Source organism: Tursiops truncatus, chromosome 2, assembly GCF_011762595.2.
Source record: "Tursiops truncatus isolate mTurTru1 chromosome 2, mTurTru1.mat.Y, whole genome shotgun sequence".
Classification (NCBI taxonomy): Eukaryota; Metazoa; Chordata; class Mammalia; order Artiodactyla; family Delphinidae; genus Tursiops; species Tursiops truncatus.
The window spans coordinates 45,691,177-45,794,375 of record NC_047035.1 but is presented as its reverse complement, the minus strand read 5'-3'; the positions used below and the strand labels follow the sequence as shown (position 1 = coordinate 45,794,375).

The window sequence follows — 103,199 nt, the reverse complement described above, 5'->3', positions numbered from 1 at the left end:
TCCCTCTTGCCTCTGGGAAAACAAGTCAAAGGCATGCCTTACTCAAGGTAGGCAGACCCCCTCTAAACCCAGTATTATGGGATGCAGAAGAGATGAGAACTAACATTTGTTGGGGGCCAGCTAAGTGTGCTGGACACTTGAGTTATATTCTCACTTAACCTTGCAACAACTCTGGGGCAGACGGCATTATACCCATCTTACAGATGAGGAAACTGCAGCTGTGTATTTGATAAGGTACTAGATGCAGGACCTTAGGTAACCAGCAGAGTTAGGACTTGAACCCAGGTGGTACACGCAGAGGCCTGTGTGCTTTCCAAGGGGCTGTGCACGCTGTGCTTGCCTTTTCCACTGGCTTGACCTCCAGCCATTTGGTCATCTCTGGTCACCCAGAGCATCTTCAATCTTCCATGAGTTTTTGCATATTGTCGGGAATGATGGAGAGGTCACTAGTGATTTGAATTTGATTTGAATTTCACCTTCTAGCTATATTTGATTTGAATTTTATATTTTAAATATACCTGGATTTCATTTTTTAACATACATTTAAAACTATAATTAAAAACACAAACATGCAGCTGTGTTAGCTATCAAATCATAACAATGGAAAACACTGGCACATAAACTTTTTTTTAATATCTTTATTGGAGTATAATTGCTTTACAATATTGTGTTAGTTTCTGTTGTACAACAAAGTGAATCTGCTATATGTATACATATATCCTCATATCTCCTCCCTCTTGCGTCTCCCTCCCACCCTCCCTATCCCACCCCTCTAGGTGGTCACAAAGCACCGAGCTGATCTCCCTGTGCTATGCAGCAGCTTCCCACTAGCCATCCATTTTACATTTGGTAGTGTATATATGTCAATGTTACTCTCTCACTTCGTCCCAGCTTCCCCTTTCTCCCCGTGTCCTCAAGTCCATTCTCTATTTCTGTGTCTTTATTCCTGCCCTGCCACTAGGTTTATCAGTACCATTTTTTTAGATTCCATATATGTGGCACAGAAACTTTTGCTGACAAGTTTATGAGCAAATCCTGGAATACAGCTTCTTGGGCCCTCCCTGCTTCTCTCTCTTCTCCCTCTCTCTTTCAGCCAATAGGACTTTGAAGTATAATTTACCTACAGTCAAATGCACAATTCTTAGGTATACAGCTCATGAATTTTCATACATATATACTCCATATAACCGCCACCCATATCAAGATATAGACAATGTCCAGCACTGCAGAGAGTCCCCTTATGCCCTTTCAAGTCACTGGCACCCTTCCTCCATCACCATCTGACTCTACCACCATAGACTAGTCAGTCATGTACCACTGATTAGGAAGGTTATGGGTCTGCACTGACCTTTTATGTCTGTTCCTGTAACAAAGTTCTCCAAAATGCAGCACTCAGTCACACCAGACTCAGAAGCATCTATTTGGTCCCTGCTCCTGTCAGGCCTCAGTGATCTTTCACAAGTGAATGCGTAACCTGTCACCTGGCTCTACTGCTTATGAAAAGTGTTGGGTAGTTCATGACTGACTTTTGTATCCTGGACAAGAAATTCAATAGTCTTAATTATGATTATCTGGAAATTTTTAAATGTTCTAGTACTCCTTTTTTCAAATTTCTGGATCAGTTTAAATAATAGGTGATAAGGCAAGCTGTTTTTGTTTTGTTTTCTAATAAATATTTGTTTACTCTTTGCAACTAAAATAATGTATAGAAGTAAATTAAATGCTGAGCTTATGTAAGATTGCAATGGTCATACCTATATTAATTGTTCCAAATTTGGTATTCATCAAGACAATAATTTTTCCTCATAGATTAACTTTACAAGAAGTGAATGTTAAATAAGTTTTAACTTTAAATGTATACAAAAACATTATTTAAACATTAAAAAAAATTAGGGTTCATATAAGATTTGTCTGAAAAAGTTATAATACTAAAAATTTGCAACCCACATCCTGGGACAAAATATTTCTGGACATAGAAACTTGATGGCCCTTAAAGTAGCTGGATTTTCTCTTCTTGACATGCGGCTGATCTCAGGCTTACATTCTTCTGGACCGCCCTTGTTCTTTTCCTATCCAGCTTGAAGTGATTTCTCTATTTGTGGGAGCAGTAGAAACAAGGTAGTTAATATTCTACCACTTTCACCAGGAGAACCCTACCAGTCCCCTTCCATGTAAGCCTGGTTTTTGAAAGCCCCTTTTGGAGAGTGTGTGTACGTGTGTGTGTGTGTGTGTGTGTGTGTGTGTGTTATTAACAGCATTAGGGATTGCTGTTCTTACTCCGTGTAAGTGAGAAGTATTTTTCTATTCTTAAAAAAAATAGTGAGACCGTTCTCAAAAGTCATTTCCTGAAATAAAGTGGGGAGGGAAGGCATGGGCGTGAGGGCAGTGAGTCATCAGAAGGCAGCTTGGGGAGAGCACGGGGTTGCTGGCGTGAGCTGGGGGAGCCTTGCTTAATCCTGCACAAGCCTCTCCGATCAGTGAGCTGAGCAGGATATCAGGCCCTTCTGATGTGAGAAGAGGGCCCCGTGAGAGGTCCAGAGGGGGCTGATGTACAGGATGGTGGGCAGCTGGAGGTACAGGGGGAAGGCAGACAGACAGGTCCTGGGATTTCGGCGGGGGCCACTCAGCTGCTGGAAAATGAGGCTCAGAGAGTTGCTTGGACTGTGTGAATCTGGACTTAGGATAGACCGTGCCGTAACACTTGGTTAGGTAACACACACTTCAGGCACCCTGCACAGGGATGTGAACTGGATCATGGGAAAAGGCAAGACTTCGAAGTGCAAGAGGGCAGAGGGAGCATAAGGGGGCAACTCTGCCATCAGCGCACCAGCCTGCGGCCCTGAGAGGAATCACGGGGCTCCCAACTTGGACTTGATTCAAGCAATTGCAGAGAAGAAGGGCCAAAGGGCAACCAGGAGGCCCTAACCAGAGGAAAAACCAAGGAGGAAGTTCTTAAAGAGGTTGCAGAATCCATGGTTGGGCAACTAGGGGAACCCAGTTCTGCTCCCAGCTAAAACTGGAGATCATGACTCTAGCAGCTGACCCTGTAGGTGGTGGGTGAGTGGGAGGATGATATTCTAGATAAAACCTAACTGACAGGGGTTTCCCTAGTGGCGCAGTGGTTAAGAATCTGCCTGCCAATGCAGGGGACACGGGTTCGAGCCCTGGTCTGGGAAGATCCCACATGCCGCGGAGCAACGAAGCCCGTGCGCCACAACTACTGAGCCTGTGCTCTAGAGCCTGTGAGCCACAACTACTGAAGCCCGCGTGCCTAGAGACTGTGCTCTGCAACAAGAGAAGCCACCACAATGAGAAGCCTGCGCACTGCAACAAAGAGTAGCCCCGCTCTCCGCAGCCAAAAAAAAAAAAAAAAAAAAACTGACAAGTCCCACTAGAGCTTTGAAGAAGGAATTAGGAAAGAGGGACCACGAGTTGCCTAGTCCCACTTGTATCAAATTTAGAGTAAGTCCCACATGACCAGTGACTTAGTCTAAGTTTTTTTGTCTAAGGTTTTTTTAAAAAATTAATTTATTTTTATTTTTGGCTGTGTTGGGTCTTCTTTGCTGCGCACAGGCTTCCTCTAGTTGCGGCGAGCGGGGGCTACTCTTCGTTGTGGTGCCGCAGGCTTCTCACTGCAGTGGCTTCTCTTGTTGCACAGCACAGGCTCTAGGCACGCAGGCTTCAGTAGCTGTAGCACACGGGCACAGTAGTTGTGGCTCACAGGCTCTAAAGCGCAGGCTCAGTAGTTGTGGCGCACGGGCTTAGTTACTCCGCGGCATGTGGGATCTTCCCAGACCAGGGCTCGAACCCATGTCTCCTGCATTGGCAGACAGATTCTTAACCACTGTGCCACCAGGGAAGCAGCTCAACAGCTCTGTCATTTGCTACCTTTGCTATCTTCTATTTCTCAATAATTAGGAGTGCATTGCAGTGAATAACAGTGGTCAAAAAATCAGACTGCCTGGCTTCATACTCTAGCTCTGCCACTTATTAACTGTGTGGTCTTGGCCAAGTTTTTTTGTTTTTATTTTTAGCCAAGTGTTTTTTTAATGTCCCTGAGTTTCTATTTCTTTAATTGTGAAGCAGAAATAGTGATAGAAACAACTCATGACATAAATGTGATTAAATCAAATGTAGAGCCTTTGGCACACGGTAAGGGTTCAATAAACATTTACCCATTGTGGTGATGAGGCTAGAAATAATAGCACTAGGAGTAATGACAGCGACAAACCAAATGGCAGTCAGGGACTTGTTTCAGGGATGGGAGAGTGGAAGAGAAGTTGGGAGTGGTGCCCTATAGGTTTGGGCTTCCTTCCGTGGTTAATCTCTGGGCACCTCATCATCCCAGGTTGGTTCCCTTAAGCCTGCACATAGCTCTGGAAATCCTCCTTTCCTTCAGTCTCTACTTTGGAACCATGACAGTGGATTCCTTCTACTGCTGGGACCTGACTGATCCAGTACCTGATGGTGGTTGTGTGTCTTTCCATCAGTCTTTTGTGCTAGGACTCAAACCAGCCCCTTCTTCCAACTTCCCCCCCTTGGCTGTGGGTAACAGCATATGACTTTCAGTCATCCCCGACTGGTTCTTCCCTCTCCCTGAGCCCCCCACAATGCAACATCCTGAGACCCTACATTCCCACCTCACAGAATACCTCACGTCCTCCCCTCATCTCTCTTCCCATGGCTTCTCCTTCCCATTCAGGTCCTTCTTACTGCCCCCTTGGGCTATGACAAGAGCATCCTAACTAGACTCACAGCCTCCAGTTTCCTCCTCCGCACCCCTAATTCAGCCTCTGATTTGTCATCAGATTAGTCTTCCTAACTCTGGGGCTTTCAAAATTTTTTGGCCATGACTCACAATAAGGAATATATTTTAGGGACTTCCCGCGTGGCTCAGTGGTGAAGAATCCGCCTGCCAATACAGGGGACCCGGGTTCGAACCGTGCTCCAGGAGGATCCCTCCACATGCCGTGGAGCAACTAAGTCTGTGTACCACAACTACTGAGCCCTCGTGCCACAACTGCTGAAGCCCGCCCGCCTAGAACCCGTGCTCCACAACAAGAGAAGCCACCGCAATGAGAAGCCCGCGCACCGCAATGAAGAGTGGCCCCCGCTCACCGCAACTAGGAAAAAGCCCATGTGCAGCAACAAAGACCCAATGCAGCCAAAAATAAATAAATAAATTAATTAATTAATTAAAAAAATATATATATATATTTTACCCACAACCCAGTACACACACACAAAACACACAAAACAATACTGCACTCTGATATTTTTTTTATCGTGAGACCCACAAAATTGAATTTATGAGCCACTAATGGATCATATCCCACAGTCTGGAAACACTGCCCCCCACAGAGCTTTAATCACGTCACTACCCCAGTGAAAGATGTCAGTAGTCCCCATCATTGACTGAATTTAGTACAAGTTGTTTGACCTGGCATCAAAGGCTTCTATAGGATGCCCCCAATTTGTCTGCCTAAACATTTCTCTCCCTACCTCCATTTATGTCATTTTAACCTCTCTGAGCTTTTGTGGTCTAATATATAGAATAAGAACAAAAATATTTCTCCAGCATGAAGGCCAGGGGTAGACCAGATGATACGTTAAGTTTCCTCTTTAAGGGCTATAATTCTGGGATTGTAAGTTCCCAGTATTCAGTAACCAAACATATCTCCTCTCTGGTCTCCATACACTCCCAGATCTATGTCATCTATGTTCCTATTGCCCCCTTTAGCCATCTTCCTCCATTTCCCTCTATCTTCCTATGTTGAAATCCCATCAAAGTCTAGCAAGGGCAAAGGACACGGGAAGGAAGGATCAGAACATACTCAAGCAATGCAATTAGTCCCCTAAGAGTGGAGCCACTAAGGCTGGTATGTTACACACAGGTGGGAAGAAAGATGAGACTAAAGAGGTGGGCTAGGCTAGATTATGCCAAACCGAGACCCTCAGGCTGAGATTTCATCTTAATTTAGAGGTCATGGGGGGTCACTGAGAGTTTCTGAACAGGTGTGATATGACCAAAGGTGAGGTTTAAGAAAACTGATTTGCCTGGAGCTGGGGCATCAGAGGTTTTTCAGTAGTAAAATTGACGTAGCCTAGATGTAGTTGGTCTCATGACAGGCCGGGTCAGGGATGGATCCCAGAAATTCAGGCAGGCCGCATCAAGGAGGTTCAGCTTTGGCCACAGGTAAGCATCCTGGAGAGCCCAAGGAACATGGTGTCTAGTTCTAAGGAGCAGACTTGAGCAGAGGGCCAACAAGGTGCCTGGCTTCCACCAGCTCTGGCAACACAGTGCAGGGGCCCAGCCAAGAATCGGGACTCAGGGGCAGGAGGCCAGTCCTTGACAGGGCTGGTGAGAGCAAAGCTTCTGGCAAAAAAAGAAGAGGAACCACACCCTTTCCTCAGATCCTGTATGTGACAGTTTCTCTGCCAAGCACTTTTGCACACTGGTCTATCGGACTCCAAAGCCTGAAGTGTGAATGACACCAAACTGCTCCCAGTGTCTCTGAGGACAAGAAGCGAATTCTCTCTCCTCCTGTGACCTGGCAGTGCTTGTACAGGGTAAGCCTAGATAAATATTTGTTGGATCGAACTGAAAAGAGATGATCATTCCTATCACCCCATGGATATTGCTGCTGGTTCGTCTCTCTTGACTGGTGATTCTTGATGTCCTGGGCCTTACGCTGTTTAACTGAAAGAGCCTGAATACCAAAGCTCTGTGGAGGATTATACTGATACTCTGAATTCATTAACCTAAATGTATTTCTGGATGAAAGGATTCAGGTGTGGCTTTAACGACTGACTATGTGTGAACAGCCAAGGGAGAAATGAGTGTTTGTGTCGTCTTTCATCCCGAACGCTTTGCGGGGCAGCGAGAGCTCAGCTCTGCAGCAAAACATGAACTATAAATCATCATGAGATTTGTTTCCCCTCGTGCAGTGGGAGAAACCTGCACTATTATTATGTCTCTTTTCACGTGCCCTCTTCCAGATATATCTTGGTCTCCCCATCACCCAAGGTGCTCAGTAGATGGGTGGAGCCATTCGAGGAGCAACCGGGGTTGGGAGGAAGCTGAGTCTTGTGCTAGAGCTGTCGGGCTCTGTGTGGAGCTCACTGCAGCTCTGGCAGCCCTGGCAGGGGTGGTAGCAGCTGGCTGTGTTCCCTTGGGAGCAGTACATTCTCGAGGGGCGAACAGGAGATACATGACTGCCAGGAAAAGGGTGTAGAACTGTTTCTCTTGGTAACCTGTCCATAATCGTGTATTATTCAGACTCCCTGCCTCCTAGTTATTCAGTCAACACTTACTTACTAACAGCCCCTGTTAGTAAGAGCAAGAAAGCAGAGTGGAGGCAGGTCAATTCCATCTTTGAGGCTCCTAGGATATTTAAAAAATGAACAATGGCTAAATAAGATTTTAAGTCATAGTAAGTTTTAAGGTTTGTGTATTTAAAATTAAAATTATATGATGAATACTGTCTTCTTTCCCTCCTGTAACTACAGCTTTGTGTCTGAATTCATAACCTCATTTGCAGGTAGTGCAGAAGTCCAAATTTGAGGCTCTTATGAATATGGGAACTGGATCTCTTGCCCCTAAACCCCCAGGCCTCCTGCCTTGTTGCCTACCAGGCCCAGGTGCATGGAGGACTGAACCACAGTTCATATGGCTTTGACTAACATCAGACCGTCCACTGCTTCCATTCAACCACAGAGGCTCCCTTTGACTTCAAGTCTGGAGTTTTGAACTGCCCTGAGGGGCTACACCCAGATGCAAGACTCTGTCCTTGTCTGAAGCACGTCTCCTGGGTCATGAGAGTCTCTACTGCCAACTCAATGCAAGCCAATAAACCATGCTACTTGGCTTGAGTTCTATCTATGTTTTCCCCACATGCACTTAAGCTGTGAGGACGCCCTATTTCTAAATGCTTGGACACACTCACCTGTAGCAACAGGAGACGAAGGGATTCCCCAGAGAGGCTCTTATGCTTAGGCACACGACACAAACCTCTAAACCCACTGAGGCAGGAATAGGAGGTACCCTGATGTCCAAACACAGAAACACATGATTTGATGTCATTGTGATAATATGAGGAACCACCAAGCATCCTCTTTTAAAACACAGCCAAAGGGAACTAACCCAAAACATTAACACATCTACTCCGTAAGATTTTGGCTTTAGGGAACGATGGTCAGAGGGACCCATTTATTTGGGATGGCTGAATCTGCCTCTTATCCAGCTTTGCAAGGACCCACCCTGGGGGCTCCTACAAGGCCAACTGACCTCCGACTCAAAACCACGTTGGATTTTCCTCACTCAGACCTTTCCTCTAAGAATCTCAAATCTGTTTCGAGAGAATGAAGGAGTTAGCAACCAACCTGTACAGTCCCCATAAAAAAAACAGGGGTTCTGTCTCTTCAAGAAGTGGGAAATCTGAGGCCCTGGGGCCTGTTCTGTGTCCTGGGGTGGCAGACCTGATTCCTGCCCCAGAGTTCACTGACAGTTGAAAATATAATGAGGTAGTGAGGAACGGGGAGTGACGCAGTTAGAGAGAGCTGTCTAAAGATCTCAGTAACCTGGAAACTACTGACGTGTAAAAGTGCCTACTGTTCCAAAAAAGCAGATAAGCAGATGAGAAAGAGCAGAAGGAATAACATAGACTATAGTATCATTAAAGGAATAAAAATGTTTTTTACAAACCTCATCTTAATTATAAGGAGGTACAAATATAATGACGAAGCTGCAAGAATTATGATTTTTTTGGGCAAAAAGCTATGCAATTTTGGGGCTTCCCTGGTGGCGCAGTGGTTAAGAATCCGCCTGCCAATGCAGGGGACACAGGTTCGATCCCTGGTCTAGGAAGATCCCACATGCCGCGGAGCAACGAAGCCCGTGCGCCACAACTACTGAGCCTGTGCTCTAGAGCCCGTGAGCCACAACTAATGAGCCCGCGTGCCACAACTACTGAAGCCTGTGTGCCTAGAGCCCGTGCTCCACAACTAGAGAAGCCACCGCAATGAGAAGCCCGCACACCGCAACAAAGAGTAGCTCCCGCTCGCCACATCTAGAGAAAGCCCGTGCGCAGCAACGAAGATCCAACACAGCCGAAAATAAATAAATTAAATAAATTAATTAATTTTTTAAAAAAAGCTATGCAATTTTGTTTCCTCACAGGCTATGTCAAAGGGAAAACACTGAAAAAAATTTTTTTAATCCCAAAGGGAAAAAAAGACACAAGTGGAAGAAACACTTTTTTCCCAGACCTGATCGCACTTACATTTGAAAAAATAGTGCACCTGTATTTATTTTAGAAAGTTTCCACCTATCAGAGAAATGCTAGAAGACAAAGCTGGTTATTCTATGTTTGTCTGGGTGTTATCTCTTGAAAGAAAAGTATAAAAGAAGTACCATATCCATCATTAGTCACTGAGCTTTAGAAATACTTAGTCACATCACTTTTAGTGTGTATTTCTAAAGGAAATATTGACTGTTGCCTTTCTTTCTTTGTCTTTAAGAGTGAAAATTCTGGTATAGCTTTTATATGAATTCTGGTGGATTTGATCATAACTGGACCACCAGTTTCTCTGCCCACACCTGCACTCTTCATCACCTTATCACCAGTTAAAAAAGATTGTCTCAGGGCCTGGAGGAAGAGGCTTGTCCGGTAAGAACAGAATGGGTGAGGCGTCTGCGCAGTACAACCCCGCCCCCTCGCACCCAATACTCCAACATCCAGGCCAATGAGAGTGAGAAGGCCCGGCAGTTCCGGAGGCTCTTTGCCCAGCTGGCTGGAGAGGACATGGAGGTCAGTGCCACAGAACTCATGAACATTCTCAACAAAGTCGTGACCCGACATCCTGATCTGAAGACTGATGGTTTTGGCATTGACACATGTCGCAGCATGGTGGCCGTTATGGAGTGACACGACCGGCAAGCTGGGCTTCAAGGAATTCACGTACTTGTGGAACAACATCAAAAAGTGGCAGGCCATATACAAACAGTTTGACATTGACTGTTCAGGGACCATTGGCAGCAGTGAGCTCCCAGGGGCCTTTGAGGCAGCAGGATTCCGCCTGAATGAGCATCTCTACAACATGATCATCCGACGCTACTCAGATGAGGGAGGGAACACTGATTTTGACAACTTCATCAGCTGCCTGGTCAGACTGGATGCGATGTTCCGTGCCTTCAAATCTCTTGACAAAGATGGCACTGGACAAACCCAGGTGAACACCCAGGAGTGGCTGCAGCTGACCATGTATTCCTGAACGGGAGTCACAGACCTGCCCCCTCATCACCTCGCTGTAGGAGTCACCTTGGACTCTTCAGTCTCCCCCAGGGCTGATCCTGTTTGCAGTCACATCTTCATGGCTCCTGCTGACCCACAGGCCTTTCTGTTCTCCCAGCCCTTGGCACCCGGATTCTCAGTCAACAGCCAGGGCCCAACATGCTTCAACACACCCTGCCCCAGCACACCCATCTCACATCTACTCCATAACCCCTCTCTTGCATCTGTGCCAAGCCCAACATTTGTGTTGCTTGCACACCCCAAGGGCCCTTCTCTCAGTTCTGGGAGGATCACTCCAGTCCCTACACATCCTGGCACACCCACCCAGTTACCACCCAGGCAGCTGAACTCCAGGCCATAACAGGTCACATGCCCCAGTGCCTTTGTCTGTACTCTGCTCCCAGCCTGCCAGGCCCAGGAGGAAATAAATGCACCCTAGTTGCTGCTCTCTCTGGAAAAAAAACAAAAAAAAAGATTGTCTCCACCCCTTGCTATCAAGAATATTAGTCCTAGTGACTCCTTCCTTCATGTCTAAGAAAAGGGGATGCTATTTAACCATTTATTCACTTTATTCAACATGTATTCATTCAGTGCCTGGTGGTGTTTTTTTTTTAAAGACCATTTTTATTTTCATTTATTTTTTAATTAATCTTATTTACTTTTGGCTGCGTTGGGTCTTCGTTGCTGTGAACGGGCTTTCTCTAGTTGCAGCAAGCGGGGGCTACTCTTTGTTGCGGTGCAGGGGCTTCTCATTGCGGTGACTTCTCTTGTTGTGGAGCACGGGCTCTAGGCACGTGGGCTTCAGTAGTTGTTGCGCGTGGGTTCAGTAGTTGTGGCTTGCAGGCTCTGAGCACAGGCTCAGTAGTTGTGGCGCACGGGCTTCGTTGCTCCGCAGCATGTGGGATCTTCCCGGACCAGGGCTTGAACCCATGTGCCCTGCATTGGCAGGCGGATTCTTAACCACTGCGCCACCAGGGAAGTCCCAGTGCCTGATGTTTCCCTGGGCACTGTGGATAAAGTAATGACCGAAAAAAGACAGAGCCTTGGACTGGTGGTCAGAATCACACCAATAGATGTAAATTACACTCTGTGATAAGTGCTTATCTTTCCAAGAGGAAATTCTCCCTGTTCTTAATTTGTCCCTTTTGCCTCCTTGTATCCCAGCTGCTTCCCCTCTCCAACATCAATCTCATCCACCTTCTTCCCTGTCAGCAACGTGCTCTGGTTCTTCCCTTTTACCCTGCCTCCAAACATCTTGACAGAATAGTTTTATATTCCTCACCTTCTTTTCAGACAGCAAACCATGTAAGTTGGTTTCCATCCACCCCACTCTACTGAAATGCTCTCTCAAGGTTGGCAACAAGGATCCCACCATTACAAATCCTCATCGCAGCTTCATCGTGGCTCTGGCATCGTGGTCCTCTCCCAGGACCTAACACCCCAACTACCTCCATCTGCGAACGTTCTTCCCTACCAGACGGTGCTCTCTTCTTTCTCCTTACACTGCCAAGCCACTGGTGTTCCCAGGGTTCTGTCCTCAGCCCTCTCTGTCTTCTCTCCAATCTGGGAGATGCCATTCACTTTCCAAGCGTCAGTGACACTCTCTTTAATCACAGCTCCAGTTTGGGTCTCTCCTGGGCTCAGATCCATATTTCCATCTCAGCCTTTACTCTTGGATGCCCTGTTGAACTTCAGATCTAAGGATGTGCAAAACAAAATTCATGGTTTTCCCTCCCACCCTGCTTCTCCATTTCTATCACAATCAATAATATCATTTTCCATTCAGGCACCCAAGTCAGAAGCCTCCAAGTTACCTGTGATCACACTTTCCTCCTCATTCAGGCATTCCATCTGCCATTGAGTTCTACACCCAGAATGTCTATCCCAACAAGGGATGGCAAGTAGGTTTCACCCAATGTACCGACTCTAACCAGTTAGTAGTGGCTGCCTGGAGGAGCACTACTGTGTTGAGAAGGATGCTGAGGCAGCTTGTGGCCTAACCAAGAAAAGGCACCGTGATCAGCTATCGGTTCTGCTTTGGGTGGTGGTACACATGCCAGGTATTTGCCATCCAGCTCTAAACCTTCCCTGGTGAACAAATGAGATCACCCTTTACCGTTCCCATTACCCCTGCTCTGGATACTCTCTTAAAACGTATTACAGGGCTTCCCTGGTGGCGCAGTGGTTGAGAGTCCGCCTACCGATGCAGGGGACGCGGGTTCGTGCCCCGGTCTGGGAAGATCCCACATGCCGTGGAGCGGCTGGGCCCGTGAGCCATGGCCGCTGAGCCTGCGCATCCGGAGCCTGTGCTCCGCAACGGGAGAGGCCACAACAATGAGAGGCCCGCGTACCACAAAAACAAAAAAACAAAAAAAATGTATTACAATAGTCTCTGGGGGTTGCCTCCTTTCTATCTCTCTCTTCTCCACATCATCAATCATCCAGACCTTGGTTTAGCTCTCCGAAGCAAAGATCTATCTATTCATGCCTGTTTAGAAAGGCTCCCTCATACCAGAATAAAGCATACAGCACTAAAGGCCATTTAGACTCTAACTACAGCACACCTACCTACTGCCATATGCCCTGTGGCTCCCAGATCAGGCAGTATAGCATCGCGGTTCACGGAACAGACTTGAGACTGCCCTGCCCGGTTTCAAACTTCAACTCTGCCACTTTGGTTGTGTGACCCTGAGCGAGTTATTTGACTCTCTGTGCCTCAGTGTCCTCATCGGCAAAATGAGGAGAATAATCCTACCGAGCTCATAGGGATGAAATGAGTTAAAGGATAGAAAACACTAGAAGAGCTCCTGGCATGTGATAAACCCAATATAAACTTTGACTCCTATCACTGCTACTCCGCCTGGCACACTTACCCCAGTGACTCTGGCCAAGCTGTTTCCACTGACCCTGTCCCACCTTTCCTCACTCCCAGGAAGAATACATGTTCCTTGCTCTGTCCTCCCCCAGAATGTGTCATACTCCTCAACTCCAGCGGTTATCACAGTGTACTGTACTTAGTTGTGCTTTTTGTTTTTTTGGTCGAGCACAGCATGTGGTATCTTAGCTCCCCAACCATGGATCGAACCTGTGCCCCCTGCAGTGGAAGGGCGGAGTCTTAACAACTGGACCGCCAGGGAAGTCCCTGTACTTAATTTTTTTTTTTTTGCAGTACGCAGGCCTCTCACTGTTGTGGCCTCTCCCGTTGCGGAGCACAGGCTCCGGACGCGTAGGCCCAGCAGCCTTGGCTCACAGGCCCAGCCGCTCCGCGGCATGTAGGATCTTCCCGGACCGCGGCACGAACCCGTGTACCCTGCATCGGCAGGCGGACTCTCAACCACTGCGCCACCAGGGAAGCCCGCTGTACTTAATTTTTAATGTGTGTGCCTGACCCAATAGTTGGGGGCTCCTTGAGGTCAGGGAAGGTTCATGAGAGAAAGTTTAGAGACGGATGGGTGGGTGTCTTATTTACTTCTATGTCCTCTACTTCTAACATGGTGTCTGGAAAATAGTAGATATGATTACGTCTGAATGATGACATGATGGATGAAGGAAGAAATGAGTTGGCAGAGGCAGAATGAGCACTGGGTAGTGATAATGATTATAGTTGAAACTGTGGTTTATCTACAAGGGAGCTAATAAATAACAGTCAATCTATTGGAATCCTATATCAGTAGCAGGTATATTTGTTCTTACTTTTACACCAGTGCATCACCAGGAATCGATTACCCACTTCTGACCTTTTCTTTGGCCCCAGAAAGGGCTTTTATTCACCTAAATGTTATAGTGCACATTCTCATCTCTATAAACACGAACTGCATTCTTCACGGCCCAATTCCAACGTCACCTCCAATTCTATGCTAGATTTAGCACAAACAGAAGCTCCTTATTGGACTGTAAGACCCTTGAGGATCCCATGATCATGGCTATCAGGAGCCTGTCAATCCTGCTCTAACCCTCCAGTTAATGATAAAAAGGGATTTGGAGAGCTTTGACTTACCACTTGGATTAGAAAGAATTAGGTCTCTTCTGAAAGAGACCTAACACAGAGACCTGCCTAACACTCTGGGTATGATTCAGAATGTACTTTTTTTTTCTTAACATTTTTATTGGAGTATAATTGCTTTACGATGGTGTGTTAGTTTCTGCTTTATAACAAAGTGAATCAGCTATACATATATGTATGTTCCCATATCTCTTCCCTCTTGCATCTCCCTCCCCCCACCCTCCCTATCCCACCCCTCTAGGTGGTCACAAAGCACCGAGCTGATCTCCCTGTGCTATGCAGCTGCTTCCCACTAGCTATCTATTTTACATGTGGTAGTGTATATATGTCCATGCCACTCTCTCACTTTGTCCCAGCTTACCCTTCCCCCTCCCTGTGTCCTCAAGTCCATTCTCTAGTAGGTCTGGGTCTTTATTCCCGTCAGAATGTACTTTTGTAGGCAATAGATTTCCACAGTTTATAATAAACAGCCAGGCATACTTATATGCCTCTTAGCTTCTCTTCGAGATTTACCACCTTGGTTCTGCCCTTGTGGGTTCAGGGCACATGGCATGCCCTTCAAACATGCAGAGGGGGGAATCCTCCTCCATGTTCTCTTATTTTCTGCACAAACCAGATCTCCCAGTTCATTCCACAGAGATATTTGTTTGCTGACCAGCAGATGCATTGAAAATATGCACAGCACCTTGCCAGTGTGCAGATTGGAAGGACCTGTGGGCAGGAGCCTGTCAACTCTGTTCCACCCCACCCCGTCACAGCCCTGGCAATGTCCAGAGTTCCCTTTGCTCCGCAGATGAGATGCTCATCTATAGCGGCTGAAGTGCTTTCCAGCTGGCCTTCTCTTTGCTTCCCCTAACCTAACAGACTGGCAGGTTGGAGAAGACACACACAGAGAGTGTATTGACTGTTCCAGTTTTAGCCGAAGGCTGAGGGAAATCCACGTAAAGCAAGCCTATGTGATTCTGTGCTGGGGGGAGAGGAGGTTGCATAATTTGGGTGTGTATATATGATTTGGGGGGGGAGAAAAGAAGAGGATAGAATCTGCTGAGGGATAGGTGGGGAGAAAAATGACAGTCCTGGAGAATGCAGCAAGGTGGAGGCCGTGAGTATTTGTTGGGGACGAAGACCAGATAACCGTGAACCTGAGCAAGCCTGGGCTGACAGTGGACAGGCCACCTTGTAGAGAAGGTGTAGCCCAATGCCAAGTTCCCAGAAAAGACCTCCCAAGAGCAGGGTGTTCCCCAGTCCCCTGAGTTGTGGATGGGCGGTGTGAGATTCAGCAGGGAAATCCTGGAACATGAGTCAAATAGCAGCAGCTATGGCAACAACACCGAAAGCCAGTTCTGGTTCAAGTCTTTCTTTCTTTCTTTTTCTTTCTTTTTTTTTGGCCATACTGTGTGGCTTGCAGGATCTCAGTTCCCCAACCAGCGACTGAACCCGGGCCCCAGCAGTGAAAGCCCGGAATCCTAACAACTAGGCCACCAGGGAACTCCCCCAATTTTTTTTTTTTTTTTGCGGTACGCGGGCCTCTCACTGTTGTGGCCTCTCCCGCTGCGGAGCACAGGCTCTGGACGCGCAGGCTCAGTAGCTGTGGTGCACGGGCTTAGTTGCTCCGCGGCATGTGGGATCTTCCCAGACCAGGGCTCGAACCCATGTCCCCTAGCATTGGCAGGCAGATTCTCAACCACTGCGCCACCAGGGAAGCCCTCTCTCTTTTCTTTACTCACCCTCTTTGCTCCCTTCTTTGTCTACTCTCCCCTGGCTCTCTCTAACAAAAGCTCCCCTCATTCAGGCACCCTCAGGATCTTCTGGCATGCCACCAGCTTCCTCAAAGTTCCTCCTCCCCATCCTGGTGAGAGGCCTCTCCCAGGGTCCTTGCTTTCACGGCAGGGTCCTAAAAATCTCTTTATCAGTAGAAATCAGCCAAACTATCGCTCGAGGGCTAATACTGGGCTTGTCCCTTATTTCAAATAGCATAGTGATTTGTATATAGTAGTCACTCAATGATATTTTTATTGATGTTATTAGATTGCTTTTTACACTTATCTTGGAAGAGTTTTATAGGCTTTGGGTAGGATACTGTTGACTCATTTACTGCATGTATACAAATTATAAATTCCTAGGCACACCCGATCATAGCAAAACCCTTTTGTTAGCTCTAAGGGGCATGGATCTGACACCAAAAAGCGGTGCTTGGGGATGTGCAATTAAGGAAGTGAAGCGAAAAAGAAGTTTGAGCACATGATGAGCCCACTAAGTAGCAAGGGCATGAGCTTTATCTATCCCTGAAATGACCGAGGATTACTGGAAAGAAAGGCAAGAGGGTGACTCCTCTCTTGTCTTCATAACAACTGCTTTGGCCATCCCTTTTTCTTATTACCAGAGGCTAGCCCTCTAAGGACAGCGATGCCACTCCTCGCCCTGTGGCCTCATGACTCAAAGTCTTAAGATTTACAGCATTTGCTGAAGAGGCAAAGGCCCTCCCTGTCGGTAACTCCTTTTTAATACTCATAGGTTAGTCACTTACTATGGATGATGCTTTCAAGTCAATTGGTTGCCAGGCACCCTCTTCAGAGAAGGGGTTATATTTTCATAAACAATCCCCAGCATACAGTGACTTCTATGTATAAGCCTAGAGGGGACAGCAATGAAAAAACAGTACCAGCCACTAAGGCACTTTCAAATGCATCCTAAAGGATGCAAGACACCTTCCCAATTCCATCAAGTGAGTCCTTCATGTGCATACTTCCCTCCTATGGTAGAAAACTGGATGAAAGAATTCATCTTTACACAATGAATTATTTGGTTATTTTAGAGAGGACGGGAATTATTTAGGAACCAGATTATACCTGGTTTCCTCCCTAGTTTACATAAGCCAGTCCTTGCAAGGATTCACTGCTCCGTGTTTGTCTAGATAAGTTGTAAAAGTCAGGACTTCTGTTCTGTTCCTAGACGTGGATGAGCTTGGATAACTGTCACTTTCCCTGACAGTAAAAATGAGATGATAATACTTATGTATGTCTTCCAACAAAAGGATAAGACAAAGTTAAAAGGAGAGTATACATAATATGACTTTCCTGTGCAAAATGTACTAAGGAGGGGCTTCCCTGGGCGCAGTGGTTGAGAGTCCGCCTGCCGACGCAGAGGACATGGGTTCGTGCCCCGGTCCGGGAAGATCCCATGTGCCGCGGAGCGGCTGGGCCCGTGAGCCATGGCTGCTGAGCCTGCACGTCTGGAGCCTGTGCTCCGCAAGGGGAGAGGCCACAGCAGTGAGAGGCCCGCATACCGCAAAAAAATTTAAAACGTTTTTTTTTGCTTTTTATTGTTTTGTTTGTATTTTACAAACATAGCAACCTATTAATTGAATTCTTCATTATTAAAATTTTAATCATTTTAAGAGGCATTAAATAGTTAACTAAGAGGGAAAAGCACTGAAAGTGATAAAATCAAACGGCCACAGGGTTCTTCTCCAGTGCTCACACTATGAATTTATTTACTTAGCAAATGTTGAGTGCCTACTATGTGCCTCTTTGATTCATCAGTGAATAATACAGCAAAGAACTCCGCGGTCAGGGAGGGGAGTAGAAGAAAGTCAGGGGGAACCAACAATAGACAGTAGGTACAAGAAATAAATCAATTCTGTAGCATGCTGGAAATTGATAAATACCATGAAGAAAAGAAAAATTAGAGCAGGGTAAAGGGGGACCAGCAGCACGAGGAACTGGGGAACTTTTGAGCTGCAATTTTGAATAAGGTGCTAAAATATTGAATAGTAGACTCCTGGAGAAGGGCCATTCCACCGAAGACTTGAAGGAGGTGACAGTCGGTAATGGGAGGAGAGAGTTTCACATATGGGGACAGCCAGGCAAGGATGCTAAGCTCGGAGTGTGCAGGGATGGAACAGCTGGGGGCCCTTGTGGCCCCAGTGTGTAAGCAAGGGGAGGAGAAGAGGAGGGAAGTCAGAGTTAAACTCCAAATATAAATGTTTGCTTCCTTCAACTTTCTTAGGGGCAATACAGCTTTATATATTACATATCCTTCATTCTCTGACATCATAAGGCCCACGCAAGCAACACTGTCAGGCTACCTGGGTCACCTTAATGTAATGTCGGAGTTCACAGGAACGTTGCAGTCCATCATGAATCATACATTTTAAAAACATTAATGTATCTTAGTTTTCAGAGTTATTTACAGATACATGGAGTGATAAATATTTATATATCTAAATATATTCTGCGGACACAAAATGTAATTTGGACTTTTCATAAATTTCTACCCTTCGATCCTATTGTATCAGAGATTACACCACGAGGCCACATTTCCATTTTCCACTTTGGTTTACTGAGTGAACTCATTGCCCAAAACACAGAACACATGTAACTATCACCAAGTTACATCACAACTCCCAGTTGGCCAGTTCTAGCGAGGCCTCCTTTGTCCCACTGTGGGACTATGCCTCCCATAGTCCGTTCTGGCACAGAGCAGAGCCCTCCGCAGCCCCTCCCCTGCTCAGTTCACCCCAAAGAAGTAACCTGTGTGGACCCTACTCATGCTAACAAACCAGTGTGCCGGCCACCTCACCTCACTCCCCTACCCCCCACCCCAGCCCCTGGCAGATGCAGCCTCTGCCTGCCCCTTGGGAAATGTCCATTACCTACATGAGGGAACTCCCAGCGCCAGTGGGTCTTCCTGGTGAGAACACCAACGTCGGTCCCAGGAGTCTGCTCTGGAAATCTGCAAAGAGCCAGCAAGTCCTGGGGTGTGTGCAGAAGGGGAAAGGATAGATGCCTTATACCCCAGAGCTGTATTTTGTCACTTGGGCCTTGATGCTACTTCTCAAAAAGCTTTCACAAAGACAGCCCCATCAGCTTCTGGCCCCATTCCTCTCTCCCTGGGGCTCCAGCCCAGCAAAAGAGGCTGGACTGGAATTGGTTTCGACATCCCCTCCCTAGTTCTCTGTCCTTACTCCATTGTCTAGCACCAAGTCCCTTCCTCCTCTAGCCAAAAACCCAAAAGCTCCCAGACACAGGTCAAGCAAATACAGAGGCTTTCTCACATATCCTATCAGCCAGACACAGAATCCCACTATAAGATAGAAAACTGTCCCTCAGAATTGAAACACTGGAATCAAAAGAGCAAGTCTGCTCCTCTGTTCTTTCAGAGATCAATTCACGGTGAGGTCAATTCTTCTTTCCTTTTCTGAATGATCCCCTCCAACTTCTAAATCTACCAATTTTTGGTGGTCTGCTGGCAGTGGCGTTTTCCCTCCCTCCCTCCCTTCCTTCCATCGTTCATTGGTGTATTCTTTGCTTCAATCTGTGGAATAGCAAATCCCATTTCCAAAGGCTTATTTCTTAGACCCTGACATACTTTCAACTTGATCTGTGTTGTGATCTTGGTCATATCTAATTCTCTATGCCTCAGTTTTTTCATCTTTAAAACAAGGATAAAAATACCTACCCCCCCCATATATGCATGTAAAGAACTAGATATAATACAAAGCACATAAGAAGTGCTTGATGAATAGTAGCCGTTAATATTATCTAAACTTCATTTACATATACACATAAAATGAGATATATTTATGTATAATGGATATATATACATATACATATATATATATATATGAAATGATTACCACAATAGTTACCACATCCATCACTTCACATAGTTACCTTTCTGTGTGTGTGTGATGAGAATATTTAAGATCTACTCTCTTAGCAACTTTCAAGTATTGTTAACTATAGTCACCTTGCTATACATGAGATCCCAGAACGTATGCATCCTGTAACTGGAAGTTTGTGCCCTTTGACCAATATCTCCCCATTTCTCTCATCCCCCAGCCTCTGGCAACCATCAAACTATGTTTCTGTTTCTATGAGTTCGACTTTTTTAGATTCCACATGTGAGTGAGATCATTTCGGTATTTGTCTTTCTCTGACTTACTTCACTGAGCATAATGCCCTCAAGTTTCATCCATGTTGTCACAAAAGGCAGGATTTCCTTCCTGCTATTTTTTATGACTGAATAATATTTCACTGTGTGTGTGTGTATGAATGTGTATAGATATAGAGACAGTATATAGCTATAGATATATATCTCACATTTTCTTTATCCCATTCATTCATCCACGGACACTTAGGTTGTTTTCAGGTCTTGGCTATTATAAATAATTTTGCAATGAACATGGGGGAGCAGATGTCTCTTCAAGATAGTGATCTGATTTCCTTTGGATATGTACCTAGAAGTGGAATTGCTGGATCATATGGTAGTTCTAGTTTTAAGTTTTTGAGGAACTTCCATACTGTTTCAATTTACATTCCCACTAAAAGTACACAAAGGTTCTCTTTTCTCCATCCACATCGTCTCCAACACTTATCTCTTGTCTTTTTGGATAACAGCCATTCTAACAGGCATGAGGTGATACTTCATTGTGGGTTTGATTGGCATTTCCCTGATGATTAGTGACGCTGAGCACCTTTTCATGTACCTGTTGGCCATTTGTATATCTTCTCTGGAAAAGTGTCTGTTTGGTTCCTCTGCCCATTTTTTAATCAGATTTTTTTTTTTTTGTAATTGAGTTGTATGAATGAATTCCTTACATATTTTGGATATTAACCTCTTCTTTGGATATATGATTTGCAAATATTTTCTCCAATTCTGTAGGCTGCCTTTTCACTTTGTTGATAGTTTCCTTTGCTGTGCAGAAGCTTTTTATTTATATATTGGCTGCATTTGGTCTTTGTTTCTGCACGCGGGCTTTCTCTAGTTGTGGCGAGCAGGAGCTACCCTTAGTCGCGGTGCACGGGTTTCTCATTGTGGTGGCTTCTCTTGTTGTGGAACACGGGCCCTAGAGTGCATGAGCTTCTGTAGTTGTGGCTCGCTGGCTTAGTTGCTCCACGGCAGGTGAGATCTTCCCAAACCAGGGATCGAACCTGTGTCCCCTGCATTGGCAGGCAGATGCTTAACCACTGCGCCACCAGTGAAGTCCCTGTACAGAAGCTTTTTAGTTTGATGTACTCTCACTTGTTTACTCTGAGCTTTTATTGCTTGTGCTTTTGGTGTCATAGCCAAAAAAATCATTGCTAAAATCAATGTCAAGGAGTTTTCCCCTGTTTTCCTCTAGGAGCTTTATAGTTTCAGGTCTTACATTTAGGTCTTTAATCCATTTTGAGTTAATCTTTTTTTTTTTTTTGAAGTATAGTTGATTTACAATGTTTCAGTGTACAGCAAAGTGATTCAGTCATATATATATTATTTTTCAGATTCTTTTCCATTATAGGTATTACAAGATATTGAATATAGCTCCCTGTGCTATACAGTAGTTCCTTGTTTTTTATTTTATATATTGTAGTATGTATCTGTTAATCCCAAATTCCTATTTATCCCCCCCTCACTTTCCCCGTTGGTAACCATAAATTTGTTTTCGATGTCTGGGAGTCGAGTTAATTTTTGTGAGTCTGAACTTAAAAAGAAATTCATCTTTGACATCCTTAGCCATTTCACTCAGCTATTACCCAGCTAAATGCTACCAAACAAATACCATTTCTCTTGGAAGCATCACTACTTGTTGTAACAACCTTTTTGGAGCCATAGCTTTATTTTATTTAATTCTTCCCTCCTTTATCAGGACTCTTCCCAATAGGAAGTGGTTCACCATTTCAATCATTCATTCATTTACCAAACACAGGGTATTTAAACAAATATTTACCAAACACAGGGTAGATGCTAAGGATGCAGTGGGGAGCAAACAGCAAAACAATTTAGGGCTCCTAGTCTGAGGTGTGGACCCACATCACGGTTCATAAAGGGAATGAAAGCAAGGCCAAGAACAGGGAGCATCTCACCTAGCATCTCAGAAAACTGTGACCCAAGTCACTGTGCGAAGGCTTTGATGCTGAGAAGGGATTTAGGTAAAGTAAATGCAGAAGGGCTGAGAGTGCCTGAGATTCAGGCAGAAAAAGAGTAAACACGGTTAAAGCAAGTAAGCAAGCAAAACTCCCCAAAGAAGCACACACAAAAAGCTTCGCAGACTCTCCCTATCTTGGTCTGAGGAGTTAGCAGGTGAATCTGGTGAGAGGGCGGTGAACCCCGATCTCCAGCGGCTGCGGAGGGGACCGACTGGACGCTGCGGGGATGGAGGCCTCGGGTCAGGGTCCCACCCGCCGCTGTTCCGAGTCAGGCGTCTCCTCTGCGCCCTGGAACCGCGGCGCCTGGGCGCCCGGGTGTCCAGCGAGGCCGGGGACTCGCCCCGCCTGGTCCGCAGAGCGAGGCCGTGGGTGGCAGGGGTGGCGGCCCCGCCCCGGGAAAGGCGGGCCTGGCCCGGCGTATTTGAGGCGCAGAGCCGGCCGCCGCCCAGCCAGGACGACAGCACCTCTGCCGAAGCCACCCCCGCAGCGCGCGAGCTAGTGCCGAGGCGTCGGGTGAGTGGCGCGGGGCGCCGGGACTGGGGCGCGCACGGGCTTGCTGGCGGCTGAGCCTGTCAGGGCGAGGGCGCCCGGGCGCTGCTCGGTGCGCGGCCGGGGCTTGACTTCCTGGAGGCCCGCGGGAGGGGGTCGCCGAGAAGGGAGAGCGGAGTCTGAGACTCGGGGAAAGTTAGCAACGCCTTACAAGGACTCACCTGCATTTACTCGAGGCGGACGGGTGTGTTACCCTCTGAGGCGACTGGGAGGCTCAGCCCCGGCGTCGCGCCGTCCCGTCGTCGGCCGCCCAGGGCCGCCGGCGGTGAGCGGCGGGCGCGCGCGCATCACCCCAGCCGCGCGCTCCAGCTGGGCGGGAGGAAGCAGGCCTTCCAGCCCCCAGTCCACAGAGGGTACTGCTCCCGGACTCTGTCGGGCGGCTCCACGACCCCTGACTTGGCTGTCGACCACTTGATCTTGCTGTGGGATGGGAATGCGCCCTGCTACCTGGCCAGCAGGGTCAAGGGCTGCAGCCTCTCTCAGGATGCTGATCCCGTAGAAAAGGGTGCTGCCCCAAGGCTGAGTGGACATGTGCCCGGCTTGACAAAGACCGTACACCCTCAGTTTTTGCAAATCAGTGACTCATCCCTGTCCAGGTTTGGGCATTAACGATCTGTGCCGGGGATATGTGGGGTGTGGCACAATGTTGGTCCCAGGGTGCAGAGGCCTAGCTGAGGCGGGGGTGGGGAGGCTTTTCAAACATGTTTGAGCATTTATTCTGGATTGTGAGTTGCTCAAATAAAAGCACTAAAATGCATGCATTTTGAGGAGTAAGAGCTCAGGGACACAGGGCTTGAGGCCGTGCCTTAGGCTTCATTCATGCCCTCCCCTTAGCGATTCCTATTCCAGATACCGTGGAATATTTGTAAACTGACTCCTGGGAGTTGGGTTGCTGGACAATGAGGACAGTTGGACCTCAGTGACCCAGTCTGTTTCTAGGATTCTGGAAAGGGAATGGAAGAAAGGCTCATTTAGTTCTGAAGAAAATGATAGCAATGAAAATTGACCTCTTGGCACAGAGCATGAGAGAAAATTTTCACCAGCTTCCAAAATTCTGACTCATTTGCCTCAAGTTTATCTTTCATACTAGGAAATTGTTTCCATAAAAGTTAAAGTTTAATAATAAAAATTTATTGTTCCACAGTAGTCTCCTTTTCAGACATTGACTTTGAATCCCTAGAGGAGAGTCTTTCAATCCTTTGATGGCTATGCCTCATCCTTGATCTATGGGAGATTGGAGCTCTTTCCTAAGTTAATAATGTGTGGGCGTTATACTTAGAATCAGCATTTACTTCATATTCTTGGGAGAAGTTTGATGATGGGTCTTGAATGTTTTGAGCTTAGAAATATTAGGTGGTACCTCACCAGGTTACATAAGAAGCAGAAAAGAAGGAGCATTGACCCCAAAAGCTAGTTTTTTGGGGGGTTTTTTTGTTTTTTTTTTTTGCGGTACGCGGGCCTCTCACTGCTGTGGCCTCTCCCGTTGCGGAGCACAGGCTCCGGACGCGCAGGCCCAGCGGCCATGGCTCACGGACCCAGCCGCCCCGCGGCATGTGGGATCCTCCCCGACCGGGGCACGAACCCGCGTCCCCTGCATCAGCAGGCGGACTCTGCGCCACCAGGGAAGCCCTGGTTTTTTTTTAAGACATGCTTTTCTTTTGTAAGTCACCAATGCCTTTTTAATTTTTATTTATTTATTTAAATTTATTTATTTTATTTATTTATTTTTGGCTGTGTTGGGTCTTCGTTGCTGTGCGCGGGCTTTCTCTAGTTGCAGCGAGCGGGGGCTACTCTGCGGTGCACGGGCTTCTCATTGCGGTGGCTTCTCTTGTTGTGGAGCACGGGCTCTAGAGCGCAGGCTCAGTAGTTGTGGCGCACGGGCTTAGTTGTTTCGCGGCATGTGTGATCTTCCCGGACCAGGGCTCGAATCCGTGCCCCCTGCATTGACAGGCGGACTCTTAACCACTGCTCCACCAGGGAAGTGCAAAAGCTAGTTTTAAAAAAAATGGAATAGCAAATTTCACTCTGTTGAGGGGTCCTTAATCAATGACATTTTGCTATGCCACAAATATGCAGAAGTGCTTTATAAAGACTTTTTACTTACTGCTAGTGAGGTCAAAGGCCAATATTGGTCTCACCTGTGATTTAGATACTGTTTGCCTAGAACCTTCATCAGTCAGACTCTAAATTTTAACTGTAATACAGATATTTATTCATATAGTAAAACTTGAGACTCTTATGTTACCTTAAATACCAGTTGGCTTGTAAACTTCATATACCTGAGACTCATAGTAACTGATCTAAAACTTAGCCTCTCTTTCCTGTGATAGTTTGGGACACAGGCTTCTCCGAGGACAGCTAGTTAACATTTTGTGTCTGGTGCCTGAATGGGTTCTTCTCATTAAATTCTGAGTGGTAAGCCTGCCAGGGCAGTAATTCCAATGTGCTGCTGACTAAGTATCATGTGTTCTCTCTTGACTGATGTTCAGCTTTTCCATAAGGGAAAAAAAAATCAGTAACTGAGAGGCACAAAGTAACTTTACCTTCCTTGATGCTGAGGAACAATGATGAAAAAGAAATCCTAGTAAAGGACCAGTTTCCTTTATTCTAACCAGCATCATTGAATTTGGCTTTGGTAAGTGAGCGTTCCTCAAGGCCTGTTCTGTGTTTCTGTAAGTCCAGGACGTAGACTGCCTGTCCTGTGTTCTTTGGGGAGGAGTGTGGGCAGTGCTTGGGGTTCTGAGGAAATACGTTTGTGATCTACTTCCCTTACAGCTCGTATAAAAGTTGGGGCCCTTCGTGGGCAGAAATTTCAGAAGTGCTCCTGGGAACCCTGGCAACTGAATTAATTGCTGCATGGGCCTAGAATAGCTTAGTACAGTGGATAGCTACTCTTTATTGAAGGGCAGAGCTGCAATTAACAACCGATTAAAGTGGCCTGCGTTCTGACTCATGTTTCAATTCCTTATTCCAAAGCAATACTGAACTACTTTCTGTAGGTTTTTCCAAATGTGAAGACTCAGGTAGTAGTTTTTAAATGTTTTTGTCTTTGACGTAGTGTTTCTATCCTGGCTTTTCAAAATTCTCTGATTCTGGGAATGCCAGAGTTCACAAACCTATAGTACCTGTGGAGTGGGAAGATTTTTTAAATTTTACATTTGATTGTCTGTATAAGCTACTCCTCTAAAAAAAAAAAAGAAAGAAAGAAAGAAAAAAAAAGAAAATTTCTAGGCAAGTAGGGAAGATATTTACCCAAATAGATGTGGGTTTTTTTTTATTCTTTTTTTGGTTCCTTTTTTTGTTTTTAAGTTCTAAGGTTGCTAACCTTGATTTCAAAAGAACATTGGTTAGAACCTGTTTCATCAGAGATCTGATGGTTGGGAGTTGACATAATCAAAACAATGCATACCCAATTTTTGGAAAAGTAAGTTTTATCGGTTTAAATGTGGTTATAATTAGCAAAGTGACTGTGCAAAATGCCATCCTTGTATTCAATATCACTGCACACTGAGTCACCCAGCTAGTTTTCTGACAAAAACATGATTTTTTTTTTAACTTATTCATTTTATTTACTTATTTTTGTCTGCATTGGGTCTTCGTTGCTATGGGCGGGGCTTCTCATTGTGGTAGCGCACAGGCTCAGCTGCTCCACGGCATGTGGGATCTTCCCGGACCAGGGCTCGAACCCATGTCCCCTGCATTGGCAGGAGGATTCTCAACCACTGTGCCACCAGGGAAGTCCCCATGATCTCTTTTTAATTTGTTTACAATTTCAGCATGTTTATGCAGTTCTGAATGTTTAAGCCAGAGAATGAATTTCTAAATGAAGTAACTAACACTTTCGAAGGACTATACTTTAAAATTTCAAAGTGTGAGGTTTTATACTAGTGTAAAATCAGCCTGAATTAGGAGTCAGGATGCTTGGACCCTGGTCCTTGGCCTGCCAATGACAGAATGACTTTGGGTCACCACATTACCTCTCTGAGACTCAGTTTCCTCACCTTTAAAGTGAGGATATTAATTTTTCCCTGTCAATCTCATAAGATTATTATCAGAATCAAAATAGGTAAGGTATGTGAAAGTGCTTTGTAAACTGAAAAGCACCACATAAATGCAGGGTGTCATTATTCTAATGGGCTTGTCTAATGTGTGACAACACAATCCAAACTGTCATCCTTGGTGTCATGTGAAACACAGTAGAAATAAAGTGGAATCTGCTTTGTTTCTTAAATTGTTTGGGGCTAGTCGGAAAATAAACTGAGTATGCTTGAACAGAAACTTTGAAAAGAATAAATGTTACATTTTAGAAATGTAAATGTAAATGTCTTTGTGTGAGTTTCTGGTTATGATCAGCCTTTAAACACATCTAAGTTTAATTGGATTTATGTTAATAAGACACTTTATGAGGCCAATGGAACAGATTTAGCTAGTTTTAACAATTGAAACTACCTTTCTGTTTTTTATTGACTTGCATAGGTACATTTATGTGAGGATACATATGCTAATTAGCCTACACCAGTGGTTCTCAAACCAGGCACAATTTTGCCCTCTTCCCGCTTCCCCCAGGGTTATTTGGCAATGTCTTAAGACATTCTGCATTATCACGATGGTGGGGGAGGGGTGCTACTGGCATCTTGCGTGTTGAAGCCAGGGATGCTGCTGCACGTACTGCAATGCACGGGACAGCCCCTCCCTACAAAGTATCCCACCTGAAATGTCAGTGGTGTGAGGTTGGGAATAGGCCTGAACACAATGGGGATATTTAAAAGAAGTCAAAACACTTACAATGTTATTGCTGAGGCTTTGATACGTTGCCCAGGAGTGTAATCAAAGGAACTAAGCTTTCTGCCCACTATGAAGTTCAAGATTGTTTCCTACTGGCATCCAAAATGAGAAGCTTTATTTTCTTGACTTAAGAAATGTCCTTTCTTTCTCTTTAACAACTCTTAAGTTCTTTCCGGGGTAGCAGCACAGTTTTCAAGGCAGTGGTAGCCTTTTGGGGAAGGAAGCACAGAAGAGCACCTGACTTTTGCTTTAAAAGGTCAAATACTATATACTAAATACAGTGAATATAAGCCCTGGGAGAGTCACCGTGACTTCCTAATCAAATTGCTAGCAGTTTCCATGTTGGAAGATGGGCACAGTGGTAACAGTGACAACCTGAGTGTTTCCAAATATATTTGAGAATGCCCAAATTTTAAAAGAGATGTGCAAAAAGAAAGACAGAGTACTTTATCCTACAGCAGAGTAGGATAAAATATCTGGTGTATAAATAAAGCACACATTAAGTCCTAGGAGGAGGTCTGCCTGTTTGGTTTTTTAACAATAAAATCTAATATTCTACATTTTTAGGACCTATCAAGCAGCCACCATTTACTCAATTATTTTAAGAATAATAATTGAGTAACTATCACAAATAGGCGACTTAAGGAAAAAGAGATTCTGATTGTTCAAGTCCAGGTAATTTTGGCCACAGCACCAGTGATCCTGAGCTGAGAAAACTCACCCAGGCCTGAGGAGTCCAAAGCTACTCTCCTCCCCTCACCGCTAGAGAGCACCCGCAGCGGGAGCAGGTGTAAAACATCGTGTTTGGATGGGGCCTTGGCACAGGGGGAGGAGCCGGAGAAGCAAGAATGATGTCTCGGGGCTACCCTTTGAGGCAGCTGTGGGCAAGGCCAACCCTTTCTGGTAGCATCCTACCCAAAAATATTTTCCTCCACATTGTCTGACTTTTTTTTTTTTTTTTTTTGCGGTACGCGGGCCTCTCACTGTTGTGGCCTCTCCCGTTGCGGAGCACAGGCTCCAGACGCGCAGGCTCAGCAGCCATGGCTCACGGGCCCAGCTGCTCCGCGGCACGTGGGATCTTCGCGGACTGGGTCACGAACCCGAGTCCCCTGCATTGTCAGGCGGACTCTCAACCACTGCGCCACCAGGGAAACCCTGACTTTTTTTTTTTAAACCTTAGTTGTTTGTTATACTGCCAGACATTTCATTTGGAATAACAAGTATCTTTAAAAAAAAAAAGGGAATCATCTTGTGCCCGCCTTTCTTCTTTATTGCTCCACATCACAATCTCACCTTTCCTTCAAGGCTTAGCTCAAGCAACACTGTCTCTTCCCCTGTTAGAAGTCATCGTTCGAGTTGTGACTTCCCACAGCATGCAGTCTGGCTCACAGCGTCCATCACTTGTGACCCCCTTCTGGCCTCTGGACCCTTTGGCCATACATCTTGGTCGATTTCATCTTCAAACCCAGACAGGAGCCACCCGGTGCCTGGCCCAGAGTAGGCATAAATGTGTACAAATGAAGGAATAAATCAACAGCAGCAACTAGGTCTTGGAGGGTGGGGCGGGGAAGGCAAGGATTGTCTTTCAAATCTCAGTAGGAAGAACCAACCGCTTCCTCCCAAAACCCAGAGGAGGGTGTGGGGCTGTTAGAGGGAACCGGAGGGGAGGTGGGTGAGATTAATGCACTGAACACTTTTTATGAGGTGGTAGAAAAAGAACACAGGAAGGAAGGTGAAGGAGGACCAAAAACCCAGGACCGTTTACATTTGTTACCTAGGAAAGGGGCAGAGCATTTTATTCCCCGCTCTCCCACCTGCGTTGGGTCGCCTGGTACTCCCAGGATTCAGGCCACAGGCTAGTGTGATTAGAGTTTAAAGGTATGAGTTAAATAGGGCGTGGTGATCCAGGTGGAGTGCATCTCCGCCCTTTGATGAGACATTTTTGTGGTTCCCCGCTAATGATTTCAGCATATTTGAGGAATAGACTGGCTTGTGTTAGGAGAATGCCTGTACACTGACAAGACCTGCACAACGAGCTGTTTGTGATGTTAAATTCATACGGAAACCAGTGAAATCTTTTAGGATCAATAACCTGTGTTTGTTTGTTTGTTTCTCCTTTCAGGAAAATGGCAGACAGTTTTTCGGTAAGTGTTTTATGTCTGTTTTCCTACCCTAATATGTATACAGTCATGCAGGTTGAAGGTTGTTTTTTTTTAACCACTCAAGTTTTCCTAACTCTCCCACCACTTGGCTTCCTCTGGCCTCACCCGTCCAATGAGGGCTTGTTAGCTGGAGTCTTGTTTTTCCAGCAACAGATTTGGGAAGAAAGCCAGGAAGAGAGAGGCCTGGGCCTCACTAACAGTAACCCCTTTACCCAAGGCCTAGGACAGAAGTGGGTGGATTCCACTGGCAGGAGCTGAGAAACCAGCTGAACAAACGGCAGTGTGGTACAGTCTGAGCATCCTGATTTTTTTTTTTTTAAATCCTGCAGTGCCCTCTACTCCTCCTTTCCCAAATGCTGGAGTAAGAAGCAGCCAAAATAAATTCCTATTAGCATGCTTATGTATTCTCAAATTCCTTAACAGAATGACTCACACCACCTACAGCCAGGAGCTCGAGTTGTTTTCTAAATCCGGTTTACTTTCCGTCATCATCCAGCCCTCTGTTTCTCTCTCCCCCTCCCCCAGACCCCATGGGCTCCCTTCACAGCCTCACTCTGCTGCCCCGATACCAGGTCTGGGGTTGGGTTCCTGATGCAGCAAAGGGTCAGACAATCCTGGCAGATCATATTCAATCAACATAGAAGTTTTTACTGAGTATCTTCCATGTACCACCTAGCACTCTGCTAAATACTGCAGATGTCAGAGAGGGAGAAGGCAGAGTCTCCTCCTGGAGAGAAAGGACACAAACCAACACTGGCACAGCATCTTGCGGTCTATAAAGAGCCGTCCCAAATGCTGCCTCATCTGTTCCTCACAACAATCACATGAGATAAGATCATTATCCCTGTTACACAGACAAAAACACTAAGTCCTGTACAAGTGGCATGATGGCTCCAAGGGTTTGGGGCTCTTGAAGGATGGCGCTGGATTTCAAACCAGATATTGTGATTCCACATCCCTGTGTACAAGGCAGCTTCTCTGATACGAGCCTGGATGCCACTAAGTGGTGACTAACCTGGTGCACCTGAAGTGCAGTAGACATCCAGCCAAGGGAAGGCCAAGGCAACCAGCGCCAGCTTGGTGGAGGTTTTCCAGCCCACATGCATCTTGATTTTCATGATTGTTTTTCTCGTGTCAGAAAGTATGTGCTTTTACACAGAGGATGGCTAGCTCCTGACTTTAGCAAATTACGAAAAGGCAACCCTTAATGATCTGAGACGATGGGAAGCAAGAATAGAGTGATCAAACATGTATAATCCTAAAGTCTAATTTTAGTCTTAGGAACTCAAAACTAATAGGTGGAGGAAATTTTATTGATATGAATTTCATATCTTCAGCATGTCGCTCTAATTCTTAGATCACATATTCCTGAAAATTCTGTTGTGGTGAATGTCTTTCATCCTGTAACTGTTTATGTCTTTCTTTCCAGCTTAATGATGCCTTATCTGGGTCTGGAAACCCAAACCCTCAAGGATGGCCTGGTCCATGGGGAAACCAGCCTGCTGGGGCAGGAGGCTACCCGGGAGCATCCTATCCTGGGGCCTACCCTGGCCAGGTACCACCCGGCCCCTACCCTGGCCAGGGGTTACCCCCAGGGGTAACCCCTCCTGGGGGTTACCCAGGCCAGGCACCTCCAGGGGCCTACCCTGGCCCAACTGCACCTGGTTATCCTGGACCAACTGCACCAGGTGCCTACCCTGGGCCTGGGGTCTACCCACCTCCTGTACAGCCAAGTGCTCCTGGAGCCTACCCTGCTGCTGGCCCTTATGGCGTCCCCTCTGGACCCCTGGTAAGATGGTGTTAGTCATTTCGTATGCTTGACTGTGATCAGGACAAAGCTAATGAAGCCCGTAGCAGTTGTCTGGAGCGGTGGTGCCATCACTTTGAGGTGCTGTGGCTGGGAGCTGGCTCTGGGTACTGACCTGCAAAGGGCTCCTGGGAGAGCTGAAGCTTTAAACTCACTGCTTACAGCTGCTTTGCAAGGACCAGCCACAGTGTATGTTGGTCCAGTAGAAAAAATTGCTGCTCATGTTGCGTTCAGTATGTGTAGTGTTAAAGAGAAGCTAGTGCATCTTTTGAAGGCATCTGTAAAGCAGCTTTAATATAAATCAAGTTAAGATCATAGCAATGGGGGAAGTTTTGGTTATTATTATGAATAAACACTGAGTATATAACATGTGCCAGCTGTGTGCTTCTACATGGATGATCTCATTCAACCCCATAAGCACCCTCTAAGATACTGTTATCCCCACTTCACAAATGAGGAAATGGGGCAATAAAGAGTTATACAACTTCCCATGGTCATAGAGGGAACCTTTGGGGGAACCACGGTAATCGGGTTTTTAAAAACCTTCTAAAGATAATTTTGTCATCTAAGGATTAAATTTTCACTTACATTAAAACCCATTTTAATAAATGAGTTCTAAGCATAAAACTCTGTGGGGCTCCAGCCACATCTCAGACACAGACCCTTCCCTTCCAAATAGTGTAGTTGGGAGAAAAGATACAGATATGAGGAAAGAGTTCAATAGCACAGGACTACTGAGTTCCGGGAGGAAGCACAGGACTACTACAGATCAGACAGATCAGTGCTAGAGAGAAAAGACTTGGGTGATGGTCGAACCCAGGGGGAAACAATTTTACAGGAAAAAGAGAAGAGGCCAAGGACAGAGCATTGGGAATATTTATAGCACCTTGAACATAGAAGGTCAAGAAATATTTGTAAAATGAACTGGGGAAGGTATTAATTGGAAAGTGTCCATTCTACAAATATCAAGTACCTGCCACATTCGAAGCACTCCTCAGGGCCTTGTGTGAGTGGAACATAGGGGGCCTCAGAAGCCCAGAAGGTACCACAGTGCCTGCCCACAGGGAGCAGAACAACCTGACAGAGAATGTTATATGACAAGGGTCTTTCCAGAAAATAGGTCAAGTGGATGAGTTATAGATTGGGCTGGGCCTTGTCATGAGAGACACAGTGCTCCGAAAGGGAACATGTTCTGCCTTTGGCACCAATTAACGGATGGCCTTATTCTCGATTATTAGCTGCAGTTGTGTAGGGCGCCTTCTCTCTTCAGGCCCTGGGCAAGGTGGCCTGAGAGTCTGAAAAGATGGCTAAAGTAGGATTATGTGTTATTCACACATATTAAAAGCGGTTGAACTTTAGCGATATCTTTTTCTTTCTTGCCTCAAGAAAACATGACTCTTTATTGATATATATATATATATTTTTTTTAATTGTCAGAATGTGCCTTATGACCTGCCTTTTTCTGGAGGAGTCATGCCTCGCATGCTGATAACAATCCTGGGCACAGTAAAGCCCGATGCAAACAGGTAAAGAGCAAAGTCAGCAAGTCTAACATATTTACTGATTGCTTTTGGAATAAAGGGTGATCTGTTTTGAATTTTGATAGAGTTTTTAAAATTGCACATTTAGAATCTTGGCTATACCATAGTTTGGGATTTCCCCATAAATCAATATGCATTCCCACCAAGAAGACAAGGTTTCCCTCACTAAATCTTGTGTTTCTCCCAGAACCAGAATAAAACAGAGTTCTACTTTGTGAGGACAAAGAGGAAGAGCAGGAAAACCCATTCTGTTGGTTCTTCTAGGCAGTGAAAGCCTTAGAATTAAAGGAAAGTAGAGCCTTTGTAATGTAATGTTTGGCCATCCCTCCACCTCTGAGCCATAGGTTGTCTAAAACACAAAGCCCATCAAAAATTAGGGTCAGGGACTTCCATGGTGGTTCAGGGGCGAAGACTCCATGCTCCCAATGCAGGGGGCCGGGGTTTGATCCCTGGTCAGGGAACTAGATCCCACATACCTCAACTAAGAGTTCTCAGGTTACAACTAAAAAAGATCCCACATGCCACAGCTGAAAGATCCTGCATGTCGCAACGAAGATTATGCGTGCCGCAACTAAGACCCGGTGCAGCCAAATAAATAAATATAAAAAAAAAAAAACTAGGGTCAAAGACAAAAAGATGTCTAGTTGATCTGAGAGCTTAAATATTATACCTCTCGGGGCTTCCCAGGTGGCGCAGTGGTTGAGAGTCCGCCTGCCGATGCAGGGGACACGGGTTCGTGCCCCGGTCCCGGAGGATCCCACATGCCGCGGAGCGGCTGGGCCCGTGAGCCATGGCCGCTGAGCCTGCGCGTCCGGAGCCTGTTGCTCCGCAACGGGATAGGCCCGCGTACCGCAGGGAAAAAAAAAAAAAAAAAAACAATTATACCTCTCTGTCCTCATAGTGGTACAAATCTCCCTGCAGTTGTGCAGGTCTTGGTGCACTCTCAGATTTGTGAGCTTGGCCGCCATTTCCGTCTTCATACCGGGTGAAACAGCAGAGTCACAGATTCCCACGTGTCGGCCTGGTCTACAGATGATAAGTGACAAGGTGGGGAACCCCAGTCTTCTGAGTAGACACTGTTTACTTAAAAAGTTTGAAAAGACTCTGCAAGTTAAAGACTTTGTAAAAATAAGTCAGCCTCTGCCATTGGTACTGGTGGGGTGAGCTCGGGGCGGGTAAGACTTTGAACTCACTTAGGAAAATCCATGCTGATTTACGGGCTGCCCTGGGATGCTTGGCTCTGGTTATCACCACTGGTTATATTTATATATAATACAAGCAGGCTAGGGCTATCCTGAAGCTGTTCAGTATGTCTGTCCTTGAGGTTAGTAGTACTATTAAAGCTCCTAGATTAATATCTGTTTCTGGGTCTTATAGACAGGACACAAAAGGTACAAATTCCAGCTGTGTACACAGGTTTATTTAAGAATCTATAAACAGCCCCTGTGAGTGCCTGTCATCTTGATCCGCGTGAATCGGCAGGAGCAACCTCCTCTGTTACCAGGAGGTGGACTCAGATTCTGATCTGATCGTTTTACATTCAGCTAACCAGTTCACTCCACCTCCAGCCAGCCTGCTCTGGTTCTACGTGGTAGTCACTACCCTAAGCCAGCTCTTCCTTCCACACAGCCTATACAGCTTCTCTCAGCACAATACTTCCCTACATAATAAAGCTTGTCTCACAGCAAGTTACACAACATATATATCCTCTGCCTGTGTCCTTATCCATCTTGCCTCCCAAAATAACATAGGACCCAGCGCCCTGATCCTCTGCAGACAGCACTCACGATTTGGTAATATCTGCTCTCCTCCTGCTGCAGCTGCTGTCACGCAGGACCACACTGGTATCTTTGCCTTATTTATGACTGTTGCACTAAAAAGGTTAGTTCCAATAACAATAGAGATGTCGACTGAGACTGTGGCAGGTCAAAACCAATTTTGGTTGAAACGATTAGGGTGGTAGTAAACTGAGAAATGTATTGCTTTGATCTGCAAAATCTATGTGAGCAGTTACATGAAAGAAAACGTACGGCGGTAGAGTTGACAATTATCTTCCTTTTCACTGCTGAGAAAATACAAGCATTGCATATTTAGTCAAATACAACTTCTATTGCCATTTGACCATATTGGTCCTTTCCCTGTGAATTTAATCATTGGTGGTTGTATGTGTCTGTTACTGGGTGAATTAAATACCCAAGGAATCATTGTTAGTAGGTCTAGAAAGCAGACCTTGCTTTTTTAAAAAAAATTTTACTCAATTGAATTTTCTTTTTTAAAAAATTTATTTTTGGCTGCATTGGGTCTTTGTTGCTGCGCACAGGCTTTCTCTAGTTGTGGTGCACGAGCTTCTCATTGCGGTGGCTTCTCTTGTTGTGGAGCACGGGCTCTAGGCACCCATAGTTGTGGCACGTGGGTTCTAGAGCACAGCCTCAGTAGCTGTGGCGCACGGGCTTAGTTGCTCCACGGCACGTGGGATCTTCCCAGACCAGGGCTCGAACCCGTGTCCCCTGCATTGGCAGGCGGATTCTTAACCACTGCACCACCAGGGAAAAAAAATAGAACGCTTCATGAATTTGCGTGTCATCCTTGCCCAGGGGCCATGCTAATCTTCTCTGTATCGTTCCAATTTTAGTATATGTGCGGCCGAAGCGAGCACACCTTGACTGTTTCATGTGTAGAGAGTAAAAAGAGAATTACAGCTGAATAGAAGGATATGACCAAAGACAACGAGGCCAAAAAACTCAACCCATATTGTCTTGTTTACTTTGAGATACTGTGGTAGTACATCGAATACAGTAGTCCCCCCTTATCTGAGGTTTCGCTTTCCACGATTTCAGTTACCCAGGGTCAATCGCGGTCTGAAAATATTAAATGGAAATTCCCAGAAATAAGCAGTTCATAAGTTTTAAGTTGCCACCGTTGTGAGCAGCATGGTGAAATCTCACGCTGTCCAGCCCCATCCTGCCCAGTATGTGAAATCATCCCTTTGTGCAGCAATATCTGGCCTATTAGTCACTTAGTAGCTCTCCGTTTTCAGATCCATTGTCGTGGTACCCTGGTGCTTGTGTCCAAGTAACCTTTTACTTAATAATGACCCCCAAAGCAAGAGTAGTGATGCTGGCAATTCATATATGCCAAAGAGAAGCTATAAAAGGCTCCTTTTAAGTGAAAAAGGTAAGGTTCTTGACTTAATGGAAAGAAAAAAAATTGTATGCTGAGGTTGCTAAGATCTATAGTAAGTACAAATCTTCTGTCCATGAAATTGTGAGAAAGGAAAGAAACTCATGCTAGTTTTTTTTTTCCTGTCATACCTCAAACTGCAAAAGTTACAGCCCCAGTGCATAAGTGCTTAGTTCAGATGGAAAAGGCATTAAATGTGTACAATATTTTGAAAGACAACATTCACATGACTTTTACAACAGTATATTGCTGTAATTGTTCTATTTTATTATTAATCTCTTACTGTACCTAATTTATAAATTAAACTTTATCATAGGTATACATGTATAGGAAAAAAGTGTGCGTGGATAGCTAGCCAGCTAGCTAGCTAGCTAAATAGATGTTTGGTTCGGTACTATCCATGGTTTCAGGCATCCAATGGGGTCTTAGAACATACCCTCTGCACATAAAGTGGAACTACTGTACTTGGCCCAGTATACTTTCCAGTTTGAACCCATTCTCTGGTTTATTTGCTTTCTGTTTAGAAATTTTTCCTGTATTTTATAAATGATTTGCTCTTTAGAAAATTTTATGTTCTTCACTTGATACAAATGTACAACTTGAATAATTTTACTAACTCTGGTCTTTGGTTTAAAACAGACTTGCTTTAGATTTCAAGACAGGAAATGATGTCGCCTTCCACTTTAACCCACGCTTCAATGAGGACAACAGGAAAGTCATCGTTTGCAATTCGAAGCTTAATAATAACTGGGGGAAGGAAGAAAGACAGACGGTTTTCCCATTTGAAAGTGGTAAACCTTTCAAAGTAAGTTATTGCTACTATTACAATGATAATGTATATTTCTCATGGGGAATCACTCTTAAACCACAATGCACTGGAAATGAATTTTCATCAGCTGTCCTGGGACACCTAACCAGTACATCTGCTCTCCATACCAGGGGACAGGTCTCAGAAATAGTGGCACTCTCCCCAACTCCATTCAGGCACCTTACCATCACCCGTTACCACCCTTCTGAGTTTAAGCTTTTCTGGAAGTGAGAAAAATAGCATCTTTAATAAAAAAAGTAGAGAGTCTTTATGGTACAGTTGGGCTGAGACTTAATTCCTCAAAACAACATAGTTAGCATGGCAATCAAAACGAAATATTGGATTTCCCTGGTGGTCCAGTGGTTAAGACTCCATGCTTCCAATGCAGGGGGCGTGAGTTCAATCCCTGGTTGGGGAACTAAGATCCCACATGCCGTGTGGCATAGTCAAAAAAAATTTAAAAACCTAAAATTTTTAAATTCTAAAAGTAATACATACTTGTTTTATGAAAAGAAAAATTTATAGATTTTTAAAAATTAACTAAAAAGTCCTCCATCCTTTACTGCTTCCCCCATCCTCACAAAGGTTTCAACATGAGTAATTTTCCAGTGTTTTCTATGACAAGCAACACACTTTTCATTTTTAAGCACTGCTTCACAAATATTTATTAGGTCCACAGTATCAGGTAAGGGTTGACTATAGATTGGGTCATAAAACAGCTAGACCGGGCTTCCCTGGTGGCGCAGTGGTTGAGAATCCACCTGCCAATGAAGGGGACACGGGTTCGATCCCTAGCCCAGGAAGATCCCACATGCTGCGGAGCACCTAAGCCCGTGTGCCACAACTACTGAGCCTGTGCTCTAGAGCCCATGAGCCACAACTACTGAAGCCCATGGGCCTAGAGCCCGTGCTCCGCAGCAAGAGAAGACACCACAGTGAGAAGCCCGTGAACCACAACGAAGAGTAGCCCCCGCTCGCCGCAACTAGAGAAAGCCTGTGCGTAAAAACGAAGACCCAACACAGCCACATATAAAAATAAGTAAATTAATTAAAAAAAAAACAGCTAGACCGCCAGCTCAAGGGCAGGGTCTAACAGGGACCATATTCTACATTTGGTGGACATCTTTCCTTATGAGAACATTGCCACCTAATAGTACTTCATTGTTCAGATGTGTAATAATTCAGCCTGTACCCTACTGATGAAAATTTGGAGTATGGAAATATTCCAAACAAGTAAAACGGGAAAGTTTTATTTATTTTACTAAAATACTGTGATAACTATCCTTATAAATCTTTGCTTCCTAGAATAACTTTACTCAAAGAATATACATGTTTAAAATTTAGATAAGGATATTGCCAAAGTGCTGCTTCCAAAAGGATGTAAGGATTAACACATCCTCTAACTACTGGGAGAGTATGTTTCCCCTACTCTTGCCAAAACTGGTTATTATCAATCTTCATAACATTTGCCACTCTAAGTAGAGGATTCCTATTTTAGCATTTACTTTTATTTTTAGTTTTAGGTGGTTGAGGCCATCCAAAAACTTTACCTAATCTTTTCCTCTGTGGCTTCAACTATATATCCTTCTAAAAATTTTATCATTTTGTTTTGTTTAAATCTTGAATAAGTTGGAGTTTATTTTTGCTGTAAAGTTACTTTTTCTGACTTTAATTAGTTCTACAATTGATCATAAAGGTGAAATGCTGGACATCCTGAGCTCAGGCCACACTGGTTTTGTGATGAATGGGCATTCCTAACAGTTTTGTGTACGTGCCATTTCAGATACAAGTCCTGGTTGAAGCTGACCACTTCAAGGTTGCGGTCAATGATGCTCACTTGTTGCAGTACAATCATCGGGTGAAAAATCTCGGGGAAATCAGCAAACTGGGAATTTCTGGTGACATAAATCTCACCAGTGCTTCGCACACCATGATATAAAGGGGCAGATACTTTTTAAAGAAATGAAACTGAATGTAAACCTTACACATTTAAAAGTTTCATGTTCACTATGAGTGAAAAATTTTACCTTTATTCATCAATGTCCTCCTTGCAAATCATCCATTTAATAAAGAGTTACCTGTCTTCACATGTCATTTAATTGGGGCAGTTTATTCTTGATAATGCGCAATGGAGTCAATGGAAAAAGAAATATGTAGCAATGTTAATACTGCATCAGAGTCTCCCAAAGTTTTCAATATTTGCTAAACTATTTTTTAAAAAGGAGGGACTTCCCTGGCAGTGCAGTGGTTAAGACTTCGCCTTCCAATGCAGGAAGTGCAGGTTCATCCCTGGTCAGGGAGCTAAGATCCCACATGCCTCATGGACAAAAAACATAAAACAGAAGCAATATTGTAACATTCAATAAAGACAAAAAAAAAAAAAAAGTAAATAGGAGTAAATACTACCCCCAAATTAACCTCTCCAACAGATGCTACAAAGAAATTGTTCTATTTTCTTACTTCAGGAAACATAATATATTCAGGAAATGAGAAAAGCAGAAAGAAAAAGTTTACATATAGGCAACCCATAGACAATTACTGTTAGCATTCTGGTATATTTCTCTGGACTCCTTTTAACTATTTCATCTCTCTAAACTATACTTCACTGCTTTCAAATCAGTAATGGATACCAGTATCAGACAATCTTCCCGTGGGTTCTTTTGGTTTTATGAAATCTCCAGATTTATAGAGGGAAAAAAAAGTAGGTTTTTAATTAGAAATGTAATCAGCTTCAAAAAGTTATAGCAACTAAAAAAGTGAGTCCTTTAGTCCTAAAGTGGGATGTGAGCAGCACATCACGTCTCATTTCAAAAAGTATGTTAATTCCTTATTCTAACATTCTGATCTTGACTGTTGTACTCCAGTGATTAAACAGAAGAACATAGTAAGCTATGGAGAAAAAAGGGAATTTGGTTTATACAAAATTACTTAAATCCTCTGAGCCTTGGTTCCTTTGTCTGTAAAACGAACTGTATAATACATTTTATAACACATCTTTTGTCTATAAAATGGGTTACTATGACCATTGAATAAAATACTGTTTGCAAAGAGGTTGTCATATAGTAGGTCCTCAATAAATGGAAATTCCTTTTTTTTTTTCTTTTTGGAAAGGCTCTTGTTCTACCCAGTTTTCTTTCATTTTGTCTTTAAAGATTTTCTTAATACCTCATAATTCTAGAGTCCAATAGCCCAAGGACACTCTCTCTAGTTGTAGGACACATTGATGGCTGCCTACCCAACTCATTCCCTGCTTCCTAACAGTCCTGGTTTTACCCAGGTATAATCCCAGATAAAATAGGGAAACCTGATTAGTTTAAGCAAACCCCAGCTGATCTGCAGATGGAGATGTGGCATTAGCTGGCCTAACCAGACTAAAGGGAAGGACACAGCTCTGATTACCACTAGCACCATCATGTGACTCCAAAAGGACCCAGCTTTAGAGACACTGACACCAAGGATGCCAGAATGAACTATGAACAGATGTTGGACTTAGATGGCATCATTGAGCTGTTGATTGTAAAGTGCCTGAAATCACCCTGACAACTTGTGAAATAATACATTTCCTTACTGTTAAGCCAATTCGAGTTCAACTCATTATCACTTAATAGCCAAAAGCTTTCTAAATGATTCAATAGTACATCTTATTAAATCTACCAAAAAAAATCATGTTTACTCACATTGTTTTATTCTCATCTACTTTATCTTTGAGGGCAAACATTATTTTATTGTTATGTTGCATTTAAAAAATATTTATTTATTTGGTTGCGCCAGGTCTTAGTTGCAACAGGCAGGCTCCTTAGTTGTGGCTCCAGGGATCCTGAGTTGCGGCTCACCAGCTCCTTAGCTGCGGCACACGGGCTCCTTAGTTGTGGTATGCATGTGGGATATAGTTCCCTGACCGGGGATCGAACCCGGGCCCCCCGCATTGGGAGCTCGGAGTCTTATCCACTGCACCACCAGGGCAGTCCCATTGTTGCATATTGCTTTATATAGATTCTAAGTCTTGGGTTGCTTTGTACCCATCTCTTTTACATGTTCATGGCCCTGGACCCTTAGAAAACCCTAACTTTTACATAAAATGTTTCTTTGTTCTGAATGTCTTGCTTGGATTATTCATTAATGGGCTGTTAAAGCTGCTTTTATATTTTGTTAAGACTAGGCATTCTGAGAATATGCTTCTAAACCAGCACCTCACATAGTCTCCTAACTGCTCACGTGGGCTTGATAATAAATACTGTCTTTTCCACAAGCCTAACATACCTTCCTCTGACAACAAAAGTAGATGTGCTTTCCCTTCTTGTTTGCAAACTCTTCACCTTAAAGGACTATCCATAAAGTTGCTGCTTGTTTGGTGAATACCTCGAACACTCACCTCATTTGCAAACAGAAATAACTGGATCCAGGTCTGGTGATGAGCTTTAGCTACAATAAGTCATCTTGGTGCTCTGTTATTCTGATCACCCTGTCTTCTACAAATCCTGTAGTTAAGAGTTTCATAAAAGAGAAAATATTTCGAACGCATTAAGTGATTGATATAATTCTCTTTAAGGGAAGGCAGCATTTCCTTCAAAGGCTGTCAGTCACGTCAAGGGGAAAATGAAAAAAAAAAAATACAAGAATTTAATGGGAACCGCTTATAATTTAACCATGTGAAACTGCAGCATGTAAACTGACTTCAGAATCCAGAAAGCTCATCTAAAGAAACTCAACGTACCCTGGAAAATGCACTATGCAAAGCTGTTCAACATCAACAAATTTAAGAGTTCAAATTAAGAATAAAGTATAAAGGAATGCAAATATTTGTCAGAGTTTAACACTGTATTTTGATTAAATGAAAGAATGTTCATAAGCTCTGAGTAGGTATACTTAACATTTAAGCTTATACATTTTAAACGAGAGGGGCAAGGCACAGTACATTTTTATTCTGCATGGTTAATATACAAAATTTCCCCACTTCCCTTGAGATACAGTATCATATCTAAAACATACTTTGATGAACACTGAATATTGAAATAGTATACAGTTGTTCCTCAGAATCCTGGGGTGGGGGGTATTGGTTCCAGGACACCCCCCCTCCCCTCATACACATGCACAGATATCAAAATTCAAGGATGCTCAAGTACCCAACAGTAGGCCCTCAGTATACGGAGGGCTGCTGTATGACACTATATAGATGGATTGAATAGAAGTGAACACAAATACATATTCTTCAACTTTTCAATATTCTAAGAATATACCACAGCACTGATAACATGAAGAAAAACGTCTGGATTTATTTTTAAATTCAAAATTCTTCTGGTTGATCTCCACTGAGGGGCTTTAGAGGTGAAAACGTAATCAGGTTACCACCAAAGGGAATGTGTCTGGTACGTTCTTGATGTCTTCTTTCCACCTGAGTGAATGTATTACTGCAGTTTAGGCCTGGCTAGAGAATAAATTTAGAGAAGTCACTAAAGTAACCATCAAGAGTTTCACCAATTAAGTTTTCAACATTGCAAATTAGTAATGGATTAACTAATAATATAAATGACGTTTCTTATACACAATAAAAAGTTATTAATGACATGATTATGCTACTTTCCATGGATCTAATTTCAACACATAGTTTTTTTTAACTGAAAAGCATATTAGGAATATACGCCTTAAAAGGTGATTAGTAATATGTAAATGGACTTCAGCAACATATGCAGGATGAATAAAACTGAGGCCACTTATGCAGATTCCACAAATCCTAGTCCATATAATTGTACTTAATAGGTCTTTTACTAGTGTGATCCTGCTGGGATCCTTTTCTTTGTTCCCTCTCAAACCCTACTTCAAGTTCAAATGATGCACAGAGCTAGTAATAATGTGGGTCTAAAATAGACAGGTGGACCTATTAAAAAAAAAATCCAAAAATATAACTTCTAAAATTTATGGAAGTGGAAAATAATTCACAGGGAGACTAAGTTTTAAGATACTAAGATTTATCAACAAGATAATATATGATAACTGTGAAGCAATTTTAATCATATTACTAATGTATCAAAAATAGAATATTATGATTCATTAACATCCAGATTTACTTATAATACCACATATTATCAGAACCAATCATTCAGAATTCAGCTCTGAGAACAAGATTAAATCAGGTTTATATAACTTGGCCTTATGCTGAAATCCCTGTCTCTCTAGGTCTCAGCCTAGGATTAAAGAAACCCAAGACTGGGACTTCCCTGGTGGTGCAGTGGTTAAGAATCCGCCTGCCAATGCAGGGGACACGGGTTCAATCCCTGGTCCGGAAAGATCGCACATGCCGCGGCAACTAAAGCCTGTGAGCCACAACTACTGAGCCTGTGCACCACAACTACTGAGCCTGCGCGCCTAGAGCCTGTGCTCTGCAACTTACAATGAAGAGTAGCCCCTGCTCGCCACAACTAGAGAAAGCCTGCACGCAGCAATGAAGACCCAATGCAGCCAAAATAAATAAATTAATTAATTAATTAAAAAAAAAAAAGAAGGCTTGGACTGGGACTTCCCTAGTGGTACAGTGGCTAAGAATCTGCCTGCCAATGCAGGGCACACGGGTTCCAGCCTGGTCCAGGAAGATCCCACACGCTGTGGAGCAACTAAGCCCGTGTGCCACAACTACTGAGCCTGCACGCCTAGAACCCATGGTCTGCAACAAGAGAAGCCACCACAATGAGAAGCCCGCGCACTGTAACGAAGAGTAGCCCCCGCTCACCACAACTAGAGAAAGCCCATGTGAAGCAACGAAGACCCAATGCAGCCAAAAATAAAATAAATAAATTTATTTTTAAAATAAATAAATAAAGAAGGCCAAGACTAAGAAGGAACAGTGTGGTTGCAGTAACACACTCCGTTCAGCTCCTGAGATGTAGCCACCCCAGAAGGCTGAATACAAAGAAGGCATCTTCGAAAGATAATAAAAGTCAACATTTTTTTTTTAAATTCCATATATATGTGTTAGCATACGGTATTTGTCTCTCTCTTTCTGACTTACTTCACTCTGTATGACAGACTCTAGGTCTATCCACCTCATTACAAATAGCTCAATTTCGTCTCTTTTTATGGCTGAGTAATATTCCATTGTATATATGTGCCTAGGGGTGAAACAGGAATAAAGACACAGACTTACTAGAGAATGGACTTGAGGCTATGGGGAGGGGGAAGGGTAAACTGTGACAAAGCGATAAAGAGGCATGGACATATATACACTACCAAACGTAAGGCAGTTAGCTAGTGGGAAGCAGCCGCATAGCACAGGGAGATCAGCTCGGTGCTTTGTGACCGCCTGGAGGGGTGGGATAGGGAGGGTGGGAGGGAGGGAGACGCAAGCGGGAAGAGATATGGGAATATATGTGTATATATAACTGATTCATTTTGTTGTGAAGCTGAAACTAACATACCATTGTAAAGCAATTATACTCCAATAAAGATGTTAAAAAAAAAAAAAAAAGTCAACATATTCAGAGGTCCTTAAGAAATTAGTGGCTTAAGGACGCCAAGCATTTGCCAGGCTTCATGAGGTTAACAAAAATTGTTTCTGTTTGATCCTACATTTGCCTTAATGAATTTTTTATATTCTGAGATCGAAGATTAGCAAACCAAAGCCACTCCCTGATTTATTTTAGCAATTGGTCCTGGAAAATTTCAAGGTAAGGTTATAAACCAGAGTTGTTGACCATGGCCACATGTTAGAATCGCCTGACAAACGTCCTAATACAGATCATTGAAATAAAAATATCTGGCAGTAGGGGTGAAAGCCAATGCTGTAAACACCTAGTAGGCAAGAGAGCACTATTCCATTCATGCCCTACTATTCAGTGCCAGCACCCATGAATGCGAATCAGACAGCTCTGCCTAAAGAGGAATGTATAGTTAATAAGGGAAATAGATTCCTGAAAGTACAATATGTTTTAGGAATACAGTATCATTTATTCATATTATACTCTTAAAAAGAGATTCAATGTGTGCACTGTATGCATTGTGCACCTGTGCCTATACAGAAATTAACATGCGAGAGATGAGAGCTTATACAGGAAGGCTTCACAGATGGGCAAATGTTTGCACTAGATTTAAAGGCAAGAGGTCACTAAAAGTAAAGGCTGGGGAGCTTCCAAATAAAATAGCAGGACATAAATATAGTAATCTAAAAGAACTAGAATGAAAATAAGCAATGACTGAAGGTAGGACAGACATTATCTCCCCAACTGTAAGCTTCAAAAGTATAGAAATCTTGCATTATATTTTTCATACATCACTGAGAACTACCCAGCATAATCCAAGCTACGTATTAGATGTTCAAGTATTCAACCACTTTGTCACAACAAATTTGATACATAAACCATATAGAGAATTAAATCTTCAGAGTTTAATACTAAAGCACACTATATTTTAAAGTATTAATATAACAATTTTTCCCATTTTGAGAAAAAATGAATAAAAGTGGATTTCAGAGTAAATAAAACAATGACAAGATGTAAACTTTGCACGTAAATTGAAAAGTGAGTAATATTCATTTTATAAAACAAATCTGGAATATAAAGAACTTTTCAAATCAAGTTGGAAAACTTACTGAATCAAGAAGATGGCATTCAGTAGTGAGACTTTTATTATCAAATAGTACTGAAAAACAAAAAGGAATAATTTTTAACTTTTAAAGTAATATTCTCGCAGTTAAGTGTTGTTAGAAAGGAACAAAGCCTTGAAAGATATGAAAAATTCCATACATCATATGCTAAGAAAAATATGGATCATCTTATGCTAGAATATTTTTTTAAATGTAGTTAAATTTCTTTGTAAAATTCTCATCCTTAATTTCAGTATTAAAAAAGGCTTCTATAAATAAATCTCATGCTTGTAATTTAAAGGTACCCAAAAGATGCTAGAACATAGCTGGAGTGCCTTAAATGTCTGACCAAGGTTATAATGTTTATTTTGCCTTAGACCCCAGCCAGAAGGGCACCATGCAGTAGCAGATGAAAATAGTAGGTGAAACCATCACACATTATATTGTAACAAAAATACAAGAGCCATTTCCTACTGAACAATCACAACACAGTAGGTAGGAAAAGGCACTAGGGCAGAAAAAGAGGGTGTTTTGAAGAAAGGTTTGAGGATGTTTGATGGAAAAGAAGAGAACTAAAAAAACTTCAGGGAATTTTTCTGAGTCTTCACAAACAACAAAGGATGCCACATAGTTAGGTCTAATGTAAAGTGCTGCTGACATCCAATATGGATTAGTATCTGTTGTTGATTTTTAATGGGTCTACCTCAAAAGGTTTGGGTGGATAGTAGGGTACCACAACACAAACTAATTCTCACAAGACATTTATTGCAAGTGTCCAATTTCTCAACCTTCATTCTTGGAAACTGTATCCCGAAGTGTTTATAATAATCTATACTTTAGTCCAAGTTCATTTATTTAACAAAGCCTCATTTAAATATATTAAAAGACTTTACCTGACTGAGAAATTTTAGTTTCTTCTTCCTGCGAGATGTTATTTTGTGATGGTACATTTTTTTCAGGGCTAATCATCAAAACATCCTGTGCTGTAATTGAATTTAGCTCCATTCCATACACAACATCTGAAATTTCTTCCTTTTTGTTAGTATTAACATCATCTGCCGCTTTGCCAGCAAGGAGAGCCAAATTCATTCTTTCACTAGGCAAACAATTTATTTCAAAGTTTATCTTATTTACATCCTGGAAGTAAAAATGTTATTACATTTAATTACCCCAAATTGAAACAAACAGAAAAGTCTTATTGCTATTAAAAATAAGAAATAATACAAGGATGACATTCTGAGCACAAGCTAAAGAACACTGTAAATCCTACCATCTTGCTTCTTGAACAATTAGATCAGATAATATTACAGCAATAGTACAAATGAAGGAAAGTTTCTCAGCAAGTACCAACAGTCCAGCTCAGAGATTGGCAAACATTCCATGTGATAGGCCAGGTAGTACAGTTGACCCTTGAACAACATGGGTTTGAACTGCGAGGGCCCACTTATACGCAGAATCTTTACAATTGTAAATACGACAGGATCTGTGGTTGGTTGAATCCACGGATGCGGACCCACAAATATGGAAGAACCAAGTATAAGGGGTGCACCAACTGTAAGTTATACGTGGATTTTTGACTGTGCAGAGGGATGGCAACCCCTCATGCTGTTGTTCAAGAGCCAACTATAAATATTTAGCCTTTGTGATCCAAAGAGTCTCTGCACAAACATGAACACTCTACCGTTATATTTTGAAAGCAGCCAGATACAATACATAAACAAATGACTGTGGCTGTGATACCATAAAACTTTATTTACAAAAATAATCTTGATGTGAGCTGAAAACCAAATTGGTACTATGATCTCAAACAAGCCAAAGGTCTTTGAAATAAGAACTGTAATTCTATATGACTGCTTTAGATTTCCAACGGAAATTCTGGAGGTTGTTTATGGAGTTACTATATATAATGATATAAATAGATAACATACTGGGCTATCTAATGAACTGGAATAGGACTTACATGGTTTACTTCAATTAAATCTTGTAATCCAGGACACTTAGCATCTTCTACCATGCTGTTCCTGAAAAAGGAAAAAAGCAGCATTGTACTCAGATAATTAAACATTTTGCTATGTTTTGACTTGTGTTTTGAGACTATCCTTTATGGGTCAAAGATGCAGCCTCATCCGAGATCAGGCCTGTTCCAAATAGATTAGTTTTGGATGACAGCTACTTCAGGATGGCCTTACAAACCAAACGCATTTTCTTCAGAAAGCTCACAAGCTGTGACCGTGCTGGTCAGTCTGCTGGCAATCTTTTGAACCTCAGCCAAATCCAGAGCCACATACTAGAAAAAGTCAGGATAAAGCTTACTTCTGGGGGATTAAAGCATCAACTCAATTATTGTATGGCTGGAGTTGCCTACCTTTACTTGTTAGCTAGTTATAGCACAATATATTCTAATCCTGAAGTTCTTAACTTGCATTTTACTAGAAACATTTGTCTCAACCTCTTGGAGTCATTTAAAAATATGTATATATACTCTATTTTTCTGGTTTTCAGCTTCACTTTGCCTTCATTGTACGAAGTTGTTTATTTGTAAGATGCTCTTTCAGGACTATTATCAGAAATAAAGTAAAAAAAATTTTAAAGAGTACTTGTAATATCACTTAAATACAATTTTGGATCTTCTTAGTACAGGATAATGAACTACAGGGTACACAAAGTAAAGTAACTTGCATTTAAGAAATGACAATAAATTGGTATTTTATAATCCACAGATTTGTAAAACATCTAAAATAATTTAATCCCTACAAAGGCTAAATATACTTTAGTTTATACTGAAAACTGGAAATTTTATAACTTGTTCCATGAAATATTTAAAAAGAAAAACTTTCATTTGTTTCCCCATTGAAATAGTCAATGCATAGGGTGTTCTTTATTTTTGACAACCTTGTTTGGTGTGACGGCAGAATATTCAATGCTGTCCCATCTCCAGATTAATAATAAATCCAACAGTCCTATCTTGGCTCCAGACTACAATTTTATTTCCTACTTAAAGTATCTTTTTCCTATTATATTTCTGGTACATTTATGTTCCACGAACAAGGACTATATAGGTAATTTTGATGCATCTTTGCAGAGGCAGTACTATGTAGCATAAAGAATGTAGGTAACATCCACTCTCACCAACTGTAAGCTGAATTTGGGTAAGTTACTAACTTTTCAAGTTTCCTCATTTTTTAAAAATGGAGATCTAGTACCTCACATGGTTGTTTTGAGGATTAAATGAGATAATATATGATAGGAACCTTGAACAATATCCAGCCCATAATAATTTTTCAGTACATATTAGCTCCCCCTTGTCTCACTCTGCCATCTGTCAAGTCAGCAACCTCAAGGTACTTTCTATAATGGCCGGTACAAAAGTGCCTACCTCTCAATGACACTGCAGGGAGGTATCAGCACTGTTTTGTGGATGATGAATCTGAAGCTTAGTGAGTTAATTAAACTTTTCCTGAAGTTTCATAGCTAGTATGTCATAGAGCTGGTTTTGAGCTCAGATCTGTCAAGCACCAAAATTTCAGGCCGTTTATCAACAAAGAACACTATATTACTTCTTTTCTTCTTTGTTCTGTAGCATTTACTTTGCCCATCTAGATATGACCATTTACCAATCTGAAATGTGAAGCCCTAATTTCCTCATTTATAAAATAGAAGTATTGCCTATACGTTACAGGGTCATTGTGAAATTTAATAAACAATACATATCTTGCATACTTAACCAGGTTAACAATCTGAAATGGTATTTAATGTCTGCATCTGTTAAACCCTTAATATTAAAGAAATACCTGTTTCCAGGAATATTTGAAATCAAAGTCTTATCAACATGTTCACTTTTGGTGCCCTGAGGATCAGGATTCTCTGGTGATGTGGTTTGTCTTAAAACGCCCATCTCAGCCCTGCTCTCAGACGCAGCTTTGCTGGCAGACTTAGGTATTCTAAGTCGTTGAGAAAGACATTCAGAAGAAAGTCCTAGAAGATGAGAGAAATCATCTTAATACCAAAAAGCTCTTTCATTCATTTTTCACTATAACTAGGAAGACAGTGCAAATTCTTCCTATTTCCCTACCTTTCTCCTATAAAATAATGTTTGTTAAAGTCAATGCCTGGGACTTTCAGTTAAAGATAGTACTGAATACACACACTAAACTGCTTCCTCTTGACATCCCACTACTATAAACAGTAACAGATAATCTTGAAAGGTTGAATGCTACAAGGACAAAGCATCCTTTTTTTTAAGGTCAGTGGCTTTTAAAATTTGAAATATAATTTTCAAGGACAAAGGAAACTAAACCAGAAACAACAAAACTCAGAAAAATTTGGAAGCATAATATAGATAGATGAGTGGTATATTACTTAGTAGACTCAAGAAAATAAATCCTAAGCCACTAGTCAGGAAAGATGTGAGTGAATCAACCCAGTTTATACCGCAGCACCTCTCAAAAGAATTGGTGGCCTCAAGAATCTCTGCAAGCAGAGGTAAAAACAGGAAGATTGGTTCAAAGTCAGTTTAAAGAACAATTAGTCCAGATTCCTTTCCTCATTATGCACAGCTGGGAAACTGTCAACAACCCCCTCCCACCACCAAGATAAAAAAAACTAGAGGCTTATCTCCCCAAAAAGGTGAAACAGGGCATCTCTGGTTTAGGGGATAAGGTTGAGAGACGGGTACTATATGGTAAAGGGGGGATTAAATGAGTATTATTTAAATTGTTGATACACTCAGTTTCCTTCCCCCCATGTGGCTCCTGAAAGACTGGAAGCCAGAATTATACCCTCCAGGCAACAGATCAGAAGGATCTTCTCTGGGGAATCTAACTAGCCCATGAGAAAAGACTTAAATACAGTGATGATGTGCAGGTTCCCAGCATAATGGTGCAGCTAAATCACCCCACAGTAAAGACCTTATTACCCACACGCTGCCGTGCAGAGTCCCGCTCTTAACCATGAGCAAGCAGTGAATGATCATCAGACACCCGATGGAAGACTAATACGAGAGACAGAAACCAAAACCAAACAGATGAGAGTACCTTGGAACAAATTATCCAAGGGAAGAATACGTAAAAGCTATCGTTAACGTCTGTAGAAAAATAAGACAGTGCACTTACGAAACAAGTACAGAATGTTATAAAATGGAACATTCAAAGACTAAGAAAGAGTTCTTGGGGATTAAAAACATGATAGCCAACAGGAAAGTTGAAGAAATTCAGGAAGTAGAAGAAAATGACAAGTACAGGAAAGAATGATAAAAACAGTCTATTTACCAGGAGAAAGATAAGAGTTTCTGAAAGATCAGAGAAAACCAAGGAAAGTACATCAAAGGAATAATTCAAGAAAAAAATCTACACCTTGTTTAGAGAGGGCTGTAAACAATACCCCAAGACTCCTTTAAGCATTGGAAGTGGTTGCCTTTAGGAAGTGACAAACGGGATGAGTGGGGCTTCCTGGGGGACTTCTGTCTTGTAACAAACCTCATATAAACTATGAGTTCTACAATTAAAACTCTATTGAGTTCTATAATTAAAAATCAATTTCAGAAAGATCAATTTTGATCAAAAACCTTGATCTCTCTCGTCATAAGTACCAAGATGGCTCCCTGAAAGAATAGACAGTGGTGGGCCCATAGTCATGGAAACCACTAGGATCCTTGGGAAGTAAGTAACAAGGACCCATGCCATTAGCAGTGAGGCGATTCCTGGAGTCCAGGGAGTGCAGCTGCTTGGGGTAAAGGAAACACACCAAAACCACCCACTAGGTGTGATACCTAAATTGACAGGGAGGTAATAATATACTTGAGGTGATAAATTTACATTTTAATGTAAATATTAAGTAGCAACTCAAGTTTATTGTCAGAAATCTTCCAAGTGGACACAGTTAAATAATAGGAAAAAAAAATCCCTTCTCCTGATTAGTACTTAAAGAGGACTTAGCCCCTTTCTCCTTGAAAATAAACATCTAGCACTTGAAGCATTAATAGAAGTGTCAGGCTTCCCTGGTGGCGCAGTGGTTGAGAGTCCGCCTGCCGATGCAGGGGACATGGGTTCATGCCCCGGTCCGGGAGGATCCCACATGCCGCGGAGCGGCTGGGCCCGTGAGCCATGGCCGCTGAGCCTGCGCGTCCGGAGCCTGTGCTCCGCAGTGGGAGAGGCCACAACAGTGAGAGGCCTGCACACCGCAAAAAAAAAAAAAAAAAATGTCTACCAAGATTGAAGAAACAGATTACCTCAACTATGACCTCTCATTATATGGCTTATACATAATTTCAATCTAGGTAAATAAATTCAATCTAATAAAGATAGCCTATGAAAAATAGCTATTGAAAAATACAACCAGAGTTAGAAAATCATAAGAAAGAATGGTTTCCTGAAGTAGTAAAAGCTGGTTACACTGCAATATTTTAAAATTAGGAAAATGGGGGACTTCCCTGGTGGTTCAGTGGCTAAGACTCCGCGCTCCCAATGCAGGGGGCCCAGGTTCGATCCCTGATCAGGGAACTAGATCCCACATGCCGCAACTAAGAGTTCGCATGACGCAACTAAGACCCGGTGCAGCCAAATAAATAAATTAAAAAAAATTTTTTTTAAATAAAATAAGGAAATTGGTACATTTACTGTACTTCAAAAAGATAAGAGGAGGGGCTTCCCTGGTGGTGCAGTGGTTGAGAGTCCGCCTGCCGATGCAAGGGACAGGGGTTCGTGCCCCGGGCCGGGAAGATCCCACATGCCGTGGAGCAGCTGGGCCCGTGAGCCATGGCCGCTGAGCCTGTGCGTCCGGAGCCTGTGCTCCACAACGGGAGAGGCCACAACAGTGAGAGGCCCGTGTACCGCAAAAAAAAAAAAAAAAAAGATAGGAGGAAAATTTTTACTCCAAATGAAAATTAAACCAAACCCACCTTCCATAAGCTATTTCTCAGAAATCACAGAAAACACATAAATCTTCATGTGAAAACTATTTTTCACCTCTTACACAAGCTCCCATCCAACCCAAATATTTCCGTTTAGTAGTCTCAGCAGAAAAACTAACCTGAGAATGATTTAACGGGACTTTCAATTCTGAAAAATCCAGCATCAAACACTATTTTATCCACTTCCTTTGGCATTGCAGAGGCTGCTGCCTCAGCATGTTCTTTCTGCTTAATTCTCTCTCTCACTGCATTTTTTATGGCAGCTAGGCGATTTCTAGCTGCAATTCTTCCACCATCATCCTGTTTGGGTTTACTCACTATACCTGAGACAACTTTTTTCTGTGAAGAGAAATTATGACTTATTAAAGGGATTCATTACCATCTTATAAGAAAAACAAATAAGGCATACATGAAATACTCAACACATTCATCATATACTTACCAAGCTCCTAATACGTGCTAAAATGCTTGCGGGGGGGGGGGGGGGTTGGACTTCCCTAGTGGCGCAGTGGTTAAGAATCCGCTTGCCAATACAGGGGACACAGGTTCAACCCCTGGTCCAGGAAGATCTCTCATGCCACGGAGCAACTAAACTCGTGCACCACAGCTACTGAGTCTGCTCCGAAGCCCATGGGCTACAACTACTGAGTCCGAGTGCTGCAACTACTGAAGCTCGCGTGCCTAGAGCCCATGCTCCACAATAAGAGAAGCCACCGCAATGAGAAGCCTGCGCGCCGCAATGAAGATGGGCCCCGCTTGCTGCAACTAGAGAAAGTCCACATGCAGCAACGAAGACCCAAAGCAGGCAAAAATTTAAAAATAATAAATTTTTAATAAATAAATAAATAAAATGCTGGGGTTCAAAAGGTAAAGGACAAAGTTCCTGCCCTCAAGGAGTTCTCAGCTTCACAGTGGAAGAGCTAGATAAGGACACTGAGAAGAATAAATGTCATGTTAGAAATAAATTCAGAGGGCTGAATTTATCAATTAATCAACCTTCAGAGGCACCAAGAAGGCTTATAGGAAGTAGCACCTGAGCTGAAATCACAGCTAGGTGGGCTACAAGATAGGATGAGGAAAGGGCTAGGTAGAGAGAATAGCATGTTTGCAAAACCAGGAATGAAAGAAAGCACAGAGGAGTTGGCAAGAGGTAAGTAACAGCTAATTATGATCCCTCACATGTAACCATTTTGAGGAGCTACATTTACACAGAGGACAAAGGAATAGAGGTTACTGATGATTTTTAATCAGGTTAACATTATCAAATTTGCCTTCTGGAAAAGTCACTCTGTGTCCAGCCTGGAGAATGGATTGGAGGGTTACAAGCCAGTTAGGAAGGCGATTACTTCAGTGATACTGGAAAAAGATGCTAGCAGTTAGATAACGGAGGGAAAAATGGAAAAAAGTAAACAGATTCAGGAGATATGAGGAAGAATTGAGAGGACTTAGCAATCTTTTAGATACGTGGAATGAAGGTGGTGAAATACAGAAAGGAAAGGACCACAGAAGATAGCCAGGTTTCTATCTTGGAGGCCTGGAGGGATGATAATACCATTCTCTGAGACAGGGAAACATCGATGTGTGTGAAGATGATTTCAGTTTGGGATACACAGATTTTAAAGTATTACTGTGTCAGCAGTAAGAGTGGTTTGAAATACAGATTCGGGAATCATCGCCGAGTGGGTAAGATTGCGCATGAAGAATATGGAAGGAGAGAAGAGAGTTGAGGTAGGAACTGGAGTATCACAAACACTTAAGGGATAAATGGAAAGAAACTTGCAAACATGACTGATAAAAAGGGACAGAGGTAGGAGGAAAATCAGTATAAAATAATTTCAAGAAAGAGGGAGTAGACTGTATTTAATACGGCAGAGGGACTAGATTTTATAATTAAGTACCTAATAACTGCAGCAATTAATGGATCAATAACCTTGGTTATAACTGTTCTGGAAGCATAGAGGGGGTGAAGCTGAATTGCAGTGAGTTGGAAAGGTAGGTGGGAATCAAAATAATAAAGACAGAGTATAGACAACTTTTTCAGGAAGCTTGTCTGTGACTGGGAAGAAAGAAATGGGAATGGGGGAAGGGGAGGTACAGATAACTGTGTACCCTCACAGTACACAGATGTGGCCCTCACAGGTTTAGCTGTTGTTGTTTTGCTTTTTCCTAATGTAAACAGAGATAAGACCCTTAAACATACCTAAAAACTGATGGAAAAAAGAGGGAAAGATGAAAACAGGATAAGTGATGGAATGAGAGGCAATGAATAGGAGGTAGAAGGGAATGGTAACAAAGTATAGGTAAAAGATAAATTTTATTTTATTTGTCCAATATCTTAACAGTAGCCTATAAATAAAGTAGGAGGAGAGAGACACCTGGTGACAAGGGGCAGAATTACAAGGCTCTGATATACTGCTGTACTGATACAGCCATTATCTGCATCCCTGATGATATTAATGTTTCCAGGACTAAGTACTCAATAAGAAATATCCACAGTAGCTTCAAAATGTTCAAGCATCCTTCATTGTTTAGTAGATTTAAAACTCGTTCAATCAATTTTGTCAATGTCCTTTGAGTCTTTGTCATAACAATTAGTAAAATAATTTTATTAAAATGTTTCTTTAATACTGTAACAGCTTAAACTCCTAAGGATTTAAAACAGTTTTGCTATGGATTACATAGCATGATAAAGTACCAATCTAGAAACCTGATTTTATAACCACAGACATTTTTCTAAAATCTAAAAGGAAAACTGGCAATGCTCTACTGTGGTTTGAGAAGCATTCATCTGAATCAAAAACTCTGAGTTTAAAACATTACTAGAAAAAATTCTACAAATAGATAAGAATGGAAGTTATCATGATAAAGTAATAGGAAATTTTACAAGACAAAGTATAGGGAAGAAGACAGACATTCTAAAGAGCCATTGTTCCTCTTTCTTTTCTATTTAAAAAATTATTTCAGGACTTCTGTGGTGGTCCAGTGGTTAGGACTCCACGTTTACATTGCAGGGCGCCCAGGTTCGATCCCTGGTCAGGGAGCTAAGATCCCGCAAGCCACTCGGCATGGCCAAAAAAAACCCAAAAAATCTTTCATTTTGAAATATATCACACAAAAGCACAGCCTACTGGATAAGAATAGGAATTCCGGAATGAGAAAGTCTGGCCTGAAACCCAGCTCCACCTTGGGCAAGTAACTTAATCTTTCTGGGCCTCATATTCCTCAACTGTAAAATGGGGATAACAGTACCCACCTCAGGAGGATTGTTGAGGATTAAATGAGTTAAAACATGTAAAGTATTTGGAACAACATTTGTCACATACTAAGCATTATATAAATTATCTAATTCTACCATTATTATTACCAAAAAATGTATAAACACAATTTAAAGAATAAAACAAACACACACACACCCACTATGTAGCAACTCAGAAGCTCTCAATCAATCACAGCCCCAATTCAATCATAGCCCCTATCCTTCCTCCCTCCGGAAATAACCATCCTGAATTTTGCATTGCTCATTTCCTTTCTTTCTTCAAAGACAATCAGCACATTGTAAGCAATATATGAAACTTATTTTAAAAAATGATAAAAAATCTGAAGCTAAATGTTTATAAAGCTTGAAAATAAAATTTAGAGTAGAAGAGTCTGTATTAGAAACCCACAAACTTACCCGAAAAACTTTTTTGCTTGTATTGTTATTGTTTTGCCACCCAGATTCCTCAAGTTTGGTGAGATTGTTGAATTTTTGATTTACGTCTTCTACCTATTAATAAATAAAGCACAAGTTTATCAGATTAATGCTAACCACATTAAAATTACAAACTAATAAACTGAAGCTTCAAAAAAATTGAGAATGGCAACATAAAATTAGACTAAATCACCCTGAATTTAGTATTCAAGTGAAAAACTCTTATAGTAAAATTGTTCATTGTTCTTTTTGGTCTTACAAACCTTCAAAATCTACACAAAGAATGTCATATATGGGGGCTTCCCTGGTGCCACAGTGGTTGAGAGTCCGCCTGCCGATGCAGGGGACATGGGTTCGTGCCCCGGTCCGGGAAGATCCCACATGCCGTGGAGCGGCTAGGCCTGTGAGCCGTGGCCGCTGAGCCTGCACGTCCGGAGCCTGTGCTCCGCAGCGGGAGAGGCCACAGCAGGGAGAGGCCTGCGTACCGCAAAAAAAAAAAAAAAAAAAAAAGCCATATATGGATAACTCTCCTAAATTATTTTTGATCACTAAGTGGTAGGAGAGATATCCTAAATGTTTTTGTTTCCTAAATTACACAGTATGAATACAATCTCTCTCTCTTTGTTTACAGGACATCTTGGTTGCTTCCAAGTTTTGGCAATTATAAATAAAGATGCTATAAACACCTGTGTACACATATTTGTGTAGACATATGTTTTCAACCATTTGGGAAAATACCAAGGACTGTGATTGCTGGATTGTATGATAAGAGCATGTTTAGTTTTGTAAAAAACTGTCAAACTGTCTTCCAAAGTGGCTGTACCATTTTGCAATGTACCACCAGCAATGAATCAGAGTTCCTGCTGCTCTCCATATTCACCAGCATTTGGTGTTGTCAGTGGTTTGGATTTTTGCCATTCTAATAGGCATGCAGTGGTAGCTTATTGTAGTTTTAATTGGCAATTCCTTAATGATCTACGATGTTGAGCCTTATCTTGTCATATGCTTACTTGCCATCTGTGTATCTTCTTTGGTGAAGGGTCTGACCAGGTCTTTTCTCCATTTAAAAATCAGGTTGTTTGAAGGGTTCTTTGTATATTTTGATACAGATGTTTATATCAAATATCAGATACATCTTTTATAAATATTCATTTCCCAGTCTGTGGCATGCCTTCTCATTCTCTTCACACAATCTCATTTTAAAAGATTCAAATAATATCCCCATCCTTCTGGTATTTCCAATCTCCTCCAACGAGGTAACCACTGTCAACAGTTTGGTAAACTTGCTTCAAGTCCCCTTACTATGCATTTATGTTCATATGTATTCTCAATCTCTCTCTCAAAAAAAAAATTTAAACGTCAAAACGACTCAGGATTACATTTATGATCACTGATTTTCAACAAGTTGCCACTGTAATTCAATGAGGAAAAGACAATCTTTTCAAGAAACAGTACTGGGAAAATTGGATATCCTCAAGAAAAAAGATGAATTTAGACTCTTATCTACAGCATACAGAAAAACGAACTACAAATGGATCACAGACCTAACTGTAAGAGCTGAAACTGTAACACTTTTAGAAGAAAACATAAGAGAAAATCTTTGTGACCTGTGGTTAGGCAAAAAGAGTTCTTAGACATGTACACAACATAAAAGAAAAAAGTTGATAAATTGAACTTCATCAAAATCAAAAACATTTGGGACTTCCCCAGCGGTCCAGTGGTTAAGACTCTGTGCTCCCAATTTAGGGGCACGGGTTCAGTCCCTAGTCAGGGAACCAAGATCCTGCATGCCGTGCAGTGTGGCCAAAAAATACAAAAATCAGAAACATTTATACTGCAAAAGACATCATTAAGAAATTATAACAGAAGCCACAAATTGGGAGAAAATATTTGCAAATAATATTTCTGATAAAGGACTTGTATCCAGGATATATGAAAAACACCACTCAGTAATAAAGGCAAACCAATTTAAAAATGGGCAAAAGATTTTACTAGACATTTTGCCAAAAAAGACATAGGAATGGCTAATAAGCACATGAAAAGATGCTTAACATCATTATCAAAACTACAGAGACACTTCTCACCCACTAGGATGGCTGTATTAAAAAAGACAGACAATGTAACAAGTATGGATGTGGTGAAACAGGAGCACACATTGTTGGTGGAGACGTAAAATGGAGTAATCACTTTGGAAAACTGTTTGGCACTTTCTTAAAAAGTTAAACATAAATTTACTACATGATCCAGCAAAATCTAGGTATCCACCCGAGAGAAATGACAATATATATCCACACTGATATTTGTATATGAATATTCATAGAAGACTATTCATAATCACCAAAGAGTAGAAACAATATAAATGTCCATCAATTGATAAATATAGATACAAGCTACAACATGATGAACCTCAAAAACATCATGCTAAGTGAAAGAAGTCACATACAAAAGACCACATATTGTATTATTCTACGTAATGTGAAATGCCCAGAAAAGGCAAATCTACGAAGACAGCAAGAAGATTAGTGATGCCTGGGGCTAGGAGTGAGAATGGGGATTGACTTGCAAATAGGCAGGACAGATCCTTTTGTGGTGCTAAAAATGTTCTGAATTTGGATTACGGTCACGGTGTGCAACTCTGTAAATTTACTGACAGTCATTGAATTGTACACTTAAAACAGGCAAAATTTTTTTAACATCTTTATTGGAGTATAATTGCTTTACAATGTTGTGTTAGTTTCTGCTGTATAACAACGTGAATCAGCTATATGTATACCTATATCCCCATATCTCCTCCCTCTTGCATCTCCCTCCCTCCCACCCTCCCTATCCCACCCCTCTAGGTGGTCACAAAGCACCGAGCTGATCTCCCTGTGCTATGTGGCTGCTTCCCACTAGCTATCTATTTTACATTTGGTAGTGTATATATGTCCTTGCCACTCTCTCACTTCGTCCCAGCCTACCCTTCCCCCTCCCCGTGTCCTCAAATCCATTCTCAATGTCTGCGTCTTTATTCCTGTCCTGCCTCTGGGTTCTTCAGAACCATTTTCTTTTTTTTTAGATTCCATATATATGTGTTAGCATACGGTATTTAAAACAGGCTAATTTTATGATACACAGATTGTATTTCAATATAACTCTTAAAAAAAAAAAAAAAGGCCCCAGCAGCCAGTTTGAAGAGGCTGTCATTGGCCAAAGCTGAGAAACGAGCATCAGTAAAGACAGTAACTGTAAATAATGAAAACACATCAAATATCTTTAAATCCATAAATTAACAATGATAGTAAGAAACACAGAATTAATTGACCACCTTCAAAGGATACTAGTTAACCAACTCATCAATATGAAAACTGGTAAATGTATAAAAACTGCTCACAAAGTAATGCTTATATTATGACTACATAAACACTATTCACATCTGGGCCATAAAGTTATTGAGACTATTATGTTCCCTTACTCACTTTTCTCTAGACGTAATAATTGTTTTGCTTTTGTTTGCTTAGTTGTTCATGTGTCTATCATCGATTCAGTCTAAACTCTGCACAGTAAGTATAAATCTCCTCTTAAGGACTTCCCTGGTGGCGCAGTGGTTAAGAATCGGCCTGCCAATGCAGGGGACACGGGTTCGATCCCTGGTCCAGGAAGATCCCACATGCCGCGGAGCAACTAAGCCCGCGCGCTACAGCTACTGAGCCTGAGCTCTAGAGTCCTAGAGCCACAACTACTGAACCCACATGCCACAACTACTGAAGCCCATGCGCCTAGAGCCCGTGCTCCGCAACAAGAGAAGCCACCGCAGTGAGAAGCCCACGCACTGCAACAGAGTAGCCCCTGCTCGCCACAACTAGAGAAAGCCCACGCGTAGCAACAAAGACCCAACGCAGTCAAAAATAAATAAATAAAATAAATTTTAAAAATAGAAAAGAAAAAAAAAGAATGCATTAAATCTCCTCTTAATAAAAAACAAATCAGGTATTTTACTCAGTTCAGCTTTCCAGAGACAGGTCTGGTAGAGCCCCTGGTCCCCTTGTGCTGATCAGGAAGTGCTGCTTCCTAAGCATGCTTCACACATTCTTGTCTCCCCTCGGCCTCAATTCTCTTGGCCCCTTGCTGGGGATCCAACCCACCTCCTCCTCCATTCTTGGCTTACTCCCTCATTTTTGTGAGGTACTTTCTCACTTAGCTTGCTAAGAAAGAGTGCTTGGGAGGTAAAATCTGAGACTGTGTGTGTTTGGAAAATGCCCTTCCACCCTCACACTTGATTGGTTGGCTACAGAGCTCCAGGTTGGAAGTTATTTCCCTCAGAAGTTTGAGGGCATTGTTCTCCCAGCTTTAACTGTTGCAGTTGAGAACTCCAAGGCTACTGTGATCCTTGACCCTTTGTATGAAACTTGTTTTCTCTCTGGGAGCTTCTACAGTTTCCTCTTCATCCCAAGAGTTGTACAGTTATACTTAATGGCATACGTTGGTGTGGGTCTACACCTGATTCACAGTGATAGGCACTCAGTGGGCTCCTTCAATCTGGAACTCATGTCCTGCAGTACTGGGGAAAATTTTTAAACCATTTCATTGATGATTTTCTATTTTTTCAGTACTCCTTTTCTGGAATTCCTATTATTTGGATACTATACTTCCTAGATTGGTCCACTTCCTCCATCCAAATACCTTTCTTCTTATTTTTGCTTTGGCTTCTTTCTTTCAGGTTTGAGGCTTTCTTGAAATGTCTAATAGTTGTTGACTATAGGTTCCTGAAATAGTAATTTATATGCTTATTTCTAAAATATGCTCAAAAAGCTACAAAGTATCATCTCCTCCCATGCCTTTACTGATCTTCCTAGTGATTCTCTCTCTCATAGCACTTTTCTTTTTTTCTTTTTTTTTTTAATATTCGGTACGCGGGCCTCTCACTGCTGTGGCCTCTCCCGTTGCGGAGCACAGGCTCCGGACGCGCAGGCTCAGCGGCCATAGCTCACGGGCCCAGCCGCTCCGCGGCACACGGGATCTTCCCAGACCGGGGCACGAACCCACGTCCCCTGCATCGGCAGGCAGACTCTCAACCACTGCGCCACCAGGGAAGCCCTCATAGCACTTTTTTACATTAGATTGGAATTATATATTTTGTCTAACTCACTAATCAAACTACAAACTCCTTTGGGGCCGAGAATGTGCCTTATTTTATCAACTCCTAGTACAATGTCTGGCACACGGTAGGAACTCAGTAACTGCTGGATGAACGGAACTACTAAAGACTAGATTTACTCATCTTCTCACATGTAGAATCATTACAGATTATTCAACAGTTGAATATAATCTCAGTTTCCAACCCAAATAGAAATCACACTGACAATATAGGGGAGGAGAAGAAATCAGTCATCAAATTTAGACAGCACTTGGGACTTCCCTGGTGGTCCAGTGGCTAAGACTCTGCACTCCCAATGCAGGGGGCCTGGGTTCGATCCCTGGTCAGGAAACTAGATCCCACATGCCGCAACTAAGAGTTCACATGCTGCAACTAAAGATCCCACATGTCACAACTAAAAGATTCCCGAATGCCACAACTAAAAGACCCCGCATACCACAACAGAGATCCCATGTGCTGCAACTAAGACCCGACGTAGTCAAATAAACAAATAAATAAATAAAATAAAAATTTAGACAGCACATTACAGTTTATTAAGGTGCTAATATCTCATTTAATATTACAGGCACAGGGACTTCCCTGTTGGAGCAGTGGTTAAGAATCTGCCTGCCAATGCAGGGGACACGGGTTCGAGCCCTGGTCCGAGAAGATACCACATGCTGCGGAGCAACTAAGCCTGTGCGCCACAACTACTGAGCCTGTGCTCTAGAGCCCACGAGAAACAACTTCTGAAGCCCGTGAGCCACAACTACTGAAGCCCGCGTGCCACAACTACTGAAGCCTGCGTGCCACAACTACTGAAGCCCGCACACCTAGAGCCCATGCTCCACAACAAGAGAAGCCCCCGCTCGCCACAACTAGAGAAAGCCCACGCTCAGCAACGAAGACTCAATGCAGCCACAAATAAATAAATACATAACTAATATTACAGGCACATAAGTAGCTAATACTAACCCTTTTATACTACTGTTACCTCATTTTCAAAAAAACAAAAAAAACAGACTCAAAGTTAACATATTCAAAATACTTGACCACATACCTGAAAACTAAGCATATCCCAAAATCCATCCAGATCTGTACAGGTAGTTTCCTTTTCACCTCGTTTATATTCACAATTGTCCACCAGTCCTTCAAACTGTTTGAACCTTTCTTTCATAAGGAGTCTTGTTTGACCAACTGCTGTGCGAATAAGATCTTTAGCTAAAAGAAATATGAGGTTTTTAAAAGTTAAAGGACAAGACAGGACCTTTACTGCAAACCAACCAGCTGATAAGACGACCTCATTCCAAATATCCTACAGTTACAGTTTTGTTTTAAAGTAAAACAAAAAATATCTACTACAAAACTTTGTCATACAAATATTGAGCATTTACTATCTGCTTCAATTCCTGCTAAAAATTATCAATATACATTCTCATACATATTGCTACACAGTAAAGAGCATTCTACCTCTCCTTGTATTTTATAAGAATTCAACGTCAAACAACTCACTGCACATCAGTATCTAAGGACTGATGTGGCAGTACACAAATGACTTTTTTCTAAATAGCTTTCCTGAATAGGTAAGGTTGGAACTTTTCAGAAAACTTGATTGATTTTGATTTGATTTCATACTGATTTAGGTAATTTTTGTTCAGAAAATATTTTTGTATACTTAAGCAATACCAACTATAGCTGTCATTCATAAAGACAGTAAAAAAATCTAATAATAAAATAGGCAAATGTCTAACTCTCAGGAATCATAGTCAATATTCTAACTACTTATATCTTGTAAGTCAGGTGCCATTTTAGCACAGAGATATTAGTGAACATATGTGAGATAAGAAAAATTCTTGCTATTTTGAATAACAATGAAATTATAAAGTTGGACAACACTGGATTTTTGTGTTTCAAATAAATGTAACCATATTAAAAAAAATAAAGATAAGACATAAAAACATATAAATGTTCCCTCACCGTCATCTGGAATGTCCAATTCAAGCTTTCTGTCCCACTCAAGGCAGTGTGAAGTTAACTTCTCAGTTTCTGACTGGAGAGTATTTCTAAAATGATGACATACGTTAGCACTATGACAATTATACAACATTAACTTCCCAGAGCTGATGCTTAATTATTTTATGAAATGTGATATGTTAAAATCCATAAATACAATTTGATATTCTATGTATGTCCATCCTTCCACACCTAAAACTTAAGTGGATGGTTAATGCCAAGAGCCCATTTTTCAAGCTAATATTTCTAGTCTTTTCTGTTCTTATTTTTCAGTGGCTAAGCAGAAAGAATCAGACATTCCTTAGTTCTGTTATTTTCCATGAAACTAAGGCGAATTCAATTGCCAAGAGTAAGATGAAGCTAAAAACTGTTAAGTCTCAAATTACTGTAAGTCTCAAATTACAGTAAGTCTCAAATTACAGTGATAGGGCCTTAAAGATTCTATTAGGCTTTGCTTGTCCAAAGGCAGTGGTTCTCAACTGGGTCAATTTTTCCTACCAGGGAGTATTTGGCAATATCTAGAAGCATTTTTGATTGTCACGAACTGGAGGAGTGCTACTGGCCAGGGATGCTACAAAACGTCCTGCAATGCAGGGGACAGACCCCACAACAAGAATTATCCAGTCTAAAATGTCAGTAGTGCCAAGGTTAAAAAACCCAGGCTCGGGCTTCCCTGGTGGCGCAGTGGTTAAGAATCTGCCTGCCAATGCAGGGCACACGGGTTCGAGCCCTGTCCGGGAAGATCCCACATGCCACAGAGCAACTAAGCCCATGCCCCAGAACTACTGAGCCTGTGCTCTAGAGCCCGTGAGCCACAACTACTGAGCCTGCGAGCCACAGCTACTGAAGCCCACACACCTAGAGCCTGTGCTCCGCAACAAGAGAAGCTACCGCAATGAGGAGCCCACGCACCGCAACGAAGAGCAGCCCCCGCTCGCCACAGCTAGAGAAAGCCCGCGCAGCAACGAAGACCCAACGCAGCCAAAAATAAATTTAAAAAATAAAATAAAATAAATTTATAAAAAAAAAAGAAACCCTGGCTTAAAAATTTAAACTGTTTCTTTACAAAAACATCCAAGCAGGAAAACTGAGGATAGTTTTTCTTAGAATAATTTAGCTGCCTATGTCCAGTGGCAACAGGGAACAGCTTAATTAATGAGAAAGAGACCTGGCTTGGATCTGACATTATTTAGTTGGATAAATTGTTTATCATCTCAATGTCTCAGTTGAACAACACAGTGGATTAGCTAATCTCTGAAAGACCTTATAATTCTAAAACATTATGCTCTAAAAACAATTGAAGTGGTTCCCCAAAATATAAAAAGATACTCATTCATAATATAAAGAATGGATATTAGAACTAGAGTAAGGGGAATTCCCTGGCAGTCCAGTGGTTAGGACTCCAAGCGTTCACTGCAGGGGGCACAGGTTCGATCCCCGGTCGGAGAACTAAGATCTCATACACCACACAGCGCAGCCAAAATAAATAAATAAATAAATAAATAATAAATAAATAAAATAAACTAGAGAAAGCTAATATTTTTTATCTGTTTGATTGGTAAAGCTCAAAAATTGTTAACATTGTATTGGAAAAGGTATGGGAATTTTCTTGCTATATTCACTCAAAGATAACAGAATGTAATCATTTTCTGTGTGATGTGGAATGTTACGGCCTTTCTCGAAATGCAGGCCTCTGATATGCTTCCAAGGCATTTAGGTGACATGTTGAAGTTCCCCAAACAGGATGTTAATTTTCAATTCAGTTAGAGAAACATAATCCTATCTCATAATTTGGTGGGCCAAAGAGCCTCCTACCATCTCCCATTATCCTTCTTTTATAAAATAAACTTTAATTTAGTTCTTTGTGGAGGAAAAAAAAAGGTATGAGAAAACAGGAACTCCCATACCTTGCTGGGGGGAATGTAAATTGAGGTCCTTATATACTTGTACATGAGAAAATTGAAACATAATACAAGTTTGTTGTTGGCAGCCTTGATTGTAATAGTAAGAGACTGAACCCAATGTAAATAACCACCAACAGGGACCTATTAAGTAAATTATGGTATATCCATATTATTGGATACTATGTGGCCATTAAAGAACACAAACACACACACACACACACACACACACACAAAACAACATGAGAAAGCTCTTTAAGTACTAAAATGGAATGTCTACTACATTTAACATTAAATGAAACAATATTAAAATATATATATATATATATATATATATATATATATTTATGTTAGTTTACATATGCATTATCTACCTCTGGAAATATTCACAAGAAATGAGTAACACTTGCCTCCGTGGAAGGTTCAAACTATCCCCTGGGAGGCAGAGTTGGGAAAAACACTTGTACCTTTTTCTACCTTTTGAATTAGGAACCACATGAATGTACTAGTTACTGAGAAAAAATCATTAAAATTTAAAAGATAAATGAAAATCACCAAAATTCAATTTCCCCCAACTCATCTATTATATTCAGGTTAAAAATAGTATAATTTTGGTTTTAAATGTCTAGACATTGATACAAAATTCTTACACTAGGAACAAATGGACAAACCTGAAATAAGGCACATCATGCTGTGGCTGAGATATCTGATCTTGATTTACTTCAAGTGATGGGACTTCTTCTTTTATTGAGAGGCCATCTGAATTTTTATTAGTACTTTCATTTTTATTTAAAACATGTTCTATAGATTAAAGAAAATATTACATATAAATTTCAAAGCAGCAACTCATAAAATGACATCCCCCACAAGACAAATTTTTTAAAAAATCCTTTAATTTTTTTCAGTGTTGAATTTTAAAATTTTATTTCTGACTCAATGATTTCATTCACCACATATCCTCTAAAGTGTCTCCTTATATTCATCTCCTCAAATTTACATTTATTTCCCCCCATCTTCTCAGTCTGTATTCCTTATTCCAACTCTTTCTCTCTCCAGATATCTTTCCCCATGTTTTCCCATCTCTCCTGACCCTGAGATCACACCCCTGAACTATATGTTGAAAAGGGCTCTAAACAAATGTCTGATAAATCACAATCCAGAAAAGCAAGTAAAAAATTAATTAAAATACAATACCTTTATTCCAAACTGTTAGAGAACCCAAAGGACATTGTAGTTTACTTGAATCTTGATGTACTGTCTTGGCAGAGAAAGTTTTACATTTTTGTGCCAAGATTTCTTTTGTTGCCACAGTCTTATCACTAAAAACAATAGCAAAAAAATACTTTATGAAACATGAGCCTCCTATATCTAACTGAAGGATTTCAAAATGATGTTACTTTTTAAAAACCTGGGATTTAATAGAAATATGTTTCTATTTTTTTTTAATGTGTCTTTCTGGAGGGGAAAAATTTAAACACCTATAGTGGGATGTCCATCTTTACTAATTATATTGAGATCCAAAGACTGTGAAGATCTCCTCACGGAACATAAGCACTCATAGTCTTGGACGCTGCTGAGCAGTTTCTAGTAAATTTGCTGCCGGCCAGTCTTTGCAAAACAAACTTGCTGTTTCTCTTAATGATTCCAACTGATTTTCCCCCCACTTTGCAAGTTAATTATCTTTGGCTTTAGAAGTAGTTTTTCTAAAGTAATACTCGGCAAAAAAACAAACCAAAAAAAACCCAAACCATGTCTGAACTACAGTACTATAGAAATCTCTTCCTTCTAAACATTTATTTCTAAGTATTATAATAAAGACACTTATAAAAAGCAAAAAAAACACAAAGTGTACCATGAAAATAATGATAAAAACAATGTATAGGAAATACCAAAACTGTCAAATACATTACTGTAGCCTTCTGAAGAATTTTTTTAAAAGACCAAAGTTTCATGATTTATAATTAATATAATTTACTAACTAAATATTAACTTTTAAAAAGCACAGGACAAATCTAAGAAAGGCATTTGTTAACCATCTTAGCAAGGAATTCATTATTAACATTAAATTCTTACACTTCTGTGTTTAAAGGGGTCCAGGTATAACTGGGTGTCAAGAAAGCACTGGCACTTCTGGGAGTCATAGGTGTTACTTGATAGGTCTTCAGACCATCTAGTGGCTGAAACATAAAATCTTTAGGTGCAAAGGAATTCTTCCCCTTCATTTTTGCACTATTTGTCTTAGATAAATTTTCCATTTTTGATAAGACACCATCTGGATCCATTCCAATTGTTGTACTGGTTTGTGAATCCAAAGTACTTTCTTCACTATCAACTTTAAAAGAAATGGCCTAGATGGGAGGAAACAGAATGGAGTAAGAATTTCTCTTCTGGGGATATATTCAAACCAATTTTTACAGGCCTGAAAATATGAAAGTTGAGATATGTGTCCCTTGTGCATAATTTAGGAGAAAAAAATAAATACAATTAAATGTAAATATGGAATCAGTAGCCAGCTAACTAAACCACTGTCATGATCCAGAGAGACACAGAACCAATCCTCATTAAAAGGACTAAATAATAGGTTTTAAGTATTAAAATTAAATATATGAAAACTAAGGTGGAAAAATTACCCACCTAACAAACACCTACCTTTTTATTTAAATTATGTTGATAATTACAATGGTTGAGAATCAGAAATCCAATGTTTATTGGATGACTACTATTGTCAAGGACCAAATCCTCTTTTAAAATCACCTTGATTATAAATAAATTTATCATGAGAAAAATATTTTTCAGTGTGATGACACAGTGAGATTAACCATATAAAATGTGAAGCTTATTTTCTCTGTCAATTTAATTATTTGGTTTTTTAAAAACTGAGATATAACTGACATATAACATTATATTAGTATCAGGTGTGCAACATGATCTGATATTTGTATATACTGCAAAATGATCTAGACGATGAGTCTAATGAACAACTGTCACTACACAAAGTTACAATTATTTTTTCTTGTGATGAGAACTTTAATGACCTACCCTCTTTGCAACTTTCAAATATACAACACAGTATTATTAACCATAGTCACTATGTTTTATAGTGAATCCCCAGGACTCACTTTGTAACTGGAAGTTTATAACTTTTGACCACCTTCACCGATTTCACCCACCCATATAAACATAATTTTTAGAGGTTTTTACATTTCTGATTTTTAATTTTTAGTTAAGAATCTAGCCACATTTCTTATACTTTGGCATAACTTTTTTTCTTTTAAAATAAATTTATTTTTGGCTGCGTTGGGTGTTCATTGCTGCACACAGTCTTTCTCTAGTTGCAGTGAACGGGGACTACTCTTCATTGCAGTGCATGGGCTTCTCATTGCAGTGGCTTCTCTTATTGCGAAGCATGGGCTCTAGGCACATGGGTTTCAGTACTTGTGGCATGCAGGCTCAGTAGTTGTGGCTCGCGGGCTCTAGAGCTCAGGCTCAGTAGTTGTGGTGCACGGGCTTAGTTGCTCCACAGCATGTGGGATCTTCCCGGACCAGGGCTCGAATCCGTGTCCCCTGCAGTGGCAGGTGGATTCTTAACCACTGCGCCACCAGGGAAGTCCCTAACTTTTTTAAGGTTAAGGAACTGTGTAGCATGGATTATAAAACAAGGCATTGGGGCCTCAAAATTGTGGCTCTTTTTTGAAGACTCTACCATGTACTACGGTAGACGCTATCAGAAATGTTAGGTTATTTAATTCTTAAAACTACTCCATGTAGTTATTACGGGTTGGAGATGGGAAAACAAATTCCTAAGTTGTCCAAGGTTATATAGCTAATTGGAAGCAGAGACAATATTCAAACTCAGGCCTAGCTGAATCCAAAGTCAATGCATTTCACCCTACTCCATCCTATCTCTTAGCTAGTTCCCACATGAAGGTTTCGGTCAGCTGTGTTTTTATCACTTTTCTCTATTTCCTGTTAATCAAATTATGCTTTCTCTACCTATAAAACTCTGAGGATAAGACACCTGAAAAACAACAGTAAATCCTCCTGATGCTTCTTTATGGTTCAAGAGATTTTAACACATGTTGTAAGTTATCTTCTTGAAGCAGTTCTATATGCTTAATTTCAATTTTATGAAAGCAGTAGTGAGATTTTCAAAGTACCTAGAAATAAACAGATGTTTATACTCTACCTTGTCAGGTTTTGTTTCTATCTTTTTGGCAGGTCTTCCTTGATTTGGTGCCTCTGTTTCTGCTTCATTAACTAAAATAAAAGTGAAATAAGCCATCCATTTAGACTAGATAAAAAATGCTGCATTAAAAGCACTAGGTAATTTGGGAAAGGAAAACAGGCAATAGGAATGTATGTCAAAGAATTTTATGATTAAAAGTCACATTATAAAATAGGAGAAAAATAGATGAAATTTCCTGCCAAGTTTAGGCCATCTGTTTTCAAAACAAAAGTGTTAAGGTATTTTACCTTTTGCCTCTGAATATCAAATATGTATTTATTATAGAAAATTAGAAAAAAATTTAAAAAGCACAAAAACAACAACAATCAAAAATTTTACCCAAGCTTACACTACTCAGTGGTAATCACTATTGACACTTCAGAGTACGTTTTCCCAGTTTTTTCCTATGTTCACATTCACATACATATTTTAGAATTTCAATCGTACTGTTCAGAGTTTGAGCTGATTTTCTTTGCCCACTTAATACGATTAACCATGTCATTAAGTGTTCTTTCATACATTGTTCTTAAATGGTTACACTGTATTCCACCAAATGGATGGACTGTAACTTATTGGGGCCATTAATTTTTCACTTTGAAGCACTGCTTACACCAATTCAGTACTTCAACATTTGAGCACCCACTGGGATATCAGGGCACAAAACCTATCTTCGGGAATTAGAATCTCCATTTCCTCCTCTCCTACTCAAGGAAGTACATGATGATTTTAAAAATTGAACACAGGGGCTTGCCTGGTGGTGCAGTAGTTAAGAATCCACCTGCCAATGCAGGGGACACGGGTTCGACCCCTGGCCCGGGAAGATCCCACATGCTGCGGAGCAACTAAGCCCGTGTGCCACAACTACTGAGCCTGTGCTCTAGAGCCCAAGAGCCACAACTACTGAAGCCAGTGCGCCTAGAGTCCATGCTCCGCAACAAGAGAAGCCAATGCAATGAGAAGACTGTGCACCACAATGAAGAGTAGCCCCCGCTGGCTGCAACTAGACAAAACCCGCGCGCAGCAACGAAGACCCAATGCAGCCAAAAATTAATTAATTTTTAAAAATTGAACACAAAGAACCTCAAGTACCAAAACATCCTAGCTCAGTCACTGATCAAGAAATGTTCTTACCATTAGTAGCCCTTGTCACTGGCTTTCTTGCTGTAGTAGGCGGGACTGTTCTGGCAATCTGCTTTGCTGCTTGAGTAGCCGATCGAGTCATTCTCACTGGCGGCATTACAGGTTGTATAGCTGTGGGAACAAATAATAAAATCAAATGTTTGTGGTAATTTTAAATTATTGTTGTGGCAACATCAGAACTTACCTTTTTTCTCTTTGTCCAACACTTTCTTTTCAGAAGCCTGTCTTTGACCAGGTCGGATTGCTCGAACATCACTCCCATTATCAATCTATTCAAAATATTAGGTACTATGTGATTTAATTGCATAATGAACCAAACCACCACATTTTTAATGTGTAAATTGACCCCTCATCTGAAACCTGATATTGTAAATGACTCAGCAAAAAACCCACTACCCCAAATAAAATGAGATGAAGAAACAAGTTTTCCATTATATACATTTCCTTACAAGCTTTTTCAGAAACCTAGAATTTAGAAAATGCTAATAACCTAAGCTATTAAAAAAATAACTGACTATAATCTTCTGAGACTCCTTAAACATACCAGGCATGTTTTCAATTCAAGACCTTTGAATTTTGTCTAGAAAATTCTTCTCCTGGAAGAAAGCTATTTCCCACAGTTCACCCTTCTATTTCCTTAAAGACTTCATTTAAAATGCCACCATCTGGGAACTTCCCTGGTGCCGCAGTGGTTAAGAATCTGCCTGCCAATGCAGGGGACACAGGTTTGAGTCTTGGTCTGGGAAGATCCCACATGCCACGGAGCAACTAAGCCTGTGCACCACAACTACTGAGCCCACGCACTGCAACTACTGAAGCCCGCATGCCTAGAGCCCGTGCTCTGCAACAAGAGAAGCCACCACAATAAGAAGCCTGCGCACCGCAACAAACAGTAGCCCCTGCTCGCAGCAACTAGAGAAAAGCCTGCGCACAGCAATGAAGACCCAACACAGTCAAAAATAAATAAATTTATTAAAAATAAAATAGGGCTTCCCTGATGGCGCAGTGGTTGAGAGTCCGCCTGCCGATGCAGGAGACACGGGTTCGTGCCTCGGTCCGGGAAGATCCCACATGCCGCGGAGCGACTAGGCCCGTGAGCCATGGCCGCTGAGCCTGCGCGTCCCGCAACGGGAGAGGCCCGCGTACCACCAAAAAATAAATAAATAAAAAAAATAAAATAAAATAAAATGCCACCATCTCAGTGAGGCCTGATCAAAATTCCACCCTACACCTACTTCAAAACTCCCCACCTCCCTTCTTCTTCTTTTTTTTTAATCTCCCCCATAATACTTAATACTTTTGACCATCTGACATACTATATAGTTCTTTTTTTAGTGCTATCTCTCATGTAAGCTCCTTGAAAACAGGGAATTTTGTTTGTTTTGCTCAGTTATATTCTAGAGCCTAAAGGAACATGGTAGTGACTCAAATTCATTGAATACATGAAACTTAGCTTCCTCACCTGACAAAGAGGCATACTATTTCCCTCTTTGCCCACTTGACTTTATTTTAGTAATCCTCCTAATAAGTTTATCCATAACCGTGTTTTGAAGACCCAAAAGTTTATAACACTCACCCTGTAAGCTTTATATCCCTATCTGCACTTCATGGTGACATGGGATGCATAATAGAAGCCCGGTAAACAAACAAACAAAAAAGAGTGTGGCACAGAGTTTAGTATAGATCTCATAAGGGATGTCTGGGCAAAGAATATTTTAAGTGACTATTTCCTTAGCATCTAGCCAAATCTGCTCTGCCACCATACCAAAACAGTGATTTTGGTAGTACTATTGACTCTAGTAAAATAATCACTATGCTTGAAGATGGTATTAGATTAAAAATAAATTTACTTACTCTGAGGAAAAAAAAGTACAATTTGTCATTTTAGTAACAATGACCTACTAACTATCAATTTTACCTTTGTCAGCTCCATTTGGTCTTTGGCCTTTGACCTTGTAATCCGTACAGAAGATGGAACAGCCTTAAAACAGTCAAAAGAAGATAAAGTTAAAAAAATAAATAAACTGGCAAAATTTACTTCCATGTTTCATTATGAAATAAAGTTTCCATTTTAAAGTTAAATTTTATCCTTAATAATTTATGGCAAAAAGAGACTTGCTAACTTAAATTAATTTTTTTTTAATTTAAATTTTAATTTTTTTGGCCGTGCCGTGCAGCTTGCGGGTCTTAGTTCCCCAACCAGGGATTGAACCCAGGCCTCTGGCAGTGAAAGCACTGAGTCCTAACCCCTGGACTGCCAGGGAATTCCCTAAGTTATTGTTTTTTCTGGTTCTGGCTTGATTTAAATTATGTTTAAGTTAATAACTTCAAAACTTACCCATATTTCTCAATGAGGAGAGAGAAGAAATTTCAAAGCATATTTTCCAAGTATTAGGATCCTCATTAATGTGATTAGCTAGACATATTTAAAAGGGGGTAGATGAACAAACTAGAGTATTAGGATCTTTTGTTTTCTGTTTATGAAAAGATACTGTACAGCTTACTTCCCTAGCTTTGACAATTTGCCTTCAAATCTCATGATTATACACCTGTCCATTGTCAGTAAGAAAATGGAGACCTAATCACAAAATGTGAAAAAAATTTAGCATGAGAAAGACCAATTAAAAAATTATAAGGTATTTATCAACTCTGTAAAATTTCTTAAGAAACATAATCAGGGACTTCCCCAGTGGTCCAGTGGTTAAGAATCCACCTTCCAATGCAGGGGACATGGGTTTGATCCTTGGTTGGGGAACTAAGATCCCACACGCCACGGCGCAACTAAGCCCGTGCGCCACAACTAGAGAAGTCCACATGCAGCAACGAAAACCCAACGCAGCCAAAATTAAAAAAAAAAAAAAAAAACCCACAACGATGTGTCTCTTGTTCCACCTACACATATTTTTAAGATATTTTAAAATAGTTGTTTACAGTGTAGACCAATGATTGGTATCTACATATTCCTAAAAAGACAGCTTAAATCTAATCCCAAGAGGTCTTCTTTGATGTTCCTCCAAATATAAACAATCTATCCTTCCTCTAATATAAAGAACATATTTATCTGTATCTTTCCACCATGAACTACAGTTTATTAATTTTGGTCTCTTCTACAGTGTCCTAAGATCATACAGAGTAAATAAATCAAAGATCTGTCAAATGAATCATTGAGATTCATGAAGCCTAGAAAAACAAGCAATATCTTCGGCCAGTTCTTATTTAAATCAGGAATGAGTATACAGTCAATGAGATCTTTTATACATATCTTTAAATAGCAAATCAGGGATTTCCCTGGTGGCGCAGTGGTTAAGAATCCGCCTGCCAATGCAGGGGACACGGGTTCGAGCCCTGGGCCGGGAAGATCCCACATGCCGCAGAGCAACTAAGCCTGTGCGACACAACAACTGAGCCTGTGCTCTAGGGCCCACGAGCCACAATAACTGAGCCTGCATGCCACAACTACTGAAGCCCGCGCGCCTAGAGCCTGTGCTCCGCAAAGAGAAGCCACCTCAGTGAGAAGCCTGCGCACCACAATGAAGAGTAGCCCCGGCTTGCTGCAACTAGAGAAAGCCTGCACAGAGCAACGAAGACCCAACGCAGCCAAAAATAAATAAATAAATAATAAAATAAATAAATAGCAAATCACCAGTGACTAGCAAGTTTACAAATCCAACTGATCTGTTCAAACTTCATCCTCCCTGATTCACTAACCATTCTCTTTAGATCACTCCTCCTTTAGCTTCTATCCTCCATTTTAGCTCTGCTGCCACTCTGACCAGTCCTTTTCAGCATATCACTGCCCACCTAAAGGTGTTCTCTAGACCTCACTCTTTCATAATTTTATATACCCTAATTGGAATGGTCTCATTTAGTCGTACAGCTTAAGTGTCCATTCATACTCCCAATATCATATCCAAAATCCACATCTTAGCATGGATCCCCATCCTGATTTCCAAATTTTTATTCCCAACTGCCTGATGTCTAGATGGCCCAAATAGGATTTTTTTTAAAAAGGGTATTAATATTCACCCACTTAAGCTTTTCTTGCCTTCCTCATCTCTTCTAGCAGCAGCAAAATTTGTATTATTTATCAAACTATTATCTTCAGAATCATCATCTTATCTCTAACTTTTCAACTTCCTCCACCCCTCACCATCTACTTGGTCACCAGTCCTATCAAATTTATCTCTTAAGATGTCTTACATGACACCTGTTAGAATGGCTATTATCAAAAAGACAAGAAATAATAAGTGTTGGTGAGGATATGGAGAAACAGGAACCCCTGAGCACTGTTGGTAGGAATGTAAATTGGTGCAGCCACTATGAAAAACAGTATGGAAGATCCTCAAAAAATTAAAATTAGAACTACCATATGATCCAGCATTTCCAATTCTGAGTATTTATCCAAAGGAAAAGAAAACACTAACTCAAAAATATATATGTATCCCCATGTATGTTGCAGCATTATTTACAATAGCCAAGACTTGTAAACAACTCAGGTGCCCATCACTTGAGTGAGGTGCAGGGTAGGTGAAATGGGTGAAGGTGGTCAAAAAGTACAAACTTCCAGGTTTAAAATAAGTAAGTCCCGGGAATGTAATATACAGTATGGTGCCTACAGTTAATAATACTGTATTGTATATTTGAAAGTTGCTAAGAGAGTATATCTGAAATGTTCTCATCACAAGAAAAAAAGTTTTGTAACTATGTGTGGTGATGGATGGTAACTAGACTAACTGTGGTGATCATCTTGTAATGTATACAAATAATGAATCATTATGGTGTACACCTGAAACTAATATGTCAATTATATCTCCAGAAAAATGATATCTTAAACCCATTTCTTTTTTTGGTTTTTTGTTTTTTTGCGGTACGCGGGCCTCTCACTGTTGTGGCCTCTCCCGCTGCGGAGCACGGTTCCGGACGCGCAGGCTCAGTGGCCACGGCTCACGGGCCCAGCCGCTCCACAGCATGTGGGATCCTCCCAGACCAGGGCACGAACCCGCGTCCCCTGCATCGGCAGGCGGACTCTCAACCACTGCACCACCAGGGAAGCCCCCTATTTCTTCTTTTTAAACAAATGTCTCAGTCCACTTATCTCATCTCACCTATTCTATAAAGAATATTCACAATATAAACTCACAACTAGTCTTCCTATCTATAAATGCTTCCCTTTCTAGACTATAATCCTCAAGTCCAGCCTAATCTTCCCTGAGTATTACTTTGATAATGGTACAACCTCGTTTATAAACCTCCCCTGACTCTCCATATCCTAGAGGATAAATGCCAAATACTTTGGTATAGCATTCACTGTTCAGCCTGGCTCTACCAGCCGTCCTAGTTTTATCCAATCTCAACCTAAATACAGCTACATCAAGAGACCCTGTTTTCATCTTCTGAGTTACTATTATGTCATTCCCACCTCCTACCAGCTAATTAAATGAATAAAGGGACTCGGGGAAATGGTTATTTTAGTCATCTAATCTCCTAAAGAAAATTCCAGTTAAAAGGAATATATATCAAGTTAGGATACTAAACTTACCTTTTTTGGCTCAGCTTTCATAGTACTCTGGTTTGAGAAAAGAAAACTAGGAATATCAGGTCTATAAAGACCCACTTTAAATACTCCTCGTTTAGCTTTCTCTCTCTGCTCTTTCAATTTTTGAAGCTGCTTTTCTTCTTTGTATTTTTGGAGCATTTGCTTTCGTTGATCACCTAGAATAGTTTTCACTGACTCTAAGTAGGAAAAAGAAAAAAAGAAAAATACAATATATAAAACATTTCAGATAAAAAGTTAGGCAAACAACTTCTAACTTCAACTGTTGCTAAGAAATGCTTTTAGTAACTTCTTGTTAATTCCTTAGCACTTCAAGTTATTTCCACCCCTATTTTAAAATTCCTATTTCTTTCACCTTCATTTGTTCAAATATATAACTGTTTACTATGTACTAGGCATGTATTACTTCATGTTTAAATTAATTAGCTTCTATGATAGTCAGCCTCCAAGCTGACCTCCAGCGATTCTCACCTCCTGGTAGACATGCCTTGTGTCATCCCCTCCCATACTGAATAGGGCTGACCTGTGTAACCAAGAAAGTACTGTGGAAATGATAGAGAACGACTCCCACAACTAGGCCATTAAAGACATCACAGCTTTTGTCCTGCTCTCTCTTGGATCCCTTGCTCTGGGGGGAAGCCAGTGGCCACGTGGAACCTTAAGGAACTCAAGCGGCCCCATGGAGATGTCCACATGACAAAGAACTAAGGCCTCCTGCCAAAAGCCAGCATCATCTTGCTGGTAATGTGAATGAGTCACCTTAGAAGCAGATCCTTTACAATAATCAAAACAGGGACTTCTCTGGTGGTCCAGTGGTTAAGACTCCCAATGCAGGGGGCCCGGGTTCAATCCCTGGTTGGGGAACTAAGATCCACATACCACAACTAAGCCTGTGCACCGCAACTACTGAGCCCAGGCACCACAACTAGAGAAGCCCATGTGCCGCAACTAAGACCCGGCACAGCCAAAAAAAAAAAAAAAAAAGCCAATGTCCTTATAATGATGGCCCTCAGGGCTCTATGGGAGCTAAGCTGTTTGCCTTCTCCATCCATGCTTACCTACTTGCTTTCTCTGGAACATACCAGACCCACTCCCACCTCCAGGCCTTCGCAAATGAGGAATAAAAGATATTCTAATAGCATATTGACATGGTTAAATTTTGTTTGAAAGATTTTGGTCGAGGAAAGAAGCATTTGAGAGGGTATGAGTAGAGGAAGGTAATGTCACCTCTTCTCAGACAGAAAATGTCTAGCTCTTCCTTCAAAGGCCATCCTATATAATCCTACGACCCAGTGTTCATTTTCTCTGAACTCCTAAGAGATGTTATTCTTTACTCTATCCCCCTCAACCACCAACCCACTTCCTTTGACCTTCAAACATAAACTGATCACTTCATCTCAAAAACAAAAAAGTACCCTACGACACTTTAATCCAATTCCTTTCTCTCACTTTCCTTTAGAATCACAAAAATGACAAATCTGGAAGAAATAGTTTAGCCCAACCTCCCCTTTTACAGAAGCAATTAAGCTGAATATGTTGAGTGTCTTGTACGTGTCACACATTACACTGGTTCTGGAAAAATGATAAAACTGAAGCAGTGAACACGTAAAACAACTTGACATCTCATTTCTTTCTCTATAAAACTTCAAAGACTTCATCTTTCTGCCATTTCTTCACAATTTATCCTTGCTTTATTTCACTGCAATCTAGCTCCTAGTGCCTGCTATATAAACACAACTAAATAGGAGTCCAATAAGTCCTTCCGATTAAATGCATGTCATTTCCCAGTTCTCTTCCTTCTTTTCTATAGCATCCCTTGCCTTCTAAGACAACCATTTTTATTATTTTTATCTCTTGCTGAGATCATTCTCTTTTCTGGTTGGTTCTTTCCCTACTAATTACCCCAAATCCTTTTGGGCAAACTACAGGGATGAATCCTTTGCTCTTCCCTCTAAGAAGTGTTCCCATTGGCAAAGTACCCTTACTTCATGGATACTTCAATCAGTTCTATTTTTATGTCCCTTATCAATTTATCTTGTCAATATTTATCTTATCCAAGCTCCAGAAGTAAGAACTTTAGGATTCCTGTAAGGCCATATAGGTAAAAAGTGTTATAATACTCCATAGGTGAATGGCTTTAGCCTAGCTAGGACGTCCACTGCCTTTACTTGAGTGCTTTTTTTTGGGGGGGAGGGGGGCACGCCAGGCAGCCTGCAGGATCTTAGTTCCCCCACCAAGGATCAAACCCAGGCCCCTGGCAGTGGAAGTGTGGAGTCCTAACTACTGGACCATCTGGGAATTCCCAACACAGCCTTTACTTGAAATAGACAGTATTTAGTTGTAGAAAACACCAAGTTATTTATTTAGAATGGCATTTCAAAACTCCATTCTTCTGGTCAGGGTTGTTTTTAAACTCAGGTATTAAACCAACTTTTATTCACTCTTCAAACACTTGAAATTACAATAGACTTTTACTTACTTGGCTTGACATCGGCCTTTTCTGGAACAAGCTCATGAGATATCTCATCTAATTCAAGAAGAATTCTACCTTCCAAGGTTGGAACGTTGACATCTTTCAAACCAAAGTGTCTATTTCGTTCATATTCCTTATGTCTGTTTTCTTTCTGAGACAGTGATTTCCTATGAGCAATTTTAGTTCTAATCATGTCGGTACTTAATTGCTTTTTGTGTCGACTGGCAAAATGTGATGAAGCCATCCTATCAGGAAAAAGAGAGAAAGACCAACTTACGTGAAATTTCATTTGATTATTTAAAAAGTTAGGATTCCAGTTCACCTCCCACCCCAGAGTCTTCTGAAAAAAAAAAATTAAAATACAGCCCTCTGGGCTCAGACCTAGGTTGTGGCAACATGCCTAAACGCACCAAGGTCAGAATCGTGGGTAAATACGGGACCCATGTTGCCTCCCTCAGGAAAATGGTGAAGAAAACTGAAATCAGCCAGCACGCCTAGCACACTTGCTCCTGTGGCAAAACCAAGATGAAGAGACAAGCTGTGGGCATTTGGCATTTCCTGCATGAAAACGGTTGTTGATGGTGCCTGGACCTACAACACCACTTCTGCCGTCACAGTAAAGTCACCAGAAGACTGAAGGAATTGAAGGACCAGTAGAAGGCCACCATTTGAAACATTGCTAGCCGATAATAAATGGGTTAATTTACATAATAAAAAATACAAAATGGAATAAATATGTGACTGAAGAGTGGGAAGGAGGTTATCAAAAGATAAAACACTACAACCTATTTTGAGGTTCTGAACAGGAACTTGCTTGACAGATGAAGTGAAGCCCAGGAAGCTAAAGTCCAGAATATAAATAAGAGGGTCTAGGCTTACCATAGAGAGCACTGCAAAATAGAGTAGGAAGTAAAGGTGAAAATAGGGATAGAGTATACAGAATAGTTTCCTTAACTTTCCCCTGGTGATGAATGCAGGCAGGCTGGCATTTTTTCTCAAGCCAAAAAACAAAACACACAAGATGCCTATTAGGTAGGTAGGAATGATAAATAGGCAGTTAGATATACGAGATTGAGAAAAAGAAGGTGTTTTTGTTTTTGTTTTTTTTTGCGGTACGCAGGCCTCTCACTGCTGTGGCCTCTCCCGCTGCGGAGCACAGGCTCCGGACGCGCAGGCCCAGCCGCTCCGCGGCATGCGGGATCTTCCCGGACCGGGGCACGAACCCATGTCCCCTGCATCAGCAGGCGGACTCCCAACCACTGCGGCACCAGGGAAGCCCAAGAAGGGTTTTCAGAAGTACCATGGTGATGCAGAAGGATAATCATATCAGCGTGCCCTGGTGAGGGCAAAATAAAATTCTTTTCGGCCATATAAGAAATCATACAGTTTACTTGGCATATGCTCTTTTCTTAGAAAGATCCTTGGGAGTCCAAGAAAGACAATGTCATGGGTTCCAAGAAATCGTGGATCCAACTGAGGAAAAGAAAAAAGGAAAGTGGAAAGTCTAAAGGCATCTCCTATACAGCTGGTATGGAGAACCAAGCCAAACTGGAGAAAGAGGATTGATTCTCCAGGGAAAAGTCTTGCCAGCTTAAAAGAGAAGGAGGAAAAAAAAAAAAGGACGGAGGTCTGCCATTAGAAAGTTAGGGCAGGAATAAAGAGGTAGACATAGAGAATGGACTTGAAGACATGGGGTGGGAGGGGGAAGCTGGGGCAAAGTGAGAGTAGCATCGACATATATACACTACCAGATGTAAAATAGATAGCTAGTAGGAAGCAGCAGCATAGCACAGGGAGATCGGCTCGGTGCTTTGTGACCACCTAGAGGGGTGGGATAGGGAGGGTGGGAGGGAGGCTCAAGAGGGAGGGGATATGGGGATATATGTATGCATATGACTGATTCGCTTTGCTGTGCAACAGAAACTAACACAGTATTGTGAAGCAATTATACTCCAATAAAGGTCTATTTAAAAAAAAAAGATACAAGCACACTATACCTTCAACAACAAGAAGAGAGTCCACTAGAAAAATGCAGATAAAAAAACTGCACAAGAAATGCAACAAATTCAAATGTTGTATTATTTTAGGCAATCAAAAGAGTATAAAAACATGAGAATTCATCTGACCTGGATGCTAATAACATTCTCCTTTAAAGGCCCAGGGGAAGTGACAAAGGACTGTGCTTTTTTAATCAAGAACTCTCCTCTACTATTTGATTTGCCACTTCCCGCAAATATTAAAGAAAATTAAAATTACGTACTAGGTATTTAAAAACACAGCAGAGAACTATACACGGCAAATAGAGAGAGAGAGAGAGAGAACTAACACCGAAGGCATATTTAATTATCACCTAAACCCTAAAAGGTATTTAGTATAACTGCCGTTATACAGATGAGGTATATTAACTGCCCACATTTGCACAGCTAAAAGGTAGTGGAGCTGGAATCTTAAGCCAGGCAGCCTGGCTCTTCACACACATCTAAGTTCTCTTCTTTGGCTGACTGGAGTTTCTTCCAGCTTGAAAGTCTAGAATGCCTTAGTTTTGCTTGCCAAGGTTGTCAACCCAGGCGTTTTTAGTTGTCATAGAACCTGGAAAGAGACACTGGAATAATGTTGGGGCCCAAAGCCAATAACGCCCCGGTGGTGAAATGATGCCGCTACACAGATCATGGCAACAAATATTTACTCTTCCGAAGGACTGCGTCATCAGCTTCGGGAAGGACAGGTAACACGGTCCTAAGAGGAGCCTCCCCTGAGCGGCGTCCAGCTCGCAGCCGCCGGTCCTCCGACCCTTCTAGACCTTCTAGAAGGAAGCGGACCAGCGCCCTCCCCCCAGCTCCCCAGCATCCACCTACCTGAGGCAGCTTCTAGCGTGAAACCTCAACCAAACTAAAAGTAAAGGAACCCTCTGGGCCTGGAAGACCACCGCCGCCTCCGAAGAAGGAACGCCTACAAGACTCCGCAAAATTCAAACTTCCCACACCGAACTTCTGATTGGAGGTATTTTAAGCAACACTTCCTGTAAAAGTACCCGCCTCTTCCCTTCGCCGAGGCTTGCGGTTGGTTAGCTCCTTGCTATGTTTGAATTGATTGAAAGGTGAACGGACCGTTCAAAGGGTGGCTGTGAGCTGACTCAAAGGGCGGTTCCGCGATGCGATATTGATGAGGCAGTGAGCGGTGGGAGCTCTGGGGCTGGCGGGGAGCTACAATGGCCGGCGGTTGAGAGGGCGCTACGCCTGAAACCGCCCTGGAGTTCCCGGGGCCTCGCGGGTATCCGAGAAAAGACCGAGGAACTCGGACAGAGGAGAGGGGACTCAGAATCTGAGTCCTTATTTGATTACATAAATCCAGCAGAGCTTATTGGAATATTTTCTTCACTTAACGTTTTAAAGAAAGGGCTTATTACCACATCAAATTTCTTCTTACATCTTTTACTGTTACCTTTCAGCGTTACCAGTCTTTTTTTTTCTCGTCCTTTTTTTTTCTTCTTAAATAGAGGTAAAATTATCAAATACAGTGAAAAGCATAGTTTTTTTTAGTATATGATTTGATGAGTTTTGCTAAATGTAAACAGCTGTGTAACCACCACCCAATCAGGATATAGAGTATTTCCATCACCCGGTTCTCTCAAGCCCCCTTCCAAATCTCCCACAGCTTAGACAATCACTCTTCTGATTTCTATCACCTTAAAAATAGGAGTGGTAGGTACTCTTGTCTGCCTTCTTTCTCCCAGTGTAATGTTTTCGAGATCCATCCCTACTGTTAACATGAATCAGCCGTTGTTTTTATTGCTGAAAAGTATTCCATTGAATAATTTGCTTATCCATTCTCCTGTTGATGGATATTGAATTGTTCCAATTTTTAGCTATTATGAATAAAGTTGCTATAAACATTCTTGTACAAGTCTTTTTGTGGTCATGTTTTATTTCTCTTGGGGAAATGTAGGTGTGGAATTTTTTTTTTTAACTGAGTTCTAATTAACATACAGTATTAGTTTCAGGTGTACAACATAGTGATTCAATATTTTTTACATTATGAAATGATCACCACAATAAATCCAGTTACCATCAGTCACCATACAAAGTTTTTACAATATTATTTACCATATTCTGTGACATTTGTTTTATAGCTGAAAATTTTTACCTCTTAATCCCCTTCACCTATTTGGTCCTTTCCCTGACACTCCCTCCCTGGGCAACGAACAGTTTGTTTTCTGTATCTATGAGTCTGTTTCTTGCCGCGGACCAGCCGGAGGAAGAGGATTTCACCGCCCAGGGTCAGAAGGGAAGGGGTAAGGAACTGAAGCAGTACCGACGAATGGGGTCAGAAGGACCAAGACAACTGATGGTGACAAGGCAAATTTTATTATGCTACAGTTCCAGATTACATAGACTAGAAAAAGGGAGGTTGGTTGCCAGATGGTGGTTTACATCATCTACAGACTGTCTCGGCTTCAAGGTTAACTTCCCTGGGAGAAAACCCGGAATTATCCAAAATAACCTGCACGTGCAGGGGAAAGACAGCTTTGCTTGTCTCATTTTACATTCTTTCTGATCTCTGGGCCCTGGTGATTTATCTCCCATGGAATGAAACAAGGAGGGGAACAAGTAGGGACAGTCCCTTCGAGCAGCGGCGGCATGCCTGGCATGTCCACAGCTTGCTCTCAAGGCTGACCGTTTCCCACAGTGTCTGTTTTGTTTTGTTTGTTTGTTTGTTTTGGTTTTTATATATAAATGAAATCATATGGTATTTGTTTTTCTCTGTCTGACTTATTTCATTTAGCATATTACCCTCCAGTTCCATCTATGTTGCCACAAATGGTGAGATTTCATTCTTTTTTAATGGTTGAGTAACATTCCTGTGTGTGTGTGTGTGTGTGTGTGTGTCTGTGTGTCTGTGTATACTACATCTTATTATACCACCGACTCATCCATTGATAGACATTTAGGTTGCTTCCACATTTTGGCTATTGTAAATAGTGCTGCAATGAACATAGGGGTATATATTTTTTGAATTATGTTTTCATTTTCTACAGATAAATACCCAGAAGTGGAATCGCTGGATCATATGGTAGTTCTATTTTTATTTTTTTACGGAACCTCCGTACTGTTTTCCATAGTGCCTGCACCAATTTACATTTCCACTAACAGTGCAAAAGTGTTCCATTTTCTCTACATCCTTGACAACACTTGTTGTTTCTTGTCTTTTTGATAATAGCCATTCTGACAGGTGTGGGGTGGTAGCTCACTGGGGTTTTGATTTGTATCAATATTTCCCTGATGATAAGGGAGGCTGAGCACATTTTCATGTGTCTATTGGCCATCTATATGTCTTCTTTGGAAAAATGTCTGTTCAGGTCCTCTTATTGGAGAATGGTACTAGAAACCAAGATCCGGACAGTAGGTGTGCTCCTTGCTACTAGGGAGTTTCTCAGCTGATAGGGTGAGAAAGTAGACTAACATATGTATATACAGATCTATAAATATTTCTATATGTAAACATCTGTACCTACATTAAGCTAATCATGAGTTCATGCTGATGCCTCCAACTCTAATCCATTACCACATGGATCATTCTAGCCTCCTCCCCTTGCTTATCTGTAACCTCCCACCCTAACAGTAGAAAACCTGGCTCTGTTGGTTGCCTTTGCATTTTCTTAGCATCACTGGTGAGCAGAGGGTTTAAGTTTGATGAAGTCTAATTTAAAATATTTTTCTTTTATCTTTCGTGCTTTGTTTCCTGAGAACTATTTGCCTACCACAAGATCATAACGTTATTCTCCTATGTTTTTGTTCTAGAAACTTGGTAGTTTTAGCTCTTATGTTGAGGTCTGTGATCCATCTTGAATTAATTTGTGTGTGGTATCTTCAATCTTTTCTCACTTTTTTAATACATTGTCCAGCATCACATGTAAATAAAACCCGTGTGTATAGCTGTTTGTGGGAAAAGTTCCCCCTGCAAAGCCTCAGATGATTTTTTTGAGTTAACTATAACTAAAGCACTTTAGTGCATTAAGAAATAATAAAGCAAAGCATAACATGTGGAAGGACACAGCATTGCACGTTCTATCCGTTTAGCAGCAAGGGTGTGATTGGCAGCTTTGGTGAGAATTATTTCAGCTGAAGGGTGGCGGCAGAAACCATACTGCAATGAATTAAAATTTCATTAGGAATTACTGAAACACAGGCAGAGAGTATAACTGAGGAATTAGCAGCTTTAGTGATGGAAAGGACTTTGAAGATGAGTGACTTGTACAAGATCCCACAGCTAACTAAGTAGCAGAATCAGGACTCAAACTGAGGTATTTTCATTTTCCTGGCTGGAAACATAGCTTGTTTCCGTGTTGATGTGAGAATGGAAAAGGGCATAGGATTTGGGGTCAAATGGTTGGCATTTAAAATGGCCACTTCACATTGGCAAGTTTTCTGCGCTTCTCTGAATCTCCATTTCCTTATCTACCTCTTAGGAATGTTAGGAAAATTAAACGAAATAATTAGTTCCTGTTCCGCTTCCTACGAGATGCTGACAAAGTAAAGTTACTAGCTCCTTCCCCCAAGATCAATCTCAGAGGAGCTACAGAGAGAAAACAAAAAACAAAAAACAGCCAAGTTACCTGGTAAACACCCAAATACCAAGGAAATAGAAAATTCTGGAGCAATATGGCTGTTCTGAACTGGTGTTTATGGGATAATGCATATGGCATGGGGCATAAGGCAATGGAGGATAAAATATGATAGAAATTGTTTGGCTTTTGTGTCATCCCTGCTATTCTCTTCTATATAGCAGCAGGTACAGAGAGACAAACAGATATTTTAAGATGAGCAAATACCTTTGAAGTATTTGTTGTTGTTTAAAAACTGCTACGAGCAAAGGAAAAGGAGAGCATATATTTAACCTAACCTAGAATGAAACACTCTAGATAATAAGATATGGAAAGTGGAAATGAAGGAAAAACAAGGGATATGAAGATGTCATAAAATTCTTGTCTACTATATCATTTTTTAAAGTAGAAAACATAAAAAAGGTGAGATAAATTGAAATTACAAATTAAGATAGAAAAAGTTACAAAGATATCAATAATTATAGTAAGTATAAATGAAGTAATCTCACCAGTTAGAAGATAGATGGGATTTTAGAAATCCAGACATATTCTGTTTAAAAGACATATGCCCAAAGCACATGGATATAAACAGTGAAAAATAAAAGGATGGTATATACTATGTCAGGCAATAACTAACCAGAAAAAAGCTGGTACATGTTAGGGGTGGAGACGTTCATGGTGGAATGATAAAAGGTTCAATTTACCAAGCTAGAGCAGTCTGAGACATGTATGCACCTAACAAAATAGCTTCACAGTAGATGAAACAAATATTTATAGAGCTACAGAAAAAAATGGATAAATCCACCATTATTGTGAGCAATTCAATACACATCTCTCATTATTGATAGGCCAAACAGACAAAATTTTAGCAAGGACATATGGAAGATGTCAACAAAACAATTAACAACTAGGCCAAATAAACATCCAACAATCAGAGAATACATATTTTTCTCAAGTATACATGGAACAGTTACAAATAATCATATATTAGGCCATGAAGAAAGCTTCAACAAATTTCAAAGCACATATGTACAATAAAGTTAGTCATTGAGGGACTTCCCTGGTGGCGCAGTGGTTAAGACTCTGCCTGCCAATGCAGCGGACACGGGTTCGAGCCCTGGTCTGGGAAGATCCCACGTGCAGCAGAGCAACTAAGCCCACGCACCACAATTACTGAGACTGTGCTCTAGAGCCCGCGTGCCACAACTACTAAAGCCTGCTCACCCTAGAGCCCACGTGCTGCAACAAGAGCAGCCACCACAATGAGAAGCCTGTACGCCACACGGTGAACGGGGGCTACTCTTTGTTGTGGTGCACAGATTTCTCATTACGGTGGCTTCTCTTGTTGCGGAGCACAGGCTCTAGGCGTGTGAGCTTCAGTAGTTGTGGCTCATGGGCTCTGGAGTACAGGCTCAGTAGTTGTGGCACATGGGCTTAGTTGCTCCGCGGCATGTGGGATCTTCCCGGACCAGGGCTCGAACCCGTGTCCCCTGCAATGGCAGGTGGATTCTTAACCACTGTGCCACCAGGGAAGCCCTGCCAAAACTCTTTAATGCTAACTCCAGGCACAAAGGAACCTGTGGTGTGTCTTACTTGTAACAGCATCAAATTTCAGGGAAGAGCTTTGAAAAACTTCTTTATAGTCCCTTTATGCTGTCAGGGATGTACTTGGAAGATGTAGACGATAATGTCTCTATTTCACAATGATGATAGAATCTCTGCAAAGGGGAGGAAACTGGGCTGATCAGCCGTCCTGAGCTTCGATTTAGGGTAGCTGGGCCTGCCCTGCAGCTGAAGAGAAAAACTGGAATCTAAGAAAATCGAGAGTTCTTTTAGCGTGGCAGAGAATTTGTGGTACAAAAAAGGTGGGATAGGAGAAGAAAGAACTAAGGATATCGCATGCCACAACTACTGAGGCTGCGTGCCACAACTACTGAAGCCTGCGCACCTAGAGCCCGTGCTCCGCAACAAGAGAAGCCACCGCAGTGAGGAGCCCGCGCACCACAATGAAGAGTATCCCCCACTCACCGCAACTAGAGAAAGCCCGCGCGCAGCAATGAAGACCCAACACAGCCATAAATAAAATTAAAGAATAAATAAAAATTTAAAAAAAAAGAACTAAGGATAATGTGAACCTATAAAATCTGCTTTTATTAGTTACCATCAAGGGCATGGTGATGAGAAAACTTGTTCTCTAAAATCATGGACCTGACCTATCCAACATGGTTGCCACCAGCCACATGTGGCTAAAATGTAACTAGGGTGACTGAGGAACTGAATTTTAAATTTTACTTAATCTTAATTAGTCTAAATTTGAATTTACAACCTGGTACTTGATTCAGTTATTAGAAAACTCAAGTATGTTTGGAACAACGTTGGTCCATGAGTACACTTTTTCAACTGTAAATTTTATGACATCTAAATACAGATAAACTATTTCAATGAAAATCTAAACTCAAAACTGAGATCTGCTATACTGGATTTTGGAGACTTCGTATGAATAAAAGAAAGTGAGATGTCTAATTTAACTTTTTTTTTAATATATTGATTCTGTATTGAAATAATATTTTGGATAAATTGTGAATCTATTGAGTTAAAATATATTACTAAACTTAATTTCACCTGTTGTTTTTAAAAATTTATTTTTATTTATTTATTTGTTTATTTCCGGGAAGAGCTTTATTGCTTCCGTGATGGATGCCCAGGATGGCTGCCACAGCCTGAGTGAGGTCCTTGAGCCTCACTTCCCTCTGGTCCAGGTCCAAGGACCTGGCAGTCTCATTGCTGAAACTCAGAACAGCTGCCAGGTTGGTCACTCCAGGCCTCAGGCACAGTCCTAGGGGCTGGTGGCAGCTGGGGGGTGGGGCCCATCAGGCTGGGCCAGGCCTCACCTCCCAGGCTCTGAAGTTCTCTCTGCTCAAGCCCGGGGCATCTTGTTGGCTTAAAGGATGGCTCCAGGGTTTCCCTGTGGGAAAGCTGGGGGCTGCTGAGTGGGAATATCCCATCTGCTTCCCAAAAAAGCCAAACTGTGTCATGAGCTGGAGCGGGCTGGCCTGAGATCCTGCCCCCCTTCCCGGAGCCCGAGAGCAGGCTAGTCCTGGCACTCCCACTCTACAGGAAGCCCACTGGTTGGGCTTGAGGGGCCCTTCAGTGGGTCTCTTTCCGCACTGCCAGTGGACCAAACTTACATCTCCAACCTTATTGAAAAATAAATTAGCCCTACCTTCCCCCCACCACAAATGCACAAAATGATAATACTCTGAACACTGATTGGAGAAATGATTCTGGCAGCAGCCTTGCTGCCTAGTGTCCACCTCCTGCATGCTGGGCCCGCTGGGCATGGCCAGTGGCCTCCTGGTCCTCTGGCTTCGAGGACACAGGCTGAGAGGGAGACTAAGAGCTGGTGTCTGAGGCTGACCTCTGAGCAGACACAGCTCTGGCTGCCCCACGAAGGCCTCGCCACTCACCTGTTTCTTTTTAATGTGGCTGTTAGAAAAATTTTAATTGCGTGTCTGGCTCACATTACATTTCTACTGGGAAATGCCATTGTAATTTATGAGAAACTTCGCTGTCTGAAATATCAAGGAAAATGGAACGTCTCACTCCCTGTGGGTTACTTTGACACAGGGAAGGAGCCTCAATTTCCAACCCAGGGATTCAGAAAAGAGGTTTTTAAATGGTAGTTTCCAAGAAACAGGTAATCAGACCAGAATATGTCTAACAGAAGTTTAAAAAACGTTTGCAACAGGAGGAGGCCAAGGCCATGTAAACCATGTTTCTCCTCAGGCTGTACAATTCCTCTCCTTTGGAGTGATCACTGCTTTCTTACCAGTGACATTGCCTGCTCTGCTTTTGCTTCCAGAACAAAGATGACAGAGAAACCTCGATTGCTAAAGTGCCCCTGTTCGTGACAGCACCAGTCCACAGTGGATCCCCGCTTCTTCCGCTCCCTCCTCAGCACCACTCAGCACTGGCCCATGCCCTGAGGTAAGCCCCTCCCAAGTCTCTCTTGCCCAGACATCCCAGGATCCCCGGGAGAGGCTGCATGCTCTCTTGCAGCAGCCAGTAAATTAACCAAACTTAAACCACAAGTGTGTTCCCGGTGGTCTTCGTCTGATGGGCTTTATCTGTGGACCTCTTGAACTGGAGTCTTGAAATCTTGAAACTGGATTACCAAAAAGGAATGAATCATTCATTGATTCAAGAAACATTTATGATGTAAAGGGTGGAGTTTCAGAGTCCAGCCAACCTGGGCTGAGTCCTGGGTTGCTCAATGTCTGTTCTCAAACTTCATTGATGCAGGTTCTATCAATACCTACTTGGTAAGTTTGTCGTGATGATTAAATAAAATACCCTACCTGAAGAGCTCAGCAGAGTAGCTAGCGTACAGCGAACACTTAAAAAATGGTTGTTACGGTTAGCTGACCACAAAGGGGAAAAGTTAGGATGAGAACCAAATCCTGTGGACATTCCTGTGTTCTCTGGACCAGCCCTGCTTCTGACAAGGCAGGGAGAGGGGTTTGGGTGGCAAATGGAATTAATTAATTAACTAATCAATTTGCCTGTAACAGTTGAAGTTGAAAGGAGAGTGAAAGGGCCTCTAATCTCCACTGGAATTAAAGGGTGAAGGAATTACACACAAAGGCTTCTCCTTTTCTGTTTTCCCAGGTTTTAAAGATGCTTTTACTTTATATGCTTAATAAACTTTTTTTTTAACATCTTTACTGGAGTATAATTGCTTTACAATGGTGTGTTAGTTTCTGCTTTATAACAAAGTGAATCAGCTATACATATATCCCCATATCCCCTCCCTCTTGCTTCTCCCTCCCACCCTCCCTATCCCACCCCTCTAGGTGGCCACAAAGCACCGAGCTGATCTCCCTGTGCTTTGCGGCTGCTTCCCACTAGCTATCTATTTTACATTTGGTAGTATATATAAGTCCATGCCACTCTCTCACTTCGTCCCAGCTTACCCTTCCCCTCCCCATGTCCTCAAGTCCGTTCTCTATGTCTGCGTCTCTATTCCTGTCCTGCCCCTAGGTTCTTCAGAACCATTGTTTTTTTAGATTCCATATATATATGTTAGCATAAGGTATTTGTTTTCCTCTTTCTGACTTACTTCACTCTGTAACTTAATAAACTTTTTAATGCCTAGTGGCTCCAGGGTCCATGTAAACCAAGCCTGGGATTAGCAGGCTACCAAGATGAGTATAGCATAGTGTGGAAAGAGTATGGGCTTTGGCTCCATAGCTTTGGGTTTAAATCCCAACACTGCCACATTTTCAATCCATAGGTTAAAGGCCACATATGGCCTTAGACAAGAGACTCAATCCTTCCAGAGCCTCTGTTTGATAACACCTTCTTCATGGAATTTTAAGATAAAGATACATTATATAAAATACTTGGCAAATAGTAGATTTTCAATGAATGGTACTTTAAAATAATAACAGTGACAAAAATAAGAATAATAACAGTATCCTTGAATCTACCAATAGAAACTACGCGCACTTCTAATTAAAATATTGAGAAATAAAGTGCAAGACGTATTGCTATCAAAAATTAGTAGGAATGACAAAATTAACGTTAGTTGGTCAAAATTATAAACTGGTAAAGTCTTTCCAGAAAACAAGCATAAGAGGGCTTCCCTGGTGGCGCAGTGGTTAAGAATCCACATGCCAATGCAGGGGACATGGGCTCGAGCCCTGGTCCAGGAAGATCCCACATGCCGCGGAACAACTAAGCCCGTGCGCCACAACTACTGAGCCTGCACTCTAGAGCCCACAAGCCACAACTACTGAAGCCTGCATGCCTAGAGCTCCGCAACAAGAGAAGCCACCGCAACTAGAAGCCTGCACACTACAACAAAGAGTAGCACTACCCCGCTCACCGCAACTAGAGAAAGCCCGTGCACAGCAATGAAGACCCAATGAGCCAAAAATAAATAAATAAAATAAAGAACACTACCTAACACCATACACAAAAATAAACTCCAAATGGATTAAAGACCTAAATGTAAGACCAGACACTATAAAAGTCTTAGAGGAAAACATAGGAAAAACACGCTTTGACATAAATCACAGCAAGATCTTTTTTGGCCCACCTCCTAGAGTAAAGGAAATAAAAACAAAAATAAACAAATGATACTTAATTAAACTTAAAAGCTTTTGCACAGCAAATGAAACCATAAAGAAGACAAAAAGACAACCCTCAGAATGGGAGAAAATACTTGCAATTGAAACAACAGACAGAGGATTAATCTCCAAAATATACAGACAGCTCATGGAGCTCAATATCAAAAAAACAAACAATCCAATCCAAAAATGGGCAGAAGACCTAAATAGACATTTCACCAAGGAAGACATACAGATGGCCAAGAGGCACATGAAAAGATGCTCAACATCACTAATTATTGGAGAAATGCAAATCAAAACTGCAATGAGGTATCACCTCATGCCAGCTATTATCAGAAAATCTAGAAACAGTAAATGCTGGAAAGGGTGTGGTGAAAAGGGAACCCTCCTGCACTGTTGGTGGGAATGTAAACTGATGCAACCACTATAGAAAACAGTAAGGAGATTCCTTAAAAAATTAAAAATAGAATTACCATATGACCCAGCAATCCCACTACTGGGCATATACCCTGAGAAAACCATAATTCAGAAAGAGGCATGTAGGGCTTCCCTGGTGGCGCAGTGGTTAAGACTCCGCCTGCCAATGCAGGGGACACGGGTTTGAGCCCTGGTCCGGGAAGATCCCACATGCCGCGGAGCAAGTACAGTGCCCATGTGCCACAAGTACTGAGCCCGCTCACCTAGAGCCCATGCTCGGCAGCAAGAGAGGCCACCACAATGAGAGGCGCACACACTGCAACGAAGAGCAGCCCCCGCTCACCGCAACTAGAGAAAAGCCCGCGCACAGCAACGAAGACCCAATGCAGCCAAAAATAAATAAATAAATAAATAAATATATATATATATATATATATATATATTAAAAAAAAGAGAGAGACATGTACCACAGTGTTCATTGCAGCCCTATTTACAACAGCCAGGACATGGAACCAACCTAAATGTCCATCGACAGATGAATGGATAAAGAAGATGTGGCACATATATGCAATGGAATATTACTCAGCCATAAAAAGAGATGAAATTGAGTTGTTTGTAGTGAGGTGGATGGACCCAGAGTCTATCATACAGAGTGAAGTAAGTCAGAAAGAGTAAAACAAATACTGTATTCTAACACATATATATGGAATCTAAAAAAAAAAAGTGGTACTGATGAACCTATTTGCAGGGCAGGAATAAATATGTAGACACAGAGAATGGACTTGAGGACATGGGGTGGGAGGGGGAAGCTGGGGTGAAGTGAGAGTAGCATAGACATATATACACTACCGAATGTAAAATAGTTAGCTAGTGGGAAGAAACAGCATAGCACAGGGAGATCGGCTCGGTGCTTTGCAATGACCTATAGGGGTTAGATAGGGAGGATGGGAGGGAGGCTCAAGAGGGAAGGGATATGGGGACATATGTATGTATATGGCTGATTCACTTTGGTGTACAACAGAGACTAACACAGTACTGCGAAGAAATTATACTCCAATAAAGATCTATTGGGGCTTCCCTGCTGGCCCAGTGGTTAAGAATACGTCTGCCAATGCAGGGGACATGCGTTCGAGCCCTGGCCCGGGAAGATCCCACATGCCATGGAGCAACTAAGACCATGAGCAACAACTACTGAGCCTGAGCTCTAGAGCCTGCAAGCCACAACTACTGACCCCGCGTGCCACAACTACTGAAGCCTGCACGCCTAGAGCCTGTGCTCTGCAGCAAGAGAAGCCACTGCAATGAGAAGCCCATGGACTGCAACAAAGAGTAACCCCTGCTCAGCACAACTAGAGAAAGCCCGAGCACAGCAACGAAGACCCAACACAGCCAAAAATAAATAAATAAATAAATAAAATTTTTAAAAAGATCTATTTAAAAAAATTAAGATAAAAAAGTTAAAATGAAAATAAAGAAGTCTCCCTCCTGTTCCCAGCTACCACCTCTCCTCCTCATGCCCTAATTCACTTCCCAGAAATCACTCCTGTTAACAGTTTCTGCTTCATATTTCTTCAAGTTCTATCATATTTAACAGAATCTATTGATATTCTATTATAAAAGGTTAGGAATTTATCATGATCTAGCTACCTTTCCATCTCTGGATTTTATTGCTTATGTGTTATATTTTTATTTTCTAGTGGTTGCCTTATTTACTTTATTATTTTTTTTAGTTTTATTTATTTATTTATTTTTATTGGTTGCACCAGGTCTTAGTTGTGGCAGGTGGGCTCCTTAGTTGTGGCACACATGTGGGATCTAGTTCCCTGAGCACGGATTGATCCTAGGCCCCCTGCATTGGGAGCACAGAGTCTTACCCACTGCGCCACCAGGGAAATCCTGCCTTATTTACTTTAAATAACATATTTAAATGTTTAGGTCTTGATTTATCAAATTTAGTATGGGTTGAGTACCCCCAATGAAAAATGAGTATAATACCCTCCTTTCTATTTCTCTCTATCTACCTCCCAGTTTCTCTTAGTTGTATTCATATGTGTTTGAATTATATTGTATTTTCCCTTTTCCATTTCTCCATTCAAGCAAGTAACAGGCTCTGAATTCTAGCACTTCAGGGGAAGTATAGGACAGGGAGGAAAGCAGAATTAGCCTGTAAAATTTGTTCTGGCTTTTGTTTTCCATAAGCCTAAGCTCATTGAGGAGCTCAGAATTTGAGGGAGAAAGCTTGATGACATGGAGAAGCAGGATGTGGGGGTAGGCTTCTACCCTAGAGATTCCATGAGGGTTGGGTTGTGGTGATAACTTGTGTGCTCCATCATGGAACTCTGAGGAGAAGGTAAGCCTCAGAAGAGGTAGTGATGTCAGGTATCTGGAGAAGGCAGGACCCTAGCACAGGGTTCCCAACCTCTGCTGAGAGTCCCATGCCACACATGGGGCCTCAAAGGAGCAGAGACCTGCTGCATTGGAAACAATCATTCACTGAGGCTCTCAGTTACCTGGGTGTACAGATTACTAATGTCTGGACAGTGCCTGTGCTCTCTGATGCTTTGGCAACTGTATACCTTGACAGGACCCAGGGAGGGCAGAGAAACCCCAAGAATATCTGTGCTTACATTTCCCATCAATCAGGACTTATGGGGGAGGTTGGAAGAGAAAGGGAATACTTCCCAGAGGCAAAAATTAAATTGAAATGTAGAGAATAAAGTGATATTTCTTACATACTTGAATATGTTCCCTGAGATTTATACCCTGCCACATGATTTTTAAATTGTCATGATTTATGACATTTATGTGCACATCTGTAATATAATTATTAAATCTCCTGTGCTTTGGGCATTGTTTGATACCCAAAAGTGAAAATAAATAGCTAGCATATATGCTGTTATGATTACATAAGTATTATTCACTGTGAACCAAATATTGTGCTTGGACTAATTTAGAAGGAAACTGAATCCTACGACATTAAAAGTTTGCTGCTTAAATCTTTCCTTAAGTTTTTCTGCTTCTGCTTAGTTGCCACCATTGTTGTATAACCTGATGTCTTGGATCCTTATTTTTGTGCTGAAGCACTTCCTCAAGTAATTTTTTTTTATGTATGGAGCATGAGTGGTAAATTTTTAATTCCCAGATATATTTATTTTGTCCTCATGCTTATTCAATAATAAGGCTAAGTTTAAAAAGATCTTCCCTTAGATCTTTGAAGACATTACTGCACTTTCTTCTTCTGTTTTTGGCTGCGCTGCTTGTGGGATCTTAGTTCCCCTACCAGGGATTGAACCACGGCCTTTGGCAGTGGAGTCCTATCCACTGGACCGCCAGGGAATTCCCTCCACCTTCTTCTATAGTCTTACTTTTTCTCCACTTGCTAGAGATTAAGAAAAGTGAATTGGAGCCTCTACTTCTTGTGTGTTTCTATTTCTCCTTGTATCGCCTATAGTTTTTGCTTTATGAATATTAATGCTATGTTCTTCAGTGGATAGATTTTATATCTCCATTGTGAATTTCCCCTTCAGTATTATAAAGTATCTTGTTTAATGCTTTTTTGGCCCAAATTCTGAAGTTACTACAAGTCTGGCTTTGATTTTTCTCTGAGGCGCCAGTACTCTTACCAGAAAGCACCTTTCATAAACTGCACTGATTGTTGGCCCACGGACAGCTCCCCTCTTAGAATTTGCTGTTGCTGAGCCTCTTAGAAGGAACCTGGCTTGCCTTTGTCCTGAGATGCAATTTCTTCTCTTTTGATTTTTTTCATGAAATTCAAACCCATTTGCTTTCTATTTTCCAGGTAGTCCTCAAATTTTCTGGTACACTGATGATACTCTAATCATTTTCTACTGATACGGCTTTATGTTTTAAAAAATATCTGTCTTATTCCAGTGGGAGGGTGTGGGGTTGTCATGTGTCACAGTCTACACCTGGACCTGGAATTTTTCCTAGAGATTTTTTTTTTTCCACACCGCACAGCTTGTGGGATCTTAGTTCCCGGACCAGGGATTGAACCCAGGCACTCGGCAGTGAGAGCACAGAGCCCTAACCACTGGACAGCCAGGGAAATCCCCCCTTAGAGAGTCTTAATAAACACCAAATTTATAGGAATAAAACACTGTTTAGCATCTATCCATTTTCTTCTTCCTTCCTTTATTCTTCAACATGCATTGCATATGCACACAAAATCATTTAATTTATCATCTGTACGCTTTTCCTTAATATTCATTAAAATTCTCAGTGCCTTAGTTCTCTTTTCTCCTCATAAATGTAAAAACTGGAAAATGTAAAATACTGGAAAGACCTATTTGAATGATGTATCTCTAGTGAGCTTTCAAAAATTTTGGCATACATTTTAAGACATATTACTATACTATTATGTGGCCATTGTAGAATGGCATAACTCCAAAGGGAATTACAGCAATCTATAGTCAGAATTCAGTACAATAATTTTAAAAAATGAATAAGTTCAAAGGTTTGAATAAATTACTTGCATATAATTTTATTCTTATACTTTCCATACATTACAAGCTTCAAGGCATTTTACAGCTAGCAGCTGATATTATTTGCAATAAGTCATTTTTTTCTTTATATGCTAAATGTACAAGCAGAAAATTATATATTCAATTTAACTATAAATATATATGTGATGTCATTATCTACCTGATCTTAAATCCTCATTTTGTAAGATAAATCTTTTTTCTTTTTTAATAGAAACGTTAGTTCACTTACTTTGTTAACTGCATCAGAATCTGTGTTATCACTTTTCATTTTGGAAATCTAATTGTTGGAGTCCTTCTTTAAAGGAACCAAGTTGCAGTATAGCAGACTTACCACGTGGTGGCACACGAAAGCCCAGAAACAAGCATCATACAGACCTGTAACAGGCCTGTACTTAAAAATTTAGGCAGAGAGCTATCTTGTAGGTAGCAACAGGAAACAAACAGAGCTGTGAAACAGTCGTATTAGAAGATGCTAGGGACTTCCCTGCTGCAGCAGTGGTTAAGACTCCGTGCCCCCAATGCAGGGGGCCAGAGTTCAATCCCTGGTCAGGGAATTAAATCCCACATGCATGCCGCAACTAAGAGTTCACATGCCACAACTAAAGAGCCCTCGAGCTGCAACTAAGACCCAACACAACCAAATAAATAAATATTTATTTATTTAAAAAAATAAATAAAAATGCTAAAAATGTTCTATAACTTGATCAGGGTTGTGGTTACATAGGTATATACATATATAAAAATTCATCAAGCTATATATCTAAGATTTGTGCATTTTACTATATGTATATTATACCTCAATAAAAAAAATTTAAGTGATTATAAATGAAAAACTTTTTATATAAGCCACCTTAAACTTTTCCCTATTATTGAACACAACAACAACAAATTTCAGAGGGAGGACTTCCCTGGTGGTCCAGTGGGTAAGACTCCATGCTCCCAATGCAGGGGACACGGGTTCGATCCCTGGTCGGGGAACTAGATACTGCATGCATGCCGCAACTAAGAAGTCTGCATGCTGCAACTAAAAGATCCCACGTGCTGCAACTGATATCAGGCGCAGCCAAAATAAATAAATAAATAAATATAAATATATATATATATATATATATATTTTTTTTTTGCAGTACGCGGGCCTCTCAGTGTTGTGGCCTCTCCTGTTGCGGAGCACAGGTTCCAGACGCGCAGGCCCAGCGGCCATGGCTCACGGGCCCAGCCACTCTGCGGCACGTGGGATCTTCCCGGACCGGGGCACGAACCCGTGTGCCCTGCAACGGCAGGCGGACTCTCAACCACTGCGTCACCAGGGAAGACCTAAATAAATATTTAAAAAAAAAAATTCAGAGGAGTACTATGTATTAACAATTTCCCTAAACATTATGAAACTATTTAATAATAGTTATTTTAACTTAGTGCAATACATTTAAAACATTCTGAAACTGTCAACGTTAAAATTGTCAATTGCAGTTAAAACTGGACCATCAACAGCACAGCAATACAGTGGATGGATAAATCATGGGTATAATCACATACTAGAACATTATACAGTAATGAGAATTAGGGAAGCACAGCTACATGCATCATCATGGATAACTCTCACAACACAAATTAGGTGAATGAAACAAGTCACAAAAGTCACTTATATATAAAGTTCAGAAATAGTCAGAATAAACAATATTGTTTATGGATGCATGCATAGGTGGTAAACCTAAAGAAACACCAGAATGATTACAAAAGGCAGAATAGTGGTCACCCCTTGAGGGGAGGGAGGACGATGCCATCTGCAGAGGAGAACACAGATGGCTTCTAAGGTCCTGGCATCATTCTGCTATATTTCTTCACCTGGGTGGTGGTTACACAGGGGTTTGCTTTATAATTTCTCTTGAAGTGCAAAAGAGGTAGATTTAAAGGTAAAAATCCAATAATCAGGTTTTGTATAGTCCAGAAAGCCCAGGGGTTTATCTTCTGGCAAACTGAAAGTAGTCACAGGCACCTGGCATTATATGTAGGGTTGCCAGATTTAGCTAATAAAATAAGAAACTACAGCCAATAACAATCAGGAAGCTCAGTTAAATGTGAATTTCTAGTAAACAAAGACTAATTTTTTAGTATGAGTATATCCCCATTCAATATCTGATCCCATGCAATATCTGGGATACTTACTTAATCTGGCAACACCAATTATGTGGTGGCAACACTAATTATGTGGCAGCAACACTAATTATGTGGCGAGTTGCACAGGCAGAACCAGTTCTCAGTGGGCCATTGAGTGGAGTAACCAGAGGAGGATCAAGGGAAGGAAAGAGGAGGAAGAAAAGTCCTTTTTTTTTTTTAATTTTAGAATTTTTTTTTATACAGCAGGTTCTTATTAGTTATCCATTTTATACATATTAGTGTATATATGTCAATCCCAATTCATCACACACACACACACACACACACACACACACACTCCCCCGCCACTTTCCGCCCTTGGTGTCCATACGTTTATTCTCTACATCTGTGTCTCTATTTCTGCCCCTCTGGTAACAAAAGTCTTAAAATAAATTAGCCTGATCCTAAACCCCTATTTGAACAACAGAGTAATGGATGTGCTGAGTTTAACCATTATGGCAATAGTTCAAAAGCAATGAATCGACATAAACTATTGAATAATTTCCACCAACAAAAAGCGATATCAGCAACTATTTAATAGAGCCACCAGTGTTTCTGCTAAAAATTGCATCTCTCTCACTGCATCAGCATCTGTTCTGATGATTTTGGATGAAGATATTGTGGAAGATAGCCCTGATGATGTTCATTCTGTGACTAAAGTTTTTCTAATTCATAGGCAAGGATTAGTAGGAGCGTGAAGTTGCGAGGTTGTTTTGTTTTTATTCTACAAATATTCTCTGACAGCCAGAACCCAACTTAGACCCAAAGGACAGGATAATGAATGACACAGACATAGTCGTTTCCTGTGGAACTCAGTGTCTAGGCCCTAAGGGACTGTAAGATGATGACAGACAGGAAGGCAGACATAGATAGACAGATAGATAGATAATTATGTGCACTAGGGAAAATATTATCTAGCAATATTGAATATCTGTTGTTTGCTGGCCAGCATTCCTCTTTCTTTTGGGAAATCACCAGACCCAGTTCTGTGTTATTTGGTTTGGGTGGAACTGACCCCAAGCCCATGACCACAATTGATGATGACTGACTCAAGGATAGGCAAATAATTCAATTATAACTGATGAACTCCCCGAGAGACATGAAGTAGAGGCTTCTGGAAAAGTGAAGCATTCACTCTTGCCTTTGGTTACGGTCACTATGTTGCTAATTTGAGGGAAGCCATCCAGACAATCAGGCCTGTCAGATACATACCCACAGGGGGCATCAATTACAGGTGTAAAAGATAAAGTCAGCCCCCAGAAAAAGCATCCTGGTGACACTGTGGAGCCCTGATTCAAGATGAACTGAAACTCCTCACAGACTTTTCAGTTAAATTGAGCCAATAAATTCATTCATTTTTTAAGAGCAGTTTGAGTTTCAGTTTTCTATCATTTGCAGCAATAGAGTCCTAACTGATACAATAAAAGTCTAAGAGGAAATAAAAGATTTCTTTCCTATTCCCCAACATCCAGTTTCATCCCCTGAAGATAATCACTGTTACATTTCTTTCAGACATTTGTTTGCCTTTTCATGCAAATAAGACTCTATTCCACCACTTCCTTTTTTTAGTCTTACACTGTATTGTGAACATCTTCATTTGTCGATGCAAAGTAGTCTGTACATGTATCATCATCAATTTAATGTCTTCCACTGATAGAAATTAATTTTTCCTCAGTTTTTACCTTGATAAACAATACCTTGATACATGTCTTTGTGCATTTATGCAATGATTAAAAAAACTCTAGAAACGGAATTGCTCTTTCAAAGGGAATGTATGTTAACAATTTTGCCCTCCAGAATAATTACACCAATTCACACTCTTCTCAGAAACAGAACATGTTTCTCCTCACCATTGCGAACACTGCGTTTTGTGAAATTTAAGAAATTTTGCCAATATGAAAATGAAAAGCAGTATTGTTTTCTTGATATGCATTTCTTTAATGAATGTATAACACACAAAACACAAATGGAGAGACCCGTACATACTTAGGCTATTTTATAAATTAACTATTTTCTTATAAATTCCCCATTCATATCCTTTGCCAATTTTCTTTGGGGTCATCTGTCTTTTCCCTATTGATTTGTCTTTATAAATTAAGAAAATAAACCCTTTGAAACCTCTCTGGAGGTCCAGTGGTTAAGACTCCACGCTTCCACTGCAGGGGGCATGGGTTCCATCCCTGGTTGGGGAACTAAGATCCCACATCCCACATGCAGTGGGGCATGGCCAAAAAAGAAAGAAAGAAAATAGACCCTTTTCTCGCACATGGTTTGAATATATTTTTCCAAGTTTGTTGTTTGTCCTTCAACATTTCTTTATTTCTCTCCCTCCTCACTCCCTCTCTCTCTCTCTCTCCCTCTCTTTCTTTCTTTTACTTTCCTCCCTCCCTCCCTCCCTTCCTCTCTCTCTCTCTCTCTCTCTTTCTCTCTTTCTTTCTAGTATAACATTTCAAGCATACAGAAAACAGGAGAGAATTATGTAATGAGCACCTGTATGCCCACCATTCAGCTTTAAAATGTTATCCTTTGCAATTTTGCTTCACTTTTTAAAAATGAAATAGTAAAATGTTACAGGTACAATCAAAGCTTCTTTTATATTCTCACTGATCCTATTCCTCTCCACCTCTCCCCAGAGGTAACCACCACCTTGAAGGTGATGTGCATCTGTTTTTGGAGACTCTTTATATACTTGAAAACCCCCTCTTATTCACCAAAGGTTTAAATATTTTCCTACGTCGTTCAAAAAAAAAAAAAAGACAGCAATAACAAATTGACTGTTGACAGTTGTTCTCAAGTAAGTCTCATCGGGATCTGCAAGCATCTTTCTAAGATTAATTCACATTATTCCAATAGTAGGGCTTGCAAATTTCCCGTGAGAAGCTCTTCACAAAGTGTGCCAGCCTTCTGATTAAGGTTGCTAATAAAGAACAGAGAGGAATCTACCCATCAAACTTGACTCAAATGAGCTTATGATTGGATATATTATATATTATACTATAATTTATTTTGACTCCAGGAGAATTTATTTTTTAAGGGGTCATAGTACCACATTTTGCCCACTTTGAAGCATACGTTAATTTGGGTCAAAGCCCTCTATATAAGCAGTGATGGTCATGGGGGCAGGGGTGTTCAGATTCACTTGAACATATGAAAAGAAGAAATTTCTTAAATAGTGATGAAACCATTGTGGTCATGTCTGAACATTTTTGCAGAAAGAATTAAAAGAGTTTAAAAAAAATCTTTGAATAATCTCTAGTCTTTTGAAAATATTCTGAAACTTCTACCTCATTGTTTATTTTTTAAAAATATTTATTTTATTAAATAAATAGTTTTAAAATATTTATTTGGTTGTGCTGGGTCTTAGTTGTGGCAGGCAGGCTCCTTAGTTGTGGCTTGAGGGCTCCTTAGTTGTGGCATGCATGTGGGGTCTAGTTCCCTGACCAGGGATCGAACCTGGGCCTCCTGCATTGGGAGCATGGAGTCTTAACCAGGGAAGTCCCATCACTGCTTATTTTTGAAAGATCCCAAGTTAGGCTTAGCCTAAACAAGGGAGTCAACAGTGATTTTGACAAGCATCTTAAACAGTATACTTCTATGGCTTTATACTTTTTTCACAGATCTCTTTTAAACTGTATATAACATAACTTTGTAAAATTGTAAAGTTTGTAAAAATTACTTCTTATTGTGCATATTCTTCTGTGGCTCATCATGGTTATTCAGCATGACTTCAAAATGTATCCATGTTGATACATGTATTGAATAGCTTGAGTTGATTCATTTTATCTATTCAATAGTTTTCCCTCCGTGAATTTGATTTTCCATTTTTAAATTAATAAACATTTAGATTCTTCTTTTTTCTTCTGGTAAAAACAGTGCTGCCTTGAACGTATCTCCTTGTGCACATGTCTGAGAATTTCACTAGTTTGTCTGACTGCAAGTGAAACTGCTGCTTTGTGAGTCCCACATCTCTGTACTGGATATTGTCAAATTGCTCTTCCAAGAGGTTGTATCATACAATTTCTATTTTCCCTGGCAGTAAATGAAGATTCCTGTTTACCCATATCTTTTCTGTTTCTGGTATTTTTGTTTTGGAGCTGTATAATTTTAATAGAAGTACTTTTAATCAAATTATTGCCTTGTGACTTCTAGCCTCTGTGTGTGTGTATGTGTGTTATCATGTTTGGAGGGTGGGGTTTTTGTGTGTGTGTGTGTGTTTGATCATGTTTAGTTTAGGTAGCTATTTCAGCTAACTTTCAAATATAGCTTTATTGTTGTTTATTTTATTTCACAATGAAACAAAGAATAGTGTTAATTTTTCAGAAATCTGGTAACCCTGCATCATGATGCTTTCCAAATTGTACAACTCTTTGCCTGCCAAATATTAAGAGGGGCTAATAGTAAAATTAAATTAAATTCAGAAAACTGTGATTTGAAAACTGTGCTAATCACTATGTATAATAGCCAAACATTTTTCATTGGAAGGTTTTCGCTCACTGTACAGAACCGGGTTATCTGATAAAGCATTAATAAGTGTGTGAGGTCCAGGGTGAACAGTTAATCTGGAAGGTTTCAGTACTGATGTTTCTTTCCCCCTATCTTCCTTGTCCTACTTCTTTTGAATAGTGTTCACTTTCTCTTCCTTTTCAGGTCAATCTTAAAGTTTCAGTACAGTTTTAGAGGTAACAAAGTTCAGGTTAAAATTTTTTGCAGTGTAAGCTCATTCAAGGCACTGAACTTTCTCATGCCATCCTGGTTAAAAAAAACT

At 41.3% G+C, this 103,199-nt stretch overlaps 2 protein-coding genes, 2 long non-coding RNA genes, 1 other non-coding gene and 2 pseudogenes across 8 annotated transcripts; 4 read left to right on the top strand and 3 right to left on the bottom strand.

The window, feature by feature from the left end:
• Positions 1–748: 748 nt before the first annotated feature.
• LOC117311046 (uncharacterized) lies at positions 749–23,332 on the bottom strand. 2 transcript variants are annotated; one of them, XR_012329973.1, is made up of 3 exons: positions 22,916–23,332; positions 18,950–19,049; positions 749–2,092 (listed from the first exon to the last, which is right to left on the bottom strand). It is a non-coding gene; the product is annotated as an uncharacterized lncRNA (long non-coding RNA). The 2 variants fall into 2 exon arrangements; XR_012329974.1 differs by having other exon boundaries at positions 18,950–19,029.
• On the top strand, positions 9,665–10,462 carry LOC101317345 (calpain small subunit 1 pseudogene; annotated as a pseudogene).
• Positions 22,581–39,131, top strand: LGALS3 (galectin 3). Its single transcript, XM_019923817.3, has 6 exons — positions 22,581–22,718; positions 29,662–29,683; positions 31,131–31,490; positions 32,946–33,034; positions 36,869–37,034; positions 38,821–39,131. Exons 2-6 carry the CDS (start codon positions 29,666–29,668, stop codon positions 38,974–38,976), a joined length of 789 nt encoding a protein of 262 aa, XP_019779376.1. The 5' UTR covers positions 22,581–22,718; positions 29,662–29,665; the 3' UTR covers positions 38,977–39,131.
• On the bottom strand, positions 35,599–35,707 carry LOC117311516 (U6 spliceosomal RNA). Its single transcript, XR_004525711.1, has one exon. It is a non-coding gene; the product is annotated as a U6 spliceosomal RNA (small nuclear RNA).
• A 2,808-nt stretch (positions 39,132–41,939) lies between the features above and the next one.
• On the bottom strand, positions 41,940–81,621 carry DLGAP5 (DLG associated protein 5). Of its 3 annotated transcripts, none has more exons than XM_019923781.3 (19): positions 81,485–81,621; positions 78,636–78,874; positions 76,142–76,335; positions 72,521–72,583; positions 70,787–70,871; positions 70,594–70,713; positions 69,424–69,494; positions 67,311–67,585; positions 66,432–66,556; positions 65,909–66,038; positions 63,301–63,386; positions 62,384–62,544; positions 56,190–56,282; positions 52,636–52,855; positions 49,401–49,584; positions 47,570–47,630; positions 46,503–46,746; positions 45,616–45,665; positions 41,940–42,462 (listed from the first exon to the last, which is right to left on the bottom strand). In XM_019923781.3, exons 2-19 carry the CDS (start codon positions 78,871–78,873, stop codon positions 42,322–42,324), a joined length of 2,541 nt encoding a protein of 846 aa, XP_019779340.1. In that variant the 5' UTR covers position 78,874; positions 81,485–81,621; the 3' UTR covers positions 41,940–42,321. The 3 variants fall into 3 exon arrangements, with proteins under 3 accessions (XP_019779340.1, XP_019779347.1, XP_033707014.1); XM_019923788.3 differs by having other exon boundaries at positions 70,594–70,689; XM_033851123.2 differs by having other exon boundaries at positions 42,291–42,458.
• On the top strand, positions 79,026–79,286 carry LOC101316768 (large ribosomal subunit protein eL43-like; annotated as a pseudogene).
• On the top strand, positions 81,520–97,582 carry LOC141277972 (uncharacterized). Its single transcript, XR_012329975.1, has 3 exons — positions 81,520–81,629; positions 89,093–89,217; positions 97,408–97,582. It is a non-coding gene; the product is annotated as an uncharacterized lncRNA (long non-coding RNA).
• Positions 97,583–103,199: the final 5,617 nt, after the last annotated feature.

Coding starts and splice junctions, on each gene's coding strand:
- LGALS3 (XM_019923817.3), top strand. Junction 33,035..36,868: donor GTAAAGCCCGATGCAAACAG/GTAAAGAGCAAA, acceptor GGTTTAAAACAG/ACTTGCTTTAGATTTCAAGA. Junction 37,035..38,820: donor AAAGTGGTAAACCTTTCAAA/GTAAGTTATTGC, acceptor GTGCCATTTCAG/ATACAAGTCCTGGTTGAAGC.
- DLGAP5 (XM_019923781.3), bottom strand. CDS start 78,873: ATGGCTTCATCACATTTTGCCAGTCGACACAAAAAGCAATTAAGTACC. Junction 70,872..72,520: donor ACCAAATGGAGCTGACAAAG/GTAAAATTGATA, acceptor TATTTTGAATAG/ATTGATAATGGGAGTGATGT. Junction 69,495..70,593: donor AGTGACAAGGGCTACTAATG/GTAAGAACATTT, acceptor CTTTTATTTTAG/TTAATGAAGCAGAAACAGAG.